At 46.2% G+C, this 102500-nt stretch overlaps 3 protein-coding genes, 5 non-coding genes and 3 pseudogenes across 13 annotated transcripts; 7 read left to right on the top strand and 4 right to left on the bottom strand.

The window, feature by feature from the left end:
• Positions 1-7014: 7014 nt before the first annotated feature.
• Positions 7015-7096, top strand: trnas-gcu (transfer RNA serine (anticodon GCU)). Its single transcript has one exon. It is a non-coding gene; the product is annotated as a tRNA-Ser (tRNA).
• Positions 7097-41596: 34500 nt separating this feature from the next.
• Positions 41597-41668, bottom strand: trnaq-cug (transfer RNA glutamine (anticodon CUG)). The gene has a single exon. It is a non-coding gene; the product is annotated as a tRNA-Gln (tRNA).
• Positions 41669-45693: 4025 nt separating this feature from the next.
• On the top strand, positions 45694-57552 carry LOC133147165 (uncharacterized). Of its 3 annotated transcripts, XR_009711536.1 has the most exons (5): positions 45694-46583; positions 46767-53741; positions 53928-54023; positions 54325-54465; positions 54533-57552. XR_009711536.1 is itself a non-coding variant. In XM_061271221.1 (2 exons), exon 2 carries the CDS (start codon positions 48676-48678, stop codon positions 50239-50241), a length of 1566 nt encoding a protein of 521 aa, XP_061127205.1. In that variant the 5' UTR covers positions 45694-46583; positions 46767-48675; the 3' UTR covers positions 50242-53921. The 3 variants fall into 3 exon arrangements, 1 of the variants encoding a protein (XP_061127205.1); XR_009711535.1 differs by having other exon boundaries at positions 54325-57552; XM_061271221.1 differs by lacking the exons at positions 53928-54023; positions 54325-54465; positions 54533-57552 and having other exon boundaries at positions 46767-53921.
• LOC133147187 (U2 spliceosomal RNA) lies at positions 53770-53936 on the top strand (annotated as a pseudogene).
• Positions 57553-57610: 58 nt separating the features above from the next.
• LOC133147164 (uncharacterized) lies at positions 57611-72598 on the top strand. 3 transcript variants are annotated; one of them, XR_009711534.1, is made up of 5 exons: positions 57611-64435; positions 64619-71593; positions 71780-71875; positions 72177-72317; positions 72385-72598. XR_009711534.1 is itself a non-coding variant. In XM_061271220.1 (2 exons), the coding sequence occupies exon 2, from the start codon at positions 66528-66530 to the stop codon at positions 68091-68093; it is 1566 nt and encodes a 521-aa protein (XP_061127204.1). In that variant the 5' UTR covers positions 57611-64435; positions 64619-66527; the 3' UTR covers positions 68094-71773. The 3 variants fall into 3 exon arrangements, 1 of the variants encoding a protein (XP_061127204.1); XR_009711533.1 differs by having other exon boundaries at positions 72177-72598; XM_061271220.1 differs by lacking the exons at positions 71780-71875; positions 72177-72317; positions 72385-72598 and having other exon boundaries at positions 64619-71773.
• LOC133147183 (U5 spliceosomal RNA) lies at positions 61617-61728 on the bottom strand. The gene has a single exon (XR_009711555.1). It is a non-coding gene; the product is annotated as a U5 spliceosomal RNA (small nuclear RNA).
• On the top strand, positions 71622-71788 carry LOC133147186 (U2 spliceosomal RNA; annotated as a pseudogene).
• Positions 72599-75435: 2837 nt separating the features above from the next.
• On the top strand, positions 75436-90457 carry LOC133147167 (uncharacterized). 2 transcript variants are annotated; one of them, XR_009711539.1, is made up of 4 exons: positions 75436-82294; positions 82478-89452; positions 89639-89734; positions 90036-90457. XR_009711539.1 is itself a non-coding variant. In XM_061271222.1 (2 exons), exon 2 carries the CDS (start codon positions 84387-84389, stop codon positions 85950-85952), a length of 1566 nt encoding a protein of 521 aa, XP_061127206.1. In that variant the 5' UTR covers positions 75436-82294; positions 82478-84386; the 3' UTR covers positions 85953-89632. The 2 variants fall into 2 exon arrangements, 1 of the variants encoding a protein (XP_061127206.1); XM_061271222.1 differs by lacking the exons at positions 89639-89734; positions 90036-90457 and having other exon boundaries at positions 82478-89632.
• On the bottom strand, positions 79476-79587 carry LOC133147182 (U5 spliceosomal RNA). The gene has a single exon (XR_009711554.1). It is a non-coding gene; the product is annotated as a U5 spliceosomal RNA (small nuclear RNA).
• Positions 89481-89647, top strand: LOC133147185 (U2 spliceosomal RNA; annotated as a pseudogene).
• A 6875-nt stretch (positions 90458-97332) lies between the features above and the next one.
• LOC133147188 (U5 spliceosomal RNA) lies at positions 97333-97444 on the bottom strand. The gene has a single exon (XR_009711556.1). It is a non-coding gene; the product is annotated as a U5 spliceosomal RNA (small nuclear RNA).
• Positions 97445-102500: the final 5056 nt, after the last annotated feature.

Raw genomic sequence — 102500 nt, 5'->3', positions numbered from 1 at the left:
GTGACCGCCACAAGGCGACCGCCACAAGGCGACCGCCACCGGCCCCAAGCGCCAGCCCCGACCGCCACCCCCCGACCGCCACAAGGCGACCGCCACAAGGCGACCGCCACAAGGCGACCGCCACAAGGCGACCACCACCGGCCCCAAGCGCCAGCCCCGACCGCCACCCCCCGACCGCCACAAGGCGACCGCCACAAGGCGACCGCCACCGGCCCCAAGCGCCAGCCCCGACCGCCACCCCCCGACCGCCACAAGGCGACCGCCACAAGGCGACCGCCACCGGCCCCAAGCGCCAGCCCCGACCGCCACCCCCCGACCGCCACAAGGCGACCGCCACAAGGCGACCGCCACAAGGCGACCGCCACAAGGCGACCGCCACCGGCCCCAAGCGCCAGCCCCGACCGCCACCCCCCGACCGCCACAAGGCGACCGCCACCGGCCCCAAGCGCCAGCCCCGACCGCCACCTCCCGACCGCCACAAGGCGACCGCCACAAGGCGACCGCCACCGGCCCCAAGCGCCAGCCCCGACCGCCACCCCCCGACCGCCACAAGGCGACCGCCCCAAGGCGACCGCCACAAGGCGACCGCCACAAGGCGACCGCCACAAGGCGACCGCCACAAGGCGACCACCACCGGCCCCAAGCGCCAGCCCCGACCGCCACCCCCCGACCGCCACAAGGCGACCGCCACCGGCCCCAAGCGCCAGCCCCGACCGCCACCCCCCGACCGCCACAAGGCGACCGCCACAAGGCGACCGCCACCGGCCCCAAGCGCCAGCCCCGACCGCCATCCCCCGACCGCCACAAGGCAACTGCCACCGGCCCCAAGCGCCAGCCCCGACCGCCATCCCCCGACCGCCACAAGGCGACCGCCACCGGCCCCAAGCGCGGACCGGCCGGCGGCGCTTCCTTGAATGCTTAACCGCCTTTCGAGCTGCCATGCCGGGCTTGAGTTAGTGGCCGCGACCGGTACTTTACTGGACCCTATTTGGCCCGCGGACCGGCTTGCGGCGCTTCCTTGAATGCTTAACCGCCTTTCGAGCTGCCATGCCCAGCGTGGGTTTCGCGTCCGCGCCCCCCTATTTGGCCGGCGGGGCTTCCTTGAAAGCTTATCCGCCTTTCGAGCTCTCCTGCCCGGCGTGGGTTTCGCGTCCGCGCCCCCCTATTTGGCCGGCGGACCGGCCGGCGGGGCTTCCTTGAAAGCTTATCCGCCTTTCGAGCTCTCCTGCCCGGCGTGGGTTTCGCGTCCGCGCCCCCCTATTTGGCCGGCGGGGCTTCCTTGAAAGCTTATCCGCCTTTCGAGCTCTCCTGCCCGGCGTGGGTTTCGCGTCCGCGCCCCCCTATTTGGCCGGCGGACCGGCCGGCGGGGCTTCCTTGAAAGCCCATCCGCCCTCCGAGCTCTCCCACTGGTCGTGGGTTGGCGTCCGCCACTGCTCAAAGCGAACTTCAAATCATCTGCTTAATAATGTGGAACGCCATTCTTAAGTAGTTTTTCCTTAATTTGGGCTCAACTGGCAGACTAATTAGTACCGGTGTCTGAGATTGATCTCAGTGATCCAAAGAGCCCTGACACGGAATACCGTCCATGAGTTTAATTGAAAAACAAAAAATGTAATCTTTATGACACTTAAATACAATTTGCATAATAATTTGGAACACGATATACAGTCATGTTCCAGGGAGATTATAGCGAGGAGTTCTGAGAATTCGACGAAGAAGTTATTAGCATAACCTGGGGGTCTGTATACAACCATAAGTAGTACAGGGGGAGAAGACTTCATTACAACTGCAAGATACTCAAACGAAAGACAATCTCCAAATGACGTCCGTTTACATTGAAACAAATCAGAATAGATTAGGAAAACGCCTCCCCCTCTCTTTCCAATTCTGAGGGCGTCAATGCAGTTGAAATTACGTGGAGTTGATTCATTCAAGGATATATTCTCTGTTATCTAGATCAAGCCAGGTCTTTGTAAGAAACATGATATCTAATTCATTACTCGTAATGAGGTCATTGATGAGAAGTGATTTATTGACTAATGATCTAATATTGAGCAGGGCCACTCGAATTGTTTTGGTTCTGGTGGAGTGTTTTGATTTCTGGAGCTGTTTCTGACGGATGGGTATCAGGTTTGATCCAGGGACGGAACAAACTGGGATGATAGGGTTGTTTATTCTAGGAGTGATCAGCGTTGTGATAGCTTCTGGAGTATGTTGCTGTGTGACCTTGTTCTTGCTGTTTTTGGGTGAGGAATTTTCTTTAGAACTCTGGCTTGCGGGGAGTAATGGGACAAGGGGGGACGTATGGGGGGAGTTAGGTGAGGGAAAGGGGGTTTGTGTAGAGAGCTGTTCAGTTTGCTTATGGGGAGGGGTTGAGCCTGGGTGGAGCATCGATGGGGGCTGGGTTCGTTCAGGTCGGTTTGGGGATCCTGGGTGGAGCATCGATGGGGGCTGGCTATATTGATGTTTGCCCGTTCAATCCTCTCATTCATGTGTGATGAGAAGGGCAGTGGAGGGGGGAAGGGAGAAAGGGATATGGAGGAGGGTGGGAAGTGGGGGTGGATGAGAGAAGGGGGGGGTTCTGGGGGTGTGTAGGGTGAGGTGTGGAGGGTGGATGAGAGGAGGGGGGAGGTGATGGGTTTCTGGAGTTGGAGTGGTGGGGGGGTCTGAAGCGTGTGGGAGCTGCTGAGCATGGTTGGTCTCCGTACCGGCGGCTGTAGGCGATAGAGGGTCGGTCTGGGTCCGGTCTAGTGGTTGAGATGATTCTGTGGTTGCTGTTTGTAGGGTTTCGGCTTCTTCTGCTGGAGCAGTGGTCTCTGCGTCTAACAGTGAACAACGGACAAATTCAGCAAGGTAATTTAAATACGCCATGACCCAGATTCGTTCCGGGGATGCTACGGCCACAAAAGTCAAAAAGTCAAAGTCAGCTTTATGTCACGGACAGGGCAGGGAGAGGACTCGAACGCAGAGTTGGATAACTCACTGGCTTTATTGTCTCTGTGGATGGCCGCTCCGAACCAAAGGCGCCTCGCAAGGAGGGAAAAAGTGCCAACAAAAAGTGCCTCAACCCGAGGAAAAAAGGGGATAACCAAAAGCGCCTCTACTTGAGGGAAAAAACGGGCCGGGAACAGCAAACAAAAGACGCCTCACACGGAGGGAAAAAACAAGGCAAGAACACACAGGCAAGGTTCGGGAGATAGCTGTGGCTATGGATTCGCTGGTGGTCATGGTAAATAAGACGCACTGGCACAAGGCGATGGGAAGACGTGGACTAAAAAGACATACGGAGGAGGGCGGACACAGGTGCAGACAATCAGGGCGGGTGACAGGTGCACGTAGTTATCATAATGGGGATGTCAAGCGGGCGGGAGTGCAGGGGAAATGCATAGGTCGTATACAAAATAAAACAGGAAGTGATAACAGGACCAAACAAAACAATCTCCCAAACCCGACAGCGTGACATAACCCCCCCCTCAAGGGACGGCCCCCGACGTCCCCAAAGACAGAACCCGAGCCAGAGCAGGAGGCTATTACCCCACGACGCGCGTCGGTCAATAAACCGAAAAGTCCGAGTCAGAACACGTCGACCAAGCCCCATCCTCCGGCGGCATTACCGCCCAGTCCCCCTCTCCAGCCGTGGCATCGGGAGATTCCACCCAGGGGACCGGCACGGGAACTGAATGGGCCCCTACCGGACTACTTTGAGCCGGGAGCCGGTCAGACCATAACACCCCGCCCTCCGGAGCAGAATCCGGCTGCAAACGTCGCAACGGCAGCTGCGTTAGGGCCCGGGCCATACGCCGCGGCTGACGACGAGACCGGACCCGCGGCCGCTGTCCCCGGGATGGTGAAGCGGGGGGCCGAGAGGCAAGGGCACGGGCGGGAGTCGGATAGCGGGTCCGGGGCAGGGACTCGCAACAGGTGGTAGGGAGCAAGGAAACCGTCCCCAAACGGACCGCTGCTTGGCCGTTGCCCTTAGGTCTCTTCTGACAAGACCCTTGGCAACGGGATCCCCATTGCCTTATCTCCCCTGACCTCCAGTCCACGACGGGGTTGTGCCGTGATAGCCACGGGTACCCGAGGATGATCGGGTTCCTGGGAGAGGTAACCACATGTAGCCTGATTTTTTCATGATGATTCCCGAAGGACAGAGAGAGGGGTTCAGTGATTTGAGATACATCAAAGAGCGCTTGCCCATTGAATGCCTTGGCCTTAACCGTCTTGGCTAGGGGTTCGGTTCTTATACCGAACCGCCGGACGAAAGCCCAGTCGATCAAGCTTTCGTCTGCCCCGGAGTCAATTAACACTCCTAGTTGGGTGCTTTTCCCGGAACATGTAAGGGTACCGAGGGGTAGGCGTCGACCCTTCTGCTGGCTACCGGAGAATGCGCTTACCATCATAGTCCCTTTTTCGGGGCAGGAGACGGCAAAATGTCCCAGAGCGCCGCAGTAGTAGCATCGACCTTCCCGGTATCGGCGCTGCTTCTCTTCGACGCTCAACTTGGCTCGGCCGAGTTGCATGGGTTCAACCCCGGGCGGTAGCGGTGCCACGCTCGACGCTTGGAGGTGTGTCTCGAGGTGCGGTGATGCCAACCTGGCCACGGGGGGGAAGACGGTCGCGCTCCGGCTTGTGCGCTGCTTCTTCCGGTACCGCAGGCGATTGCCTGTGCGGATTGCCAGGGCGATGAGCGCGTCAAGGTCAGCGGGAAGGTCGAGAGGAACGAGTTGGTCCTGGAGGGTTCCCGAAAGACCTTTGAGGAAGATATCGTACAGGGCCGTCTGGTTCCACCCGCATTCCGCGGCCAGGGTGCGGAAGCGGATCGCGTAGTCGCTAACTGACTCTTGACCCTGGGACAGCTGGCTGAGCTCGCGCGCCTTTTCACGGTCCGAGGGAACTGGATCGAATGCCGTGCGCAGAGCCTCGACGAACGTGGAGAGAGAGTGGCATGTAGGGGAATCCCGGGCCCATTCTGCCGTTGCCCATGCCCGGGCTCTTCCTGTCAAGTACGAGAGCATGTAGGCCACCCGGGAGCGTTCGGTGGGGAAATCTTCTGGGGACCGCTCAAATTGCATCTCGCACTCAGTGATGAAGGCTTCGCTGAGCCCGGGTTCTCCACCATACCGTTCAGGAGGAGCCAGCCTGACCCCCATTGCCATGGGAGCGGGAGCCGGACGATCGACCGGGGAAGCAACCGGTGGACTGGGCGTCGCTGCTGGTCCCGCGGTCAGTAGCGTGAGAACGTCTTGCATCTGCCGGCTTAGTGTTCCCACCTGGGCGGCCACCGCTGCTCTGAGGTCTTCTTGTGCTTTTTTGATCTCATGGACCTCAACTCCCAGTGCCTCTACCTGCTGCTGGTGTTGGACCAGCTTCGACGCCAGGGAGTGCACTGCGGCGGCCAGCTGTTCCGACTCTGCCGAGTCCATGTCTGGCCAGTGCGTACTGTCACGGACAGGGCAGGGAGAGGACTCGAACGCAGAGTTGGATAACTCACTGGCTTTATTGTCTCTGTGGATGGCCGCTCCGAACCAAAGGCGCCTCGCAAGGAGGGAAAAAGTGCCAACAAAAAGTGCCTCAACCCGAGGAAAAAAGGGGATAACCAAAAGCGCCTCTACTTGAGGGAAAAAACGGGCCGGGAACAGCAAACAAAAGACGCCTCACACGGAGGGAAAAAACAAGGCAAGAACACACAGGCAAGGTTCGGGAGATAGCTGTGGCTATGGATTCGCTGGTGGTCATGGTAAATAAGACGCACTGGCACAAGGCGATGGGAAGACGTGGACTAAATAGACATACGGAGGAGGGCGGACACAGGTGCAGACAATCAGGGCGGGTGACAGGTGCACGTAGTTATCATAATGGGGATGTCAAGCGGGCGGGAGTGCAGGGGAAATGCATAGGTCGTATACAAAATAAAACAGGAAGTGATAACAGGACCAAACAAAACAATCTCCCAAACCCGACAGCGTGACACTTTATTGTCAATCTCTTCACATGTCAAGACACACAAAGAAACCGAAATTACGTTTTCTCTATCCCACGGTGACGAGACATATTACACGATAGACATACAAGTAAACGACACAATATAAAAACAAGAAGGCACAAACAATAAATAAGAGTGATGAACAAATAATAAATAAACAGATAACACAATAAATAAGAAGAGCAAAACGGAGCCAGTGTGCATACAGCAGACAGTAAGCATAGCGCAAAAGTACAGGACGCTACGCAGAAAGGGAAGCGAGTTCAGGATCCTAACAGCCTGGAGTATGAAGCTGTTGTTGAGTCTGGTGGTGCGGGAGCGCAGGCTCCTATACCTCTTCCCAGAGAGCAGAAGATCAAACAAAGAGTGAGCGGGGTGACTCACATCACTCACAATCGTGGTCGCCTTGCGGGTGAGATGGGAGATGTAAATGTCTTTCAAGGAGGGGAGTGAAGCACCAATAATCTTACCAGCCGTGTTCACTATGCGCTGCGGGGCCTTCAAGTTGTAGTCAGTGCAGCCGGCACCCCAAACAGCAATACAGCTGGACAGGACGCTCTCAATGGTGCCACGGTAAAATGTAGTCATGACGGCCGGAGGCTATACAGTCATGCAATGGCATACAATAAATGTAGGTTCTTTTCTTTAGGATCTTCAGCCGAGATACCCAGGCAGACCGTGGAAGAATGTTGATGTTAAAATGTTAGTGGAACTATCCAACTGCGCAGAGCCGATGATCCCAAAGATTTGGGGTGAGACAACATTGAAATTTTTTTTTCTTTGCTGACAGTGTCACTTCTTTTGTGGCTTAGCTCTTCTTCATTTCACATCTAAAGTATCGTATCATTTTACCTTGTATCTTATACTACCCCGTACATGCCATATCATGTCGCCCATACAACTCATGCATGAGATGCGATGGCTGAGATATTAAGGCAATGGGTTGCTACTCCATTGTGCTCTCCACTCAGCATTTCGGATTTTCACACAAAGTATCTCGGCACAACGTGTTGTCAGCGTCATATGAGCAAGACAAGGTGGCCGAGAGGTTAAGGCGATGGATTGCTAATCCATTGTGCTCTGCACGCATGGGTTCAAATCCCATCCTTGTCGAAAGTTCATGTTACATTGTTTTACAGTGGAGCCTCGGTTTTCGAACGTCCCGGTTCTCGAACAAGAGAATTTTTTGCTCCGGATGTCGAACGAAATTCAATTGTCGAACCTCACGAGAGGACCCGCATGCCAACTGACTCCATTCGTTATTACATTCTCGTTACTCTGAGGATTGCAACAACTCTAATCATGCCTCCAAAGGAAGCAAGTGGGATCAGTAAAGCCATCCTAAAACACAAAGACGCTCCTAAAGCAATGCAACAGTGAGCGCCCGGCGCGCTGCGGTTGCGCGATCGGACCAAATTAAGCTCCCTGCGCACTGAGGTCCACTTAAATTCTGGAAAGTACATCAGGACTTTAAAAATATTTTCTAAATTTTAGCGACCGCTCTGTCACAATAAGGCTAAGCACTGCAGTTGCGCGATCGGACAAAAATGTACAAATGAAAAAATACTTTAAAAAGGCGGGGTTTTTAAATTTAAATTTGATTTTTTTCCCATTATTTGTAATGGGAACACATGATTCGGAATTTGAACGATTCAGTTCTCCAACAGCCTTCTGGAACGGATTATGGTCGAAAACCGAGGCTCCATTGTATCTGTAATCTGGTTTGTATTTGACTCAATAACGTAATATTTATACTCTTTGGCGGCTCGGTAGAGAACTGGTTAGCATGTCCGCTTCACAGTTAAGAAAGTGCGGGTTCGATTCCATCAACGGCTGTTGCGTGTTGTTGATGCTGTCCGTTGTTGGGTCAGGAAAACTAAGATGTGGGGTAACGGTTTGTTCTTTATTGGCAAGATCTTGGGTTGTTTAATGGCGGTCAGTACACATGGCACTTCAGCAGATGTAACAACATCCTCCATCTCCAGGTAAGAAGGTTTTATACTGTCCGGAAAAGGCGGGAAAGCAACACCTGATCATTTGGTATCGATGTGTATTGGAGAGTCACTGCTGCGTGTGTGTATTTGTGTGCGTGTGTGTGTGTGTATGTGTATGTGTGTGTTTGTGTGTGTTGTTGTAAGGCGGACGTAGTTGAGAGCGCCATGAGAACGTTAAAGGGGCGTGGATTGTATATATAAAACCCGCGCCCTATGATCCGGTCATGGCACACATAACTGAGACTGCGCCTTTTATTACGGTGCACGTTTTAATCGTGAAAATACGGTAACTCGTCAGCGTTGGTTTACTGCAATTTGACGACAAACCGCAAAACTATTGGACGTGGAAAGTATCATTTATTGGCGCGGACTCGGATGCAGAGTGCAAACAAAAGGTATTTATTCAAACAGGCTGGAGACAGCACAAAAAAAACAAAAGCGCCTCAAAAAGAGGGAAAACGAGGCTGAAGACAGCAAAAACCAAAAGCACCTCAAAACGAGGGAAAACACGGTAGCAAAAAACAAAATTGAAAAACAGCGCTCAGGCTTGACAAAAAAAAGGTATCTTCTAAACTAGGTTCTCTAAAGTGATATCTGTTACTCACGCGATCGCTGGTGCTCAAGACGGGACAAGACGTGAAGGAATGGGGTCAAAATACAAAAAGTCCTGCCTAGCTACAAAACCAGATATGCTCAAACCTCATTGAATAAAGTACATAAGTAGAAAAGTATATTCACATATTCAATCAATAAAAGAAACATTTTAAGCATATAATTATACCTACACACCAACTCAATAAAGAAGACATAACTAGACATTTTTGATAGGTGGTAATGACAAAGGTTTTTATAACTTTATGAACTGATATATACTTCTGAGCACTTTGAAATAACAAATGTTTTTTGATATATTGCTTGAATAGCTTAATGACCCTTAAGGAACTGTTTAATGCATGCCTGATGATTCTCTAAATCACGGACACTGCCAAAGTCGTCTAAAAGTGTTCAGTACTTGATTGTATTTTATGTTTTGACTAATGCTAGACGCCAGTTTTCGATTACTACTGAACGTTCTGGACAGAGGGAAATATTTTGCCTGACAAAGAAAATATATGGTTGGAAGCATGATTAAACTAAGAAAATAATTACGTAAGCAAAGACATGGAGTATCAAAAGAACAAACTTTGCATAGTCAAGGAACATTAATAGATTAACGATGTCACAGACAAAAAGCTCACATAATTTCGTACAAAATGACAAAATTGAAATAATGATGAAAGAATGAGGTGAGACAGTCTATGTGCAAGAATGGAGGGGAATGTTTACAGGAAGGTCACTTGGAGATAAAAATCAGCAGGTGCCAGAGGGAGCCAGCCAAGGACTCGGCCAAAGATGATCGCCAAGGCCGAAAGACGGGATGGAAGACAACAGCCCCCACACACACTGAATCGCTCATAACCACCACCCACTCCCATGAAATCAGAATCTCCTGCGAACTTGCCACACCCCCTGACTCATCACCCATCAAACTCGGCCCACATTGGCATGTGGAAATGAGTATAAACTGACCAAAGAACCTTGAATGTGGCCTTTTCTGAATGGAGACTCTCTGCTCTTGAAAGGCCCAGCGCTGTATTGTACTTTCCTGAAAACAGAGCTTTCTTAACAAGAATTGTGATTGAACTCAACCAACCTGTGTAAGTCTAATTTCTGCTTCAGTGTCTTAGCATTTTCCTAAATCTGAAGAAATCAAACGAGCATGCAGTGAGTAAATTGGATAACAGGTGATTGGCAATGGCCATGAGGCGCAGATAGCGCGCTCCCTAAATTGTGGACAAAATCCAACAGACGCACTGGCACAAGACAAGGGGAAGACGCTGGCTAAATACAGATAGAAAGGTGAGGACACAGGTGCAGACAATTAGGACCAAAGACACAGGTGCACACAATTGGGATCAGGAAAGACAAGTAGCCTGACACACAGAGGAAGGACCCACGAACTGAAACGACCAAAACAAAACAGGAAGTGACAATACGACGAACAGGACAAGACAAAAACAACTCACAAAACATAACAGCATGACAATTGTGGGAGCTGTCAGGGTTTTCCAAACTATCTTGATCGTATGATTATGTTGGAATGTATGTAACCAGTAATAAATAACCTAGCTAGATTAGTTTTATGCTTATGTTGGTGCGTAACCAGTAATAAATAACATAGCTTGTCCCATCCTACACAATGTCGTAAAACATCTCCTGCTATGCTTTGACTAGAGGTCAAAGGCTTTTTCTTCTCTATCCAGTCCACTGTCACCCCCACCCTGTTTTTCTTAATAAAAACGCTCTTGCGGGAAGCGAGAGTCAGACGTTGTTCGATCATTGACGAATGGACTCTCCACCTGCAGGTGCCCAAAAAGACTTAATTGTCTCCCATGTGGTTCTTGCAAAATAAATTGGAGTGAGCACCACTCTAACAGGAACTAAGTCAGATGATTGATTGATTGATTGATTGATTGATTGATTGATTGATTGATTGATTGATTGATATAGATCCCCGGGAGTGGGGAAATTCAGGCCCCAGTCGCCGTGGGATAGAGAAAACGTAATTTCGGTCTCTTTGTGTGTTGTCACATGTGGAGAGATTGACAATAAAGCTGACTTTGACTTTTGACTTTGATAGAGCTGGTATGTAAAAGACACCCAGATGACATGAGCGCAACTCAGTGACGTCATATGATGGCGCCGCGGATGGCAGCCACGGTGAGTCGCTCTCTGTTTATTTGTCTTATTTTGTGTGTTTTCTGTGTCCTCTGCTGTCCATCCCGGATCACTTTTACCAGAGAAGCTCTGTTAAACATCGGACAGACTTCTTCTGGTATTTTCTCTCCTGTTCTCTCCGATTCAGACTGTTTGTCGGAGATTCTAGCCGGAGCGGCGGTGCTGTACAAGCTAGCGCGACGACGGCGGCGCGGAAAGCGAGCCGGAGCACTCGTAAGGCTGAGGCAGATAGGGTTCCGTTCTGCCCTACCGTCAATTCATCTGGCGAATGTCCGCTCCCTGGCGAACAAGATGGATGAACTGCTGCTCCTCACTTCAAGGAACACGGACTTCAGCAGATCCGCTGCGCTGTGCTTTGTGGAAACGTGGCTTAGCGAACGAACCCCCCACCACGCCGTGGAGCTAGCCGGATTCAGGCTAATGCGAGCAGATCGCAGCGCGGAGCTCTCCGGAAATTCAAAGGGAGGTGGTCTCTGTTTCTACATTAATGAATGTTGGTGTACTGATGTCACGGTGTTGAAAGAGTTTTGCAGCCCTCTCCTAGAAACACTTTTCATAAACTGCCGGCCGTTCTATTCACCACGGGAGTTGACTGCACCGATTGGGGAGCTTTCGAAGCTGCAACTTCAGACTTGCATGAACTCACTGACACTGTCACATCATACATCAGTTTTTGTGAGGATCTGTGTGTGCAGACTAAGATCTTCTGCACGTACAACAACGACAAACCTTGGTTTACACCGAACCTCAGGAGGCTGCGCAAAGTCAAGGAGGAGGCCTACAGGAGCGGCGACCGCGAGCTGTTCAGGCACACCAGAAACACACTGAACTGAGAGGTCAGGAAAGCCAGGAGGTGCTACGGGGAGAACCTGAAGAGACACCTCTCTGCCAATCCTGACCCCTCAACGGTGTGGAAAGGTCTGCAGAGCATCACGAGCTACAAGAAACGAACCCCCCCCCCCATCCCGTAGAGAGCCCAAGGCTTGCTAACCAGCTAAACAAGTTCTACTGCAGGTTTGATCTGTCCTCCCACACAACGGGACCTCCGGCAGCACAATCTACATACTCACCTCTCCCCACAACTGCTCTGTCCACACCTGTATCATCGTTGTCACCCACTCACTCTCTTGCAGAGGCCGCGCCCGCACTCCAGGTCCGCGAGGAGGAAGTGCGCCAGCTGTTCCGGAGACAAAAGACGAGGAAGGCACCGGGCCCAGACGGCGTGTCACCTTCCTACTTGAAAGTCTGTGCTGAGCAGCTGGCGCCCACCTTTGCACGGATCTTCAACCGTTCTCTGGAGCTGTGTGAGGTGCCCTCGTGCTTCAAGAGCTCCACCATCGTTCCAGTGGCCAAGAAGCCCGCCATCACAGGTTTGAATGACTATAGACCCGTCACACTGACATCTGTGGTCATGAAATCGTTCGAGAGGTTAGTGCTGAACCACCTGAAGGAGGTCACGGGCCCCCTGCTTGACCCACTCCAGTTTGCCTACCGGGCAAACAGGTCAGTGGATGATGCGGTCAACATGGGACTGCACTACATCCTGCACCACCTGGACACCCCAGGAACGTACGCCAGGATCCTGTTCGTGGACTTCAGCTCGGCGTTCAACACCATCGCCCCTGACATCCTCCAACAGAAGCTCATCCAGCTTGCGGTGCTTGCCTCCACCTGTCAGTGGATCACCAGCTTCCTGACCAACAGGAGACAGCGTGTGAGGCGGGGGGGCATCACATCTGACACCCGACCACCAACACTGGAGCCCCTCAGGGGTGCGTCCTCTCCCCACTGCTCTTCTCTCTCTACACCAATGATTTCTCCTCAGGTGACTCTCCTGTGAAGCTCCTGAAGTATGCAGACGACACCACTCTCATCGGACTGATCCAGGACGGTGATGAGACTGCGTACAGACAGGAGGTGGAGTGGCTGGTCCACTGGTGCAGTCAAAACCATCTGGAGGTGAACCCGCTCAAGACCGTGGAGATGACAGTGGATTTCAGGCGAGACCCTTCACCACTTTTACCCCTCACTATCCGCAGTAATACTATTCTCTCCACAGACACCTTCAAGTTCCTGGGAACCACAATCTCTCGGGACCTGAAATGGACTGGCCACATAGACTCTGTCCGGAAGAAAGCCCAGCAGAGGCTGTACTTCCTGAGACAGCTCAAGAAGTTCAACCTGCCGCGAGAGCTTACAAAGACCTTCTACACTGCCATCATCCAGTCTGTCCTCTGCACCTCCATCACTGTCTGGTTTGGATCGGCCTCCAAACAAGACAAGCACAGACTACAACGGACAATCAGAACTGCAGAAAAGATCATTGTAATCAACCTCCCATCTATCCAAGACTTGTACCTGTCCAGGACCAGGAATCGGGCAAGGAACATCTCTACAGACCCTTCTCACCCAGGTTGCAGTCTGTTTGAACTACTCCCCTCTGGACGGCGTTATAGAGCTCGGTACGCCAAAACCAGCAGACACAGAGACAGCTTCTTCCCCCAGGCTGTTGCTCTGATGAACTCACACCACTCATAGAGTCTCAGAGACATTACTGTGCAATAACATCTCTTCAGCTCTTCACACCTTTTTGAATTTGTCTTCACTGTTTTTGCCATTATTCACATGTCCTGAATGTTGTTAGTCACCTAAATGTTGAGGGTGTGTTTTTACCGAAGTTAAATTCCTTGTTTGGCACGCTCAAACATGGCGAATAAAAACTCATGAATAAAAAAAAACTCTTGAATCTCAGCCATCAAACCAAAGCAACAAGACAAAGGAAAAAAGTAACACCGGCCAACCAGCCCCCTTCAATTCCAAAGAACACCCCAAAACACGCAAAATACCCTCCACGGGGTCCATAAACAGGTGTAAGGGCAGTCAAGTTCAACGCCGCCCAATGGACCGTGGTCGTAAATCGGTAAAACATCACAAAACAGGCAAACGTGTGAGCAGCGTCCTGGGCACCCAGTCGGGGCACGTGCAGATAGTCACCATGGGGCTGGTACGGCGAAGGTCATTGGCTTCAACGAGCATGAGGGAGCGGACCTCCCACACGGGTCGCGGCTGCGAGGCCAAGGCGAGGGATCTGGTCAGCACCGGCCGCATGAGCAGGATGGCCATCGTAGAGTCACGCCGGTCTCGACCAATGTGTGCAGCCATCCCATCTCCCAGGGAAAAATAATATCCGATCCGAAACAATCTGCACACACCGAGTTGCGATAGATGGCACCAGCATTGCCGAATGGACAAATAGAAAGAAAGAAAAAGGAGAAAGGAAGGAAATAAAGAGGAAAAGAGAGAACACTGCTGCGGGGCTGCCACTCACAGTGGCGCCAAACCAAAAAAAAAAAGGGGCTTGCATATTAGGTAACCGCTCGTGGTGTCCGACAATTAGTGGATTTTGAAGTTTCTCTTCAGAGAGAATCTTTGGCCACAAAGTGAGTAGGAGACAGGTTTTTCACCAGTGTGTTCTTGCATTTGATTTTAAGTTTACTTTCTGAGAGAATATTTGGCCACAAACTAAACAGGAAAAAGGGTTCTCACCTGTGTGTGTTCTTGTATGTGTTTTGAACTGTCCCTTCTCTGAAAATCTTTGACCACAAACTGAGCAGGAAAAAGGGTTTTCTCACCAGTGAGGGTTCTTGTGTGTGTTTTTAAGTTTCCCTTTTCTGACAATCTTTGGCCACAAACTGAGTAGGAAAAAGGGTTTTCAACTGCGTGTGTTCTTCCATGTGTTTTTAAATTTACCTTCTGAGAGAATCTTTGGCCACAAACTGAGCAGGAAAAAGGGTTCTCACCAGTGTGTGTTCTTGTGTGTCTTTTCAAGCTTCCTTTCTCTGAGAATCTTTGGCCACAAGCTGAGCAGGAAAAATGTTTTTCACCTGTGTGTGTTCTTCCATGTCTTTTTAAGTTTACCTTCTGATAGAATCTTTGGCCACAAACTGAGCAGGAAAACGGTTCCTGTCCTGTGTACTCTTGCATGTGTTTTTAAGTGTCCCGTCTGACCGAATCTTTGGCCACAAACTGAGCAGGAAAAAGGTTTCTCATGGGTGGGGGTATTTGTGTGTGTTTTTAAGTCACCCTTATGTGAGAATATTTGGCCAGGAACTGGGCAGGAAAAGGTTTCTCAACTGTGTGTGTTCTTGTCATTATTTTTAGGTGACAGTTCTGCGAAAGATTGGCTACAAACTGAGCAGGAAAAATATTTTTTCAGCTGAGTGTGTTCTTGCATGTATTTTTAAGTTTACTTTCTGAGAGAATCTTTGGCCACAAAGTGATCTGGAAAAGGATATCTCACTGGTGTGGGTTCTTGTGTGTGTTTGCAAGTCACCCTTCTGAAAGAATTTTTGGCCACAAACTGAGCAGGAAAAACGTTTCTCCCCAGTCTGGGTTCTCATGTGACTTGTTAAGTGCCTCTTCTGAGAGAATCTTTGGAAAAACGTTTCCCTTCTGTGAGTATTCTTAGGTGTAGTTTCAAACTCCTCTTATGAGCAAACATTCCAAGACTGAGAACATTTCCAGTGTTTGGTATAAAATATCAACTTCTGACTCAAGAAAAGTTGAGGGCATACTGTACATATCCTCTTCTTCCTTCTCTTTCCCCTCCTCTTTTATCAAAGTTGCTCTGGCTCGGCCTCCTGTTTCTCATTAACCATGGCTGTTCCTGGCTGTTGTCTCATTCAAACGTGTACATAAAAACTAGCGCTTCAACCACCAGCTTCAACCAGAGGTTCGAGCACGCTAACTGATTCTCAAACTTGGCCAAGCTATCTAGCCTTGCTTGGTCGCAGAATAGTAGCATGGGAGGTAAACGTGGTGACATCCTGATTTCCACTTTGTAATATTGTAGTTAAATAGTTTATAGTTTATAATTAACCACAGCAGAACAGGCCTTGGCCAGGCACTGGTCTTGTAAACTAGGGGTCGTGAGTTCAATTCTCACTGAGGCCTGATTGTATACTAAACATTTACTGCGCAAGCTCGACATATAAGAGTTGAGGGTGTAATTCCACATATCTTGTCCATGGTACTGGTGACCAGCAGTTATGTGATGAGTTGTTATTGTCTTTGAGGATCTTAAGGGAAATTTTATAATTTCAGACGGCACACAAATGTGTCCACACTGGATGAGAATCACTGGCTTACAGTCCTGTTTAGACTACATTTTCAAGCGTTTCTTTTGGTCAATCTTCTAAAAGGTTGAAACAGTTTTGCCAAGCAAGGCCGCGTAGCTCATTAATAAGAGCATTAGAATTGTAACTCAGAGGGTGTGAGTTAAATTCCCACTAGGGTCTGACAGACAGCTACATCTGCTAACCCTGCTTGGTTGTAGTGTGTTTGAATTTTTGATTAGCGGTAGGTGTTAAAGCCTCATTGCTAGCAAGAGAACTAGTCTTGCAAACAAAGATTCACTCGCTGTGTCTCAATTCACAGGCTGCATCCTCAGAAATACTTTTTTTTTGCCAATTATCAGGCTGCATGACTTGACTTCTGGTGCGACGCGAACGCACGTCATGTGACACACGAATTCAGCCTTGAAACCGGCATTCTTTAAATGGCAACAGATGCTAAGCGGAGACTACATATATTTTAAAGTAATTTCCCATATTACTCTTTCAAATATCTATTCAGAAACTCTGAACATATAAGGACATATTTACTGAGAGAAAACAGGGCAGGAGGGGGAGTTTGTTCCCCTCAGCAACTGGTTAATCAATATAGTCTACATTCCAACATAATCATACGATCAAGAACAGTGGAGCCTCGGTTTTCGACCACAATCCGTTCAAGAAGGCTGTTCCAGAAGTGAATCGTTCGAATTCCGAATAATGTTTTCTCTTTACAAATAATAGAAAAAAAAAATATCTATTCCAAGCAAAAAAACCTGCCTTTTTTAACCATTTTTTTTCATTTGCGCATTTTTGTCCGATCACGTAACTGCAGCGCAGCGCCGAACACGCAACTGCACCGTGCTGGTCGCATTATTGCGACAGAGCCGTCGCTAAAATTTAGAAAATATTTTTAAAGTCCTAATGGACTTTCCAAAATTTAAGTGGACCTCAGTGCGCAGGGAGCTTAATTTGGTCCGATCTGGCAACCGCAGCGCGCCGGGCGCTCACTGTCGCATTGCTTTAGGAGCGTCTTTGTGTTTTAGGATGGCTTTACTGCTCCCACTTGCTTACTTTGGAGGCATGATTAGAGTTGATGCAATCCTCAGAATAACGAGAATGTAATAACGAACGGAGTCAGTTGGCATGCGGGTCCTCTCGGCTCATCTCGCGAGGTTCAACAACCGAATTTCGTCCGACATCCGAAGCAAAAAAATCTCGAATTTTTTGTTAGAATACTGATTTGTTTGAGAACTGGGACGTTTGAAAATCGAGGCTCCACTGTAATTTGTCAACCCTAACAATCTTTGGCCACAAACTGAGCAGGAAAAACGTTTCTCACCTGTGTGTGTTCTTGCATGTGTTTTTAAATGTCCCTTCTGACAGACTCTTTGGCCACATCTTTTTTGATGAAAGGACACACCTTGTCCTTTTGCTCGTTAGGCATGGCTGTTGTCACATTTGTTAGAGTGGTGCTCACTCTTTTGCAAGAACCACATGGGAGACTATTAAGTAATTTTCTGGGCACCTCCAGGCGGAGAGTCCATTCGTCACTGTGCGTACAGCAATGACTGCGGGACTGCTGTGTGCTCGTGTTCACTGAGACTTGGTTGACTGTCAACATTCCGGACTCTGCCGTACATCTGGAGCGGCTAGCGTGCTATCGGGCGGACCGGGCCATTGTGAAAGGGGATAAATCTCGTGGAGGGGGAATATGCGTCTACATCCGCGACGAATGGTGCCGGGACTCTGTAGTGGTATGCAAGCACTGCTCGCCACTGGCGGAGTTCGTGATCATTAAGTGCCGTCCTTTTTACCTGCCAAGGGAATTTACCGCGATTCTGCTAGTCGCGGTTTACATCCCGCCTTCCTACATCAAAGGCGACAGGATCGCGGCTCTTAGTGAACTGTACCAGGCTGTCAGTGAACAAGAGACAGCGCACCCTGACGGTTTGACCATCTTCGCTGGGGATTTTAATCATGCTAACCTGAAGTCTGTTTTTCCGAGGCTTCACCAGCATGTTAATTTTCCTACGCGTGGCGACAGCTTCCTGGACCGGGTCTACTCTTCGCATAAAGGAGCTTTCAAAGCCGCCCCCCTCCCCCATCTTGGACTTTCTGACCATATCACTGTTATGCTTTTGCCCGCATACAGACAAATGGTGAGAGCGTCCAGGCCGGTTCGCAAGCAAGTACGGGTGTGGCCTGAGGGTGCCTCTGATGCACTGCGTGACTGCTTTGGCTCTACTGACTGGGACATGTTTAGGAGGGCTGCCACTTGCGACGATCGGACAGACATTGAGGAGTATACTGACTCTGTTTCCTCCTACATCAGGAAGTGCATTGATGATGTGACTCTCTCAAAATCCATCGTCGCTCGGGCTAACCGGAAGCCATGGCTGACAGGGGCTGTCTTCAGGCTGCTGAGGGCCAGGGACAAAGCCTTTAGAGCGGGGGATGAGGCTGGCTTGAGGACTGCGAGGGCCGACCTGTCCCGGGGCATCAAAGAAGCAAAGAGGGCGTTCTCGTGCAAAATTACCGCCCACTTCAAGGACAGCAGGGACGCACGGAGCCTTTGGCAGGGCATTCAGACCATCACGGATTACAAGCCCGCGCCGCAGAGCTGTGAAGGCGACGTCCGTCTGCTCAATGACCTTAACGGCTTCTTTGCTCGCTTCGACGCTCAGAACAGCACTTGGCCGCTGAAGGCCACTCCCCCTTCACACGAGCTGCCCCTGTGCCTCTCCGCCGACAGCGTGAGGAGGGCGCTTGCCGCTATCAACATCCGTAAGGCGGCGGGCCCTGACAACATCCCGGGTCGATCGCTGAAGGACTGCGCTGGTGAGCTGACGGATGTCTTCACAGACATCTTTAACACTTCCCTGCAGCAGGCCATCGTCCCGTCGTGTTTCAAAGCTGCCACCATCGTACCTGTGCCGAAGAAACCCGCTCCGTCCTGCTTCAATGACTACCGCCCCGTGGCACTTACGCCCATCATCATGAAGTGCTTTGAGCGGCTTCTCATGGAGCACATCCGATCCGTTCTCCCCCCCACCATTGACCCCTTCCAGTTTGCGTACCGAGCCAAGCGGTCTTCTGAGGACGCCATCTGCTCTGCCCTCCACTCGGCCCTCACCCACCTGGAGAGGAGGGACTCGTATGTGAGATTGCTGTTTGTGGACTTTAGTTCTGCCTTCAACACCATTGTGCCACAACGCCTCATCAGCAAACTTGACGCGCTGGGCCTCAGTACCTACCTCTGCAACTGGCTACTGGACTTCCTCTGTCAGAGGCCACAGGTAGTACGTGTTGGCGACAAAATCTCCGCCAGCATCACGCTGAGCACGGGGGCCCCCCAAGGCTGCGTGCTCAGTCCGCTGCTCTTCACCCTCCTGACGCATGACTGCACTGCAACCTACAGCGACAACCGTTTAGTGAAGTTTGCTGACAACACGACTCTGGTGGGTCTCATCACCAAGGGAGACGAGACTCAATACAGGCTGGAGGTTGACCTTCTGACCACGTGGTGCAGGGACAACAACCTCCTGCTGAACGTCGACAAGACCAAGGAGATTGTTGTGGACTTCCGGAAGGGTCACACCCAACACCTGCCGCTGACCATCGACGGTGCTGTGGTGGAGAGAGTGAGCAGCGCCAAGTTCCTGGGGGTGCACATCAGTGAGGATCTCTCCTCGTCCACCAACACCGCATCACTGGCAAAGAAAGCCCAGCGCCGCCTGTACTTCTTGCGGAAACTCAGGCGAGCGAGCGCTCCTCCGGCCGTCATGACTGCATTTTACCGCGGCACCATTGAGAGCGTCCTCTCCAGCTGTATTGCTGTTTGGGGTGGCGGCTGCACTGACTACAACTTGAAGGCCCTGCAGCGCATAGTGAACACGGCTGGTAAGATTGCTGGTGCTTCGCTCCCCTCCCTGAAGGACATTTACACCTCCCATCTCACCCGCAAGGCGACCACGATTGTGAGTGATGTGAGTCACCCCGCTCACTCTTTGTTCGAGCTTCTGCCCTCTGGGAGGAGGTACAGAAGCCTGCGCTCCCGCACCACCAGACTCTCAAACAGTTTCATACTCCAGGCTGTTAGGATCCTGAACTCGCTCCCCAGTTCTGCGTAGCGTCCTGTACTTTTACTGTCTGTACTGTCTGTATGCACACTGGCTCTTATTTAATAATAATAATAATAACTGGGATTTATATAGCGCTTTTCTAGGTACCCAAAGTCGCTTTACATGTGTGTGTGGGGGGGGGGGCTGGGGGAGGAGGGAGGAAAAAGAAGAACAAAGAAACACCAAGGGCAGGGTCAGTTAGGAAAGGCTAATGTGAAGAGGTGGGTTTTTAGGGTGGTTTTGAAAGTAGGGAGGGAGGGGGCATCTCTGGTGTGCCTGGGGAGAGCGTTCCAGAGAGAGGGGGCAGCCACGGAGAAGGCCCTGTCGCCCCAGGTTCGGCGCCTGGTCTTGGGGACCTCCAGGAGGCCGGCATCACTCGACCTGAGGGAACGGGATGGGACGTGTGGCTGGAGGAGGTCAGAGAGGTAGGGTGGAGCCAGGTTATGAAGTGCCTTGTAGGTGGTGAGGAGTATTTTAAAGGTGATTCTATATTTGACAGGCAGCCAGTGGAGGTCATGAAGGACAGGTGTGATGTGCTCTCTGGAGCGGGTTCCGGTGAGCAGGCGGGCAGCGGAGTTCTGGACATATTGCAGTTTGTTGAGGGTTTTGGAGGTGATGCCGTAGAGGATGCTGTTGCAGTAGTCTATTTGTTGTGTTATCTGTTTATTTATTATTTATTATTACTCTTATTATTTATTGTTTGTGCCTTCTTGTTTATGATATTTTTACTTTTGCGCTATGCTTGCTGGCTCCGTTTTGCTCCTCTTATTTATTGTGTTATCTGTTTATTTATTATTTATTCATCACTCTTACTATTTATTGTTGAATTTTTGCCTTCTTGTTTTTATATTGTGTCGCGTACTTGTATGTCTATCGTGTTATATATCTCGTCACCGTGGGATAGAGAAAAGGTAATTTCGGTCTCTTTGTGTGTTGTGACATGTGGAGAGATTGACAATAAAGCTTACTTTGACTTTGACTTTGATCGAATGACGTCTGAGAGCATTTTTATGAAGAGAAACAGGGTGGGGTGAGAGTGGACTGGATGGAGAGAAAGCCCTTGACCTCTAGTCAAAATATAGCAGGGGATGTTTTACGACATTGCGTAGGATGGGACAAGCTAGGTTATTTATTACTGGTTACATACATTCCAACATAATCATACGATCAAGATAGTTTGGAAAACCCTCACATATCCCTCGTGTTTTATCACGTGATTATGTCAACCCAATCCACAAACACAAGCAAGAAAATATAAAGAAGAATAGTAAAAATAATAAAAACACTAATAAAAAAGATCAATAAAAAACAGAGACGACAGCGGACAGGTTGGGGAACGTGTAGGGTAGGGGTGTCCAAACTATGGCCCGCGGGCAAACCGGTCCAGTTTTTATTGGCCCGCAGCCCCCCGGAAGAGAAGCGAATGCGCAGCGTTCGATTTGACGTCCCACTAGACCCCAGCCCCCCGCCCCCCCGGGAGAGAAGCGAACGCGCTGCGCTTGACGTCCGATTAGCAGCCCCCCCCACCCCCCGGAAGAGAAGGGAAAGCGCAGCGTTAGACGTCTCACTAGCAAGGAAGAGAAGGGAACGCACAGCGTTTGCCGTCCCACTAGCGCCGCCGACCCCCCGGAAGTGAAGCGACAAAAAATATTGGCCGTCGGGCCCCTTCATGTTACTAAATATGGCCCTCCTTGCAAAAACTTTGGACACCCCTAGTGTAGGGTGAAACATGACAAAAACAACAAACAATGATAGCAACAATCTCAAGTGAAGACGAGGATTTTCCTCAATACTCCAGTTCAAATTTATTGTGTGATCTAAAAACCTGGTGGCCGATGTTAATATGTAGGAAAAGTCTCACACAGTCCCTCTGCCTTAGGCGACCAGAAAGCTACCAATAAAAAATAAAAATAAAAACACAGAAACAGTACATCATTGTATCCATCTCTTGCGAAGCATTTTCGATGGTCAAATCATCAAGTTTCTGTAAAACACGCACAGTATAACAGCACCTACGAAATCCGCGTTTCATCATGGTTATCACATCCGTCACGACCAAGAAGTTGTATATGTACTTGCGCTACGGTAGAAGAGACAACCCTCGTCGCAGCAGACTTCAAACATGGGATAACACAGGTCGTAAACAAGCACAACAACACCAGTACAACCAGCACAGGAGACACAATTTTCAACAGCAGTTGCTACCAGTTGCGAGGGAATAGCCATGAAAAGAAACCCCACTGTTGTGGAACTTTGTCATTCGACATGACCTGCTGTAAGTTCTTCAGTGAAGCCATGGCGTCGTAGATGTGTGTGTCATTTTTTCCCGGAATGTATGTGCAACAGGAAGTCCCAATGATGTGGCACACACCGCCTTGTGCTGCCGTTAACAAGTCCAGAACCATCCTGTTTTGCAAGACCATCAGCCTAATAGCCTGAATCTCTCTATTTTGTCCATCGTTGACTTGTAGTGAGAGATTCGCAAAGGATTGAAAACGATAGTTCAGTGTCTCAATGAAGAGTGAATGTTAGGGTTTGCAGAATATCTTCATCGTATGATTATGTTGGAATATAACCTGTAATAATTTAACTAGGTTGTCCTGTCTAGACAAAATTAGTTTACCAAAGTGCTAAGATCTTTTCAACTTATTGACTAGCTGCAGAGGAAGCAATCAAAGTTGCTTTGTTTACAGAACGTCGTAAAAGGTCCCCTGCTATGCTTTGATCTTCACCTTATCCTGTGTGTTCCCACACCCCCACTTTCAACCCCACTCTGTTTCTCTCAATAAATAAGCACCGGACGAGGCCTGAGTCAGACTTCATTCGACCATCGCTGTAAGCACAGCGACGAGTGAACTCTCCGCCTGCAGGTGTCTAAAATGACTTGCTTGACTCCAGTGTGGTTCTTGCAAAATAAGTTAGAGTGAGCACCACCCTAACAGTGAATGTTTTCCAACTCTGACCCAGGGAAAAAGCGCATGAACAACTTTGTCTCCAACGGACCATACTTTATGGTCGTCTGTAACATTCGCACCCCAGACAGGGCCATGAGGGTCAAAGGTTGCAACCGCCCTGCGTTGACGTCCAGAAGAGTTGTGTGCTGTCGCCAGCTGACGATGTCGTATCCTGTAGGTGTGGTCTGTCACCCGCACTGGTGCACACACTCCTGTCCAGTTGTCTGGCAGCATCGGGTAAACCTTGTGACCACAAAGCCACCAGCCTTTCTGTATGAAGTATGTTCCGTTCGATGGTGCAGCCATGTTGGTAGGAGAGCCCTTACGCCTTGAAATGGCTCTCCCATCCTGGCACACAGCGGTGATGTCCAAAGCTCCCATCCAGTTTCCTCCTGGAGAGCAGTTGTCGTTAATGCATTCGTGGGTCTTGTTTTCTTGGATGAAACACGTGTAGTCCATTCCAATCCAAAAGAGTTCAATCACAGATTCATTCTGCGAGTCCAGGGCGGTAGGGGTAGCGTCACTGTCTGTGACAGCACGGTGTTGTTATCCAACTCCTCCCATGGATGCCATACATTTCGTTTCAGTGACATTCATTGCTCTGGCCTCCAAATGAACTTGTGTGGAGTAAGAGGCGTTTTCGAACACACACATAACATCCCTCCTGTGTGTGTGCTCTCACAGTGACCTTTACATACCGGTACCAAGTGTTGGTTTTGTATGGGTTTCCGGGATCTCATGACCAGTCCTCAAAGTTCTCATTGTGTGACGATCGTTTTCCACGGTCAACATTGTCTCTTCAGATGGTTCCATAGACACTAGCACGCTCCAACCACAACGCAGCAGAGGATCCACCTGGCATGTGGAACCCCGTTGCTACTAGGAAGGCAGAGACACCGGGACATCCCCTCGCTTAGCGGAGTGGGGATGGTTGTTTTCTTCACCAACATTGAGACGTCCCACCCTAAACGATGGGACCCCTTTGAAGTCAGCCTTCCCCACCACTCCGAATTAGGGGTCCAGCACTCTCTGCAACTTGCAGTGGCTGAGGTGAATCCAGCTGGGCCGTTCAGCGACCTTCACTACGGTGGGGGTAGTCAGCAAAACTTGGAATGGTCCCTCCCACCATGGGCTGACCCAGTTCGTTCTTTTAACAACCTTGATGTAGACCCAGTCTCCTGGATTGATGGGGTTGTTGACCTGTCAGGAGGAAAGATCAGGCGGCAGTAAATTTGCATTTGACACATTTTTCAGTTTGAGCGTCCTTATCATATAGTCTGCCAAGGACTGTTCTTCATCTGCTTTTTGCACATCTGCAGGGAACACAAGTAGTCTATATGGTCTCCCATGGATGATTTCAAAAGGTGTTAGCCCTTCTGAAGTGGGAGTAATTATCATATAGCGCTTCACTAAGTCTAGGCACTCTGGCCACGATCTGCCTCATTCATTGCTCTGGCCTCCAAATGAACTTGCGTGGAGGAAGGGGGGAGTTTTGAACAAACATAACACCCCTCCTGTGTGTGGGCTCTCACAGTGAACTTGACGTACCGGTACCACGTGTTGGTTTCGTATGGGTTTTTGGGGTCCCATGACCAGTCCTCAAAGTTCTCATCGTGGGACCATCGTTTTCCACGGTCAACATTGTCACTTAGTCTGTTCAAATGAGTCCATAGACCATAGCACGCTCCAACCACAATGCAGCAGAGGATCCATCTGCCATATGGAGCCCTGTTGCTACTAGGATGGCACAGACACCGGGACATCCCCTCGCCTAGCGGAGTGGGGATCGTTGTTTTCTTCACCAACATTGAGACCACCCACCCTAAACGATAGGACCCCTTTGAAGTCAGCCTTCCCCACCACTCCGAATTAGGGGTCCAGCACTCTCTGCAACTTGCAGTGGCTGAGGTGAATCCAGCTGGGCCGTTCAGCGATCTTCACTGTGGTGGGGGTAGTCAGCAAGACTTGGAATGGTCCCTCCCACCATGGGCTGACCCAGTTCTTTCTTTTAATGGGGTTGTCGACCTGTGAGGAGGAAAGATCAGGCGGCAGTGAATTTGCATTTGACACATCTTTCAGTTTGAGCGTACTTATCATATAATCGGTATGATGGCTTTGCAGATGCTCGTTTAGATGGAACTATTTCCACGCATTTGGAAAATGCATCAATCATCACTAAGCAGTATTTGTGAGGTCCACTTTGTGTGAGCTCAATAAAATCCATGTGCATTTGAAATGGGTAAGATGGTTTTGGAAATGAGCCTCTCTTAGGTCTCATATTTCCTTGTGGATTATGTTTCACACAAACAAGACATGCTTTACAATTTTGTTTTAAGTAAGCATCTAAACCAAAGGTAGTGAATTGTTGATGTATGATGGATTTCATCCCTCCGGTCGACACATGGCAAGGCCCATGTGTCGCAATTGCTGCTGCCATCAATTCGCTAGTAACGTTTGTTTACCAAACTTCAAATTCTCCTAGTAACAGCGATCTCGTCTTTATATTGTAAGTCCTGCAACTCATCCTATTTCTGAGCTACGTTTCGTCTATAGTTCCAATTTAATGGCACAGCACATTGTGTTTTCAGTACAATCCATCCATCCATTTTCTGTACCGCTTAGTCCCCACGGAGGTCGCGGGCGTGCTGGAGCCTATCCCAGCCGTCATCGGGGAGTAGGCGGGGGACACCCTGAACCGGTTGCCAGCCAATCGCAGGGCACACAGAGACAAACAACCATACGCACTCGCACTCACACCTAGGGACAATTTGGAGTGCTCAATCGACCTACCAAGCATGTTTTTGGGTTGTGGGAGAAAACCGGAGTGCCCGGAGAAAACCCACGCGGGCCCGGGGAGAACATGCAAACCCCACACAGGGAGGGCCGGAGGTGGAATCGAACCCGCACCCTCCTAACTGTGAGGCGGACGTGCTACCCAGTGCACCACCGAGCCGCCATGTTTTCAGTACCATTATTCAAAATTAACTCAACGAGGTCTGCGTTCCACATCTAGCCCTGATCTATGTCTTGATCTCTCAAACGTTATTACTTGTGTCATGATTGTTCAAAAATGTGACTTAGAATATGGTGCTGTGAATTTCCAATCTCCCTGATCAAATTGGATCCTGCTTCTTAGCTCTTCTTTTTCATGCTCCTGTTAGCCTGCAATTGTCCACATCAATAATGTTGTTTTCTTTTAACTGTCTTTCTTTTGAACCTCTAAATTTCTCGTGTTGCTAACCTATCTACACCAGGAAACCATTTAAAGGGTCTTAAAGAAAGGACCAACAGATTACTCCCAATATCTCCTCATTATTTATGAGTTAGCCCCCCTTTCCTCACTCGGGTGCATATCTTGTCAGTTGTTAATGGAAACCAGATGTGTCTCATGCCAATGAGATCATGGACCAAGGCCCAAACAATCCCGCACGAACCTGACCCGAAACATGACCCGGTCACACTTAGGCTTACTAGTGAGATATACATTGCATGATACCAGAATAAAAATTTACCACAGTATGACACCAAATGTATTACATGTGTTACTGGTTCTCCAGTTTTTTCCCTCATTAATTATGAATCCAAAAGCTACGTTTTTCTTTTTAGCATTTAACTTACTCAAAATCACTCTTTCATCAAAGTCGCTCTGCTAATTTTCCATAGTAGTCGCCAACAACTTCAACCATTCAACCTGTATTTTCCTTTCATTCAGGGAATCATTCATCAATGCTCATTTGCATCTCACACACAGTCTCCAAAAAGGAGTCTTTCCATCACATTGGACCCAGTTTAACTAAGCTCACCACACAACATTAATATACCATTTTCAACTCAGGCTTCCTGATAGGACAATCCACCAACCCCCAAAAAAACCCCTCAACTCATAAAAACTACTCAAATTAATCCGAATTTTTTCTTTGTTTTTCAAATTTGAAGAACTCAATCTCTCAGGTTTAGCTCGCATATAGAAAATTTTATAATTTTATAACACCATCAATAAATTATTCCTATTAAATGTAGCATTGCAATGTCTTAAATTCACAATTTTGCTTCTTCCAATTCCTGAAAGTATGTTCTGTCATTCTTTTTTCTTCTTTTCAAATTTCTCATGAGGGCTCAACACTTAACATGCACTAGTGTGGATCAATTTCTGCTCGCAAACAGATTTCTCTCTTCTCCTCTCATTTTTATCTTTCCAAATCGTTTCTGTTCTGCGGTGCAAATTGGATAGACCACAGTCTAGCAAATTTCTTTACACTAAAAGTTTAGCCAACTTTCATCATTTTAACACACATGCACAGCTCTCACGCGCGTAAGGTAGGTCCCAGCACCAATGATTCGTCACAGGCTGGCCATTTCCTGTGGTCGATCATGAGCTGGTCCCTCCCACGCACACGAGGACAGTACATTCTAAATCTTTCATTTATCTTCTAGAAGCAAGTTCCATTTATTTACCACATGATTTGCAAATTTTAACTTTAGTGTACACACACAATTTGATCTCTGGTCATTTGTCATTGGGCATACAAACAGCATTGTCATATTGGCATCTATTCTTTCTTTCTCTGTATTAGCATGAGAAGTCAAAGTGGAGGAAGCTTGTCATGCTGAAAATGTTACTTTTCCTCTGCCTCTTCCTCCGTCCTTTGATTGGTTTTGTTTTTCACGACGACACACTCTTGCCAAGAGTCCCCGTTCCCCACAATTCCAACAGTCCAAATTTGATGTGGAGTTTGAATTGAATGGCGGCCTGCGGCCTTGTTGGTCTCTAACTCTTCCTTTCCCCCTTTGGGAACTTTGGAAGAAGACCGTTGTATCTTCATCTAGATCATTACCATCATCATCTAGATGAAATACATCAGAACCTTTGCCTTTTTGGATCACTTTTTTAGCATGTCTGGCCCACTGCAAGTTTTGCGCACGAGCGGAATGCCTCCCTTGCTCCTCTGCTTGCGCTGCAACCGGGACAGTGCGCCTGCGCACTGTGGCCTCATTGTCTTTCAGCCTGACAAACATAGTCGCAGCCTCATCACTTTTCAACTTTTTATCTTTTGTTACATTTCAACTTTCCTTGTACTTCATACTTTTTCTTCCACTTCGGCATGTATTGCATACAATTAAGAAATCTACTCGCCATGGACTTCTCATCTCCTTCAAGAGCTAGAGATTTATCGTTTCTTTTTCCCATCTTAATTTTAGTTTTTCCAGTTTTTTTTCAATCTTTTTTTCTTTGAGGATCCTCAATGCAGGTTTAGATTGACCTTTCAACAATTACTAGCCTGTATTATTGCCGTTGATCAATGCTAGAACTGCTATCTAGTCAATTTATTCTACCAGTCACACTTTCTCAACCACACAAACTCTAGCGCTTTTTATTCTTAGGCCTATCCAGGATGGGTGTAAAACCCTCCCAAACAGCTTGGAAAAACGGGAAAAAAAAGAATCTACGCCCTTCTTCAATTAGGAAAAATAAACTGTTTTTTTCTTAGCCCGTTCCTTCCACTGGGACTAGAATCCCAGCTGTTTCATAGCCCGGAAAAAACAAAGCCGTACCTCATAGCTCGGACAAACCAAAGCCGTATCTCATAACTCGGACAAACCAAAGCCGTATCTCATAGCTCGGACAAACCAAAGCCGTATCTCATAACTCGGACAAACCAAGCCGTATCTCATAGCTCGGACAAACCAAAGCCGTATCTCATAGCTCGGACAAACCAAAGCCGTATGTCTCGTGCACCTTTAACTTTTTACGCGTTTCACAACAACACAATCACACAACTTTAGGGTTTTAACTTACTTGTCACCTGGTTCGTTGCACTGCCGGGTCCCGTCAATCCACCTCTGTCAGACGAAGGCAGACTTAAGATGCTGGCCCAGCAAAAAATTCTCTTCCCAGGACTTTCTTTTCTAGGTCCTCCTAATGGACCCTGGCTTGTCGACAATGCAGCAAGTCCTCCTCCATCAGCCAGATGGCGGGTATGAGGGTCCCGGGTTTCGGCACCAAAATGTTAGAGTGGTGCTCACTCTAACTTATTTTGCAAGAACCACATGGGAGACAATTAAGTCATTTTCTGGGCACCTGCAGGCGGAGAGTCCATCCGTCACTGTGCGTACAGCAATGATCGAATGACGTCTGACTCTCGCCTCCCGCAACAGCATTTTTATTAAGAGAAACAGGGTGGGGGTGTGAGTGGACTGGATGGAGAGAAAGCCCTTGACCTCTAGTCAAAACATAGCAGGGGATGTTTTACAACATTGTGTAGGATGGGACAAACTAGGTTATTTATTACTGGTTACATACATTCCAAAATAATAAATAACGATCATGATAGTTTGGAAAACCCTGACAACATTCAAACTTGTACATAAAGGAGAATCAAAATCAGGACTCGATCCTGCTTTCCAAGACCAGCGCTTACACCAGCTATGAGGTTCGAGCACACTAACTGGTTCTCAAACTTGGCCCAGGTATCTTGCTTGGCCAGTGACAGGTTCGACCTCCCGACGGACCATCCTCTCCAGCACCCCTGAATAGACCTTACCAGGGAGTCTGAGGAATGTGATTCCCCTATGGTTGGAACTCACCCTCCGGTCCCCCTTCTTAAGGAGGGGAACCACCACCCCAGTCTGCCAATCCAGAGGCACCGTCCCCGATGTCCATGCAGTGCTGTAGAGGTGTGTCAGCCATGACAGTCCCACAACATCCAGAGCCTTTAAAAACTCTGTGCGGATCTCATCTACCCCCGGGGCCTTGCACCAAATTACCTCAGTGAGTTCGACCCCAGAGATTGGAGAGTCCACCTCAGAGTCTCCAGGCCCTGCTTCCACAATGGAAGGCGTGTCGTGGAATTGAAGAGGTCTTCGAAGTACTCTCCCCACCGACTCACGACGTCCCGAGTCGAGGTCAGCAGCACGCCATCTCCAATATAAACAGTGTTGACGGTGCACTGCTTCCCCCTCCTGAGACGCTGGATGGTGTACCAGAATTTCCTCGAAGCCGTCCGGAAGTCTTTCTCCATGGCCTCGCCAAACTCCTCCCACGCCCGAGTTTTTGCCTCAGCTACCGCCGAAGCCGCGTACCTCTTGGCCATCCGGTACCTGCCAGCTGCCTCCGGAGTCCCGCAGGCCAAAATGGCCCGATAGGACTCCTTCTTCAGCTTGACGGCATGCCTTAACGCCGGTGTCCACCAGCGGGTTCGGGGATTGCCGCCACGACAGGCACCAACCACCTTACGGCCACAGCTCCGGTCGGCTGCCTCAACAATGGAGGCACGGAACATGGTCCACTCGGACTCAATATCCCCCGCCTCCTCCGGAACGTTGACAAAGCTCTGCCGGAGGTGGGAGTTGAAGCTCTTCCTGACAGGGGATTCTCCCAGACGTTCCCAGCAGACCCTCACAATTCGTTTGGGTCTGCCAGGTCGGACCGGCATCTTCCCCCACCGTCGGAGCCAACCCACCACCAGGTGATGATCAGTTGACAGCTCCGCCCCTGTCCAAAATATGCGGCCGCAAATCCGATGACATGACTACAAAGATCATTGAACTGTGGCCTAGGGTGTCCTGTTGCAGACAATCTGTGTCAAGAACAGATGTCCAATAATAGAACACTGCTTGGGTTCAGATTGGGGGGGCCGTTCCTCCCAATCACGCTCTTCCAGGACTCACTGTCATTACCCACTAGGGGTGTAACGATACATCGATACACATCGATTAATCGATATAATGCTCTACGATTTATTGGCATCGATGCTAAACGTAAACATCGATTTATATCGCCGTTTTTGACCTCGGACATTAGACGCGACTTTATTTTGAAATCCAGTTCATTGTTGCTTGCTTCCTCTTTCCGGGAGCAGTGCCCCCGGCGTTGTTGTGTTGTGAGCAGAGCAGGCACGTGAAAGGGGAGTCGACAACTCGTACGCGGCTCCTGGGCTGGTGCTATGGCTAGTGTCCAAAAAGACGAGGAAATTGGCTCCGCTTTAGGCTTCAAGTCATTCTTTGGAAGCACTTTGGATTCTAAAGAAAAGATGACTCAACGGACAAGACACGTGCAGTTTGTAAATCCTGCCATGCGGTGATCAAATATTCGGGGAGCACAAATCTCGCCGCACATTTAAAGAAAAAACACGACATCAAAGTTCAGTGTTAAAATAATCACTTTGTATACTACAATAGTCTTGTAATTTCCTTAATAAAGAGTTTGCAGTACCTTGTTGATTTTGCGTATGAATTGTTATAAATCAGGATATTGTTCTATATTTTCTATTTTAAAAAAAATCGATCGTAGAGCACTATATCGCGATATATCGTGAATGAATCGCAGCAGGCTTTAAGATATCGGCAAATATCGTATCGTAGTTCTTTATATCGATATTATATCGTATCGTGACAAAACCCGCGATTTACACCCCTTTTACCCACGTGAGCATTGAAGTCACCCAGTAAAACAATAGAGTCCCGAGACGGAGCGCTCTCCAGCACTTCTTCCAAGGACTCCAAAAAGGGTGGGTACTCTGAGCTGCCGTTTGGTGCATAGACACAAACAACAGTCAGGACCCATCTCCCCACCCGAAGGCGGAGGGTTAAGGTTAGGGTTTTCTCTCGTTGACCGGGGTGAACTCCAATGTTCATGCGCCCAGCCGGAGGGCAATAAGTATACCCACACCTGCTCAACGCCTCTCACCGTGAGCAACTCCAGAGTGGAAGAGAGTCCAGGGCCAGCTTGTACCGGAACCCAAATGGGTGTGGAGGCAAGTCCGACTATGTCTTGTCGGAACTTTTCTGCCTCGCACACCAGCTCGGGGTCCTTTTCAGCCAGAGAAGTGACATTCCATGTCCCAAGAGCCAGCTTCTGCAGCCAGGGATTGGTCCCCCAAGGTCCCTGCCCTTGGCCCCCGCCCAGCTTACACTGCACCCGACCCCTTTGGCCCCGCCCACAGGTGGTGAGCCCATGGGAAGGGGGAACCATGTTTCCTTTTCGGGCTGTGCCCGGCCGGGCCCCATGGGCGAAGGCCCGGCCACCAGACGCTCGCCTTCGAGCCCCACCTCCAGGCCTGGCTCCAGAGGGGGGCCCCGGTAACCCGCGTCCGGGTGAGGAAAAACGAAATCCAATTATGTTTTTCTTCATAAGGGGCTTGTGAGAGCCGTGCTTTGTCTGGCCCCTCACCTAGGATCCGTTTGCCATGGGTGACCCGACCGGGGGCATGAAGCCCCAGACAACATGGCTCAAGGATCATTGGGGCGCGCAAACCCCTCCACCACGGTAAGGTGAGGACTAACGGAGGGGCCTCGTTTATCAATGCAGTTTAATTTCTGGTGGTTCGCATTTGAATGGACACATGCCAGTCTATTGTAATTGGGCAAAAAATTTTGTTTTTGAATAAAACCAATAACTACCGCCCTCAATTGCACACGCACTCCTCTTTACTGTTTACAAGCACAATCACAAGTACAAGTCATCTTCATCCATAAGCACATCAGTCTTTCCTTGTTAAAACACAGCATCCCAACAACAAAAATGTGTTCCATCAACTTTTAGCTTCTTAATAGACAACGATGGTATTTATTTACATATTGAAACACACGTCCACCTCCTTCAATGTTACACGTGAATGCACATACAGAGAGAAGTTTTATTCATTTTGATCAGGCTACATGAAGCAAAATATAAAGGTGAATGTAATTCTCATTAATGGAATAAATTACTCTTTTTGACCAGCAGGGGGGGGGTGTTCACATGAAGCCTCGAGAAATGAACCTATTTGCAAACCGTTTGGTGGGAAAGCCTCGAATCCTAACATCTTACATTGAGATCAGACCCCATCAAGTCATAATTGACTGCTTAATCCTGTAAGAATGAAGCGAACGGATTGAAATGGTTTTGGTTTTGAACTATTGATTCAACCAGTAGAGGGGGTGCACCGTTCCTGGAGGTACTGCAATACCTGGTCGATGTCTCCTAGGCTTGCCGTGTGCAGCTGTGAGAGTTGCTGCAGCCATTTGGAGCACAGCCACGGGCTGGGGGGGGGGGGGGGTCTGTCTGTGCTTCCTTACCAGCAAGTTTCTGGAAGTCCACATGGCGTCATTGATGGCAGCAAAGGTCAGCAACTGCTTTGTAAAGTCTTCTTGCTTGATTTTCAACGGTCTCACCCCATAGAGTACAAGGTCTGCATTCAGCGCTTTCCTTGTGGGGAATTGCAGGTCGCCCACAGGTCTACGGCAGCCCTGCACTACCAGAGCAGGTCCCACACTGACTCCTGGGCGACACAGCCAGATCAGGGGCACGTTGAGAGCGCTGACATGCCCAGACCTCCGCAGTGGAGGCTCTACTGAACCCCTGAGACCGACTCACCGTACTCATAGAGTTTGACCGAATCCAGGTTAAGAACCACTGGTTTAGAGGCTGTTAATTCTGCAAAAGCAGGAACTACTAAATATTGATGTCATTTTTCTGATGGGGTTTCCAAATGTATGCACCTGCCTACTTTTGTTTAAATAATGATTGCACACTGTCTGCAACTAATATATAAACTTCATTTCACTTCTCAAATACCACTGTGTTGATCACTGCCGTCATCGGCCATGCATGGATTCGGGCCATCTGATTGGTTCCTTTGCCCCCCACCCCTGCCCCCCCATACACACACAGGAATTGTTAGGAATCGTTTTGGCTGTCCGTTCAGAGCAAGGAATGAGCCACTAGCCCCACGAGAAGTTGTCATTTTCTGTAAGCTTGTGTGTATGTAAATTTGTCATGGTCCAACGTAAGACTGTTTAGGGGGAATAAAAAATAACTGTAACAAATTTATTCTGCTATTAACCAGATTCAAACTGGGGTTGCAGCCGCCTCTATGCTATATTATGGCCAATATGCAGTTGCATGTTTAGGGTCTTTTCTCTAGGATCTTCAGCCAGGCAGACCATGAAAGAATGTTGATATTAAAATGTTGGTGGAACTATCCAATAACTACGCAGATCCGATGATCCCTAAGACTTGAGATGAGACAAAATTGGAAAGACTATTGGTTGACAGTGTCTGTGAGTTACTTCAACCCAAAAGTTCACATAAATTACACATAGCTAATGTTGACCACAAAATGGCATGTGAGTTGGCCAGGAGTCCTGGAATCTTCTGATCTGTAGACAGATGCGTTACCCATTGCTCCACGAGCCCCACGGGAATATGTGGCTTGTAAGCTTGTAACACTTTTGCAAAAATGAAAAAAAACATGGGGGACATTATTTGAATATGCCATGATGCTTTATCCATTGCGCCACTCGCCCTACAAGTTACGGCTATTGACCGTAAACTTGTGTGGAAAATCGCCATTGTCCAAAAGATGGCAGTTTAGCAATAGTGAACAAGGGAGAAATTCTTCAAAGTAATTTGATTATGCCATGACCCAGATTCAAACCAGGTTTGCTGCGGCCACAACGCAGAATACTAATCACTAAACGATCATGGCAAATACGTCCAAATCTATTAACGCTACTGCATACAGGCCATGATCGTGTAGTGGTTAATGGTGTTCGATTCGAATCCGGGTTATGGTTTAATCAAATTCCCTTGTTGAATTTGTCTGCTGGTCACTGTTGCTAGACAGCCTTCCTTTGGACAATGACAGTTTTCCACACAAGTTTACAGTCGATACAGTCTTGTAGGGTGAGTGGCGCAATGGATGACACATGACGGCAAGTGATGAGAATCAAAACAAAAGATTTAAGAGACCCAAGGTAAATTAACTGAACCCGTTTCGTTTTAATTGACAGCCCATGTGATATGCACCTCAGATGAAATCGGGCGAGTTGATCAACAGCAATGTTTTAACGAAGGGATCATCTGGGAGTTGAACCCCGGACCTCTCACACCCAAAGCAAGATTCATACCCCTAGACCACCTGTGTCAAACTCGCGGCCCGAGGGCCAGTTATGGCCCACCGTATCATTTTCTGTGGCCCGCAACGACAAATTGTGCATTAAATTTATGTCATACTAAAATTGCAAATTGTCGTAACTTTCAAGAATCTTCTTAAAATTATTTTTGAAATATTTGAAAAGTTTCCACTCGTCTGATTTGAAAAAACATTTATTATTATTATTATTATTGTCAGTTTGTTTTGTAGCTTATACGGTATATAACATGAGGTGTTTATTTATTTGGGTTGACAGTCATAATGGCCCGTCGAGGGAAACTTTGACTACAATGTGGCCCGCGGCAAAAATGAGTTTGACACCCCTGCCCTAGACCAATGAGCTTCAAAGAAAGCTCGCAGACCATGTTACATTCTGTGTAACACTGGCCTGTCAAACAGTCCACACAACGATAGACAACAGTGTTTCAAAGAAAAGCTCGTCCGGGAGTTTAACCCCGGTAATCAAAGAAGCCTAGGCGAGAATCATTCCCCTGCACCAATGAGCCCCATAGTAGACCAGCTGACCCCGTTACATTCTGATTGGAAGCACTGAAGACTGAATGCCAGTGATTTATAGAATAAATGGAATCTGGTTGGCCTATGGCTCCCAATTCCCCAGCTTCACGCCCTAATGCTAACCCTAAAACCCTAACAATTAACAAACCCTAATAATTAAACTTTAACCTGCTAACCCGCCTACCATAACCTTTAATCTCTAATGCTCCCACTAAAGGTAGTGCTCTCTAAACTTGAAAGCAGGCATATGCGAACCGGACCAGCAGATTGCCCCATTTCAGAAGTGTTTTACAAACCTTTACAGACGGTTAAAATCCACATAATAGTTATGCGCGCATGTGTTCCGTGAGCGTTCTCGCCCGCCCCCTCCCTTTCCTTTCTCCCGCCAAGTAACAATTTGCCCCCTACAGCGCACAGTCCTTGTTAGTACAGTGGACAGTATCTCCGCCTGTCACGCGGAAGACCGGGAGTTTACTTCGTTGTGCGAAATAGCATTTAAGCAGGTTTTCAATCCATGTGCGTTAACCAGTGTCAGCAGCAGATAAAATTATATAGATGCATTGGTTGGTATCATTACATCGTAAGATGGCGCCGCAGATGGCCACCTCGGTGACTCGCTCTCTGTTACTTTGTGTTATTTTACATCTTTTTAACCTCACTTTGTATCATACTTACGGTTTTCCACGTAGCGCGCCGCAGCGTCAGCGTCGATCTACATTCCTACATTTCTATATGCTTTTCTAGTTTTTCCTCGCTTTTTACTCCACTTTTTGGAGTTTACTATTGTTGAAGGTCGCGGACCGTCAATTCCTGCCATTTCAATCGCGTCACTGTTTGGCTCTCAGCGGAGGCTTCGTGGCTGTTTGTCTGCCGTCGATCATCGGACACGTAAGTATGGCTGCGGATCAAGAGGTTTGTACGGCTTTTTGCACCAACTGCACCCTTCTCTCAGAGAGGTTGTCCTTGCTAGAGGGACGTGTCCGCCAGCTAGAGCAGTGTGATAACAGTAGATGTGGCGGACCCAGATGCGGACTGTAGTCAGCCTGCTAGCCCAGTTAGCATTAGCCCCAAACGGCTGGCTAACCGCGATAAGCCAGTTAAGACGCATAGCCGTCCCAAGCCATCTCGGCCTACTGGCTCTCGCACCTTGGTCATAGTTGGCTCCATTACCTGAAAACCATCACACTTAAAAATCCAGCCACGGTATTGTGTATCCCTGGAGGCAGAGCACCCGACATAGAAGCTAATCTAAGGGCGCTAACTCGCAATAGGTCTAGTCAACAGCGTAGGTCCAACAACACTAGCTACTCGGATATAGTGATACACGGTGGCTCCAATGATATATTTCAAGCATATATCGTCTCTATTGATAATCTTACTGCATCTATATCTTCTATATTTGCATCTTAATGCATCTATATAATTCAATGTGACATTGTTAAATGCCATCGACTCGGTAGCGCCACTACATCTGAAAACTCGCTGTAGAAAGCCTACTACACGGATCACAGGTGAAACACGGACGCTTAAGCAATTATGTAGAAAGCATGAACGAAAATGGCGTTGAACCAAACTTGAGGTTTTCCATCAGGCATGGCGCGACAGCTTCCTGAAATACAAAGATGCGCTTATTTTAGCAAAAACTAATTATTTCTCGCAAATTATTAATCTCAATAAAAACAATCCTAAATACTTATTTGATACAGTGGCAAAGCTGACGCGGTGCCATCCGACCTCCGATAGCTCCTTCCACTCAGCCGACGGGTTCATGAAATTTTTCGTTTGAAAGATTGAATCCATTAGGGATGAGATCAAGATGAGAGTTCCAATCGCTCAGTCGAGACCGGCCATTACCGACGCTGACTATCAAATTTTAAAAGTTTGTCCCTTGAAAGGCTTACGCAATTGGTTAGTGCGGCTAAACAAACGACATGTTCACTCGACCTGCTTCCAGCCAAACTATTTAAAGAATTATTTCAAATTTTAGGACCGTCCATCTTAAATATAATTAATCTGTCTGTCTCCTCTGGTATAGTGCCAACAGCCTTTAAAACCGCTATCATTAAACCGCTACTTAAGCGACCAAATCTCGACCCGGACTATCTCAGTAATTATAGGCCAGTTTCAAATCTCCCATTCATAGCAAAACAACGAGTAGTCCAGGGTAATGCGACCTCTGAGCTCTATAACATTACTTGTGGTGTCCCGCAGGGATCGGTACTCGGACCAATTTTATTTAATATGTACCGTATTTTGCGCCCTATTAGGCGCACCGGGTTATAAGGCGCACCTTCAATGAATGGCCCATTTTAAAACTTTGTCCATATATAAGGCGCACCGGACTATAAGGCGCATAAAATAGAAGCTTTACTGCAACAAACTGAGGTTGACTAGGGTTGCAGTATGCACCCACTAGCCAATAACCAACGACACCTCTGTAAACAATCGCGTTTCTCAAACGATCTCCGATAAAATGATCGGAACTGACTAAAGTTTGATCTAACGCATTGGTACTACTTACCTATGTTTCCCTTCCATATCGATCCGTAGATTTACTCGAAACATTAATAGAGCAGCCTATTTTGACATGAAATAGCCTCGCGCGTACAGCAGCTATCGTTATAGCATTAGCCATCCGCAATTTCCCATGAGCCTTAGCTCGCAATCTCCCATGAGCCTCAGCAAAGTGTAAACAATCGCGTTTCTCAAACGATCTCCTATAAAATGATCAGAACTGACTAAAGTTCGATCTAACGCATTGGTACTACTTACCTATGTTTCCCTTCCATATCGATCCGTAGATTTACTCGAAACATTAACAGAGCAGCCTATTTTGACATGAAATAGCCTCGCGCGTATAGCAGCTATCGTTATAGCATTAGCCATCCGCAATTTCCCATGAGCCTCAGCTCGCAATCTCTCATGAGCCTCAGCAAAGTGTAAACAATCGCGTTTCTCAAACGATCTCCTATAAAATGATCGGAACTGACTAAAGTTCGATCTAACGCATTGGTACTGCTTACCTATGTTTCCCTTCCATATTGATCCGTAGATTTACTCGAAACATTACCAGAGCAGCCTATTTTGACATGAAATAGCCTCGCGCGTATAGCAGCTATCGTTATAGCATTAGCCATCCGCAAAATCCCATGAGCCTCAGCTCGCAATCTCCCATGAGCCTCAGCAAAGTGTAAACAATCGCGTTTCTCAAACGATCTCCTATAAAATGATCGGAACTGACTAAAGTTCGATTTAACGCATTGGTACTACTTACCTATGTTTCCCTTCCATATCGATCCGTAGATTTACTCGAAACATTAACCGAGCAGCCTATTTTGAAATGAAATAGCCTCCCGGGTACAACAGCTATTCGGTGACGCCCCCTGACTACAGTTACCGTAATGTTGGGAAGCGATACGACCTTGTAATTTACTAGTCGTACTAAAACGTACTAAAACATTTTGGCCAAGCACTGTGTACAACCAGTATGGATCAACAAAGTCATCAATTGATCCATATATAAGGTGCACCGGACTATAAGGCGCACTGTCGACTTTTGATAAAAATTTAGGTTTTTATGTGCGCCTTATAGGGCGGAAAATACGGTATATGATTCCGCTTGGGGACATAATACATAAATATAACATTAGTTTTCAATGTTACACGGATGACACTCAATTATATATGCTGTTATCGATGACAAATCCGCGGGACTGTTGTAATCTTGAGGGGTGCCTTGCGGAGATCAATCAATGGATGTCTCTCAATTTCCTTCGTCTTATCCCAGATAAAACTGAGATGTTGATAATTGGTCCAGCTTGTTATCACCACTTATTTAAGGAAACCACTATAACTATGGATAACTGCACTATCACTCGGAGCGATACTGTATCTAATCTCGGGGTAATATTTGACCAAACACTCTCCTTTCAAAAGCACATTAAGAAAATAACGAAAATTGTGCTTTTTCACCTCCGTAATATTGGTAAGATTCGTCCGATTCTCTCGACCGGTGATGCGGAAACTATTATACATTCATTTATTATGTCGCGCCTGGACTACTGTAACGCATTATAAAACTCAAAGTCTGCTTTATTGTCAATTTCTTCACATGTCGAGACATACAAAGAGATCGAAACTGCGTTTCCTACTATCCCACAGTGGAGACGAGACATATTACACCCAATTGGTCCACAGACAAACAAAACATTCAAGTAAACAATACACAAAGTAAAAATAAGAAGGCACATAGTATATAAATTTATTATCCACGAAAATATTTCTGACACGTAACCCGTCCATGGCGCTAAAAAGTTTGGGGACCACTGATTTAGTAGAAGGCGGCTACAGATAAAAGCTCGAGTTCATTTTAAAAAACTTACAGGTCACTCACTTAAGTTCAGATGCACGCACAACCAATGCAGCTATATAATAACACTGCTGCGAAACATAGGTTAACACACTTGGGTTGAAAACTGAACACCAGTCTTTCCTGCGACAAGCAGAGATACTATCCACGATACTAACGAGGAACATGCCCTGTGTTGGGGCAAGATGGACTGCTTGGCAGGAGAAAGGAAAGGGAGGAGGCAGAAAGGGGAACGCTCACAGAACAAATGCGCGCATAACTATTATGTGGATTTTAACCATCTGTAAACTTTTCTAAAACAGTACTGAAATGGGTCAATCTGCTGGTCTGGTTCATATATGCCTGCCTTCAGGTTTAGAGGGCACTACCTTTAGGGGGAGCATTAGAGGTTAGGGTTAAAAGTGAGGGGGTTACCGTTAGCGAGTTAGCAGGTTAGGGGTTAATTATTAGGGTTTGGTTATTGTTAGGGTTTTAGAGTTAGCGTTAGGGCTTGAAGTTAGGGAATTAGGAGGCTTAGGCCAACCAGATTCCATTTATTCCATTAATCAGTGACATTCAGTCTTCAGGTCCATGTCACATGGGCTACCAATCGGAATGTAACGGGGTCAGCTGGCCTACTATGGGGCTCATTGGTACAGGGGAATGATTCTTGCATGATTCTTGCTTAGGGTGCATGATTGCCCGGGTTTAGCTCCCGGACGAGCTCTTCTTGCAAACACTGTTGTCTATCATTGTGGACCGTTTGACAGGCCAACGTTACACGTAATGTAACATGGTCTGCCGGTTCTCGCTGTGGCTCGTTGGTCTAGGGGTATGATTCTTGCTTTGGGTGTGGGAGGTCCTGGGTTCAACTCCCAGCCGAGCCCTTCTTTAAAGCATTGCTGTTGATCAACTAGCCCAATTTAATCTTGGTTGCTAGCCCGAACCCATACACGGTCGATACCGGCAGTGGTATTTGAGAAGCGAAATGAAGTTTATTGGATTTGCTGACATTATGCAATTATTATTTCATCAAAAGTAGGCAGGTACTTAAATTTAGTAGATCCTCCTTTTGCAGAAATAACAGGCTCTAGACCAGTCGTTCTTAACCTGGGTTCGGTCGAACCCTGGGGATTCGGTGAGTCGGTTTCAGGGGTTCGGCAGAGCCTCCACTGCAGAGGTCCTAACACACCTGATTTATATATCCGCATATCTGAACTGGTCTCGCAAAGGCAAAAGCAGACGTCACACTGATTTCCTGGTATGTCATTTCTTGTGAATTCATGCATTGTGTTGGTTTTATTCTTTGAACAAGGTGATGTTCATGCACGGCTCATTATGTGTGCCTGTAAAAAACATCTATGTCTTGAATTTGAAAAAAATATATATTTTCTTTTCACTAACGAGGGGTTTGGTGATTGCGCATATGGAACTGGTGGGATTCGGTACCTCCAACAAGGTTAAGAACCACTGCTCTAAACACTTCCTATAGCTTCCAATGAGTGTGCATTCTGGTCGAAGGTATAATGGTCCATTCTTCTTGACAAATCTGTAACTCCTATAAACTTCATTTTACTTCTCAAATATCACTGTGTCTGTCTGCTATATGATATATTTAACTGAAATTGCTGATCCGAACAGCCAAGGATTTAAAAAGAAAATCAAGAAATTGATTAGGGGTGCCTAAACTTTTGCATATGACTGTATATGACTAAAGATTTGAGGTCCAACCGAGACTAGAACTGAGATCACTGGATTCAGAGTCTAGAGCGCTCATGGAACCCTCAGGTGTAGGGAAGCATACGAATTCATGGGGCAGCACACAAGCTGCTGCCATCTGCGAATTTTTCCCAGCTAAATGACAAAATATTTGAGGTCCCACCGAGACTTGAACTCAGATCACTGGATTCAGAGTCCAGAGTGCTCACCATTACACCATAGAACCCTGGCAATGACTGAAGGAGGAGCATAATTTTTCCGAGCACAATGCACTAACTAAGGCGGTCATTTTACGAAATTGACAAAAGTAGTGGAGGCAGGGTTTACACAATCATAGGGCTGTACACAAAGTACTGAATTGGAATTTTCAAATTTTTGTTCCATGTAAATGACAACAAATTGGAAGTTCCACCAAGACTTGAACTTGGATTGCTAGATTCAAAGTGCTCACAATCACAGCATGCAAACATTGATTGATTGATTGATTGATTGATTGATTGATTGATTGATAAGGGGGTCATAAGGGGTGACCATGAACCAACAGTTTAAGCTCCAGTAGTTTGTACCCTGATAAATTGCACTCACTTGAATGTCTTCTTGGATGGATGAACTGGAGGCAGTGCTGGAGTGGGTCTGCAGTCAGCTGGCCAAGCCAAGAAGGAAAGTGTTGGCTTGACAGTTTAAGGAAAAAAAAAAAAATATGGAAACACAGATTAGAGGCTGGTTTCGGCCTACACGTGGTCAGGGGAGCATTGTAGCGGAGTGTCGCACACCTGGCTGTTGCTGACTCAGAGAGCTTCTGGCTCCTGTTTGCCGAGGTGTCCCTGGCACACTTTGCAAAGCAGACAACACTGACAAATAAATTAAAAAAATGTTGTTTCCACCCAGTCTCCAACAGGGGGCGTTTCGCGTCTTAGAAGAACATGATGACCACTACGCTATGGAAATTGCTGTGACGTCCAAAGCATTTTGAGAAGCCCGGCAAAAGTTCAACAAAAGTGAGTGAAGAAGAAAGCAGGCACTTATGAACTTTTTGATTTGCTTTTCAAAACTGTGCCAGCAAAAGCATTTTTCCATACAAAGAAATAAACTCTGTGTCGGGGAATTGAAGCCCGATTTGCCGAGTCCAAGCTGAGTCGTTTCGCTAAAGGGTACCTGATTTGAGACTGGGTGAAAACCAGACTTCACACTTTTCTTTAACTTTTGCCAGGCTCTTCAAAAGGCTATGTGTATCAGCGCCGTTTCCATGGTGTAGTGGTTATCACATTCCCTCACACGCTGAAGGTCCCTGGTTGGAAACAAGTCTTATGATCCTTTTCATGTTAGACTCCGCGTCGGGGAATTGAACCTCAGTTTGCCGAGCCGAGGCCGTGAATAGTATAGCTAAAACGGCCTGTTGCGTTTTGTTCAAGATGTCCATCGTTAAGCAAGGAAAACAAAAAATGTGGAGTAACAGTATTTGTAACATATATTAGGTTCTTTAATGGCAGTCAGTGCACAAGGCACTTCAGCAGATGAAACAACAACATCAAACTTCAAATCAGAAGGCTTTATACTGACCAAAAGCGGGAACTAGGAAGGGAATGGGAGGGAAGGTGAAGGTCTGTTCTGTTATCATCTGAATGTCCTGTTCTTTACTGAATGTTTTGTGACTATGTGTCATGTGCCGTGTCTCTGCTCACTGCCTATGTGTAAGTGAAAGTCACAAAGTTCTGAGTGCCGTGTCTGTGCTCTGATTGAGCGACTATGTTTGGGTAAATTATTTAGACATTGATCGATATGATGAAGTATATATGTTTGTATAAACTAATAAGAGTATCTGCAGATTGCTGTTGCTCCCTCTTCAGGCCTTAAACTGATTGCCATTCAATTCCATCCATTCCGTCCATTATCTGTACCGCGGGGGGTTGCAGGCGTGCTGGAGCTTATCCCAGCAGTCATCGGACAGTAGGCGGGGGACACGTTGTAACTGGTTGCCAGACAATCGCAGGGCACACAGAGACAAACAATCATTCGCACTTGCACTCACACCTATGGGCAGTTTGGATTACTAAATCGGCTGACCAAGCATGTTTTTGTGATGTGGGAGGAAAACCCGGGGAAAACATACGCAGGCACGGGGAGAACCTACAAACTCCACACAGGGAGCACCAGATCACAAGTCAAAAGTCCTTACATGATACAATTGGATTTGCTTTCATGTCGAATCGTATGCTTTGCATGTTTGAGTGGGGACTTGGGGAGGTTTCACCGAACATGTGAATGAATGAGGGAGTAACCGTAAAGATCTGAAATAGTGATGGTTCGGGTGCGCTTGGTGCCCAGTAGCACTCACCTTTGGTCCAGTAAGTAAGGTGGACCACTGTAGCAGATGTGTCCATAGTGTAGTGATTATCACGTTTGCCTAACACGCGAAAAGTCCCCAGTTCGTGACTGGGTAGAAACAGCTTCGTTACATTCCGATTGGTAGCGAATATGACATGGACCTGAGGACTGCATTTCAGTGATTAATGAATTCTGATTAATATCATAGACGAGTCCTTTCAGGGTCATAATTGTGTGTCGACCGCTTCCTCGTGGCAGCCGGCCCTAAAAAAAGATGGGAACGCCTAAGAAAGTTTCGCCAAGATGAATTAGGAAGAACTTTATGAAATAAAGTTGATGTTAAAACGTAGGTGGACGTAATGTCTGGAAGCTTGTGTTCAACAGAAGACTGTTTGGTAACAGTGAACAATGGACAAATTCAGAAGGGTAATTTAATTACCCCATGACCCAGCTTCGTTCCGGGGATGCTACGGCCATAACGCTATACGATCATGCAATAGCATACAAGAAATGTATGGTCTTTTCTTTGGGATCTTCAGCCGACATGCAGACCATGAAAGAATTTTGATGTTAAAATGGTGATGGAACTATCCAACTGCGCAGATCCGAGGATCCCAAAGATTTGGGGTGAGACAACATTGAACAAATATTTTTCTTTGTTGACAGTGTCACTTCTTTTGTGGCTTAGCTCTTCTTCGTTTCACATCTAAAGTATCGTATCATTTTCCCTTGTAGCTTATACTACACCGTACATGCCATATCATGTCGCCCATACAACTCATGCATGAGATGCGATGGCTGAGATATTTAGGCGATGGGTTGCTACTCCACTGTGCTCTCCACTCATCATTTCATATCACATCCTCGTCGGATTTTCAGGCTTCACAAAGTATCTTGGCACAACGTACATAACGTGTATTGTCAACGCCAGATGAACAAGACGAGGTGGCGGAGAGGTTAAGGCGATGGATTGCTAATCCATTGTGCTCTCCATGCATGGGTTCAAATACCATCCTCGTCGAAAGTTGGTGTTAAACTGTTGCACAGTGGAGCGTATTTTCAAACGTCCCGGTTCTCGAACTAATCAGCATTAAAACAAGAAATTCACAAATTTTTTGCCCCGGATGTCGAACGAAATTCAATTGTCGAATCTCGCGAGCCGAGAGGACCCCATAACCACTGACTCCCTTCGTTATTACATTCTCGTTACTCTGAGGATTGCAACAACTCTAATCATGCCTCCAAAGGAAGCAAGTGGGAGCAGCAAAGTCCTAAAACACAAAGACGCTCCTAAAACAATGCAACAGTGAGAGCCCAGCGCGCTGCGGTTGCGTGATCGGACCAAATTAAGGTCCCTGCGCACTGAGGTCCACTTAAATTTTGGAAAGTACATCAGGACTTTAAAAATATTTTCGAAATTTCAGCGACCGCTCTGTCACAATAATGCGACCAGTGCGGTGCAGTTGCGCGGTCGGCGACGCGCTACGGTTGCTTTCGAATCAAGAAAGGTTGGTGACCCCTGGCATACAACATACAACAATAGGGAAAAAACACATTAAAACAATAACTAAAGAGAATAATGAATGGATCCAGGTTCATAAGGCATACCATATGGAAAGTGTCTAAGATAAGTGATTTCAGAGCCTTCTTAAATTGGTAGAACTAACACACGTTAGTTATAGGAATGTTATCAATATATATTGCGGGTGATTTGTTAAATGAATGAGATTTGTGACCAAAACATATGAAGTTTTTTTTTTTTATATTAAGTGATCATTTGAATGTGCTTGATATATGTAACTATTGAATGTAAATGTATGCCGATACATAGTATGCTTAATTTAAATGTGCCTCATATTGGTTCAACAGTTCATTTTTTCTGACATTTTTCTCAGTTGTCATTGTCATCCCAGTGTCAAAGTTCAATGTGGCTTAGAATAATATTGAATGTTTCGTGACTTGTAAGAAATTCAAGAGCCACTGGCATAGTGGTTCTCTCAACTCATTTTAGTTTAATTTATGGTCTATTCTTCGCAGGTTTTAAACATGACCACCGCCTAGATCTTGAAGTACGGCGTCACAGATGACGAGACGGTGGACAAACTGCAGCAGAGAATTGCAGACGAAACCAGCATCCCTGCAGCCCAGCAGGAGTTGCTCCTGGAGGCCGGCTCAGCTTTGGAGCCTCTCGGGCCGGCCACGCATTGCGCCATCGATTACACCGTAACTCATATCGAATCGTTCTCGCATAAAAAATGTCAATGGCACATCATGTCTCAAATCTCATACTATGTGGAGGAGCTAGATGGGCGGCGGACAGACTTCCCTCTCGTTTTCCTGTTTGATCGCTCATCTTGTAGTTACGAACCACCGTTGACTCCTCGCGTCCTCCCTAAAAATGTCAGTTTTATCCATGAGTCTTCCTCCTCCTTTTGTTGGAATTAAAATGTATTTTATTCTTAGTGTGTGCCATAGAATAGTGTAACTATTTAAACATTCTTAGTGTAGCTGCCATAAGAAAATGCACTGATATGGAACGTTTGAGCCAGGCTCTGTTTCCAAGTGGGAACCAATTTTAGTTTTTGTGTTAGCGGTTCCTTTTTGAGAGTTACACAAGGGCGAGTGTCTGATTTTGAGCCACGGCGTGGCAACGTTTTCCGTTTGCAAAAGCAAGTGATGAAGAATGCAAGGAATGCTTCTTTTGTTTCTTTTCTGATAACATTTTTGTTTATTGGTTAAACCAGAGTTTTGAAGATCTGTATTGTCAAGATTTACGTTTTTTTTCGTTTTCTCCCTCGAGCAAATGCGGCAATGAGGTAATCCTTTGTCATATTAGTTGTTAGCCATGATATTAGCCATGATGTTAGCCATGCTATGTTATGTTAGCAAGAACATGACGAATGTGTTTTAAGTGCATGAGCAGATTTAAGTTATTTTCTGTGTAACGTTTATTTTTCTCTGTGAGAACGTTTTATGTTAATAGTCTTTATGTCTTTTAGTTCTCACGGCATGTGTGTGGAGAAGGAGTTGAATAAATGCCCGTTTTGAAGAACTGCTTGTACACCTGATTGACAAGAGGGAGCTACAGTGAGAACTCAGCCAGCCCGGCGCCAGAACAAGACGTTGTTCGGCAGAGCTACAAGCAAGTCACTTCACTCACCTCTTCCATCGGACAGATAAGAGACTGTACATTCACCTGCCTACACAAGTAGCTACCTGAGTCCAGAGAGCTTTGGGTGCCAGTCAACAATAAGTAAAACATTTGAACAAGTTAAATGTTTAAAGGTGGACTAGCCTCAATTGCTGTAAAGGGACCTACAAGTGCTAAATTGTGCAATGTTATGGTGATGTGTGCATGTTGTAAGGTTTAAGTGCTTGCTTATTTGCACCTAGTAATGTCTGATTGAGGTGTGAACGACCATTCATAGCATTTGAAAACAAGTTCATTTGCAAACATTTAAAGGTGTAGAACAACATTTAAGTGATTAAGTCATTGCAATGAAAATTAAGTTTATTGTACATTTAGTCAATATATTAGACAGGTTGGTTGATAAAGTAAATTACAGGAGTCAGTAGTAATTCAAGATAGCCTACTGTAGTCAAGTGATAAAACTATAACATCATTACATTAGTAAATCAGATTTATACTTGAGTTTAAAGAAAATCAGTTCATATAGCTTAAATTTCATGCAAAATCGTAATAAAAAATAATAGATAAATTAATAATCTTAATAAATACTGAGTTCATGAGACTTCCTAAAAATGGATGTGTCCAAGATAGAAGGGATAACTCCAATCTTAGAAGGCATTGAGGATGCTGATAGTGAGCAAGCAGGTAAAACTCTTAAGGGGGAGACTGAAATAAGTGAAGGCAAACAACCTGCCCCAGAAGATGAAATAAGAAGAAGTGAAAGATCAAGAAAGCTCACTGAGAAGGGACAAGAACTCGAAGAGACTAAACTCAAAGGTCTCCAACATCGTTTCTCACGTACCTATGACAAGTGGAAGATTCTTGCTAAGAAATCAAGGAAGGAGATAGAGGGAGCCTCTTCTCAAGAGAACCTACAAACTCTCATCAACAAGGTAAAAGAAGCATCAAATGATGTACAGCAGGCGTACGAAGACCTGCGCAAATGCATAATCCCTGATAAAGAGACACGCCGTCGAACAGACACCTGCGACAATGTCTCAAGGCAGATATTAGAGCATGCTTGGAATCATCTCCAAGACAAAGATAACGAGCAAGAAATAAAGTGGTTTGAAACTGGCTCTGTGTTCTCATTAGAAGTATCAGAAGCATGCAGTGCAAGCTCAAGATCATCACTCTCAAGTAAATCCTCATGTAAATCTTCAAAAATAAGTGAAGCTGCAGCAGAATTAGCAGCAAATGAAGCCACTTTGGAAGTCCAAGAGCAAGTGGAGCGTGAGGAACGTGAACTCAGAAACCTAGAAGCTGAGTACAGACAAAGGCTTGTGCAACAAGAAAAGGAACGTGCACAAGAAGAAGAGCAATGTAGACAAAGGCTTGCACAAGAAGAAGAAGAATGTGCTGCAAATAAACAGGTCTTGGAAGAAAAGCGCAGAAAGATAGAACGCTTAGAGACCATAAAAAAGATAAATGCCGCCAAGGCCAAACTAGAAGTGTATAAACAAGAACAAGGCTCAACCTCAGACTTGCTGGATCTATTCAAGGATTATAAGCCCAAACGAGAAAGGCTTACATTCGACTCAAAACCTGCTGTCCCGCCACAACTAATCACAAGGATGCAATCATCTATAACTACTCCCAAAGAGGATAGCACAACTGATTTCGCCAAGGTACTAGCAGAGTCCTTCAGTGTAAGCCGTCTCCCAGCACCAGAGCCTGCTGTTTTCAGTGGGGATCCACTAAAGTACAAGGGCTGAAAAATGTCCTTTCAAACGCTGATAGGCAGAAAGAATATACCAGCGAACGAAAAAATCTACTACCTACAAAAATATGTTGGCGGACCAGCAAGGAAAGCCATTGAGGGATACTTCCTTCTAGGAACAGATGCAGCCTATCAGACAGCGCTCAGTGTCCTGGAAAAAAGATTTGGAAGCTCCTTTATGGTTGCTAAGGCGTTCAGAGATAAGCTGGCCTCATGGCCAAAGATAGGACCCAAGGAAAGCATTCAGCTACGAGAGTTCTCAGACTTCCTTCGAGGCTGCCAAGCAGCCATGTCGCAAATAAAGAGCCTGGAGGTCCTTAACGACTGTGGTGAAAACCAACGAATGCTCTCCAAGCTTCCCGACTGGCTTACAGCAAGATGGAACCGAAGGGTGACCAGGATGGAAAAGGAAAATGAGACTTTCCCCAGCTTCGATCAGTTCGTGGAATTCGTCACAGAGGAAGCCGATATCGCTTGTAATCCGATTACCTCCCTTCACGCTCTGAAGTCTGGAGATGGTGGAATGGAGAAGCCACAAAAAACACAAAGTGTTGGTGCCAAGGTGCTAGCAAGTAGCTCTGAAGAGAAAACAGATGCTAAAGGATGTGTATTCTGTGAGAAGTCAAATCATGGCTTACAGACATGTCGAAAGTTCTTGAAAGAGACAACTGCAGAACGAGTCAAGTTTGTGAAAACAAACAAGCTCTGCTTTGGATGTTTGAAATCAGGACATCAGTCCAAGAACTGTGAGAAGAGAAGCATTTGTGAGACATGCAAAAGGAAGCATCCAACATGTCTACATGAAAATCGTCCAAGGGAAGACAATAGGAAAGAACAAGAGGATGGCGAAAGAAAGGAGAGTGGGAGACGCTTTAAGAAAAAGGAGCGCACAAAGGAGAAGGAAGACTTATCAGAGTCTGAAGAGAAAGAAGAGACACCAGTAGAGGCAACAGCTAACAGAGTGGTGCAAGACAAGAGGAGCACCTATTCCTCCACAGTTGTTCCTGTATGGCTGTCCACAGCAAGTAATCCAGAGCAGGAAGTGCTCGTATACGCTCTATTGGACAACCAAAGCGACACCACCTTCATCCTGCAAGAAACGGCAAAAGTGTTAGTTACAAAGAAACAGGCTGTGCAATTAAAGCTCTCCACGATGTCATCCAAAGATACCGTCATCCAGAGTCAGAAGTTAACTGGACTGCAGGTCAGAGGTTATAATGAGACAAGGAAAATATCTCTCCCAGTAACCTACACAAGAGAGTTTATTCCTGCAAACCTAAGTCATGTCCCCATACCTGAGACAGCAAGATCATGGCCTCACCTAGAGCACCTTGCCGGAGAGATCACTCCTTTATGTGACTGTGAGATTGGCCTGCTCATAGGCTACAACTGTTCTCAGGCCCTGTTGCCCAGAGAAGTGGTGTCAGGAAAAGATAATGAGTCTTTCGCTCAACGAACAGACTTGGGCCGGAGTATAGTTGGCTGTGCAGATCCCTGGTTCGAATCTGGGTCATGGCATAATCAAATTACTTTGAAGAATTTCTCCCTTGCTCACTATTGCTAAACTGACATCTTTTGGACAATGACGATTTTCCACACAAGTCTACGGTCAATAGCCGTAACTTGTAGGGCGAGTGGCGCAAAGAATAAAGCATCATGGCATATTCAAATAATGTCACCTATTTTTTATTTTCATTTTTGCAAAAGTGTTACAAGCTTACAAGCCACATATTCCCGTGGGGCTCGTGGAGCAATGGGTAACGCATCTGTCTACAGATCAGAAGATTCCAGGACTCCTGGCCAGCTTACATGCCATTTTGTGGTCAACATTAGCTATGTGTAGTTTATGTGAACTTTTGGGTTGAAGTAACTCACAGACACTGTCAACAAATAGTCTTTCCAATTTTGTCTCAGCTCAAGTATTAGGGATCATCAGATCTGCGTAGTTATTGGATAGTTCCACCAACATTTTAATATCAACATCTGCCTGGGTGTCGTGGCTGAAGATCCTAGAAAAAAGACCCTAAACATGCAACTGCATATTGGCCATAATATAGCATCGAGGCGGCTGCAATCCCAGTTTGAATCTACATACACACAAGCTTACAGAAAATGACAACTTCCCGTGGGGCTAGTGGCTCGTTCCTTGCTCTGAACGGAGAGCCAAAACGATTCCTAACACTTACTAATGAAGTCCTAACCAATTCCTGTGTGTGTATGGGGGGCGGGGGGGGCAAAGGAACCAATCAGATGGCCCGAATCCATGCATGGCCGATGACGGCAGTGATCAACACAGTGCTATTTGAGAAGTGAAATGCAGTTTATAGGATTTGCAGACAGTGTGCAATCTTTATTTAAACAAAAGTAGGCAGGTGCATACATTTGGAAACCCCATCAGAAAAATGACATCAATATTTAGTAGTTCCTCCTTTTGCAGAAATAACAGCCTCTAAACCAGTGGTTCTTAACCTGGATTCGGTCAAACTCTATGAGTTCGGTGAGTCGGTCTCAGGGGTTCAGCAGAGCCTCCACTGTGGAGGTCCGAACACACCTGTTTTATAAATTCGTGATAACGCCTATCTGAACTGGTCTCGCAAAGGCAACAGCAGAAGTCCTCCTGATTTGCTGGTATGTCATTTGTCATGAATTCATGCATTGTGTTGGTTTTATTCTTTCAACAAGGTGGTGTTCATGCACTTCTGCATGAGTTCCGCTCTATTCTTCTGGCCCAACTCTTTCGGCGCAGCCGTTAGGTAGATATGATGACCATGGAAAGTTCTTTGTGAATTATCAATCTTTGCCTTTCATGTTCATCGGGACTACACTTTTAATAGGTACCTACACTGTGTATTTGGATAGAGACTGCTGAAAGTATACACATATATGCTTCGTGAACTACATGCATTACTGCGGGTGAAGAAGCGTGAACAAATAAGTCAGCAGACAAGTTTGCCGATTTATTAGTGCCCAGAAGAGAAGCACTTCACAGTTTAACTATTTAATGTCTGCCAGAATAATCGATGTACAGCTGTGGACCCCTTTCGGCGAGATGCAAAAGAAGGTCCCTCTCCCAGCGCCAAGGTTCTTTATACTACTCTGGGCCGCCTTCCTGCAAGGAGGCGACTCTGCCTAGCCTAGCGGTGGCCAACCCGCGGCTCGCGAGCCGCATGCGACTCTTTGGCTGGTTTCATGCGGCTCTTTTACGTTCATATCAACATTTGTGTTTATTTTTCGTGCGTATTTGCTTCGCTTGAGTTCAATATGGTATTTTGGTCAAACGCGCATGCGCGTGAGGTGAAATCCCGCAAAGGAGGAGGGACAAACAGAGCGATTGGTTTTGCTGGCTTTTTAATGAATGGCGACTGTGACTACGGGGGCCCATTAGGTCCAGAAAAGCTGACACGACGCTTGCCAAAATGGCAAAGAAAAAATGCACAGCTAAACGAATATATGACGATGAACACAGGATGTTTTTAACAGAGTTAAAGTTGTTTTTTGTTGAACGCTATGGCAAGCCATTCTGCCTGATATGTCGGACGTCATTGGCGCATTTAAAAGCTTCAAATGGTCAGCGCCACTTCAGCTCACTTCATGCCAATATCGATAAGGACTTTGCAAAAGGGACTGATATTTCGCAAGCACAAGTTTGGAGACTTTGAAAAGTCAGGCAGAAAAATAGGTACAGTTTTTCAAAAAAATTACGAAGCACTCAGAGACTGTCACACTTGCATTGTTTCAACTGACTTGGAATATTGCACGGGCTAAAAAGCCATACAATGAAGTGGAGTTCGTTAAAATATGCCTCAGTGACGTTATTGAAATCTTGTCTCCTGAAAATGACAAACTAAAACGAATGGTCTGTCCCGCCACACATAGTAAGTGGAAAAACGTATGTTTTTGTTTGTGGAATTTGTTGAACTGAGTTTGTCTGTGTGAGACAATGCAGACAATGTTCATTGTTGAAAATGTGGTCTTTGGTCTGTGGTTTTAGTACTGTAGGAGTCAATTTGTCATTATCATGTTGGTGCGTGACATAATAATGTCACACAATAAATTTGGCTGAGCAGAGGGGTGTGTGTGTGTGTGTGCGTGTGTGTGTGGGTGTGCGTGTTTGTGTGTGTGTGTGTGGGGAGGGGGTGTTCATGTGTGCTCAGTTGTATGATGTGGCTCTTTGCGATGACACAGTAAAAAATGTGGCTCTTAGTCTCTGACTGGTTGGCCACCCCTGGCCTAGCTGGTGTGATAACGTGTGACCTTGTAGTCTTAACTGAGAGCGACTTCTACATATGTGCAAAGGGTGTCATAGAGAAGAGAAAGCTAATAAAGCAAGACTCGAGTCCTATTCTAACAAACCGTTGGTGAGAATGGGTAGACAGGGAAGCCTGTAATGCAGTGCTTCTCAATTATTTTCTGTTACGCCCCCCCCTAGCAAGAAGGAAACTTTTCGCGCCCCCCCCTCCCCACCGTGACTATCCTAACTTGTCTTGTAAATCGTAAAATGTTGCACTGTCGCAAACGTCACAGAAGTAACAATGAGAGCGCCACTGCCCCCTGCTGGGAAGATGCGCGAGTACACTTTATTCTAGTACTGCAAAAAAAAAAGCCTGTTCCCCAGGGTCACACGCGCCCCCCCAGGTATAGCACGGCGCCCCCCAAGGGGGGCGCGCCCCACTATTTGAGAAGCACTGCTGTAATGTCATGACTCGTCCCCGGTCACGTCCATGTTGTCATAGTTTTGTCCGTGTGTCTGTGTGCTCACCCCTCCCCTCCTGTGTGCCCATGATCAGTGTGATCATTCTCACCTGCCTCTTGTTACCTGTCTTGTATATTAAGTCCTGTCTGTGTATCACTCCCTGTCGGAGCATTGATGTGTTTGTTACTGTCATGAGGTTTTTTTGGTTCCTGTCTTGGTAATGTCACCCTGTCTTTTTGTCTCACGTCTCTGTTGTTGGTTTTGTTAGTAAGTCTTGTCAGTTTGCAGAGTCTTTTGAGTTTGCTTCAATAAACCGTGGTCCAAGCTGCACTTGGTCCCCCTGCTCCATTTCCACACTCCGTTCGTGACATGTAAGCGAGTCCATCACTCGTATACTCCATCGCTTTTCGGCCTTTTGGCTAAAATCAGGTGTAGTATCTGTTCTTGGGTTTGGCGGATTAAGAGAGCTGACCATAGAAGAGAGAATTTTAACCATAAGAATGGTGATTTTACCCTTGGTTTTACTAATCAGTTCTGTTTTCATCCCAACAATGAAGGCACTTCTAGAGTTGGACCGAGCCATTTTTTACTTCATCTGGAAATCCAAGTTGGAGAGACTGAAGAGGGACACCATGAAGAAAAACAAAAAAAAGGTAGGAAAAGGAGTGCCGGACTTAAAGCTCTTCTTAAAGCCTCGGAAGCAGATATGTTGCCCTGCACCTGCGAAGCGCGCTCCTTACACCAAATGCACCGAAAAGCCAAGCAATGACACGATTCTGGATGGACTCATACCTCCGGAAACTAAAGCTAATAACCACCGACCAAAGAATTCCTGTGTCTTTTAACCTGCCACCTTCTTATTCCTTAATCAAGAAGTTTTTGAAGAACTTTAAATTAGAGCAAGAATATAGTGAAATTTTAACAAATCACAGATGTATGATCTCTGTCGTACAGGAGCGGGAAGCGGTGTGTCCAGTGCGCGGGCTTGCATTCGGCGAGCCCACAACAGTTTGGCGCAACGTCAACCACCCCGCCCTCTCGAAACAAACTTCGGGACCTGTCATGGATGGTGGCCCATGATGTCCTCCCAGTCAGGTCCGTTATGCACTCTCGGGGCATGTCAGCGCTCTCAGCGTGCCCCTGACCTGGCTGTGGTGCCCAGGAGTCAGTGTGGGACCTGCTCTGGTAGTGCAGGGCTGCCGTAGACCTGTGGGCGACCTGCAATTCCCCGCAAGGTAAGCGCAGATTGCAGACCTTGTACTCTATGCGTTGACCCCGTTGAAAATCAAGCAAGAAGACTTTACAAAGCAGTCGTTGCCATCAAAGACGCCATGTGGACTTCCAGAAACTTGCTGGTAAGGAAGCACAGACAGATACCCCCCCCCCCCACGCCCCCCCCACCCAGGCCTGGCTGGCTGCAGCAACTCTCAAAGCTGCACACGGCAAGCCTAGGAGACATCGACCTGGTATTGCAGTACCTCCAGGAACAGTGCACCCCCTCTACTGGTCAAATCAATAGTTCATATGTTAGAAAACCATTTCAATCCGTTCGCTTCATTCTTACAGGATTAAGCAGTCAATTATGACTTGATGGGGTCAGATCTCAATGTAAGATGTTAGGATTTGAGGCTTCCCCACCAAACGGTTTGCAAATAGATTCATTTCTCGAGGCTTCATGTGCACACAACACCCCCCCCCCCCTGCTGGTCAAAAGGAGCAATTTATTCCATTAATGAGAATTACATTCACCTTTATATTTTGCTTCATGTAGCCTGATCAAAATGAATAAAAGTTCTCTGTATGTGCATTCACGTGTAACATTGAAGGAGGTGGACGTGTGTTTCAATATGTAAATAAATACCATCGTTGTCTATTAAGAAGTTAAAAGTTGATGAAACACATTTCTTTTTTTGTAGGGATGCTGTGTTTTAACAAGGAAAGACTGATATGCTTATGGATGAAGATGACTTGTACTTGTGATTGTGCTTGTAAACAGTAAAGAGCGTGTGCAATTGAGGGGGGTGGTTATTGGTTTTATTCAAAAACAATATTTGTCTGGGGCTTCATGCCCCTGGTTGGGTCACCCATAGCAAACAAGCCACATCCGGCCCACGGGACCGTTTAATCCGGCCCGCCAACCCTGAATAAATTGTATCATTAAACATTTTTTTTGGTCATTTTGCCTGCAATGACTGCGTTTCCCCAGTAGATGGGGAACCGCTCGCCTGCGCATTTACTACCGGAAGCCGTGTCAGAAAGCCCAGTGCACACTCACAAGTGCGTGTACGTACTCAGTAGTACGGACATGACGCACCCGCGCTCTATTTGTATCAGTCCCGAATTTAGAGCGTGGGCTGTAATGACAACATTCTTGTAATTTGCGCACTGAACTTTCAGATACAGTTTTACGCTAAAGCCACCTACAAACCTTCCCCTGGAATCCTTCTATTAAAATGAGTCGCCCAAGGAAAAGCAAGGTGGAGACAGTGCCGAGTGTTTAGAAAAGTGTTGCTAATTTGGCTCGACGTCCGCGACGTGACGTTCAGCCACATGAACATTAATATCAACCCGTCACAGATTGAGGTTAACGGACCAACACGTCAGATCTCTCCTAAGAATTGCCACAACAAATTTTACTCCAGACTATGACGCACTAGCAAAAAAGGGAGACCAACAACACTGTTCCCACCAAAAATGAAGGGGAGGCTCTCAAGTTTGTTGTTAAAAAATGCATTTTGAATATGATTTGTACCCTTAGCAGGGATTGAAACTAACGACCATTCTCATTTTCAAACAATGCAGGATGCTCAAGGACATTGATGCACCACCTGTTTGCGACTAATCTTAACCTGTAAAGTTCTTAAGGCTTACTTTAAGGAAGTGTTTCCCGTTTCCTCAACTCTGTTACCAGGTGTTTGTGAGTTAAAACTCTGCTCTGACTTTCAGATGCCCCTCACCGTGTTGCCATTTTGATTACTTTATTTGGATGTATGTTTTCACCGATTCTTGAAGATGATATATTTGGTCAGAATGTTTGATGTGATCTCATAAGATAAACATCTTTCATTAATCTGACCTGCAGGCACTGAAGTGATGGAGACTGTTATTCATAATAACAGTGTCATATTTTATGAGAATCACTGATAGCAGTTTTTTAGTGAGTTATTATTTTTTTTAATGCTGTTAATAAATGCATTTGTTTTCAAAAAACTTGTTTGGAATATCCATGCTTTACTACCTACTAAAGGCCAAAATCCTTTATGAAATGACCTTTACAGGTTGCTTATATTACTTCACACAAACACTACGTCCATCTGCTCCTGGTTCGGCCCTCCGGTCCAAATTTAGAACCCAGTTCGGCCCGCGAGTCAAAAAGTTTGCCCACCCCTGGGCTAGACAAAGCCCGGCTCTCACAAGCCCCTTATGAAGAAAAACACAATTGGATTTTGTTTTTCCTCACCCGGACGCGGGTTACCGGGCCCCCCCTCTGGAGCCAGGCCTGGAGGTGGGGCTCGAAGGCGAGTGTCTGGTGGCCGGGCCTTCGCCCATGGGGCCCGGCCGGCCACAGCCCGAAAAGGAAACATGGGTCCCCCTTCCCATGGGCTCACCACCTGTGGGAGGGACCAAAGGGGTCGGGTGCAGTGTAAGCTGGGCGGCGGCCAAGGGAAGAGACCTTGGCGGACCGATCCCTGGCTCCAGAAGCTGGCTCTTGGGACATGGAATGTCACCTCTCTGGCTGTAAAGGAGCCCGAGCTGGTGTGCGAGGCAGAAAGGTTCCGACAAGACATGGTCGGACTTGCCTCCACACCCATTTGGGTTCCGGTACAAGCTGGCCCTGGACTCTCTTCCACTCTGGAGTTGCTCACGGTGAGAGCAGGTTTGGGTATACTTATTGCCCTCCGGCTGGGCGCCTGAACATTGGAGTTCACCTCGGTCAATGAGAGACAACCCTAACCTTAACCCTCCGCCTTCGGGTGGGGGGATGGGTCTTGACTGTTGTTTGTGTCTATGCACCAAACGGCAGCTCAGAGTACCCACCCTTTTTGATGTCCTTGGAAGAAGTGCTGGAGAGCGCTCCGTCTGGGGACTCTATCGTTTTACTGGGTGACTTCAATGCTCACGTGGGTAATGACAGTGAGACCTGGAAGAGCGTGATTGGGAGGAACGCCCCCCCCCCCCGATCTGAACCCGAGCAGTGTTCTATTATTGGACTTCTGTTCTTGACACAGATTGTCAATAATGAACATCATGTTCAAACATAAGGGTGTCCATGTGTGCACTCTGCAACAGGACACCCTAGGCCACAGTTCAATGATGGACTTTGTAGTCATGTCATCGGCTTTGCGGCCGCATATTTTGGATAGAGGCGGAGCTGTCAACTGATCACCACCTGGTGGTGGTTTGGCTTCGACGGTGGGGGAAGATGCCAGTCCGACCTGGCAGGCCCAAACGTATAGTGAGGGTCTGCTGGGAACGTCTGGCAGAATCCCCTGTAAGGAAGAACTTCAACTCCCACCAGAGCTTTTCCCACGTTGCGGAGGAGGCGGGGGACATTGAGTCCGAGTGGATCATGTTCCGTGCCTCTATTGTTGAGGCAACCGACCGGAGCTGTGGCCGTAAGGTGGTTGGTGCCTGTTGTGGCGGCAATCCCCGAACCCTTTAAGGCATGCCTTCAAGCTGAAGAAGGAGTCCTATCAGGCCTTTTTGGCCTGCGGGACTCCAGAGGCAGCTGGCAGGTACCGGATGGCCAAGCGGTACGCGGCTTCGGCGGTAGCTGAGGCAAAAACTCGGGCGTGGGAGGAGTTTGGCGAGGCCATAGAGAACGACTTCCGGACGGCTTTGAGGAAATTCTGGTCCACCATCCGGCGTCTCAGGAGGTTTACAGTGGAGATGGCGTGCTGCTGACCTCGACTCGGGACGTCGTGAGTCGGTGGGGAGAGTACTTCGAAGACCTCCTCCATTCCACCGACACACCTTCCATTGTGGAAGCAGGTGTCAAACGGGCACTTTTTATCCGGCTCCCCGGTAACAGGCTCAATGAGCCGAGGGTGAAGGGACTCGTCCGTAGCTGACCACCCGAGTTAAATTAATTCTACCAGAATCAATCTAATTTCTTTACGACGCCAACCCCTTTCAAGTCATCCGACGCGCGAGCTGAGTAACTCAATTCGAGGCAAGTCGTCAGATGCCTTTGTTAAGACCTCAAGGATTTGTTAATTTACTAGAGCGCCCTCGCCCTAGCTGAGCTCAAGATAACTACTTCGAACCAGATCTGACAATTCCTGATGTTAAGGATTAAAGCTGTCTTCACTTTAAAAAGAATTGAACGGATTTAAAGAATGACTATGATAGGGAAATAAAGACATTTTAAAGTTGTAATTACCGCATATAAAACCATGCTCGACATAGTTAATACGAAATAATCGATACCAAATTAAGGCTTAAGAGATTTAATGAATAAGCCAGAAAAAGAATTATAAGTCGAAAAAACAAAATAACAAGACTCACCCACACAGAACAAGAGACGAGACTAAAGGTCTAAAATCCTATTTGGTTGAACAAGTCGAGTGATCGGCTCTCCTTTGTTCCAAAATCCGAATTCTGTTTAAAAAAGAGGAAAGGTCTGGCCGTGAGGACCGTAGCCAGATAAGTAAAAAAGAAGTCGCCACTTCTTCTTTATGCCCGGGGCGGCTTTTTCCTCTGCCTTCCTCGAAGCTCAAAATTTGACAAAGTCAAATTCGAAGACTCTGGAAATTCATTTTAGTAGATTTTGGTTCAATCTAGAAAAGAATGAAAAATCCATCTTCGTTCTTTTACTCCGGCCAGCGTCACGGCCATCGCCCTGACTAGGAAGAAGCGCGCCCGCTCTGTGTCCGGGCAACCTATTTATAGGCTTCTGGCATTACCTCATCGGAATAACTTCACCGGTACGTGAGGTGGCCTTTCTGGAAGTTTTTGGAATTTTCTGGAAGCTTCGAGAATGTTCCTTAGCTGATCCCTGTCCAGGCCAGCTGGAAACCACTGGTTGTCTTGGCAACCTTGCTTCAAGCGGCAATCACCGGAAACAGATGTTTCCTGTTTTGCTCGTTCTTTACTTGCCCTTAATGTCTCCTCTCAACTTAATACATTCAGGTATGGATGGAACACCAATGTTAAATACAGGTTGGACAAAACATTGCAACATGAATCACATATATCTTGTCTAATAAAGATCAGTCTCAACACATAATAGTACTTAACACAATAATGGGTTCCTCCAACTTAAACACATATATTGATATTGGTCAAGCTGTTGCATCTTAAAATTATGGCATAGCAAACTCATATTCCAAAATTGTGCCTTGCTACGCGTTTGAGCAGGTCGTGTCCTCCCAATTGCTAACAGTTTAATTTATTAGATTTGTTCATTTCTATCAGGTCACCCCTATGTCAAGCTTTAACACCATCTCCTGGTGAAATTTTGAACGACTACATGTTTTGGGATAGCCAATGTGCCTGGGCCAAATTCAATACCTAATTTTACACCATCTCGTACCACCATGTCACTTGACACAGGGCCTGGAGACTCTGAGGTGGACTCTCCAATCTCTGGGGTCGAACTCACTGAGGTAATTTAAAAACTCCCCGGGGGCAAGGCCCCGGGGGTAGATGAGATCCGCCCAGAGTTTTTAAAGGCTCTGGATGTTGTGGGACTGTCATGGCTGACACGCCTCTACAGCACTGCGTGGACATCGAGGACGGTGCCTCTGGATTGACAGACTGGGGTGGTGGTTCCCCTCTTTAAGAAGGGGGACCGGAGGGTGAGTTCCAACCATAGGGGAATCACATTCCTCAGCCTCCCTGGTAAGGTCTATTCAGGGGTGCTGGAGAGGATGGTCCGTCGGTAGGTCGAACCTCGGATTCAGGAGGAGCAGTGTGGCTTTCATCCTGGCCGTGGAAGAGTGGACCAGCTCTAAACCCTCGGCAGGATCCTCGAGGGGGCATGGGAGTTCGCCCAACCAGTCCACATGTGTTTTGTGGACTTGGAGAGGGCGTTCGACCGTGTCCCTCGGGAAGTTCTGTAGAGGGTGCTTCGGGAGTACGGAGTGCTGAGCCAACTGATAAGGGCGGTTTGGTCCCTGTATCACCGATGCCAGAGTTTGGTCTGCATTTCCGGCAGTAAGTCGGATTTGTTCCCAGTGAGGGTTGGACTCCGCCAAGTCTGCCCTTTGTCACCGATTCTGTTCATAACTTTTATGGACAGAATTTTTAGACGCAGCCGAGGCGTTGAGCGTGTCCGGTTTGAGGACCTCCGTATTGTGTCTCTCCTTTTTGCAGACAACGTGGTTCTATTGGCTTCTTCAAGCCGTGATCTCCAGCTCTCACTGGGGCAGTTCGCAGCCGAGTGTGAAGCGGTCGGGATGAGGGTCAGCACCTCCATATCCGAGGCCATGGTCCTTGGTCGGAAAAGCGTGGGATGCCCTCTTCGGATCGGGTATGAGATCCTGCCCCAAGTGGAGGAGTTCAAGTATCTTGGGGTCTTGTTCCCGAGTGAGGGCAGGATGGAGCGCGAGATCGACAGGCGGATCGGTACAGCGTCTGCAGTAATGCGGACTCTGTACCGGTCCGTCGTGGTGAAGAGAGAGCTGAGCCAAAAGGCAAAATTTACCTGTCGATCTACGCTCCTACCCTCACCTATGGTCACGAGCTTTGGGTCGTGACCGAAAGAACGAGATCCCGGATACAAGCGGGCGAAATGAGTTCCCTCCGCAGGGTGTCCAGGCTCTCCCTGAGAGATAAGGTGAGAAGCTCGGTCATCCGGGAGGGACTCGGAGTAAAGCCGCTGCTCCTCCACGTTGAGAGGAGCCAGATGAGGTGGCTCGGGCAGCTCACCAGGATGCCTCCTGGACGCCTCCCTGGGGAAGTGTTCCGGGCATATCCCACCAGTAGGAGACCTCGCGGCCGACCCAGGACGTGCTGGAGAGAGTATGTCTGGTTGAGCTGGATGAAGTGGCTGGGGAGAGGGAAGTATGGGAGTCCCTCCTAAAGCTGCTGCCCCCACGACCCGACCCGGATAAGCCGAATAGAATGGATAAATGGATGGATGATAAACGAGGGATTGTCTGTCTGCACTCGGCGTAATTTCTCTGTTGATGTGTACATGATCACATATGTGTCGGTATGAATTATGTGAACGTATGACTGTTGCACGGAGTATAATATAGGCGTCTATCCGTGGTGATATTGATATTTTAACAAAGAAAGAACGCTCCGCTTTCGCAGAGCATTAACAAACTGAGATATACTCTTATTGTTCCTCTCCACGGAAATCTTCAGTAAAAGGCGAAAGATTTATTCCATCTGTAGAGAAACGAGTGATCTGATAATCTGGGTCAAAACGGGCCACCCCACTGCTGGTCTCACCAAATTCACAGGCGGTCTCACATTCAAATCGCAGCATCATTCCTTCTAATACAAACAATAGACGTTGATAGAGTTACTATACTTAGAAGGACTCAACCTAAATAGAAGGTTTAAACGAGTATTTTGTGTTCATTAATGTCTCACTTACTTTAAACCTTGTTGCCGCACAGGATTGTAAGTACTGGATCGAACACTGACGGCGCTCGTTCTTTCAAACAGCGATTGGGCGTCTATTTTGAGTATTGAAGGTAAAAACAGTTGTATGTCTTGGTACGTGTACTTTTGGTATGAGAGAACAGGAAATGATCCCATCTCTGTGTTTCGTTTGAAAATGTGTAATTTCATTATTTTATTCAACACAAATCGGGAAACAAAATACGATCGTAATTTCTCAGATGGTTTCTCAAATTTCAGAAATGCTCTATATCTCTAATGTGGCGCAAATAATTGAGGCTTTTGACGTTGCTGGCATGGTTTGGGGTGTAATTCACCTCCACTGCGATGGTGGCATTCGATATTTGACATTTGAATATAAATCTGTCATTTTACTTTAGGAAGTAAAAGTTGTTTTCTAGAAATCCATACTTTTGATGTATGAGGAACAACAATCAGGCGCATTGTCAGGTCTAAATACCATCAGACATTTAACCACACGCTGGAAGGAAGAGGAGAAAAGAACCAGAACAGGTTTACTCGCGAGGAGAACGATAGAGAGAGGAAACTCAGTTACAATCTCCATCAATTCTGAGTTCTCCCTCCACGTGCTCCTCTATTTAATGTTTTGGTTGCCCTGGTTACAGAGGCGTTGCTACACTAAAGGGAGGTGAGAGTGTGACTGTAGCAACGCTGTTCAGCTAGCTAATAATGTTGTGTGGTGCGAGGCCGCATGGCCTTGGCCGATCCGTGACCCCACGAATGCAGAGTCTGTTCTTACATGGTTGGCAGCTTCGTTCCTGGCTGCAATCTCTAAACCTGGATGCCGTGTCTCTGTAAAACAATGCTCTAGACTTTCTTGCTACATTTCACACAATAATAATAATAATAAGTGAATAATCAGATACCTCTCGTGCAAACACTCTAACAAAGGTTAAGTAGATGTGAGATAACTTGCATGAAGTCTACTTAAACAAACATTGAGTAAATATGGGATAACTAAAAACTGTCTCGGACAAAAGCAATTAACAGAGAAAGGGCTTCTCTTGAACTAACAAAGAACAAAGAACAAAGATGTTCTGTTTCTAACTAGTGAGGGCCTCTCAAAGATAAGACAAGGAAAGGGAGTATAAGGACTCCCCAAGGCTAGCCGGCACATATGTTGACTTGAGCGAAGATATGTGACCTTCGGTTCCAGGCCGACCAGCGCTTCAGCAAAACTAATTATTCTAACATTTCCCTCCTGTTTATCACATATTTGCTCAAATCCTCACATCACCGTAAACAACCACTACTCTCGATTTTCAGTTGTCGGATCACATTTATGAAAACAAATATGTTTACACTCAAAAGATAAATGTTGCGTCGTCATCACTCAGAATTGCATGGATCGGGGAAAAAGTCTTGTAACGTCAGTGCACGAATCCCGTCATCAACATTGTTATCATCATCATCATCATCTTGTCGCTCAGACATTAGACACATCCGAGCCATCTTGTCCTCCATGGGCGATATTGCTGTAGTGATGAGACGGTTAAACAGAGCTCATATTGGTTCAACAGTTCATTTTTTCTGACATTTTTCTCAGTTGTCATTGTCATCCCAGTGTCAAAGTTCAATGTGGCTTAGAATAATATTGAATGTTTCGTGACTTGTAAGAAATTCAAGAGCCACTGGCATAGTGGTTCTCTCAACTCATTTTAGTTTAATTTATGGTCTATTCTTCGCAGGTTTTAAACATGACCACCGCCTAGATCTTGAAGTACGGCGTCACAGATGACGAGACGGTGGACAAACTGCAGCAGAGAATTGCAGACGAAACCAGCATCCCTGCAGCCCAGCAGGAGTTGCTCCTGGAGGCCGGCTCAGCTTTGGAGCCTCTCGGGCCGGCCACGCATTGCGCCATCGATTACACCGTAACTCATATCGAATCGTTCTCGCATAAAAAATGTCAATGGCACATCATGTCTCAAATCTCATACTATGTGGAGGAGCTAGATGGGCGGCGGACAGACTTCCCTCTCGTTTTCCTGTTTGATCGCTCATCTTGTAGTTACGAACCACCGTTGACTCCTCGCGTCCTCCCTAAAAATGTCAGTTTTATCCATGAGTCTTCCTCCTCCTTTTGTTGGAATTAAAATGTATTTTATTCTTAGTGTGTGCCATAGAATAGTGTAACTATTTAAACATTCTTAGTGTAGCTGCCATAAGAAAATGCACTGATATGGAACGTTTGAGCCAGGCTCTGTTTCCAAGTGGGAACCAATTTTAGTTTTTGTGTTAGCGGTTCCTTTTTGAGAGTTACACAAGGGCGAGTGTCTGATTTTGAGCCACGGCGTGGCAACGTTTTCCGTTTGCAAAAGCAAGTGATGAAGAATGCAAGGAATGCTTCTTTTGTTTCTTTTCTGATAACATTTTTGTTTATTGGTTAAACCAGAGTTTTGAAGATCTGTATTGTCAAGATTTACGTTTTTTTTCGTTTTCTCCCTCGAGCAAATGCGGCAATGAGGTAATCCTTTGTCATATTAGTTGTTAGCCATGATATTAGCCATGATGTTAGCCATGCTATGTTATGTTAGCAAGAACATGACGAATGTGTTTTAAGTGCATGAGCAGATTTAAGTTATTTTCTGTGTAACGTTTATTTTTCTCTGTGAGAACGTTTTATGTTAATAGTCTTTATGTCTTTTAGTTCTCACGGCATGTGTGTGGAGAAGGAGTTGAATAAATGCCCGTTTTGAAGAACTGCTTGTACACCTGATTGACAAGAGGGAGCTACAGTGAGAACTCAGCCAGCCCGGCGCCAGAACAAGACGTTGTTCGGCAGAGCTACAAGCAAGTCACTTCACTCACCTCTTCCATCGGACAGATAAGAGACTGTACATTCACCTGCCTACACAAGTAGCTACCTGAGTCCAGAGAGCTTTGGGTGCCAGTCAACAATAAGTAAAACATTTGAACAAGTTAAATGTTTAAAGGTGGACTAGCCTCAATTGCTGTAAAGGGACCTACAAGTGCTAAATTGTGCAATGTTATGGTGATGTGTGCATGTTGTAAGGTTTAAGTGCTTGCTTATTTGCACCTAGTAATGTCTGATTGAGGTGTGAACGACCATTCATAGCATTTGAAAACAAGTTCATTTGCAAACATTTAAAGGTGTAGAACAACATTTAAGTGATTAAGTCATTGCAATGAAAATTAAGTTTATTGTACATTTAGTCAATATATTAGACAGGTTGGTTGATAAAGTAAATTACAGGAGTCAGTAGTAATTCAAGATAGCCTACTGTAGTCAAGTGATAAAACTATAACATCATTACATTAGTAAATCAGATTTATACTTGAGTTTAAAGAAAATCAGTTCATATAGCTTAAATTTCATGCAAAATCGTAATAAAAAATAATAGATAAATTAATAATCTTAATAAATACTGAGTTCATGAGACTTCCTAAAAATGGATGTGTCCAAGATAGAAGGGATAACTCCAATCTTAGAAGGCATTGAGGATGCTGATAGTGAGCAAGCAGGTAAAACTCTTAAGGGGGAGACTGAAATAAGTGAAGGCAAACAACCTGCCCCAGAAGATGAAATAAGAAGAAGTGAAAGATCAAGAAAGCTCACTGAGAAGGGACAAGAACTCGAAGAGACTAAACTCAAAGGTCTCCAACATCGTTTCTCACGTACCTATGACAAGTGGAAGATTCTTGCTAAGAAATCAAGGAAGGAGATAGAGGGAGCCTCTTCTCAAGAGAACCTACAAACTCTCATCAACAAGGTAAAAGAAGCATCAAATGATGTACAGCAGGCGTACGAAGACCTGCGCAAATGCATAATCCCTGATAAAGAGACACGCCGTCGAACAGACACCTGCGACAATGTCTCAAGGCAGATATTAGAGCATGCTTGGAATCATCTCCAAGACAAAGATAACGAGCAAGAAATAAAGTGGTTTGAAACTGGCTCTGTGTTCTCATTAGAAGTATCAGAAGCATGCAGTGCAAGCTCAAGATCATCACTCTCAAGTAAATCCTCATGTAAATCTTCAAAAATAAGTGAAGCTGCAGCAGAATTAGCAGCAAATGAAGCCACTTTGGAAGTCCAAGAGCAAGTGGAGCGTGAGGAACGTGAACTCAGAAACCTAGAAGCTGAGTACAGACAAAGGCTTGTGCAACAAGAAAAGGAACGTGCACAAGAAGAAGAGCAATGTAGACAAAGGCTTGCACAAGAAGAAGAAGAATGTGCTGCAAATAAACAGGTCTTGGAAGAAAAGCGCAGAAAGATAGAACGCTTAGAGACCATAAAAAAGATAAATGCCGCCAAGGCCAAACTAGAAGTGTATAAACAAGAACAAGGCTCAACCTCAGACTTGCTGGATCTATTCAAGGATTATAAGCCCAAACGAGAAAGGCTTACATTCGACTCAAAACCTGCTGTCCCGCCACAACTAATCACAAGGATGCAATCATCTATAACTACTCCCAAAGAGGATAGCACAACTGATTTCGCCAAGGTACTAGCAGAGTCCTTCAGTGTAAGCCGTCTCCCAGCACCAGAGCCTGCTGTTTTCAGTGGGGATCCACTAAAGTACAAGGGCTGAAAAATGTCCTTTCAAACGCTGATAGGCAGAAAGAATATACCAGCGAACGAAAAAATCTACTACCTACAAAAATATGTTGGCGGACCAGCAAGGAAAGCCATTGAGGGATACTTCCTTCTAGGAACAGATGCAGCCTATCAGACAGCGCTCAGTGTCCTGGAAAAAAGATTTGGAAGCTCCTTTATGGTTGCTAAGGCGTTCAGAGATAAGCTGGCCTCATGGCCAAAGATAGGACCCAAGGAAAGCATTCAGCTACGAGAGTTCTCAGACTTCCTTCGAGGCTGCCAAGCAGCCATGTCGCAAATAAAGAGCCTGGAGGTCCTTAACGACTGTGGTGAAAACCAACGAATGCTCTCCAAGCTTCCCGACTGGCTTACAGCAAGATGGAACCGAAGGGTGACCAGGATGGAAAAGGAAAATGAGACTTTCCCCAGCTTCGATCAGTTCGTGGAATTCGTCACAGAGGAAGCCGATATCGCTTGTAATCCGATTACCTCCCTTCACGCTCTGAAGTCTGGAGATGGTGGAATGGAGAAGCCACAAAAAACACAAAGTGTTGGTGCCAAGGTGCTAGCAAGTAGCTCTGAAGAGAAAACAGATGCTAAAGGATGTGTATTCTGTGAGAAGTCAAATCATGGCTTACAGACATGTCGAAAGTTCTTGAAAGAGACAACTGCAGAACGAGTCAAGTTTGTGAAAACAAACAAGCTCTGCTTTGGATGTTTGAAATCAGGACATCAGTCCAAGAACTGTGAGAAGAGAAGCATTTGTGAGACATGCAAAAGGAAGCATCCAACATGTCTACATGAAAATCGTCCAAGGGAAGACAATAGGAAAGAACAAGAGGATGGCGAAAGAAAGGAGAGTGGGAGACGCTTTAAGAAAAAGGAGCGCACAAAGGAGAAGGAAGACTTATCAGAGTCTGAAGAGAAAGAAGAGACACCAGTAGAGGCAACAGCTAACAGAGTGGTGCAAGACAAGAGGAGCACCTATTCCTCCACAGTTGTTCCTGTATGGCTGTCCACAGCAAGTAATCCAGAGCAGGAAGTGCTCGTATACGCTCTATTGGACAACCAAAGCGACACCACCTTCATCCTGCAAGAAACGGCAAAAGTGTTAGTTACAAAGAAACAGGCTGTGCAATTAAAGCTCTCCACGATGTCATCCAAAGATACCGTCATCCAGAGTCAGAAGTTAACTGGACTGCAGGTCAGAGGTTATAATGAGACAAGGAAAATATCTCTCCCAGTAACCTACACAAGAGAGTTTATTCCTGCAAACCTAAGTCATGTCCCCATACCTGAGACAGCAAGATCATGGCCTCACCTAGAGCACCTTGCCGGAGAGATCACTCCTTTATGTGACTGTGAGATTGGCCTGCTCATAGGCTACAACTGTTCTCAGGCCCTGTTGCCCAGAGAAGTGGTGTCAGGAAAAGATAATGAGTCTTTCGCTCAACGAACAGACTTGGGCCGGAGTATAGTTGGCTGTGCAGATCCCTGGTTCGAATCTGGGTCATGGCATAATCAAATTACTTTGAAGAATTTCTCCCTTGCTCACTATTGCTAAACTGACATCTTTTGGACAATGACGATTTTCCACACAAGTCTACGGTCAATAGCCGTAACTTGTAGGGCGAGTGGCGCAAAGAATAAAGCATCATGGCATATTCAAATAATGTCACCTATTTTTTATTTTCATTTTTGCAAAAGTGTTACAAGCTTACAAGCCACATATTCCCGTGGGGCTCGTGGAGCAATGGGTAACGCATCTGTCTACAGATCAGAAGATTCCAGGACTCCTGGCCAGCTTACATGCCATTTTGTGGTCAACATTAGCTATGTGTAGTTTATGTGAACTTTTGGGTTGAAGTAACTCACAGACACTGTCAACAAATAGTCTTTCCAATTTTGTCTCAGCTCAAGTATTAGGGATCATCAGATCTGCGTAGTTATTGGATAGTTCCACCAACATTTTAATATCAACATCTGCCTGGGTGTCGTGGCTGAAGATCCTAGAAAAAAGACCCTAAACATGCAACTGCATATTGGCCATAATATAGCATCGAGGCGGCTGCAATCCCAGTTTGAATCTACATACACACAAGCTTACAGAAAATGACAACTTCCCGTGGGGCTAGTGGCTCGTTCCTTGCTCTGAACGGAGAGCCAAAACGATTCCTAACACTTACTAATGAAGTCCTAACCAATTCCTGTGTGTGTATGGGGGGCGGGGGGGGCAAAGGAACCAATCAGATGGCCCGAATCCATGCATGGCCGATGACGGCAGTGATCAACACAGTGCTATTTGAGAAGTGAAATGCAGTTTATAGGATTTGCAGACAGTGTGCAATCTTTATTTAAACAAAAGTAGGCAAGTGCATACATTTGGAAACCCCATCAGAAAAATGACATCAATATTTAGTAGTTCCTCCTTTTGCAGAAATAACAGCCTCTAAACCAGTGGTTCTTAACCTGGATTCGGTCAAACTCTATGAGTTCGGTGAGTCGGTCTCAGGGGTTCAGCAGAGCCTCCACTGTGGAGGTCCGAACACACCTGTTTTATAAATTCGTGATAACGCCTATCTGAACTGGTCTCGCAAAGGCAACAGCAGAAGTCCTCCTGATTTGCTGGTATGTCATTTGTCATGAATTCATGCATTGTGTTGGTTTTATTCTTTCAACAAGGTGGTGTTCATGCACTTCTGCATGAGTTCCGCTCTATTCTTCTGGCCCAACTCTTTCGGCGCAGCCGTTAGGTAGATATGATGACCATGGAAAGTTCTTTGTGAATTATCAATCTTTGCCTTTCATGTTCATCGGGACTACACTTTTAATAGGTACCTACACTGTGTATTTGGATAGAGACTGCTGAAAGTATACACATATATGCTTCGTGAACTACATGCATTACTGCGGGTGAAGAAGCGTGAACAAATAAGTCAGCAGACAAGTTTGCCGATTTATTAGTGCCCAGAAGAGAAGCACTTCACAGTTTAACTATTTAATGTCTGCCAGAATAATCGATGTACAGCTGTGGACCCCTTTCGGCGAGATGCAAAAGAAGGTCCCTCTCCCAGCGCCAAGGTTCTTTATACTACTCTGGGCCGCCTTCCTGCAAGGAGGCGACTCTGCCTAGCCTAGCGGTGGCCAACCCGCGGCTCGCGAGCCGCATGCGACTCTTTGGCTGGTTTCATGCGGCTCTTTTACGTTCATATCAACATTTGTGTTTATTTTTCGTGCGTATTTGCTTCGCTTGAGTTCAATATGGTATTTTGGTCAAACGCGCATGCGCGTGAGGTGAAATCCCGCAAAGGAGGAGGGACAAACAGAGCGATTGGTTTTGCTGGCTTTTTAATGAATGGCGACTGTGACTACGGGGGCCCATTAGGTCCAGAAAAGCTGACACGACGCTTGCCAAAATGGCAAAGAAAAAATGCACAGCTAAACGAATATATGACGATGAACACAGGATGTTTTTAACAGAGTTAAAGTTGTTTTTTGTTGAACGCTATGGCAAGCCATTCTGCCTGATATGTCGGACGTCATTGGCGCATTTAAAAGCTTCAAATGGTCAGCGCCACTTCAGCTCACTTCATGCCAATATCGATAAGGACTTTGCAAAAGGGACTGATATTTCGCAAGCACAAGTTTGGAGACTTTGAAAAGTCAGGCAGAAAAATAGGTACAGTTTTTCAAAAAAATTACGAAGCACTCAGAGACTGTCACACTTGCATTGTTTCAACTGACTTGGAATATTGCACGGGCTAAAAAGCCATACAATGAAGTGGAGTTCGTTAAAATATGCCTCAGTGACGTTATTGAAATCTTGTCTCCTGAAAATGACAAACTAAAACGAATGGTCTGTCCCGCCACACATGGTAAGTGGAAAAACGTATGTTTTTGTTTGTGGAATTTGTTGAACTGAGTTTGTCTGTGTGAGACAATGCAGACAATGTTCATTGTTGAAAATGTGGTCTTTGGTCTGTGGTTTTAGTACTGTAGGAGTCAATTTGTCATTATCATGTTGGTGCGTGACATAATAATGTCACACAATAAATTTGGCTGAGCAGAGGGGTGTGTGTGTGTGTGTGCGTGTGTGTGTGGGTGTGCGTGTTTGTGTGTGTGTGTGTGGGGAGGGGGTGTTCATGTGTGCTCAGTTGTATGATGTGGCTCTTTGCGATGACACAGTAAAAAATGTGGCTCTTAGTCTCTGACTGGTTGGCCACCCCTGGCCTAGCTGGTGTGATAACGTGTGACCTTGTAGTCTTAACTGAGAGCGACTTCTACATATGTGCAAAGGGTGTCATAGAGAAGAGAAAGCTAATAAAGCAAGACTCGAGTCCTATTCTAACAAACCGTTGGTGAGAATGGGTAGACAGGGAAGCCTGTAATGCAGTGCTTCTCAATTATTTTCTGTTACGCCCCCCCCTAGCAAGAAGGAAACTTTTCGCGCCCCCCCCTCCCCACCGTGACTATCCTAACTTGTCTTGTAAATCGTAAAATGTTGCACTGTCGCAAACGTCACAGAAGTAACAATGAGAGCGCCACTGCCCCCTGCTGGGAAGATGCGCGAGTACACTTTATTCTAGTACTGCAAAAAAAAAAGCCTGTTCCCCAGGGTCACACGCGCCCCCCCAGGTATAGCACGGCGCCCCCCAAGGGGGGCGCGCCCCACTATTTGAGAAGCACTGCTGTAATGTCATGACTCGTCCCCGGTCACGTCCATGTTGTCATAGTTTTGTCCGTGTGTCTGTGTGCTCACCCCTCCCCTCCTGTGTGCCCATGATCAGTGTGATCATTCTCACCTGCCTCTTGTTACCTGTCTTGTATATTAAGTCCTGTCTGTGTATCACTCCCTGTCGGAGCATTGATGTGTTTGTTACTGTCATGAGGTTTTTTTGGTTCCTGTCTTGGTAATGTCACCCTGTCTTTTTGTCTCACGTCTCTGTTGTTGGTTTTGTTAGTAAGTCTTGTCAGTTTGCAGAGTCTTTTGAGTTTGCTTCAATAAACCGTGGTCCAAGCTGCACTTGGTCCCCCTGCTCCATTTCCACACTCCGTTCGTGACATGTAAGCGAGTCCATCACTCGTATACTCCATCGCTTTTCGGCCTTTTGGCTAAAATCAGGTGTAGTATCTGTTCTTGGGTTTGGCGGATTAAGAGAGCTGACCATAGAAGAGAGAATTTTAACCATAAGAATGGTGATTTTACCCTTGGTTTTACTAATCAGTTCTGTTTTCATCCCAACAATGAAGGCACTTCTAGAGTTGGACCGAGCCATTTTTTACTTCATCTGGAAATCCAAGTTGGAGAGACTGAAGAGGGACACCATGAAGAAAAACAAAAAAAAGGTAGGAAAAGGAGTGCCGGACTTAAAGCTCTTCTTAAAGCCTCGGAAGCAGATATGTTGCCCTGCACCTGCGAAGCGCGCTCCTTACACCAAATGCACCGAAAAGCCAAGCAATGACACGATTCTGGATGGACTCATACCTCCGGAAACTAAAGCTAATAACCACCGACCAAAGAATTCCTGTGTCTTTTAACCTGCCACCTTCTTATTCCTTAATCAAGAAGTTTTTGAAGAACTTTAAATTAGAGCAAGAATATAGTGAAATTTTAACAAATCACAGATGTATGATCTCTGTCGTACAGGAGCGGGAAGCGGTGTGTCCAGTGCGCGGGCTTGCATTCGGCGAGCCCACAACAGTTTGGCGCAACGTCAACCACCCCGCCCTCTCGAAACAAACTTCGGGACCTGTCATGGATGGTGGCCCATGATGTCCTCCCAGTCAGGTCCGTTATGCACTCTCGGGGCATGTCAGCGCTCTCAGCGTGCCCCTGACCTGGCTGTGGTGCCCAGGAGTCAGTGTGGGACCTGCTCTGGTAGTGCAGGGCTGCCGTAGACCTGTGGGCGACCTGCAATTCCCCGCAAGGTAAGCGCAGATTGCAGACCTTGTACTCTATGCGTTGACCCCGTTGAAAATCAAGCAAGAAGACTTTACAAAGCAGTCGTTGCCATCAAAGACGCCATGTGGACTTCCAGAAACTTGCTGGTAAGGAAGCACAGACAGATACCCCCCCCCCCCCCCACGCCCCCCCCCCACCCAGGCCTGGCTGGCTGCAGCAACTCTCAAAGCTGCACACGGCAAGCCTAGGAGACATCGACCTGGTATTGCAGTACCTCCAGGAACAGTGCACCCCCTCTACTGGTCAAATCAATAGTTCATATGTTAGAAAACCATTTCAATCCGTTCGCTTCATTCTTACAGGATTAAGCAGTCAATTATGACTTGATGGGGTCAGATCTCAATGTAAGATGTTAGGATTTGAGGCTTCCCCACCAAACGGTTTGCAAATAGATTCATTTCTCGAGGCTTCATGTGCACACAACACCCCCCCCCCCCCTGCTGGTCAAAAGGAGCAATTTATTCCATTAATGAGAATTACATTCACCTTTATATTTTGCTTCATGTAGCCTGATCAAAATGAATAAAAGTTCTCTGTATGTGCATTCACGTGTAACATTGAAGGAGGTGGACGTGTGTTTCAATATGTAAATAAATACCATCGTTGTCTATTAAGAAGTTAAAAGTTGATGAAACACATTTCTTTTTTTGTAGGGATGCTGTGTTTTAACAAGGAAAGACTGATATGCTTATGGATGAAGATGACTTGTACTTGTGATTGTGCTTGTAAACAGTAAAGAGCGTGTGCAATTGAGGGGGGTGGTTATTGGTTTTATTCAAAAACAATATTTGTCTGGGGCTTCATGCCCCTGGTTGGGTCACCCATAGCAAACAAGCCACATCCGGCCCACGGGACCGTTTAATCCGGCCCGCCAACCCTGAATAAATTGTATCATTAAACATTTGTTTTGGTCATTTTGCCTGCAATGACTGCGTTTCCCCAGTAGATGGGGAACCGCTCGCCTGCGCATTTACTACCGGAAGCCGTGTCAGAAAGCCCAGTGCACACTCACAAGTGCGTGTACGTACTCAGTAGTACGGACATGACGCACCCGCGCTCTATTTGTATCAGTCCCGAATTTAGAGCGTGGGCTGTAATGACAACATTCTTGTAATTTGCGCACTGAACTTTCAGATACAGTTTTACGCTAAAGCCACCTACAAACCTTCCCCTGGAATCCTTCTATTAAAATGAGTCGCCCAAGGAAAAGCAAGGTGGAGACAGTGCCGAGTGTTTAGAAAAGTGTTGCTAATTTGGCTCGACGTCCGCGACGTGACGTTCAGCCACATGAACATCAATATCAACCCGTCACAGATTGAGGTTAACGGACCAACACGTCAGATCTCTCCTAAGAATTGCCACAACAAATTTTACTCCAGACTATGACGCACTAGCAAAAAAGGGAGACCAACAACACTGTTCCCACCAAAAATGAAGGGGAGGCTCTCAAGTTTGTTGTTAAAAAATGCATTTTGAATATGATTTGTACCCTTAGCAGGGATTGAAACTAACGACCATTCTCATTTTCAAACAATGCAGGATGCTCAAGGACATTGATGCACCACCTGTTTGCGACTAATCTTAACCTGTAAAGTTCTTAAGGCTTACTTTAAGGAAGTGTTTCCCGTTTCCTCAACTCTGTTACCAGGTGTTTGTGAGTTAAAACTCTGCTCTGACTTTCAGATGCCCCTCACCGTGTTGCCATTTTGATTACTTTATTTGGATGTATGTTTTCACCGATTCTTGAAGATGATATATTTGGTCAGAATGTTTGATGTGATCTCATAAGATAAACATCTTTCATTAATCTGACCTGCAGGCACTGAAGTGATGGAGACTGTTATTCATAATAACAGTGTCATATTTTATGAGAATCACTGATAGCAGTTTTTTAGTGAGTTATTATTTTTTTTAATGCTGTTAATAAATGCATTTGTTTTCAAAAAACTTGTTTGGAATATCCATGCTTTACTACCTACTAAAGGCCAAAATCCTTTATGAAATGACCTTTACAAGTTGCTTATATTACTTCACACAAACACTACGTCCATCTGCTCCTGGTTCGGCCCTCCGGTCCAAATTTAGAACCCAGTTCGGCCCGCGAGTCAAAAAGTTTGCCCACCCCTGGGCTAGACAAAGCCCGGCTCTCACAAGCCCCTTATGAAGAAAAACACAATTGGATTTTGTTTTTCCTCACCCGGACGCGGGTTACCGGGCCCCCCCTCTGGAGCCAGGCCTGGAGGTGGGGCTCGAAGGCGAGTGTCTGGTGGCCGGGCCTTCGCCCATGGGGCCCGGCCGGCCACAGCCCGAAAAGGAAACATGGGTCCCCCTTCCCATGGGCTCACCACCTGTGGGAGGGACCAAAGGGGTCGGGTGCAGTGTAAGCTGGGCGGCGGCCAAGGGAAGAGACCTTGGCGGACCGATCCCTGGCTCCAGAAGCTGGCTCTTGGGACATGGAATGTCACCTCTCTGGCTGTAAAGGAGCCCGAGCTGGTGTGCGAGGCAGAAAGGTTCCGACAAGACATGGTCGGACTTGCCTCCACACCCATTTGGGTTCCGGTACAAGCTGGCCCTGGACTCTCTTCCACTCTGGAGTTGCTCACGGTGAGAGCAGGTTTGGGTATACTTATTGCCCTCCGGCTGGGCGCCTGAACATTGGAGTTCACCTCGGTCAATGAGAGACAACCCTAACCTTAACCCTCCGCCTTCGGGTGGGGGGATGGGTCTTGACTGTTGTTTGTGTCTATGCACCAAACGGCAGCTCAGAGTACCCACCCTTTTTGATGTCCTTGGAAGAAGTGCTGGAGAGCGCTCCGTCTGGGGACTCTATCGTTTTACTGGGTGACTTCAATGCTCACGTGGGTAATGACAGTGAGACCTGGAAGAGCGTGATTGGGAGGAACGCCCCCCCCCCCCCGATCTGAACCCGAGCAGTGTTCTATTATTGGACTTCTGTTCTTGACACAGATTGTCAATAATGAACATCATGTTCAAACATAAGGGTGTCCATGTGTGCACTCTGCAACAGGACACCCTAGGCCACAGTTCAATGATGGACTTTGTAGTCATGTCATCGGCTTTGCGGCCGCATATTTTGGATAGAGGCGGAGCTGTCAACTGATCACCACCTGGTGGTGGTTTGGCTTCGACGGTGGGGGAAGATGCCAGTCCGACCTGGCAGGCCCAAACGTATAGTGAGGGTCTGCTGGGAACGTCTGGCAGAATCCCCTGTAAGGAAGAACTTCAACTCCCACCAGAGCTTTTCCCACGTTGCGGAGGAGGCGGGGGACATTGAGTCCGAGTGGATCATGTTCCGTGCCTCTATTGTTGAGGCAACCGACCGGAGCTGTGGCCGTAAGGTGGTTGGTGCCTGTTGTGGCGGCAATCCCCGAACCCTTTAAGGCATGCCTTCAAGCTGAAGAAGGAGTCCTATCAGGCCTTTTTGGCCTGCGGGACTCCAGAGGCAGCTGGCAGGTACCGGATGGCCAAGCGGTACGCGGCTTCGGCGGTAGCTGAGGCAAAAACTCGGGCGTGGGAGGAGTTTGGCGAGGCCATAGAGAACGACTTCCGGACGGCTTTGAGGAAATTCTGGTCCACCATCCGGCGTCTCAGGAGGTTTACAGTGGAGATGGCGTGCTGCTGACCTCGACTCGGGACGTCGTGAGTCGGTGGGGAGAGTACTTCGAAGACCTCCTCCATTCCACCGACACACCTTCCATTGTGGAAGCAGGTGTCAAACGGGCACTTTTTATCCGGCTCCCCGGTAACAGGCTCAATGAGCCGAGGGTGAAGGGACTCGTCCGTAGCTGACCACCCGAGTTAAATTAATTCTACCAGAATCAATCTAATTTCTTTACGACGCCAACCCCTTTCAAGTCATCCGACGCGCGAGCTGAGTAACTCAATTCGAGGCAAGTCGTCAGATGCCTTTGTTAAGACCTCAAGGATTTGTTAATTTACTAGAGCGCCCTCGCCCTAGCTGAGCTCAAGATAACTACTTCGAACCAGATCTGACAATTCCTGATGTTAAGGATTAAAGCTGTCTTCACTTTAAAAAGAATTGAACGGATTTAAAGAATGACTATGATAGGGAAATAAAGACATTTTAAAGTTGTAATTACCGCATATAAAACCATGCTCGACATAGTTAATACGAAATAATCGATACCAAATTAAGGCTTAAGAGATTTAATGAATAAGCCAGAAAAAGAATTATAAGTCGAAAAAACAAAATAACAAGACTCACCCACACAGAACAAGAGACGAGACTAAAGGTCTAAAATCCTATTTGGTTGAACAAGTCGAGTGATCGGCTCTCCTTTGTTCCAAAATCCGAATTCTGTTTAAAAAAGAGGAAAGGTCTGGCCGTGAGGACCGTAGCCAGATAAGTAAAAAAGAAGTCGCCACTTCTTCTTTATGCCCGGGGCGGCTTTTTCCTCTGCCTTCCTCGAAGCTCAAAATTTGACAAAGTCAAATTCGAAGACTCTGGAAATTCATTTTAGTAGATTTTGGTTCAATCTAGAAAAGAATGAAAAATCCATCTTCGTTCTTTTACTCCGGCCAGCGTCACGGCCATCGCCCTGACTAGGAAGAAGCGCGCCCGCTCTGTGTCCGGGCAACCTATTTATAGGCTTCTGGCATTACCTCATCGGAATAACTTCACCGGTACGTGAGGTGGCCTTTCTGGAAGTTTTTGGAATTTTCTGGAAGCTTCGAGAATGTTCCTTAGCTGATCCCTGTCCAGGCCAGCTGGAAACCACTGGTTGTCTTGGCAACCTTGCTTCAAGCAGCAATCACCGGAAACAGATGTTTCCTGTTTTGCTCGTTCTTTACTTGCCCTTAATGTCTCCTCTCAACTTAATACATTCAGGTATGGATGGAACACCAATGTTAAATACAGGTTGGACAAAACATTGCAACATGAATCACATATATCTTGTCTAATAAAGATCAGTCTCAACACATAATAGTACTTAACACAATAATGGGTTCCTCCAACTTAAACACATATATTGATATTGGTCAAGCTGTTGCATCTTAAAATTATGGCATAGCAAACTCATATTCCAAAATTGTGCCTTGCTACGCGTTTGAGCAGGTCGTGTCCTCCCAATTGCTAACAGTTTAATTTATTAGATTTGTTCATTTCTATCAGGTCACCCCTATGTCAAGCTTTAACACCATCTCCTGGTGAAATTTTGAACGACTACATGTTTTGGGATAGCCAATGTGCCTGGGCCAAATTCAATACCTAATTTTACACCATCTCGTACCACCATGTCACTTGACACAGGGCCTGGAGACTCTGAGGTGGACTCTCCAATCTCTGGGGTCGAACTCACTGAGGTAATTTAAAAACTCCCCGGGGGCAAGGCCCCGGGGGTAGATGAGATCCGCCCAGAGTTTTTAAAGGCTCTGGATGTTGTGGGACTGTCATGGCTGACACGCCTCTACAGCACTGCGTGGACATCGAGGACGGTGCCTCTGGATTGACAGACTGGGGTGGTGGTTCCCCTCTTTAAGAAGGGGGACCGGAGGGTGAGTTCCAACCATAGGGGAATCACATTCCTCAGCCTCCCTGGTAAGGTCTATTCAGGGGTGCTGGAGAGGATGGTCCGTCGGTAGGTCGAACCTCGGATTCAGGAGGAGCAGTGTGGCTTTCATCCTGGCCGTGGAAGAGTGGACCAGCTCTAAACCCTCGGCAGGATCCTCGAGGGGGCATGGGAGTTCGCCCAACCAGTCCACATGTGTTTTGTGGACTTGGAGAGGGCGTTCGACCGTGTCCCTCGGGAAGTTCTGTAGAGGGTGCTTCGGGAGTACGGAGTGCTGAGCCAACTGATAAGGGCGGTTTGGTCCCTGTATCACCGATGCCAGAGTTTGGTCTGCATTTCCGGCAGTAAGTCGGATTTGTTCCCAGTGAGGGTTGGACTCCGCCAAGTCTGCCCTTTGTCACCGATTCTGTTCATAACTTTTATGGACAGAATTTTTAGACGCAGCCGAGGCGTTGAGCGTGTCCGGTTTGAGGACCTCCGTATTGTGTCTCTCCTTTTTGCAGACAACGTGGTTCTATTGGCTTCTTCAAGCCGTGATCTCCAGCTCTCACTGGGGCAGTTCGCAGCCGAGTGTGAAGCGGTCGGGATGAGGGTCAGCACCTCCATATCCGAGGCCATGGTCCTTGGTCGGAAAAGCGTGGGATGCCCTCTTCGGATCGGGTATGAGATCCTGCCCCAAGTGGAGGAGTTCAAGTATCTTGGGGTCTTGTTCCCGAGTGAGGGCAGGATGGAGCGCGAGATCGACAGGCGGATCGGTACAGCGTCTGCAGTAATGCGGACTCTGTACCGGTCCGTCGTGGTGAAGAGAGAGCTGAGCCAAAAGGCAAAATTTACCTGTCGATCTACGCTCCTACCCTCACCTATGGTCACGAGCTTTGGGTCGTGACCGAAAGAACGAGATCCCGGATACAAGCGGGCGAAATGAGTTCCCTCCGCAGGGTGTCCAGGCTCTCCCTGAGAGATAAGGTGAGAAGCTCGGTCATCCGGGAGGGACTCGGAGTAAAGCCGCTGCTCCTCCACGTTGAGAGGAGCCAGATGAGGTGGCTCGGGCAGCTCACCAGGATGCCTCCTGGACGCCTCCCTGGGGAAGTGTTCCGGGCATATCCCACCAGTAGGAGACCTCGCGGCCGACCCAGGACGTGCTGGAGAGAGTATGTCTGGTTGAGCTGGATGAAGTGGCTGGGGAGAGGGAAGTATGGGAGTCCCTCCTAAAGCTGCTGCCCCCACGACCCGACCCGGATAAGCCGAATAGAATGGATAAATGGATGGATGATAAACGAGGGATTGTCTGTCTGCACTCGGCGTAATTTCTCTGTTGATGTGTACATGATCACATATGTGTCGGTATGAATTATGTGAACGTATGACTGTTGCACGGAGTATAATATAGGCGTCTATCCGTGGTGATATTGATATTTTAACAAAGAAAGAACGCTCCGCTTTCGCAGAGCATTAACAAACTGAGATATACTCTTATTGTTCCTCTCCACGGAAATCTTCAGTAAAAGGCGAAAGATTTATTCCATCTGTAGAGAAACGAGTGATCTGATAATCTGGGTCAAAACGGGCCACCCCACTGCTGGTCTCACCAAATTCACAGGCGGTCTCACATTCAAATCGCAGCATCATTCCTTCTAATACAAACAATAGACGTTGATAGAGTTACTATACTTAGAAGGACTCAACCTAAATAGAAGGTTTAAACGAGTATTTTGTGTTCATTAATGTCTCACTTACTTTAAACCTTGTTGCCGCACAGGATTGTAAGTACTGGATCGAACACTGACGGCGCTCGTTCTTTCAAACAGCGATTGGGCGTCTATTTTGAGTATTGAAGGTAAAAACAGTTGTATGTCTTGGTACGTGTACTTTTGGTATGAGAGAACAGGAAATGATCCCATCTCTGTGTTTCGTTTGAAAATGTGTAATTTCATTATTTTATTCAACACAAATCGGGAAACAAAATACGATCGTAATTTCTCAGATGGTTTCTCAAATTTCAGAAATGCTCTATATCTCTAATGTGGCGCAAATAATTGAGGCTTTTGACGTTGCTGGCATGGTTTGGGGTGTAATTCACCTCCACTGCGATGGTGGCATTCGATATTTGACATTTGAATATAAATCTGTCATTTTACTTTAGGAAGTAAAAGTTGTTTTCTAGAAATCCATACTTTTGATGTATGAGGAACAACAATCAGGCGCATTGTCAGGTCTAAATACCATCAGACATTTAACCACACGCTGGAAGGAAGAGGAGAAAAGAACCAGAACAGGTTTACTCGCGAGGAGAACGATAGAGAGAGGAAACTCAGTTACAATCTCCATCAATTCTGAGTTCTCCCTCCACGTGCTCCTCTATTTAATGTTTTGGTTGCCCTGGTTACAGAGGCGTTGCTACACTAAAGGGAGGTGAGAGTGTGACTGTAGCAACGCTGTTCAGCTAGCTAATAATGTTGTGTGGTGCGAGGCCGCATGGCCTTGGCCGATCCGTGACCCCACGAATGCAGAGTCTGTTCTTACATGGTTGGCAGCTTCGTTCCTGGCTGCAATCTCTAAACCTGGATGCCGTGTCTCTGTAAAACAATGCTCTAGACTTTCTTGCTACATTTCACACAATAATAATAATAATAAGTGAATAATCAGATACCTCTCGTGCAAACACTCTAACAAAGGTTAAGTAGATGTGAGATAACTTGCATGAAGTCTACTTAAACAAACATTGAGTAAATATGGGATAACTAAAAACTGTCTCGGACAAAAGCAATTAACAGAGAAAGGGCTTCTCTTGAACTAACAAAGAACAAAGAACAAAGATGTTCTGTTTCTAACTAGTGAGGGCCTCTCAAAGATAAGACAAGGAAAGGGAGTATAAGGACTCCCCAAGGCTAGCCGGCACATATGTTGACTTGAGCGAAGATATGTGACCTTCGGTTCCAGGCCGACCAGCGCTTCAGCAAAACTAATTATTCTAACATTTCCCTCCTGTTTATCACATATTTGCTCAAATCCTCACATCACCGTAAACAACCACTACTCTCGATTTTCAGTTGTCGGATCACATTTATGAAAACAAATATGTTTACACTCAAAAGATAAATGTTGCGTCGTCATCACTCAGAATTGCATGGATCGGGGAAAAAGTCTTGTAACGTCAGTGCACGAATCCCGTCATCAACATTGTTATCATCATCATCATCATCTTGTCGCTCAGACATTAGACACATCCGAGCCATCTTGTCCTCCATGGGCGATATTGCTGTAGTGATGAGACGGTTAAACAGAGCTCATATTGGTTCAACAGTTCATTTTTTCTGACATTTTTCTCAGTTGTCATTGTCATCCCAGTGTCAAAGTTCAATGTGGCTTAGAATAATATTGAATGTTTCGTGACTTGTAAGAAATTCAAGAGCCACTGGCATAGTGGTTCTCTCAACTCATTTTAGTTTAATTTATGGTCTATTCTTCGCAGGTTTTAAACATGACCACCGCCTAGATCTTGAAGTACGGCGTCACAGATGACGAGACGGTGGACAAACTGCAGCAGAGAATTGCAGACGAAACCAGCATCCCTGCAGCCCAGCAGGAGTTGCTCCTGGAGGCCGGCTCAGCTTTGGAGCCTCTCGGGCCGGCCACGCATTGCGCCATCGATTACACCGTAACTCATATCGAATCGTTCTCGCATAAAAAATGTCAATGGCACATCATGTCTCAAATCTCATACTATGTGGAGGAGCTAGATGGGCGGCGGACAGACTTCCCTCTCGTTTTCCTGTTTGATCGCTCATCTTGTAGTTACGAACCACCGTTGACTCCTCGCGTCCTCCCTAAAAATGTCAGTTTTATCCATGAGTCTTCCTCCTCCTTTTGTTGGAATTAAAATGTATTTTATTCTTAGTGTGTGCCATAGAATAGTGTAACTATTTAAACATTCTTAGTGTAGCTGCCATAAGAAAATGCACTGATATGGAACGTTTGAGCCAGGCTCTGTTTCCAAGTGGGAACCAATTTTAGTTTTTGTGTTAGCGGTTCCTTTTTGAGAGTTACACAAGGGCGAGTGTCTGATTTTGAGCCACGGCGTGGCAACGTTTTCCGTTTGCAAAAGCAAGTGATGAAGAATGCAAGGAATGCTTCTTTTGTTTCTTTTCTGATAACATTTTTGTTTATTGGTTAAACCAGAGTTTTGAAGATCTGTATTGTCAAGATTTACGTTTTTTTTCGTTTTCTCCCTCGAGCAAATGCGGCAATGAGGTAATCCTTTGTCATATTAGTTGTTAGCCATGATATTAGCCATGATGTTAGCCATGCTATGTTATGTTAGCAAGAACATGACGAATGTGTTTTAAGTGCATGAGCAGATTTAAGTTATTTTCTGTGTAACGTTTATTTTTCTCTGTGAGAACGTTTTATGTTAATAGTCTTTATGTCTTTTAGTTCTCACGGCATGTGTGTGGAGAAGGAGTTGAATAAATGCCCGTTTTGAAGAACTGCTTGTACACCTGATTGACAAGAGGGAGCTACAGTGAGAACTCAGCCAGCCCGGCGCCAGAACAAGACGTTGTTCGGCAGAGCTACAAGCAAGTCACTTCACTCACCTCTTCCATCGGACAGATAAGAGACTGTACATTCACCTGCCTACACAAGTAGCTACCTGAGTCCAGAGAGCTTTGGGTGCCAGTCAACAATAAGTAAAACATTTGAACAAGTTAAATGTTTAAAGGTGGACTAGCCTCAATTGCTGTAAAGGGACCTACAAGTGCTAAATTGTGCAATGTTATGGTGATGTGTGCATGTTGTAAGGTTTAAGTGCTTGCTTATTTGCACCTAGTAATGTCTGATTGAGGTGTGAACGACCATTCATAGCATTTGAAAACAAGTTCATTTGCAAACATTTAAAGGTGTAGAACAACATTTAAGTGATTAAGTCATTGCAATGAAAATTAAGTTTATTGTACATTTAGTCAATATATTAGACAGGTTGGTTGATAAAGTAAATTACAGGAGTCAGTAGTAATTCAAGATAGCCTACTGTAGTCAAGTGATAAAACTATAACATCATTACATTAGTAAATCAGATTTATACTTGAGTTTAAAGAAAATCAGTTCATATAGCTTAAATTTCATGCAAAATCGTAATAAAAAATAATAGATAAATTAATAATCTTAATAAATACTGAGTTCATGAGACTTCCTAAAAATGGATGTGTCCAAGATAGAAGGGATAACTCCAATCTTAGAAGGCATTGAGGATGCTGATAGTGAGCAAGCAGGTAAAACTCTTAAGGGGGAGACTGAAATAAGTGAAGGCAAACAACCTGCCCCAGAAGATGAAATAAGAAGAAGTGAAAGATCAAGAAAGCTCACTGAGAAGGGACAAGAACTCGAAGAGACTAAACTCAAAGGTCTCCAACATCGTTTCTCACGTACCTATGACAAGTGGAAGATTCTTGCTAAGAAATCAAGGAAGGAGATAGAGGGAGCCTCTTCTCAAGAGAACCTACAAACTCTCATCAACAAGGTAAAAGAAGCATCAAATGATGTACAGCAGGCGTACGAAGACCTGCGCAAATGCATAATCCCTGATAAAGAGACACGCCGTCGAACAGACACCTGCGACAATGTCTCAAGGCAGATATTAGAGCATGCTTGGAATCATCTCCAAGACAAAGATAACGAGCAAGAAATAAAGTGGTTTGAAACTGGCTCTGTGTTCTCATTAGAAGTATCAGAAGCATGCAGTGCAAGCTCAAGATCATCACTCTCAAGTAAATCCTCATGTAAATCTTCAAAAATAAGTGAAGCTGCAGCAGAATTAGCAGCAAATGAAGCCACTTTGGAAGTCCAAGAGCAAGTGGAGCGTGAGGAACGTGAACTCAGAAACCTAGAAGCTGAGTACAGACAAAGGCTTGTGCAACAAGAAAAGGAACGTGCACAAGAAGAAGAGCAATGTAGACAAAGGCTTGCACAAGAAGAAGAAGAATGTGCTGCAAATAAACAGGTCTTGGAAGAAAAGCGCAGAAAGATAGAACGCTTAGAGACCATAAAAAAGATAAATGCCGCCAAGGCCAAACTAGAAGTGTATAAACAAGAACAAGGCTCAACCTCAGACTTGCTGGATCTATTCAAGGATTATAAGCCCAAACGAGAAAGGCTTACATTCGACTCAAAACCTGCTGTCCCGCCACAACTAATCACAAGGATGCAATCATCTATAACTACTCCCAAAGAGGATAGCACAACTGATTTCGCCAAGGTACTAGCAGAGTCCTTCAGTGTAAGCCGTCTCCCAGCACCAGAGCCTGCTGTTTTCAGTGGGGATCCACTAAAGTACAAGGGCTGAAAAATGTCCTTTCAAACGCTGATAGGCAGAAAGAATATACCAGCGAACGAAAAAATCTACTACCTACAAAAATATGTTGGCGGACCAGCAAGGAAAGCCATTGAGGGATACTTCCTTCTAGGAACAGATGCAGCCTATCAGACAGCGCTCAGTGTCCTGGAAAAAAGATTTGGAAGCTCCTTTATGGTTGCTAAGGCGTTCAGAGATAAGCTGGCCTCATGGCCAAAGATAGGACCCAAGGAAAGCATTCAGCTACGAGAGTTCTCAGACTTCCTTCGAGGCTGCCAAGCAGCCATGTCGCAAATAAAGAGCCTGGAGGTCCTTAACGACTGTGGTGAAAACCAACGAATGCTCTCCAAGCTTCCCGACTGGCTTACAGCAAGATGGAACCGAAGGGTGACCAGGATGGAAAAGGAAAATGAGACTTTCCCCAGCTTCGATCAGTTCGTGGAATTCGTCACAGAGGAAGCCGATATCGCTTGTAATCCGATTACCTCCCTTCACGCTCTGAAGTCTGGAGATGGTGGAATGGAGAAGCCACAAAAAACACAAAGTGTTGGTGCCAAGGTGCTAGCAAGTAGCTCTGAAGAGAAAACAGATGCTAAAGGATGTGTATTCTGTGAGAAGTCAAATCATGGCTTACAGACATGTCGAAAGTTCTTGAAAGAGACAACTGCAGAACGAGTCAAGTTTGTGAAAACAAACAAGCTCTGCTTTGGATGTTTGAAATCAGGACATCAGTCCAAGAACTGTGAGAAGAGAAGCATTTGTGAGACATGCAAAAGGAAGCATCCAACATGTCTACATGAAAATCGTCCAAGGGAAGACAATAGGAAAGAACAAGAGGATGGCGAAAGAAAGGAGAGTGGGAGACGCTTTAAGAAAAAGGAGCGCACAAAGGAGAAGGAAGACTTATCAGAGTCTGAAGAGAAAGAAGAGACACCAGTAGAGGCAACAGCTAACAGAGTGGTGCAAGACAAGAGGAGCACCTATTCCTCCACAGTTGTTCCTGTATGGCTGTCCACAGCAAGTAATCCAGAGCAGGAAGTGCTCGTATACGCTCTATTGGACAACCAAAGCGACACCACCTTCATCCTGCAAGAAACGGCAAAAGTGTTAGTTACAAAGAAACAGGCTGTGCAATTAAAGCTCTCCACGATGTCATCCAAAGATACCGTCATCCAGAGTCAGAAGTTAACTGGACTGCAGGTCAGAGGTTATAATGAGACAAGGAAAATATCTCTCCCAGTAACCTACACAAGAGAGTTTATTCCTGCAAACCTAAGTCATGTCCCCATACCTGAGACAGCAAGATCATGGCCTCACCTAGAGCACCTTGCCGGAGAGATCACTCCTTTATGTGACTGTGAGATTGGCCTGCTCATAGGCTACAACTGTTCTCAGGCCCTGTTGCCCAGAGAAGTGGTGTCAGGAAAAGATAATGAGTCTTTCGCTCAACGAACAGACTTGGGCCGGAGTATAGTTGGCTGTGCAGATCCCTGGTTCGAATCTGGGTCATGGCATAATCAAATTACTTTGAAGAATTTCTCCCTTGCTCACTATTGCTAAACTGACATCTTTTGGACAATGACGATTTTCCACACAAGTCTACGGTCAATAGCCGTAACTTGTAGGGCGAGTGGCGCAAAGAATAAAGCATCATGGCATATTCAAATAATGTCACCTATTTTTTATTTTCATTTTTGCAAAAGTGTTACAAGCTTACAAGCCACATATTCCCGTGGGGCTCGTGGAGCAATGGGTAACGCATCTGTCTACAGATCAGAAGATTCCAGGACTCCTGGCCAGCTTACATGCCATTTTGTGGTCAACATTAGCTATGTGTAGTTTATGTGAACTTTTGGGTTGAAGTAACTCACAGACACTGTCAACAAATAGTCTTTCCAATTTTGTCTCAGCTCAAGTATTAGGGATCATCAGATCTGCGTAGTTATTGGATAGTTCCACCAACATTTTAATATCAACATCTGCCTGGGTGTCGTGGCTGAAGATCCTAGAAAAAAGACCCTAAACATGCAACTGCATATTGGCCATAATATAGCATCGAGGCGGCTGCAATCCCAGTTTGAATCTACATACACACAAGCTTACAGAAAATGACAACTTCCCGTGGGGCTAGTGGCTCGTTCCTTGCTCTGAACGGAGAGCCAAAACGATTCCTAACACTTACTAATGAAGTCCTAACCAATTCCTGTGTGTGTATGGGGGGCGGGGGGGGCAAAGGAACCAATCAGATGGCCCGAATCCATGCATGGCCGATGACGGCAGTGATCAACACAGTGCTATTTGAGAAGTGAAATGCAGTTTATAGGATTTGCAGACAGTGTGCAATCTTTATTTAAACAAAAGTAGGCAGGTGCATACATTTGGAAACCCCATCAGAAAAATGACATCAATATTTAGTAGTTCCTCCTTTTGCAGAAATAACAGCCTCTAAACCAGTGGTTCTTAACCTGGATTCGGTCAAACTCTATGAGTTCGGTGAGTCGGTCTCAGGGGTTCAGCAGAGCCTCCACTGTGGAGGTCCGAACACACCTGTTTTATAAATTCGTGATAACGCCTATCTGAACTGGTCTCGCAAAGGCAACAGCAGAAGTCCTCCTGATTTGCTGGTATGTCATTTGTCATGAATTCATGCATTGTGTTGGTTTTATTCTTTCAACAAGGTGGTGTTCATGCACTTCTGCATGAGTTCCGCTCTATTCTTCTGGCCCAACTCTTTCGGCGCAGCCGTTAGGTAGATATGATGACCATGGAAAGTTCTTTGTGAATTATCAATCTTTGCCTTTCATGTTCATCGGGACTACACTTTTAATAGGTACCTACACTGTGTATTTGGATAGAGACTGCTGAAAGTATACACATATATGCTTCGTGAACTACATGCATTACTGCGGGTGAAGAAGCGTGAACAAATAAGTCAGCAGACAAGTTTGCCGATTTATTAGTGCCCAGAAGAGAAGCACTTCACAGTTTAACTATTTAATGTCTGCCAGAATAATCGATGTACAGCTGTGGACCCCTTTCGGCGAGATGCAAAAGAAGGTCCCTCTCCCAGCGCCAAGGTTCTTTATACTACTCTGGGCCGCCTTCCTGCAAGGAGGCGACTCTGCCTAGCCTAGCGGTGGCCAACCCGCGGCTCGCGAGCCGCATGCGACTCTTTGGCTGGTTTCATGCGGCTCTTTTACGTTCATATCAACATTTGTGTTTATTTTTCGTGCGTATTTGCTTCGCTTGAGTTCAATATGGTATTTTGGTCAAACGCGCATGCGCGTGAGGTGAAATCCCGCAAAGGAGGAGGGACAAACAGAGCGATTGGTTTTGCTGGCTTTTTAATGAATGGCGACTGTGACTACGGGGGCCCATTAGGTCCAGAAAAGCTGACACGACGCTTGCCAAAATGGCAAAGAAAAAATGCACAGCTAAACGAATATATGACGATGAACACAGGATGTTTTTAACAGAGTTAAAGTTGTTTTTTGTTGAACGCTATGGCAAGCCATTCTGCCTGATATGTCGGACGTCATTGGCGCATTTAAAAGCTTCAAATGGTCAGCGCCACTTCAGCTCACTTCATGCCAATATCGATAAGGACTTTGCAAAAGGGACTGATATTTCGCAAGCACAAGTTTGGAGACTTTGAAAAGTCAGGCAGAAAAATAGGTACAGTTTTTCAAAAAAATTACGAAGCACTCAGAGACTGTCACACTTGCATTGTTTCAACTGACTTGGAATATTGCACGGGCTAAAAAGCCATACAATGAAGTGGAGTTCGTTAAAATATGCCTCAGTGACGTTATTGAAATCTTGTCTCCTGAAAATGACAAACTAAAACGAATGGTCTGTCCCGCCACACATGGTAAGTGGAAAAACGTATGTTTTTGTTTGTGGAATTTGTTGAACTGAGTTTGTCTGTGTGAGACAATGCAGACAATGTTCATTGTTGAAAATGTGGTCTTTGGTCTGTGGTTTTAGTACTGTAGGAGTCAATTTGTCATTATCATGTTGGTGCGTGACATAATAATGTCACACAATAAATTTGGCTGAGCAGAGGGGTGTGTGTGTGTGTGTGCGTGTGTGTGTGGGTGTGCGTGTTTGTGTGTGTGTGTGTGGGGAGGGGGTGTTCATGTGTGCTCAGTTGTATGATGTGGCTCTTTGCGATGACACAGTAAAAAATGTGGCTCTTAGTCTCTGACTGGTTGGCCACCCCTGGCCTAGCTGGTGTGATAACGTGTGACCTTGTAGTCTTAACTGAGAGCGACTTCTACATATGTGCAAAGGGTGTCATAGAGAAGAGAAAGCTAATAAAGCAAGACTCGAGTCCTATTCTAACAAACCGTTGGTGAGAATGGGTAGACAGGGAAGCCTGTAATGCAGTGCTTCTCAATTATTTTCTGTTACGCCCCCCCCTAGCAAGAAGGAAACTTTTCGCGCCCCCCCCTCCCCACCGTGACTATCCTAACTTGTCTTGTAAATCGTAAAATGTTGCACTGTCGCAAACGTCACAGAAGTAACAATGAGAGCGCCACTGCCCCCTGCTGGGAAGATGCGCGAGTACACTTTATTCTAGTACTGCAAAAAAAAAAGCCTGTTCCCCAGGGTCACACGCGCCCCCCCAGGTATAGCACGGCGCCCCCCAAGGGGGGCGCGCCCCACTATTTGAGAAGCACTGCTGTAATGTCATGACTCGTCCCCGGTCACGTCCATGTTGTCATAGTTTTGTCCGTGTGTCTGTGTGCTCACCCCTCCCCTCCTGTGTGCCCATGATCAGTGTGATCATTCTCACCTGCCTCTTGTTACCTGTCTTGTATATTAAGTCCTGTCTGTGTATCACTCCCTGTCGGAGCATTGATGTGTTTGTTACTGTCATGAGGTTTTTTTGGTTCCTGTCTTGGTAATGTCACCCTGTCTTTTTGTCTCACGTCTCTGTTGTTGGTTTTGTTAGTAAGTCTTGTCAGTTTGCAGAGTCTTTTGAGTTTGCTTCAATAAACCGTGGTCCAAGCTGCACTTGGTCCCCCTGCTCCATTTCCACACTCCGTTCGTGACATGTAAGCGAGTCCATCACTCGTATACTCCATCGCTTTTCGGCCTTTTGGCTAAAATCAGGTGTAGTATCTGTTCTTGGGTTTGGCGGATTAAGAGAGCTGACCATAGAAGAGAGAATTTTAACCATAAGAATGGTGATTTTACCCTTGGTTTTACTAATCAGTTCTGTTTTCATCCCAACAATGAAGGCACTTCTAGAGTTGGACCGAGCCATTTTTTACTTCATCTGGAAATCCAAGTTGGAGAGACTGAAGAGGGACACCATGAAGAAAAACAAAAAAAAGGTAGGAAAAGGAGTGCCGGACTTAAAGCTCTTCTTAAAGCCTCGGAAGCAGATATGTTGCCCTGCACCTGCGAAGCGCGCTCCTTACACCAAATGCACCGAAAAGCCAAGCAATGACACGATTCTGGATGGACTCATACCTCCGGAAACTAAAGCTAATAACCACCGACCAAAGAATTCCTGTGTCTTTTAACCTGCCACCTTCTTATTCCTTAATCAAGAAGTTTTTGAAGAACTTTAAATTAGAGCAAGAATATAGTGAAATTTTAACAAATCACAGATGTATGATCTCTGTCGTACAGGAGCGGGAAGCGGTGTGTCCAGTGCGCGGGCTTGCATTCGGCGAGCCCACAACAGTTTGGCGCAACGTCAACCACCCCGCCCTCTCGAAACAAACTTCGGGACCTGTCATGGATGGTGGCCCATGATGTCCTCCCAGTCAGGTCCGTTATGCACTCTCGGGGCATGTCAGCGCTCTCAGCGTGCCCCTGACCTGGCTGTGGTGCCCAGGAGTCAGTGTGGGACCTGCTCTGGTAGTGCAGGGCTGCCGTAGACCTGTGGGCGACCTGCAATTCCCCGCAAGGTAAGCGCAGATTGCAGACCTTGTACTCTATGCGTTGACCCCGTTGAAAATCAAGCAAGAAGACTTTACAAAGCAGTCGTTGCCATCAAAGACGCCATGTGGACTTCCAGAAACTTGCTGGTAAGGAAGCACAGACAGATACCCCCCCCCCCCCCCACGCCCCCCCCCACCCAGGCCTGGCTGGCTGCAGCAACTCTCAAAGCTGCACACGGCAAGCCTAGGAGACATCGACCTGGTATTGCAGTACCTCCAGGAACAGTGCACCCCCTCTACTGGTCAAATCAATAGTTCATATGTTAGAAAACCATTTCAATCCGTTCGCTTCATTCTTACAGGATTAAGCAGTCAATTATGACTTGATGGGGTCAGATCTCAATGTAAGATGTTAGGATTTGAGGCTTCCCCACCAAACGGTTTGCAAATAGATTCATTTCTCGAGGCTTCATGTGCACACAACACCCCCCCCCCCCTGCTGGTCAAAAGGAGCAATTTATTCCATTAATGAGAATTACATTCACCTTTATATTTTGCTTCATGTAGCCTGATCAAAATGAATAAAAGTTCTCTGTATGTGCATTCACGTGTAACATTGAAGGAGGTGGACGTGTGTTTCAATATGTAAATAAATACCATCGTTGTCTATTAAGAAGTTAAAAGTTGATGAAACACATTTCTTTTTTTGTAGGGATGCTGTGTTTTAACAAGGAAAGACTGATATGCTTATGGATGAAGATGACTTGTACTTGTGATTGTGCTTGTAAACAGTAAAGAGCGTGTGCAATTGAGGGGGGTGGTTATTGGTTTTATTCAAAAACAATATTTGTCTGGGGCTTCATGCCCCTGGTTGGGTCACCCATAGCAAACAAGCCACATCCGGCCCACGGGACCGTTTAATCCGGCCCGCCAACCCTGAATAAATTGTATCATTAAACATTTGTTTTGGTCATTTTGCCTGCAATGACTGCGTTTCCCCAGTAGATGGGGAACCGCTCGCCTGCGCATTTACTACCGGAAGCCGTGTCAGAAAGCCCAGTGCACACTCACAAGTGCGTGTACGTACTCAGTAGTACGGACATGACGCACCCGCGCTCTATTTGTATCAGTCCCGAATTTAGAGCGTGGGCTGTAATGACAACATTCTTGTAATTTGCGCACTGAACTTTCAGATACAGTTTTACGCTAAAGCCACCTACAAACCTTCCCCTGGAATCCTTCTATTAAAATGAGTCGCCCAAGGAAAAGCAAGGTGGAGACAGTGCCGAGTGTTTAGAAAAGTGTTGCTAATTTGGCTCGACGTCCGCGACGTGACGTTCAGCCACATGAACATCAATATCAACCCGTCACAGATTGAGGTTAACGGACCAACACGTCAGATCTCTCCTAAGAATTGCCACAACAAATTTTACTCCAGACTATGACGCACTAGCAAAAAAGGGAGACCAACAACACTGTTCCCACCAAAAATGAAGGGGAGGCTCTCAAGTTTGTTGTTAAAAAATGCATTTTGAATATGATTTGTACCCTTAGCAGGGATTGAAACTAACGACCATTCTCATTTTCAAACAATGCAGGATGCTCAAGGACATTGATGCACCACCTGTTTGCGACTAATCTTAACCTGTAAAGTTCTTAAGGCTTACTTTAAGGAAGTGTTTCCCGTTTCCTCAACTCTGTTACCAGGTGTTTGTGAGTTAAAACTCTGCTCTGACTTTCAGATGCCCCTCACCGTGTTGCCATTTTGATTACTTTATTTGGATGTATGTTTTCACCGATTCTTGAAGATGATATATTTGGTCAGAATGTTTGATGTGATCTCATAAGATAAACATCTTTCATTAATCTGACCTGCAGGCACTGAAGTGATGGAGACTGTTATTCATAATAACAGTGTCATATTTTATGAGAATCACTGATAGCAGTTTTTTAGTGAGTTATTATTTTTTTTAATGCTGTTAATAAATGCATTTGTTTTCAAAAAACTTGTTTGGAATATCCATGCTTTACTACCTACTAAAGGCCAAAATCCTTTATGAAATGACCTTTACAGGTTGCTTATATTACTTCACACAAACACTACGTCCATCTGCTCCTGGTTCGGCCCTCCGGTCCAAATTTAGAACCCAGTTCGGCCCGCGAGTCAAAAAGTTTGCCCACCCCTGGGCTAGACAAAGCCCGGCTCTCACAAGCCCCTTATGAAGAAAAACACAATTGGATTTTGTTTTTCCTCACCCGGACGCGGGTTACCGGGCCCCGCCTCTGGAGCCAGGCCTGGAGGTGGGGCTCGAAGGCGAGTGTCTGGTGGCCGGGCCTTCGCCCATGGGGCCCGGCCGGCCACAGCCCGAAAAGGAAACATGGGTCCCCCTTCCCATGGGCTCACCACCTGTGGGAGGGACCAAAGGGGTCGGGTGCAGTGTAAGCTGGGCGGCGGCCAAGGGAAGAGACCTTGGCGGACCGATCCCTGGCTCCAGAAGCTGGCTCTTGGGACATGGAATGTCACCTCTCTGGCTGTAAAGGAGCCCGAGCTGGTGTGCGAGGCAGAAAGGTTCCGACAAGACATGGTCGGACTTGCCTCCACACCCATTTGGGTTCCGGTACAAGCTGGCCCTGGACTCTCTTCCACTCTGGAGTTGCTCACGGTGAGAGCAGGTTTGGGTATACTTATTGCCCTCCGGCTGGGCGCCTGAACATTGGAGTTCACCTCGGTCAATGAGAGACAACCCTAACCTTAACCCTCCGCCTTCGGGTGGGGGGATGGGTCTTGACTGTTGTTTGTGTCTATGCACCAAACGGCAGCTCAGAGTACCCACCCTTTTTGATGTCCTTGGAAGAAGTGCTGGAGAGCGCTCCGTCTGGGGACTCTATCGTTTTACTGGGTGACTTCAATGCTCACGTGGGTAATGACAGTGAGACCTGGAAGAGCGTGATTGGGAGGAACGCCCCCCCCCCCCCGATCTGAACCCGAGCAGTGTTCTATTATTGGACTTCTGTTCTTGACACAGATTGTCAATAATGAACATCATGTTCAAACATAAGGGTGTCCATGTGTGCACTCTGCAACAGGACACCCTAGGCCACAGTTCAATGATGGACTTTGTAGTCATGTCATCGGCTTTGCGGCCGCATATTTTGGATAGAGGCGGAGCTGTCAACTGATCACCACCTGGTGGTGGTTTGGCTTCGACGGTGGGGGAAGATGCCAGTCCGACCTGGCAGGCCCAAACGTATAGTGAGGGTCTGCTGGGAACGTCTGGCAGAATCCCCTGTAAGGAAGAACTTCAACTCCCACCAGAGCTTTTCCCACGTTGCGGAGGAGGCGGGGGACATTGAGTCCGAGTGGATCATGTTCCGTGCCTCTATTGTTGAGGCAACCGACCGGAGCTGTGGCCGTAAGGTGGTTGGTGCCTGTTGTGGCGGCAATCCCCGAACCCTTTAAGGCATGCCTTCAAGCTGAAGAAGGAGTCCTATCAGGCCTTTTTGGCCTGCGGGACTCCAGAGGCAGCTGGCAGGTACCGGATGGCCAAGCGGTACGCGGCTTCGGCGGTAGCTGAGGCAAAAACTCGGGCGTGGGAGGAGTTTGGCGAGGCCATAGAGAACGACTTCCGGACGGCTTTGAGGAAATTCTGGTCCACCATCCGGCGTCTCAGGAGGTTTACAGTGGAGATGGCGTGCTGCTGACCTCGACTCGGGACGTCGTGAGTCGGTGGGGAGAGTACTTCGAAGACCTCCTCCATTCCACCGACACACCTTCCATTGTGGAAGCAGGTGTCAAACGGGCACTTTTTATCCGGCTCCCCGGTAACAGGCTCAATGAGCCGAGGGTGAAGGGACTCGTCCGTAGCTGACCACCCGAGTTAAATTAATTCTACCAGAATCAATCTAATTTCTTTACGACGCCAACCCCTTTCAAGTCATCCGACGCGCGAGCTGAGTAACTCAATTCGAGGCAAGTCGTCAGATGCCTTTGTTAAGACCTCAAGGATTTGTTAATTTACTAGAGCGCCCTCGCCCTAGCTGAGCTCAAGATAACTACTTCGAACCAGATCTGACAATTCCTGATGTTAAGGATTAAAGCTGTCTTCACTTTAAAAAGAATTGAACGGATTTAAAGAATGACTATGATAGGGAAATAAAGACATTTTAAAGTTGTAATTACCGCATATAAAACCATGCTCGACATAGTTAATACGAAATAATCGATACCAAATTAAGGCTTAAGAGATTTAATGAATAAGCCAGAAAAAGAATTATAAGTCGAAAAAACAAAATAACAAGACTCACCCACACAGAACAAGAGACGAGACTAAAGGTCTAAAATCCTATTTGGTTGAACAAGTCGAGTGATCGGCTCTCCTTTGTTCCAAAATCCGAATTCTGTTTAAAAAAGAGGAAAGGTCTGGCCGTGAGGACCGTAGCCAGATAAGTAAAAAAGAAGTCGCCACTTCTTCTTTATGCCCGGGGCGGCTTTTTCCTCTGCCTTCCTCGAAGCTCAAAATTTGACAAAGTCAAATTCGAAGACTCTGGAAATTCATTTTAGTAGATTTTGGTTCAATCTAGAAAAGAATGAAAAATCCATCTTCGTTCTTTTACTCCGGCCAGCGTCACGGCCATCGCCCTGACTAGGAAGAAGCGCGCCCGCTCTGTGTCCGGGCAACCTATTTATAGGCTTCTGGCATTACCTCATCGGAATAACTTCACCGGTACGTGAGGTGGCCTTTCTGGAAGTTTTTGGAATTTTCTGGAAGCTTCGAGAATGTTCCTTAGCTGATCCCTGTCCAGGCCAGCTGGAAACCACTGGTTGTCTTGGCAACCTTGCTTCAAGCAGCAATCACCGGAAACAGATGTTTCCTGTTTTGCTCGTTCTTTACTTGCCCTTAATGTCTCCTCTCAACTTAATACATTCAGGTATGGATGGAACACCAATGTTAAATACAGGTTGGACAAAACATTGCAACATGAATCACATATATCTTGTCTAATAAAGATCAGTCTCAACACATAATAGTACTTAACACAATAATGGGTTCCTCCAACTTAAACACATATATTGATATTGGTCAAGCTGTTGCATCTTAAAATTATGGCATAGCAAACTCATATTCCAAAATTGTGCCTTGCTACGCGTTTGAGCAGGTCGTGTCCTCCCAATTGCTAACAGTTTAATTTATTAGATTTGTTCATTTCTATCAGGTCACCCCTATGTCAAGCTTTAACACCATCTCCTGGTGAAATTTTGAACGACTACATGTTTTGGGATAGCCAATGTGCCTGGGCCAAATTCAATACCTAATTTTACACCATCTCGTACCACCATGTCACTTGACACAGGGCCTGGAGACTCTGAGGTGGACTCTCCAATCTCTGGGGTCGAACTCACTGAGGTAATTTAAAAACTCCCCGGGGGCAAGGCCCCGGGGGTAGATGAGATCCGCCCAGAGTTTTTAAAGGCTCTGGATGTTGTGGGACTGTCATGGCTGACACGCCTCTACAGCACTGCGTGGACATCGAGGACGGTGCCTCTGGATTGACAGACTGGGGTGGTGGTTCCCCTCTTTAAGAAGGGGGACCGGAGGGTGAGTTCCAACCATAGGGGAATCACATTCCTCAGCCTCCCTGGTAAGGTCTATTCAGGGGTGCTGGAGAGGATGGTCCGTCGGTAGGTCGAACCTCGGATTCAGGAGGAGCAGTGTGGCTTTCATCCTGGCCGTGGAAGAGTGGACCAGCTCTAAACCCTCGGCAGGATCCTCGAGGGGGCATGGGAGTTCGCCCAACCAGTCCACATGTGTTTTGTGGACTTGGAGAGGGCGTTCGACCGTGTCCCTCGGGAAGTTCTGTAGAGGGTGCTTCGGGAGTACGGAGTGCTGAGCCAACTGATAAGGGCGGTTTGGTCCCTGTATCACCGATGCCAGAGTTTGGTCTGCATTTCCGGCAGTAAGTCGGATTTGTTCCCAGTGAGGGTTGGACTCCGCCAAGTCTGCCCTTTGTCACCGATTCTGTTCATAACTTTTATGGACAGAATTTTTAGACGCAGCCGAGGCGTTGAGCGTGTCCGGTTTGAGGACCTCCGTATTGTGTCTCTCCTTTTTGCAGACAACGTGGTTCTATTGGCTTCTTCAAGCCGTGATCTCCAGCTCTCACTGGGGCAGTTCGCAGCCGAGTGTGAAGCGGTCGGGATGAGGGTCAGCACCTCCATATCCGAGGCCATGGTCCTTGGTCGGAAAAGCGTGGGATGCCCTCTTCGGATCGGGTATGAGATCCTGCCCCAAGTGGAGGAGTTCAAGTATCTTGGGGTCTTGTTCCCGAGTGAGGGCAGGATGGAGCGCGAGATCGACAGGCGGATCGGTACAGCGTCTGCAGTAATGCGGACTCTGTACCGGTCCGTCGTGGTGAAGAGAGAGCTGAGCCAAAAGGCAAAATTTACCTGTCGATCTACGCTCCTACCCTCACCTATGGTCACGAGCTTTGGGTCGTGACCGAAAGAACGAGATCCCGGATACAAGCGGGCGAAATGAGTTCCCTCCGCAGGGTGTCCAGGCTCTCCCTGAGAGATAAGGTGAGAAGCTCGGTCATCCGGGAGGGACTCGGAGTAAAGCCGCTGCTCCTCCACGTTGAGAGGAGCCAGATGAGGTGGCTCGGGCAGCTCACCAGGATGCCTCCTGGACGCCTCCCTGGGGAAGTGTTCCGGGCATATCCCACCAGTAGGAGACCTCGCGGCCGACCCAGGACGTGCTGGAGAGAGTATGTCTGGTTGAGCTGGATGAAGTGGCTGGGGAGAGGGAAGTATGGGAGTCCCTCCTAAAGCTGCTGCCCCCACGACCCGACCCGGATAAGCCGAATAGAATGGATAAATGGATGGATGATAAACGAGGGATTGTCTGTCTGCACTCGGCGTAATTTCTCTGTTGATGTGTACATGATCACATATGTGTCGGTATGAATTATGTGAACGTATGACTGTTGCACGGAGTATAATATAGGCGTCTATCCGTGGTGATATTGATATTTTAACAAAGAAAGAACGCTCCGCTTTCGCAGAGCATTAACAAACTGAGATATACTCTTATTGTTCCTCTCCACGGAAATCTTCAGTAAAAGGCGAAAGATTTATTCCATCTGTAGAGAAACGAGTGATCTGATAATCTGGGTCAAAACGGGCCACCCCACTGCTGGTCTCACCAAATTCACAGGCGGTCTCACATTCAAATCGCAGCATCATTCCTTCTAATACAAACAATAGACGTTGATAGAGTTACTATACTTAGAAGGACTCAACCTAAATAGAAGGTTTAAACGAGTATTTTGTGTTCATTAATGTCTCACTTACTTTAAACCTTGTTGCCGCACAGGATTGTAAGTACTGGATCGAACACTGACGGCGCTCGTTCTTTCAAACAGCGATTGGGCGTCTATTTTGAGTATTGAAGGTAAAAACAGTTGTATGTCTTGGTACGTGTACTTTTGGTATGAGAGAACAGGAAATGATCCCATCTCTGTGTTTCGTTTGAAAATGTGTAATTTCATTATTTTATTCAACACAAATCGGGAAACAAAATACGATCGTAATTTCTCAGATGGTTTCTCAAATTTCAGAAATGCTCTATATCTCTAATGTGGCGCAAATAATTGAGGCTTTTGACGTTGCTGGCATGGTTTGGGGTGTAATTCACCTCCACTGCGATGGTGGCATTCGATATTTGACATTTGAATATAAATCTGTCATTTTACTTTAGGAAGTAAAAGTTGTTTTCTAGAAATCCATACTTTTGATGTATGAGGAACAACAATCAGGCGCATTGTCAGGTCTAAATACCATCAGACATTTAACCACACGCTGGAAGGAAGAGGAGAAAAGAACCAGAACAGGTTTACTCGCGAGGAGAACGATAGAGAGAGGAAACTCAGTTACAATCTCCATCAATTCTGAGTTCTCCCTCCACGTGCTCCTCTATTTAATGTTTTGGTTGCCCTGGTTACAGAGGCGTTGCTACACTAAAGGGAGGTGAGAGTGTGACTGTAGCAACGCTGTTCAGCTAGCTAATAATGTTGTGTGGTGCGAGGCCGCATGGCCTTGGCCGATCCGTGACCCCACGAATGCAGAGTCTGTTCTTACATGGTTGGCAGCTTCGTTCCTGGCTGCAATCTCTAAACCTGGATGCCGTGTCTCTGTAAAACAATGCTCTAGACTTTCTTGCTACATTTCACACAATAATAATAATAATAAGTGAATAATCAGATACCTCTCGTGCAAACACTCTAACAAAGGTTAAGTAGATGTGAGATAACGTGCATGAAGTCTACTTAAACAAACATTGAGTAAATATGGGATAACTAAAAACTGTCTCGGACAAAAGCAATTAACAGAGAAAGGGCTTCTCTTGAACTAACAAAGAACAAAGAACAAAGATGTTCTGTTTCTAACTAGTGAGGGCCTCTCAAAGATAAGACAAGGAAAGGGAGTATAAGGACTCCCCAAGGCTAGCCGGCACATATGTTGACTTGAGCGAAGATATGTGACCTTCGGTTCCAGGCCGACCAGCGCTAGATATGTGACCTTCGGTTCCAGGCCGACCAGCGCTTCAGCAAAACTAATTATTCTAACATTTCCCTCCTGTTTATCACATATTTGCTCAAATCCTCACATCACCGTAAACAACCACTACTCTCGATTTTCAGTTGTCGGATCACATTTATGAAAACAAATATGTTTACACTCAAAAGATAAATGTTGCGTCGTCATCACTCAGAATTGCATGGATCGGGGAAAAAGTCTTGTAACGTCAGTGCACGAATCCCGTCATCAACATTGTTATCATCATCATCATCATCTTGTCGCTCAGACATTAGACACATCCGAGCCATCTTGTCCTCCATGGGCGATATTGCTGTAGTGATGAGACGGTTAAACAGAGCACGCAGGCAAGGAACACAACAACATGCACACAAGGTGAGTATAGCAGCAAATACTGCAACTGATATCAAAATTGAGGACACAAGGCTTCATACTTCCCAAAAACATCCATCCATTTGTCCCACACTGATGTGTCCACACCAGAGTGCTCTTTCATCTTCGCATTGAGGGATTGCAGGCCTGCAATCGCCCTCGTCAGGCCCCCATCAGGGGCGGTGTTGTTGGGGATGAAGGTGCAGCATTGTTCTCCAAACATTGCGCAGACCCCTCCTTTCTCAGACAACAACATATCAAGAGCAATACGGTTCTGGAATGTCATTAGGGAGGTCGTGGCTAGCTGTTCATGCACTGCCTCAAGCCCCGCTTGTGTCCAATTGCCCAATTTTTTCACATTGTAGTGGATGTAGTTTATTCTGTCTACGTTCTTGTTCACCGTACACCAACAGCAAATGGAGGACTCCCGTCGCGCTGCAATTTGGTCAATTAATTCTTATTAATCAGGGACTCCTCTAGGGACTCCAATTGCATCAATTTCGGTCAGATCATCGTCGCCTCTCAAATTTAAAAATATTTTGGTTTTTACTAGCTTTCTTTCCTGATCTTGGCATGTTGATGCATATACAATTTCACTTGACTACATTCTCTGAAAGCAATGGCTTCTTCTTCTTTTTTTTTTTTTTCTTAATGGATGCTCTATAGAATGTTCTGTCACACATTTCACAATCCAATAGATAGATTTCACACAATCTTTGATCAATGGTGACGGTACAACATAAAGCAATGGTCACAAACCCATACATATGACATATTCAATTTTTGTTTGTCTTTACAGCTTGTTTTGCCATTAACAATCAATTGTTTCGTTTAGCAGTTTACTCTTATACTAGTTACCGGAAACAAATTATCCACATTCACTTTAGATATATTTATTAACATCTACAGCGATTGTTGACAAAGTACACATATAAACATCATACATTCATGGCAGTCCAGATCTGACACAGCAGATCATCCTGCAAAGGTCAAATTGATCTTTTAAATCGCTACAATGCAGCATAATTTTTTAGGAGTGATCAATATAAGTTGTTCACTCATCTCTCCCCTACTCATTATGACTTAGTTCCCACAAATACCATATTGCTGAAGTTAACAAAGTGGCAACAAAGATGGCCACCTTACATGCAATAGCGTCATTGTTCCATTTTCTTGTTCCCGGCATTTCTCTAAGAGGTAAGGCTCCCTTTGGGTCACTTTTTCCGATTGAACGTTACCTCAAAAGAAATTACCCTTTTGTAATTTGCAAGGACCACCTCAACTGACCTTTCTGCTATTTTAATGGCAGTTGACGTAATTATCAATATTCAATGTGGCCCTTCCCCTTTGGAAGAACACCAGTGTTTCATTTTCAATGCTCTTAATGAGAACGTGCTTTGTTCTTTTTGCCTTTAAAATATTAATTATAAATATAAAATGTAAATGCCAAATTTGAATCATCCTTAGTTTCCCACTTGGTTTTAAAACATTGTAATCTATATTGTCGCCCAAACAATTTTTCATACGGGGTTAAACCCACAATACTTGTAATATTTATGTACAGTTTGACCAGGTCTAAACATTTTGTCCATGATCTTCCATTTTTCCCATGCACTTCTTCACACTTTATACTAATCCTGTCACGAGAATTAATTTCCGAAATCCCATATCTCGGTATTATTTTTTTACATAACGTTTTTGCCACTGTTAAGGCATTTAGTGTTTTTGTTGAAGCCAATTCAAACCATTTTGAGAATGCATCTATTATGACCAGGCAGTATAACCCTGTGGATTGTGTTTACCGGATGTTAAACAAGCTCTACAACAACAAAAAAATTGTTTTTAAAATGTTTTGAATATGAATCAAATCCGTATGTTGTATAAAGCTGACTGACCTGCCCCACTATCCCTCCTCTTGAGCCATGTGACACGCACTATGGCTCAATATTGCTGCCAATTGGTATAGGTTCTTTGGTAGGATAGGTCTGTCTTCTGGTCATTTATAGATGCCATTCTCTACTCTTACCCCTCTTTTTGTCCATGATTGATTTTCAGTCTATGGACTTTGTCGCTGCACATCTTTAAAAATGTTTCAGGAATTTAATCTGCTTCTTGTGTGTATAAAATTTGAAGCATCTCTTGCGCCACAGCTATGCGGTTCCGTCTGCAAGCTTGTTACCTCTTGAATTTATTCAGCTTCTTGTGTGTGTGCCCTGCACACGTGCATATAGCTACTTTTTGTGGCAATTGGACTGCTTCCACAACTAGCTTAGTTGTAGTTTCTTGTAGTTTCTTTTCAATCAGTTTCACATTGTTTATCACAAGAATCTTAGTAAAAAAAATAAAAATAAAAATGTATGTTTTATTTTACTCAATAGTACGATTTAGAGAATCCATATGTAGTAAAGTGTTGTATTACTACATATGATTTCATCTTCATTTAATTTTGACACACCTTTCAAAATGCTTCTCAGTGTCCCAGTGCACACATGCTTTGCGTGTGTAACTGGGTGTCTCACATCCTAATCTTTCCTCCCTCCAGGTGTCAAACCAATCAAGATAAAGATAAAAACCAACAAAATAACCGCCAGTAAATTAATATAATAGTCAATTCTTGTTGTTTCTTAACTTTAACTAACTCAATCACTCTCTTATTCTCAAATGTAAAAACTTGTGTAGTCTTGACACAACCAATCGACTATTTCTTCTAAATTTAGTTTTGAAATGTTGTTATTTAATAATTTTGCTTCATCCAATTCCAAAAAGCAAGTTCTTTCCATCTTTCAAATTTTGTTTCATCAGGTCTGGGCATTAATGCAGTGTGGACCAGTTTCTGCCCACAAAAAATTGTTTGCCTTTCTTCTCTTCTTATTCTTTCAAAATTGCTTTTGTTTTGCGGTGCAAATCAATTCTTTTGCGCACCTACATTAGCCAATTTTAACACATAACACTGACAGCACACAGACAACACAAAAACTTACAGCAGAGACACAGCTCACAAACAATACAAACAAACAAACAAACAACGCTGCGCAAACGTCATCCTCTATTTTGACGTTTTGGTTGTACTTTTGTTTTCTCATCAGTGCCTTTTATCCTTCATGCAAATATTGTCACATCTTCCTTAAGCATCACTCTCTGAGAAAATCACACTGTCCCTGCCCCGCCCGCAGCCATAGCACCCCTCGTGCGAGGGGAGGGCGCAGCATCAATGTTGATTGGTCACAGGCTGGCCATTTCCTGCAA

The sequence above is a fragment of the Syngnathus typhle genome, unplaced genomic scaffold (assembly GCF_033458585.1).
Source record: "Syngnathus typhle isolate RoL2023-S1 ecotype Sweden unplaced genomic scaffold, RoL_Styp_1.0 HiC_scaffold_34, whole genome shotgun sequence".
Lineage (NCBI taxonomy): Eukaryota > Metazoa > Chordata > Actinopteri > Syngnathiformes > Syngnathidae > Syngnathus > Syngnathus typhle.
The sequence above is the reverse complement of the archived record's forward strand: the minus strand, read 5'-3'. Positions and strand labels throughout refer to the sequence as shown.

What these genes read in the sequence shown, in the direction of transcription:
- LOC133147165 (XM_061271221.1), top strand. Translation starts at nt 48,676, where the DNA reads ATGTCCTTTCAAACGCTGATAGGCAGAAAGAATATACCAGCGAACGAA.
- LOC133147164 (XM_061271220.1), top strand. Translation starts at nt 66,528, where the DNA reads ATGTCCTTTCAAACGCTGATAGGCAGAAAGAATATACCAGCGAACGAA.
- LOC133147167 (XM_061271222.1), top strand. Translation starts at nt 84,387, where the DNA reads ATGTCCTTTCAAACGCTGATAGGCAGAAAGAATATACCAGCGAACGAA.